At 38.9% G+C, this 144,179-nt stretch overlaps 1 protein-coding gene across 1 annotated transcript; it reads right to left on the bottom strand.

Moving 5' to 3' along the window:
* Nucleotides 1-22,109: 22,109 nt before the first annotated feature.
* LOC128355943 (protein unc-13 homolog C) lies at nt 22,110-118,219 on the bottom strand. Its single transcript, XM_053316371.1, has 32 exons — nt 114,136-118,219; nt 103,928-103,959; nt 103,551-103,597; nt 102,495-102,573; nt 100,055-100,060; nt 99,616-99,687; nt 95,441-95,660; nt 94,132-94,359; nt 90,563-90,704; nt 87,375-87,544; nt 85,245-85,360; nt 84,775-84,938; nt 80,273-80,429; nt 79,791-79,859; nt 72,049-72,138; nt 70,894-71,022; nt 63,569-63,702; nt 61,034-61,119; nt 48,153-48,279; nt 45,512-45,608; nt 44,283-44,426; nt 43,980-44,057; nt 41,142-41,219; nt 36,498-36,586; nt 36,047-36,184; nt 34,384-34,507; nt 33,813-33,872; nt 31,819-31,899; nt 27,862-28,009; nt 24,695-24,787; nt 23,338-23,497; nt 22,110-22,395 (listed from the first exon to the last, which is right to left on the bottom strand). Exons 1-32 carry the CDS (start codon nt 118,217-118,219, stop codon nt 22,110-22,112), a joined length of 7,728 nt encoding a protein of 2,575 aa, XP_053172346.1.
* Between the last annotated feature and the right edge of the window lie 25,960 nt (nt 118,220-144,179).

The following is a 144,179-nucleotide window of genomic DNA, read 5'->3' on the forward strand; positions in this document are numbered from 1 at the left end:
CAGTGTTCAGTTAAAGTTTCATAAAATTTGGTAATTATACTGCAGAGACTACTCAAGGGTGAACATAGCTCAATTAAAGAACACTCAAGTTCAGACAGATAAAAATTGTCAAGGTCAGTTTAACTCTAGTGGTATTAAAATAGCAATGGCCAGTTACTGTCTTTAGTGTGTTTTGAAAAATCCCACAAACACTAAGATACAGTCATTCACAAAAGCTTTTCTCATATTTTCTCCCACTGTTGAATGTCATATTCCCTCTGCACTGCAGTCTTGTCACTGCCAACTCTACTGTTGGTAAGGTGCTGCGTTCGTGACACAAGAGGTACAATAGTGCATGGCTAGTGCAGTGAAATAGACAAGGACTTCACTGGCAATACCTTTACCCCTGTGTTACCCACACAGAGTCAGTTTATGCGCTTGAATTAGTAAGCTGGGTGCCAATAACATACTGTACAATTATGCCATAAATTTTAGATTTACATTCGAATTTGCTCAAGCTGCACTGAACCAGCAGCGACCTAAAAGTCTCACACAGACCAGTCAAGGAAATTGCCCAAGGGCTAAGCAATTTATGTATGACTTGTTTATTGCTGAGCTTATTTACACTAGATGCCCTGGAGGGGCTTTTAGGGTCACGTGCCTGTAAAATGCGTTATGGAATTGCAGTGTTATCTGCCCCATTATTACTATAGCCATATCATTCACACACGGGGCTAAAGTGTTGGGATAGTGTTAGGAATAATGGAGGTTGTCAGCCTCGTTACTTGGCAACCTCTGTGTGTCATTGCATCAGTCATTAGGGGTAATGGCAGACATGTCTGGTATAGTAAAAGGGAAAAAAAGGAAAACATGGAGACAAGCATGACCTGCCTATTTTGATGTATGAGATGCAAAGTGCTGCCGTGAAAACGGCCCCTTAGTGTGATCTATACTGTCCATATCTAATCTGGTTTACACTGCTAATGCAAAGGACTGTCAGGGTGGAGGATGATTTATCATTGCTGACTAAAAGCATATAACTCATCGACAGAGACCATGTGTAGCCTCGACCTCGCAATGTTTACACCAGAGACTCAGAGGGGTGTCATAAGATAATTTTCAGTCAGCACTCTTCAGTTCTTCTCTTCTTCTCTTCAAGCTGAGTGGTCATGTCAACAGCAGACCTTGACACTATTTCAGAATGCTTGATGGACAGACAGACAGGCAGGCAGACACGCAGACAGAGATGTACTGTAAAACTGAATTGCCCACTGAGATAAATAAAGTGATCTGAATCTGAATCAGATAAATAAATAAGTGCATTAAAATGTTTTTCATACAGAGAATATATATTCAAGTAGAGGCATGTGGAAGTCAGAGTACTAAAAATAATGATGAGCTCCAAACCTTTAAACCTCCACTTCCCTGACAAGAACAGCTGGTGTATTGTGTGGAGGATACTGGAAAAGAAAGAGCAGAGGTTAATTACATATCTGAGATGCAGTGCGTGCTCTGCATCGTTCTGCAACTCTCTGATTGATTTTAGATTCATCAGATCTTAGAAAACCTTCAGGAGAGATGCATATGAGTCTGCACAAGATTATTTTAATTTCATTGTTTCACTTGTAATTCATAAGGTGCTTATAGGCCGTTTGCTACTGGGTCTCACTTGAAACTGTCTGCAAAGCAATTAAAACAAAAGACAAAACAGAGGCTGGGTGACTTAAATCATGGTTCTTGGCAGTATTTTTTTTCATAAGCTTTCATCTGCTTGAAATTTCACTGTGGCTTGATGCAGGAATGGCCTGAGCTTGACCCTCATTTAAGTTTATATTATAAAGTCAAGTTTTGGCCAGCACCCTGGAGAAATACCCTGCACCTTTTTATCAACAAGTCTTCAAGGTAGGCAGTGTCAGACACACTCTAGATATACATATTAGGTTGCAATATAGAAAGACACAGATATATGGCAAGCACTGCATCAGGAATATGCTCCTTTTCTTTTTTCTTATTTTACCACATATGGTGGTACATTAAATATTCAGTTGCACAGTATTATTTACTGCTGTATAGTAGATAAATGAAATTCTGTGTGGCCATTTTGAGACACTCTTGGACAAGATTGAAAGTTAAGGTTTAAATGCACTGTATGTTCAGAGGGGCAAAATGTGCTTGATGGTGTGTTGATGGTTATTTGGAACACTGTTGTATGCACATAAATCACTGCCTCAGCTGGGTTTCACTGCAGATATATTGGTTACACCTCTGACATACTTACCAAACAAGAGCAAGCGTATCTCAAAGGCTGCTGAAATACATTGTACACCACTGAGAGGAAACTGTTGCAAATTGGTGACTTCTGCCATGAGTATTGTTTCACTGGTAGATACGGCAAGTTGTCAATAATAGAATACTTTACTGGATTGATTCTCAAATAATATAATGGCCATACCTTTAAATCGGCCCGTTAAAAAAAATCTAGTGACCAAAGCTAGATAATGTATTTGTGAACACTATTTGACTTCGGTCAATAAGGACACAATGATATACTGAAAAGGACTAATCATTTTACAAGCATCCCATCTCAGACTTATTTTTCAGGCGGGGACATTCACGGAGTGTCATTGTCCCAGAGAGAAGGCACAAAGACACTCCCAGCCAAACAGATGACTTGTGCCGTGAGGCCACGAGAACACTAGCCTAGCTAGAGTGTGCTCAGCTGATTTATGATTTCAGAGCTCTGCCTGAGCTGAGATGATTATGCAGGCGGCTCCCTGGGCCCCAAGCTGCACCATAAAGGTTATTAGAGGTGTTGTACCACTCCACATCCAGCCACATGGAGAGACCATGGACAGATGAGATTTTAACTGCTGCTTTGTGAATTCAATCCCTCAAAGGGGGTTGGGATCACTTGTATACAACCAGTCAGCACAATTCAATACAGCACCAAGCACTTTCACTGTCTCTTAAATCTGTTTCTAATCTAAGGTTGAGCTTGGCCTTTTCACAGCATATCAGCCTATCTATGTGGTTCCCACCAAGAACCTGACTAGCTCTTGCCAAAGGACTGTGAGCAGGTACTCTGAGGAGTGAGGAAAATCAATATGGGATTGACTCCCCCTCCTTTGCACTGATCCTCCCGGACTCTGTCATGTAAAATCATTTTCTTTGTGTGTTTATTGGGACTACAGCCTATTGTTAGTCACCATGCACCATTATGCTGTGGTTTAGGAAAGCACCAAAGGTATTTTGCACGGCTCGTTAAAGGAATCTTCATTTAGAAGATAAATGATCAGAATCTAAAAGGCAATGAATCTCTATAAGAGTAAATTCTGTGCCCTGTCTTAAACTACTAAGTTAACCTTACATGCACTCACACTGACGCGCACATTGAACCAACACTTTGGAGGGGGAGAGCTTTGATTTTTCTCTTGCTCTGAATTAATTATGAATCAATAATCACTGCCATTATTTTCCTTTTTAGTATTCCTTTTATAGAAAAATAATGGCTGGCAGCAAGGGTGATTGTTGGAAGGATGAATTTGACCACAGATTGTTTAACTGAAATTATACTGTAATACTGTATAATCATATCTTTGTAAAGGACACGGGTGACACATGGTGGCTCAATTGTTGACATTGTGACCTTACACCATGTAATGCCTCTGGTTTACTCTGTGTGACGCTAAAATGTTTTCCATGTGTTTGCTTAGGCTTGCTCAGTGAGACAGTTGTCTGCCACAGTCGACGGATGTGGGTTGTTTCTGATTGGTAACTTGGCCAGGATTTTGCCTCCACCCCAGGGCTATAGTCCAAATAGTCTCCTGCCCTTGTGACCCTCGACAGAAATATGTGGATATGGAAAATGAAAGAATAAATTACTTATGTTCTTCTTCTGTATGGCTTAGTACACTTTAAATCATCCGATCAAATTCATTACCAATAACTGTGGTGGCCAATCAATAGCTAGATGGTCATCAGTGAGATTTATTTGACAGCAGCTCTTCTGAAAGCTCAACAATAGAAGTGTGAGAAATTACACCTGTCCTCCTCTAGGCTAACCTTTTTCAAGTCATCATGGCCTCATTCCAGAGCATTTCATTAGTGCACAGCAGTAGCAGCCCCAGCTGAATACAACCAATATCTCTAATGACATTCTAATGTGCTAACACGTTACCAGCTGAAACAAACAAACCATCAGCCATGCCATCGTTAACTATTCACTGTAACATTTCCTGTTGGGTAAGCTGCATATGGCCCTTTCTCTTCAATGAGCCTGCAGCACAATGCCAGGGTTGATGTTCTCTGGGAGCATTTCCTTACATGATTTAAAATAGAAATTTTTGAAGGACCCTTAAAACATTTTCTCTGATTTGTATTTCCTGTTAGATACTGGTGGTAAGGATGGCCTCCACTCTTTATAGCTTCAGCTGTTTAGAAATTGATGTGTTTCTTCTTTCCACAGTAAACACTGTTGGGTACTGTAAGAAACTGTTTATTTTAGGAGTGGACTGGGTATGATAAGAAACTGTCAAGTACTTCAAGGACTTGAACTGGGTATAGCTTCCTGGTTGCGTTTAATTGATTCAGAGATAGTTAATATTGTACTTGCAACAAGTACTCTAATTTCTTGAACTTGCTGTTGGGTATATTAGAGGCTCTTTAACTAGTCTACATATCTACAGGTAATTGTATTTGTCAGTAAGGACAGAGAATTAATGCATATCCTGTAGAAGTTGTTTATAAATTATATGACTTAATAGAGGAGTAATGAGAAAGTGTTATATACTTTTCCCTACTAATTTTTGAACACTGTTAATATTATTTTGTTTGTTCTCTTTAATTATTTTTATTCTTATGTTTGAAATAAATAATAAATAAATGAATAAATAAATAAATAAAAAATTCAAAAGTTAAATTTGATTGGTCCGTGTCACATCTGAGCTGCCATTGCAATCTGCTATCATAGCTTTCAGTGTTTTTTTAATGCTGCATATGCTGCATGCCGCATCCCATTTTCAGGATGTTAAGACTAAATGATCAAATGAAAAGGTGGACTTGGATTTTCAAATGCCATCCTATAACCGTATTACTCATAACTCAGTACAGCCAGATCAACCCCCATTTTCCATTTATCTTTCATCTTGAGTTGAAAACCAATCTCTGAGCCTGGATATGTCACACTCTCCCCACTGGATGCTCTCACATCTTTCTACCACCTCTATTCTCTAAAAACAATACATTTATCTCAACCACGCTCAACTATTCCATTTCTTTTCCTTGCACCATGAGCCAGGAATAATCAGTAAACAAGATTAAGACCCTAGCCTTTAAATTCCCCCTTTTTCACTGCCTGTGATTTTGGCAATTGAGTAATTGAGGTTAATTCTAGTGTGAAGTCTTCGAACATCAGTGTAATTATCAGTCTTTGCAGGCCAAATTTGAAAAGAGGTAGTTGTTGACTAGTATTATCCCCAAATGTGCCGTAGCATCTGTTTCCTCTGAAGTGTTTAAGGTGTTATTTATCATGCTACAACTCTATATAACACCAGTGTGCCAAACACACATGAACACACATCACTACAAACCTGATATGATTGCATATAACTGAAGCAAGTTTTATATTAAGCAATTTTTATATATTTCACCTCATAAATTGACACATAGTTTAGTTATTTATGTTAATGTGATTCAATAATCAAACATGAGATACTTTTGATAAAAATAAAGTTGCAAAAGAGGCTAGTGAGCCCTTGTAACCCAACATCTCCCTCATAAAAAAGCAGAATATTGAGGGTTTTTTTTAAAGATTTTTTCGGCATAGACGCCTTTACTCAACAGTAGACAGACAGGAAACATGGGAGAGAGAGGGGGGTGTGACATGCAGCAAAGGACCTCCGGCCGGGATTCAAACCGGGGTTGGCTGCATATATGGCATGTGCTCTAACCACTCAACCACCTGTGCACCCATTACCAACCAGTCTGATGTGTGTAAGGGTGTGTGTGGTTATTATGTAGCAGGCTAGTGTTGTTTTCAGACTACTCAATTAAGTTAAACACATGTGAACGGCTGTATGTAATGGCACTGCATTCTGGCGCACAACACAATCGGAGGCTGCAGATTTATCAGGGCATCTGTTCTGCTGCCAGATGCTACAGGGACTTAATGAACTGAAGGAGAAGCCAGTATAAACCAGCTGTGGACATCAGATACTGTAAGAATCACCCACAGTCATTTATAGATCAATGCAGACTGATTTACTGTACTGATTTTCCTTCTTTAAGCACATTGTAAATGTTATTTTCTGTGCCAGTTTTGGTTGAAAAGTGTTTAATTGAAATACCTTATTCATATTTCAAATGTTAATCTGTTATTGCAGTACATTTGCAGCAAATATTCAGTTTGCTCTTGTTGATTAAATCACCAGCAGATTGATGCCAGGTAGTTCTGAGACATCTGTTTTGTTTGGTCACCAAAATACCACAAAGCGTCAAGGTCAGGAAAATACCAAACAGTCGCAGTCGCAGCACTATTTATGTTGGTCCTTGCACCTCCACAAAAATAGGGCCCACAAGATTTTATAGAGGCTGAGCCTACACTCTCTTTAAAGTAACTAACAGGTAAAGCTTAATATTGTTAACATTCCTGCTTCACAAATCCATAATGCAAGCAGTTTTGTTTACTTTCATTACATTAAAAGATGAGCGGTTGATTCTTAAGGGAATAGGTTGACATTTTGAAAAATATACTCATTTGCTTTCTTGCAAAGAGCAGAAGGTAGATCACATTTTGTACACTCAGCAAAAAAGTATATTTCCCAACATGTCAAATTATTCCTTTGATTGATTAATATTGGTAATGAGACAGCAGAAAACAAGTACCAGTACCTGCATTAGTTTTAAAGTTCAGTATTTTGTGATACTGTATCGAGTCATCTGTCCAATTCCATGCAGCAAGTGAGAAAACAATACCATAAAAAACTTTGGGACAATTTCCCTGCCTTCCCCTTGGAGATATCATTCAATAAGCAATAAAAACTGATGTCATCTGTATTCACAAGGGTTAGTCAGCCAGAGAGGGATTTTGCTGTTGTCTAGCCATGACTTGTTTCTGGCCCTCTGAAGCTTTGTGGGGTTTAAAGGGTCCTGTCAGGTGTGAAACAAAGATGAGTGTATAAAGAGGCAGTCTGCCGGTGATGATGCATCATCTGAAGAAGGGAGCTCCTTAACATAGCCTGTTTACCTGTGCCATCTCCTCTCATGATAGAGATTTATGAACTAGACATCAATTTAAGCCTAAGGACAAGCCTCAACTAAATCATATACAAACACATTACACCACAAATGATCAGATCTTTCAATGCAGGTAAAGGCAACCAATCCCCATTTTAAGACACTGCATTGTCAACTCAATGATTTGTGACCACTAAATCATGGGGCTGACTCACTGAGAAACCTTATAGTTGGTATAACGATGAATAAAGTGCAGAACATATTTTTTTTCTTAAATTTCTGTTTGACTCTTGTATCTCATTTCATGAAAAACTCACATTTGTGGTAAAAACATGAACTATTGATGTCACAATAAAAGGAGACTACCTACAGTCCCAGATATATATCCTATATTTATTTAACTGTTGATCATTTATTATTATTATTATTTATTTTAGGGAAATTCAGTGCTCACTCCCCTTTGGTACACACTGCATGAAAAGAAGTGAATTTGTGAAATTTGTGACTAGTATACTATAGCAGAAACTCACTTTCCTCAGATGTGTGCCAAAAAATGAGTTTAGTGGAAGGCAAACTTCCTAGAAAATTCGTGTAAGTCTGTTTTGTGGACAGCTACAGAAATGATCTTTTCTGCTTGGGTTTTGGTTGACAGCTGCCCTAGTGCTGCAGCCTTTCATATTTTCTTGAATAGAAAAGAATGCTTGCTGTTTGCCAACAGTACAATGGATGAAAGCCCACTCAGGCTTTATTGCATCCAGTAGAAAGGTGAATTTAAATGTTAACCCAGTAGCCAAGGTTTCAACAAACAGCTGGTATCCGCAATGAACAATTTGTCTTGCCAGCTTGCTGAGGTTCTTGAAAACCAAAACAAATATTTTAATTGCATTGATACTTTGGAGTTTGGCATCAAATTTTTTGAAGGAGTAACATGTAACACTGGACAAACAGATTGCCATTATTGAAATCTAAAGCCAGATGACTCAAATGCACAACTAAATGACACAAGGAGAGATTCAAAGATGCTTTAATAGCAATGGTCAAAAAACATGGTGAGTCAGTAAGTGGAGCAAAGGTATCACAGGGGCTAGGCAGAGGCAAAAATCCAAGGAATCAGGAAGGGTCAAAACACTAGGAAACACAAGAAGAACAAACATGCTGTAACATTCACTAAAAGTAGAAAGATACATGGGGTTTTATAAACACAGACAGGGAGACAATTAGACATAGGTCCAATACATTATGGCAGGGCCAGGTAATCAAACAAGTGGGAAACACAAGGGAGCAGGAAGTGAAGTGACGTGACCTGAAACATAACAAAATAAAACAGGAAATAATGTAAACTGAAAAGGAAAGACAAGACATGACCTGTTGACGACAGATAAGACCTGGCAGTCATACTCCTAGGGTATCTTGGTGATTGCTGGCTTAAACTAATTATGACTATTGGCTAACTGATTATCACAAATTGTCAACCCAAGGATTTTCCAGTACATCAATTGAGATTCAACAGAATTTGTCGAAATGACAGCTAATTGCACATGGACACACTGTATAATCAGCAGGTTTAAAGTAAGATTAGATTGAACTGATTATTTTTGCAAAATTAGGTCAATGTTGCAGAAAAGGTAAATGTATTCAGGGAATATGAAATACAACGTAAGATTAGAGATTAAAATACAAAATAATGCAAAGACAAAAATTTGGAGGCATGATAGGCATGGATTATAATAATAATATTTGCCATATCTCAAGAGTAATAATACAGAAGTGATAAAGGCATTATGAATAGAAAAAGGTAAATGCTAGGCTGCAGGCCTAGAGAATACTGGAGGAAATTTTCAGACAGAGTAAATGCATAAGCAAATCAATTTGTTGATATCCAGTCAATGAGGCACAGCAGAAGTTCCTTCCATTGATAAAATAATATGCGATCAAACTAAGTCAGACATTATTTTCAGTTTAAAAGTTGGCTTCAGGTTGCTCTCAAGGTCTGTGATGACTAGGAACACAGATGCAGTATGTTGCATCACTCTTGGAAATAATAAAGTTGTTAGGGTTAGGGGTTAGTTGTTCTATGGTATTAAAACTTTGTTTTGTAACCAGTGTGGCCAAATAGTCTGTAAATACAAAACACTTTACTACACAGTATCTGATATAATGAACCCTTAAGGAAATAAGGAAATGTTCATAGTGCACCGAAGTCAACTTGAGGGTGTCAATTAGTAAGGATTTATGCTTGTCTAAGTAACCATGGTGATGTACCTGACCTGTTCACTTTCACAGCCATCAAGAGTTGTGAGCCAGAGTTTAGGGAGATATTAGTTTGCCTTATAATCTTGCTTTATGCGGCAGTGATGTGATCTCAACCACCCCTCTCGGTGAAGGGAAGATACAAGAAGCAAGAGCAAGCAAGAGTTATATCAGTGAAAACCTGGACAATGGGTAAGCTGCTCAAAGCATTAATTGTGCTTCTTAATTTATACCTGGACAATATGTTATCTACAGTCAGTGTTGTGCCTGAACACGTTCAACCCTGTATTTCTGCCTGATGAACGTTATTGTGAACGCGTTCATTCTGGCAGTTTAACTTCGTTCAAGAGAGTGCCAGATTTCCATAGAGCCTTCCAGGCTAAAACCTGGCTAAAACACACCGTAAACAGGCCTTAATATGTAGCAGAAAAAACTCCCAATCTGGTAACACCAGCCACCACAGAGTCACACTGCTGCATGCGTCATCAAAATGTGAAACACGGAGGCAAAAACAAATGAAGGCAGCAGCACTACCTCAGACTCTGCCTCTACCATTAATTCCGCATCTTCATATGATTATGTAAAACAATTTTGAAATCTGACGCATAGTTTCAGTGTTAAAACTGATAAAATAATTGCTGTCAGTGGTTTTATATGGGCTGTGGCAATCATTTTGAAAAATAATACCGCAACATATTGAAAAAAAAACTGGAACTATGAACTTAGTTCAAAATTTTGAATTATGAACTATGAACTGAACTAGATAATTTTAAAATTTGTGAACTGAACTTTGAAACTGAAAAGTGAACTTTCCCAACACTGTCTACAGTATGTGTATATGTATGCACCATAATATTCTATTTTGTTTTCCTACTGCAATATGATTTTACAATCTCAGCAATGATCACATATTCTGAATTTAATATTATATGATTAAATCTCTTATAGGGATTCTTCTCTTCTATGAGACCCATGAATAGGTCACATGACCCTTAAGTCAACAGGAGGGCTAATTAGGAGTCTACAGCCATACTCGCTACTGTATACTTGGTAGAGTACCACTGGTACAGTAGGGTTGAGCACATACAGTCAATGGTTCAGCACTAATCGCTGAATAAGCATGCTGGAATCAACACCATAAAACCTTTTTTGGAAGTTTTTACCATATTTTGGAAATATGTTTAGTATTTGGTCAAAATACTCAAGTTTGATCTGATGATGGCACTAGATGAAAAGTCAGAGAATCCCCAAATAATGACAAGTCATCCTCAGGGGGACAAAATTACATTGCAACCCATCCAATGGTTGCTGAGATATTTCAGTCTGTAACAAAGTGACCAACTGCTAGCAAGGCTAAAATGTTTTATTCCATTTGGTTTTTAAGTATAATTAGAATTTAAAGACAATATTTTTAAAATACAAAAATCTTAAAGTGTTGCATTTTATTTACATTATATAGAAAAGCTAATGTTTTTTTCCATATCCTAATTGGGCCTGGAAATAGACATTTTGTAGAGTACAGAATGAATGGTCTGGGACACTGTATTGCCACATGTCCATTTCGAGAACCACAGACACTAAAGCAGTTTGGTGGAGAGTGATGGAGCCCCTCTCCCTCACCATCTGCCACAGGGCTTTCCTCTGCAGTCTGGACAGAAACAGACTGCGGTGACCTGATGTTGAAACTGAGACATACTGTCTTCCAACTGGGCAGTGTGTCCCTACCTGGTTATTGATGATTGGAGTGGGAGATGTTGCCACGAGGAAGTTGTGCATCTTAAACTGTCACAGCTGATATTTGCAAGTCTGACAACCTGCCGGACTCCCAAATGTCAAACTACACAAACTCTGTCTCTCTCTCGCTCTCTCTCTCTCTCACTCACACACACACACACACACACACACACACACACACACACACTGATGCACATACACTTAATCCTGTACATAAATATACAAATATGCAAAAAGCAACAACAACATCACATTACATGTCACTGAGCAAATGGGGGGCCACAAAGTATGTAGAGTGTAAAAGGTGGCATTGCTCCAGTGATTATGATTAATAGCAAAACTGTCCCTGTATAACAGCTATGGCTGAGTGCCCTCATACAAGATTATGTTCCACTCTATGAAGCTATGTCACATTGGTGGTGGATTTGCAAGGCAGCGCATGCATACACATGCAACATCTTCACATCATTTACATTTAACATGTTGGCATAACAGACATTATGGGTAGGTCATCCATGGTGCTACTTTAGCCTAGGCAGAAAACGAGATATCACTGTAATGATTGATGTGTTGAAACAATTGAAAATAAGCAATTTGTCGTGTAAAATTGCAGGAAAAATAGCCCATAACCCAACTTTTAAAGACGTTATTGATCATCTTACATAATAAGGTTTTCCTTTGTTAGACTGTTAGATCCTTCATGCTCAAATCCTGTCAGTATTTAACGGCTCGCTCTTGACTTGAAGCCATGTAAGCTGCAGTACAGGAGACAGAGCCAGGCTATAGGTTGGTCAGGGGGCCCCGGATTCAGGCTGAGCAGAGAGCAATCCAACTGAGGCCCAAAGCTGTAATTACACATGAACAGATGGCCTTGCTGCAGGACTCTCCTCCCTCAATCCCTCCTTCACTGATACCTACTACCTGTAGCATACTGAGCACTCGCTTCCCTTAAAGCATTGTTGCATATATTATCCACACTGAATGGGTGGCCAAGAGGTTGGCTTCAATATATCAATTAATGTGAGTCTTGAAGCTGTACAGAAAAAATAAAATTACTCATTGTATTATATCCTATTGCTGAGAAACCCATTAGAAAATGCTTTCCTGAACCTGAATATACAGTATGTTGACTCCTCACTTTGATAGCACTTCATGATATTTCGAGGGCAGACATTTATTGGGTAAAAAATGTGAAATGTTTTTCTGCAGCAGTAATACAAAAAGGTGTGCAGTACTGTGTAGTCTTTTTGTGGACACACACAAGATAAAGATGGAGTGGAATAGATGCTTGCGGTGCTATGTCCTTTGTTCTCTCTTTGAAATCATGCAGGTGATTTATGGGGATTATGAGGGAGAAATATAAATTATACCTCGGTTTTGTTTTTCTGTGTTTCAGTGGCTCAGACTTAAACATGTTGTAGTCCAGCTCTGGCGATTTCTCAGGTGAGGACAATGGAAAGAGAAGAGAAAGGAGACACTCTTAGAGAATTTATGTACCTTTTAAATAAAGTGTCATGAAAAGTACTGAAGGAAGCTACACCAAGGGAGCTCTGGATCAAACAAGAGGTTTTAGATATTTACTGTTTCAGGATCCCAACTGAGCTGCTTTTTTCTGATAGAGATAGGACAGCTCCAGGCTTTAAATGCAATGATTTTTCATATCAACGTACTGTAATATGCTTGCCATTGAGCAATCTGGTGACCAGATTTTAGATCTGGGCACTTTTATTTTAATCAAAAGCTGCAAAATGAAACTGTGTGCACTCAAGTGAAAACTACACCCAGATGACTGTATCACTGAGGGAAATAAATTATGTTCCCCCCTCCTTTGTTGTCATGTGTGTTTGCTATAAAACTGTCAAGCAACTGAAGCAATTACTGCATTGTTCGCACCAACTACACACTAGTGGTTGGCCGCTCGGTGTCACGGTTCATTTCAACATCTCATCGATCAGGGTCAAAACAACGTGCTGTTGTCCTGCATGCCAGTACAGAAGTTGCTACAGCAATCCCTCACCGTGTCTAATGACCATAAGATCCCACCCTGTGCCACTATGACGGCGTGTTACTCATTGCTCAACAAGCATAGTGTCCACCTCTGGGCTTTAATGGCTGGCTCTTACGTCCCCATTGTGGCTGTAGACCTGCTTTTTTCTATGCTTAATGGCAAGAGGAGGAGCAGGCTCCCTGTGCCCGCTGAGACACATAGAGCTGTAATTACACTCAGCTAGATTGGTTAGGGAGAGAGGGCAGGGCAGGCATACACCCATAGGAGACACACAAAACATATTTAAGCACATACTATGGATATAGTTCATGGGGACATGCATTAACACACACAGTACACCTACATGCAGGTCACACAATGTTATCTTTCCTACAGCACATACTGTATGGTGCACACACCTCCCCAGACACATGGGCCTTATGATTTATTAAAGCAGCTGGAGGAAAGTAGGGGAAGCACCTTGCACCAGTGATGGAGAGAGAGAGGGGGAAAGTCATGGGGAAAGGAAGTGGGGCAGAGACCTTGACAACTTGTCATAGTGATACTGGACAGTGTATGAGTAGATCCAGATGGGAATCTCCACACCACAGTGAAAAAGTATGAGTTACCTCAGTTGAAAGGTAATTACTATAATCTAATCTGCAGCATTTTTAGGTTTTCTGCACATATCTGAAGACTAAACGCGATGAACGTGAATTTGTCGCGCAACAAACAAGAGAAACATTGCTTCTTTAACCACAAGCTGATGTCATACAATGTGAAGACTTTTGAATAGTTTCTAATTATGTCCAGAGTTTTGAATATTTCAGTATCAGCAACTCATTTATTTTCTCAGTGGTGATTTATTTGCAGCACTTTGACCATGAAGGCCTGATTCATGCAGCCCCGTCTGAACAGTTGATGTTTTGATGTGTCTTGTACTTGAGCTTTGGGAAGCATTGATGTGGGCTTTAATCTGAGGTGCCGTTAATTAGCGATTTCTGAGGCTGGTAACTCTACTGAACTTATCCTCTGCAGCAGAGGTAACTCTCGGTCTTCCTTTCCTGGGGTGGTCCTCATTAAAGCCGTACTGCATATATTTACATATGGTACATATAAGATATTCATTTGAATAGAGCCACATGTTAGGACATAGTTGATGCTTCAACAAAAATGATACAAATAAAGATTTTGATTCCATATATAAAATTATCAGAAATGTTTAAAATACCAGATTTCTACCAGCATTAATGTATGTATGTGTGCATCTGTGCAAATCAAAGTTAAGTATTTGGGTTTGTCTTCTCAAAACAACCTTTTTTCTTGTATTGACAAGTTCACATGAATAGACTTTTTAGTTGTTTACTTTCTAAAGTTTGTTGTTGTTGTTCCAGAGGAAAAGACACATACAGCGAAACTTACATAACATGTTATGCACTGCCATTTATGAACAATATTACAAGTTCTGCCAATCTTTGAATTCATAGAACTAGGTTTGCCAATATCTTGTTTTGACTTTGGCCTATTTCTATGGTGGATTCTGAGACAGTGTGCATTACTTCAGTATGAAACACATGGGGCACAAATTAAACCTGGATCTTGCAGTTCATGATGTGATGCTTGGGATGGAAAGGGTGCTCTGTATGAAACACTGTATATACTGGACCTGAAAGTAATAGATGTTAATGTCTTATTACAATATATGTTGAGTTATTTGATGTTTAACCAGAATGTAGCCACTATATGTAATAACTTATTAAATTATATACAAAAAGTGATTACATTTTGTGCTTACTATTTTGTTACATTATTAGATTTTGATTTTTTTTTTATTAAATTGTGCACAGTTATTACATTATGAGTTTCTACAGGTCCGGTTTACTGGCAGACCTAAATAGAAATGAAACCACTGTAAATGTTAAAGGTCCTACTACAGACCTATGATCCACCCACACATAGGTTTTCAATTACTCTACGTGATTAGACTCTTATCAGGGCTGAGTACGAGTGTACAGAATTGACACACATGTACCTGAACCTCTTCATTGTACCAGATTAGGACCATTGACACCTTCAGCAAAGCCATTATTTCCAACAGAGGCAGTGAATCTGGTTTTTGAATACCTAAAAGACGTGCAGCTATTATTCATGTTATTCATGCATCTGACAAGGGAAAACTCCTGCTGTGAAAAAGTATCTTTTCAATAATAACTAAAGATATGTGTGTTGGTGTTTGGGGCCTCCTCCTTACTGCAGTACTGACAAATATATAATCATATACACGACAGCTCTGAAATAAAGTATTTCCAACAAGTAAACACTTTTGATGCTGTGGGCGTAAGAGCTGCTGATAAAATACAGGTAAGTCATGTTTACTCTGAAGGTCATAAAATGCTTGAAATATCAAAATGTTTTTAAATCCAAGTCCACAGGATGATCAAAATAACATTTACATGTATACCATCTATATTAACATATTCAGTCTAGTCTGCATTACTGCAAAATTGACTCATACATGAATAAATATTTCTCGTTGAAGGACGGCCAGTTGAATGGCTTCCTCTCTGTAGGGAATTTGCTTTCATCCTTTATTTTATTCCACTGCTTGAAGGAGTCAAATGCATCGCTAACTTTTTATACCTTGTTTACAACTGATATATCCACTTTATAGATGTACAGTTTTCCCAGTGGTTTAAAATCCTGCAGTTTGGATCTTTGGCTTGGCTTTAAAAAAATCCTGCTGTGAATGAGTAATCCTTCCCTGGAGGTGAGTTCCATCAATCTTCCCCTGAAGAATAAACAGCTCTCTGCTTTGAAGGACAAGAGGGAAAAGTCCAGGTTGGATGCTTCATGTCTGCTGGGTTGTTACTCATACATAACAGCTGGCTGCATGTCATTATCACACAGATGGACATGTTCCTGTGCCCCATAACTTCTAGATAACGTATCCTCCTCTTGTTGAGCTTCAATGGTGTTTTATTCTCCTGTCATATGCTCAATTAGTTGCCCCTGGAATTCATCTAGGCTTTATTTTAATCATTAAATTCAAAGCAAAGTAAGCCCCCCATCTCTCCCTCTCTCTCTCTCACTCTCACGCACACACACACACACACACGCATATATATATGCTTTACTCACCACACACAAGACCATCATTCAACAATAAGTCATATCTACCAGGTCATCCTCCGAGATCATGTTCCCTACCATTGGTTTGTCCTTTAAAATGTGCTGCAGATGATGACAAAATAATCCTGGAGGAGTTCACAGTATGCAAATTAAAGGTCAAGGTTGTATAAGTCAGAGTTGATGTAATTTTGCATCTTGGCAGCTCTACCGTATAGGATATGTCAGTCAGGTAAGTGTTTTTCTCAGTTTTCTCATCCCTCTGGGAGTACATATGTGAGAACGACAGTATTTTTTACGTTTGGCTCTACTTCCTGCTCCAAAATCTCTGATTATACATTGATGACACAAGCTGGCGTGCTTGGCATAAGTGACTCAGGTGTCTGGAATGTCTTATTTAAAATGACGCATGGTGGTATGTGCTTTTGTATAACAACCATATCAGTGTTTAGTCTATTCTAATTAGTCCTCAGCTCTTCTCTTGTTTCTCTGTTCACTGCTGTTAAAATCTTATACTACCCCTCCAACCATCATTATAAAAAGGCCTCTAATATTCATACATATCTAAATTATATTAGCCATTTATATGTCATAGCTTTCAGTGTTTGTGTCACAGGGGGAACAAGAGGACCAGACCCCCTCCCCATGCAGATTAGTTTGCTCCTAACAGATTATAAAAAAATACATAGTTGTATATGTGTATATATTTTCGTACAAACAAATGTTATTATCTATGATAGCTTAAGAAATATCCTAGTAAAATTATGTGTAACTAAAACAAACAAAATAATAATTTATGGCAATGCACTGCAATTTTGATGACAAGAGGAGGCTAGCATGGCGAGGACTTTGGTAGGACCTCCAACTCCCAACTGAACCACCAGATGACCTTGGCTCAGACAACCCTGCACGTGTTAAATTAGAAAAATGTCCATGCCGTGTGTTTCACACAGGGAAAAAACATTTATTCATGAGCTTGTGGTTTCATGGCAATGACTGGCTAGAATATCAAGTCAAAGCTGACACCACAGTCTCTCATCCGTGCCAAAAATGTTGTAACACAGTTTTTGCAAAGGCACTTGCTGCTCTCTATTTGGGGCATGGCACATGGCAAAATCAGAGGAAAACGATAATAGTGTCTCGACTGCTACATCTGAAAACTCCTTTTCAGTGTTGAAGAATGTTTTCACAGACCCCAAATGAAAAGTGCTGAAATCAGTGGAAGTAGACTATGGGTGTGCTTTGATATCAGCGCTGGTAGTCTAATACAGCGATGAGCTATGGATATTGGATAATGACCTGTGTTATTTCCATTAAATGGTTGTGCGCTAACTCGTCCCTCCCACCCTGTGAAAACATATTGCCACTCATTTAAATTTGTCCTGATGCCAACACTGCTTTGAATAATTAATTGATTTGAATCATCTGTTCAATAAGCTACACATTCCTTTATACATCAACTGGGGTTTTTATCCAGAAAGGCAAAATGATGTGCCAAAATTATGTTGATGAACAAAACAATTGCAATATCAGTTATAAGTGTGTCACTTTTCTTTCTTATGGAGTGTTAGATGAGAAGATTGATATATAGTGTCTGTACTCTAAATATGAAAGCTACAGCCAGGAGACAGTTAGCATAGCTTAGTATAAAGATTGGAAACGGGGGCATGAGCTGCTGTGAAAAAATAAGAAAATGAAACTACCAGCTCTAAAGCTCATTAATTAACATTTTATATCTACTTTGTTTTAAATTTGTACAAAACTAAATTTTGTCTACTTCTAACAGAGCCATGCTATCTTTCTCCCTCTTTCCACTCTTTATGCTAAGCTAAGTGGCCACTAGATGTATTGTAGCGTCTCTAGGCAACAAAGCAGATACCTTCCTGGCTTTTAGGTATTTGAATGTGTAAAGCAGTTTTGTGTCTCATAGTTCTTGTATGAATTAGTGTAAAAAAAAGAGGCTTTGTGTTGATGTTTTAGGGTGCTTTCTCTTTTTCTTTTTGTTGCTGATTATGTACTGTGATTGATGTAAGGGAGGGTGAAAGGAGAGGGTGTTAAATATATAGAATCTACAGGGTAATAACATGGGATAAATTATTCTGTAAATGTATGCATGGAATTGCAGTTAACACTCTAGCACTCAGAAATACACACGTATCATTATGAGTCTGAAATTCCCTGCAGAAAAACATATTAAGTCTTTTGAATGCAAGCAGTGTCACCATGTCTGTGTGAAGATTTAATTGTCGACCATACGCTTCACAGCTCAGGACTAAAAATATCTCCCTCGCTTTCTTTTCCTCTTTCTATACAGTGTTTTTTGTGTCATTATCTCTTTACCTTATTTTAAATGAATCCATATCTTCTTTTCGTTCTTCCCCCACTGTTCTTTCTGTCAATCTCTTGATTTTGCTAATGTTTTTTCTGTCCTTCTCTACTCCACAATTGGACTACAGCTGTAAAGAAAAGACAAAAGGGTGACACTGACAAATGGTCTTACTTTGTCTGGCCTTCTTATGTCCTGGTTCCAGCTGATTAGATACACTGTGTGGGCTTTTGATCAAGGACCTGGTTGAAGTAGTTTTTTAGTCTAATCTGAAAAACAGGTTGTGTTATTTTAAAGAGAAAATTTCTAATTCTGTATCATGGGTGTTTGTGTACATTTATAGAGTTTGCATTTCCTTATTATATTATCCATGTTATATATTATACATTTTAGCATTCAGCTCATAAATCTCAGCTTTACAGTGTTGTGCTTAAGGCTAAAGTCTTCCACGTAGCCTCTCCAAAGTTCGACAGATGCAGCAAATAAAATTACATGAACATGGCATTAAAATGTTGCCAGATGACATGTTTTTGTGGGATTATTTCCTGCCTTGATGAGCATTTCTTCCTGTGGTTGCTCAGTGATTGACAGCAGAACATAATTGATTGAAGATTGAAGTACTCATCTCAGGCATCATAAATCATAAAATCATAAAAAAGAGAAGGTAAAGCCTCTTTTTGTGCATGTTACAGTATCTTGTGGAAACATCTGAAGATGTAGAAGAGGTTTTCAAAAGAATAAGCATCAAAACACAAGAATTTATGCAGTTTAGTCTCTGATGTCATGTGCAGACATCGTAGGAGTATTCTATACAGTACATGAATAGGAAAATCACTCTTCAAAACCCTTTTTCCCCCAGTAGCACAGTGTTTCTTATCTTGTAACCCACCATTATTTAATATATTCAATGAGAAGTAATGGAAGTTATATCTTTAACCCTTTTTGGCGAATTATCGTAGTGAAAAAACATACTGCAAGTCTTTACCCAAACTGAATTAAGAGCAAATTTAATTAGAGTTTGGAATACAGTATCTCTGGGGTCTCTGAGGTGAGTGTTTTAGATCAATTCAAAAATATGTACATCACATTCCTACCATTTTTGAGTTAAATAGAAATAACATTGGAATAGAAAATGTAAATATTTTTCATGGTGCAAAATGTACTTTGGGATGTTATGTAACACTGTGTTTATGGTACAGTAGTTGTACTGGTTATCACACACGCAGCATGCAAGGACATGAATCTGTTTTACATTAAGTAGAGTATTTTTTCTTTCTTTTTTCCTTTTAAATATGGGCAATTGGGCTGGTGTTTGATTTTCTCTGAGACAGCCAATTTGGCTAAAACTGTCCATGATTTTTGTGTGATTAAACATTATGGTCCTACATGCAAACTTTGTCACACTGTCACTCCCTGAAAGTAGATCAGTTCTTATGATTTTGGATAATTTTGTATCCCAACATAAATGCAAGAATTGCAAGTGCAATACATTTGTATGAATATTCAATTTATATGTTAGTGCAGATCTCCACCAGGTGTGTACAGTCAAGATGGCGGTGAAGATAATAAAAATGGGGATTCATTCATCTCGTATCATGCATAACTTTAGTGGATCATAACATATTGGGTATGGAATTAATCAGCAAATGTTCTGATTCAAGATGAGACCAAACTTCTCTGTTTTTGAGGAATGACAAAAGCCAAAATATGGCCTTCAACATACTAGGTAAGCCTTGTTTTAACCCAGAGAATATTGGAAATGCCTTGTTATAATGCATATTGTAAAATGGCGAGGACTGCTGAAAGAACAAAAGTCTAAACTTTACTATAGGCTCGTAAGAAATGGTGTTATAAAATTGTTTTTTCAAAAATTGTGAATCACTGCAACCACATGACATCCTTGAGCACACAGTCATAAATGTGCACAAAAAATATTAAGCTCATGAGTCCAGTAGTATGCAAGATTAGCTCCAGACAGATACACACATGCACACGCACACATACACACACCCGACCAAATGCATGATCCCTTTCAGGCTTTCGCCTGGCGGAGATAATAATACATTTTGTGTTAAAGGGAAGCCTACTGGAAAATTGCTCAAAATGACCCAGATATTTTAACACGTTTGCACATACTTTATGCACATTGAAGAAAAGTAGACTTTTGTACAATATCTCACTAAATATATTTACATGACATACAATTCGCCATCAGTGCAATACATAGGAATGTTGCATATTTACCAAATGTTAGACTCTTTCCTTTATGAAGAAAAATAATTTAAATGACAGAAGCTGATTTAACTTATGTGTAAAGTAACATGTGCAACTTTCATATCGTTAACAGCTTCACAGGAAATAAAAAAAATAAAATCTTATTACCACCCTATCAACAATCAAATATTAAGCATTGAAAAAGTAATATATCACGTACATACATATCTTCATACATGTAATGGAGTGCTTTTGTACAAATATTTTATATAACTTTGGCAGTTTATCAGGAACAAAGTTATCGGAAAATATGAAACAATAATATCAAACTGTCAGCAATGTCATGTAAGCTTGCCTTCCAAAGCTCATGTTCACAGTGGTCATTCAGAAAGGCTGGAAGCTGATGGTCAAAAAGAAAAAATCAAAAAACAAAGAAAACAAAACATTTCCATCCTTTCTGCTAAGACTGTTAGCACTGGAGGCTGTCGTCATTGTTGTCATGGTTATAAAATTACAAACACCTATGAAGGTTTACATAGCAGTCATCGCCATTTAAAAAAACATGGTCTATTTTCAGGTCGACTTAAAATACAAACAGTTTGAAGGCAAGGGGACAGGACCCTGCTCTGTGGCCACTGTGGAATCATGGGAGAGACATGACCGAGAACAGGACATGCACAACAGTGCTGTGTGGAAGAACGTGAAGCAAAAACGAGGGTGCAAAATTAAAGACTTTGCAACAATCAAAACGCCACACGGTCAGAAAATGACTTACACCGGACAAAATAATCGAGCAAATTTCAAACGTACTAAGTTCACCATAATTCATATACGTTGGTTTTGTTCTTTTTTTCCACTGGTTTGGCACTTTATTGGAACAAATCTCTGTTCAAAAAGACTAAATGTTGTACAAAAGGTATTTCATGTCTCGTTAACATAACTCGTAGAATATAGTACTTAATAGTAAGCATACGGTAAGTAAACACTTGTACATACTGTAGTTTAAAATGAACATTCCAACAGATGTTTTACGCACATGCACAAAAACAAACAAACACAACTCTCTCTCTCGCTCTCTCTCTCTCTCTTTCCCTGCCTTGCCCATGTGGGCCCCCTCCCGTTCTCTTTGGACAATCTCCTCCTCCTGCTGTTTCCAGCTTCTATCTCGAAAGAACAACTCTTTCTCTTCTCCTCCATTCTCTAGCTCTCTCTCTCACTTAAGACAACACAACTCTTTTAATACTGCATTTTTTCTTCACATTATGATACTTCCTCCGTCGAGCGTGTGTCTGTCTTGAGACGCACAAACTCCTTGGCTACCTCGTCGTTGGTCCTTTGAGAGAGTATCCTCATGATGGTGAGGCCCGTTTCGTCCATGCAGATGCTCTTCACCAGGGGGTAGCAGGCGGAGCAACTCCCCTTGTCCGCCAGTTCTCGGAGTTGGATGACCGTCATGCCAATGATGCGGTCCTCACGGGCAAAGCAGTAGTCCTTCACTGAGACATGCAGCTCGTAGGCCTCCGGACCATGTTCATTACTCAGAACACTGAGAGAAATGACAGAAAGGTGATTTCCAAGACTTCAAACATGAAAAATAAGAAATGTTTCACTAGACTGTGGCGCATCTGTATTTAAAAAGGGGAATTCTTTAGATTTACCCTGAATTAAAAATAAAAATGTCAGAAAATGTCTTCATAACATTTCAGCAAGTATCAAGTAAGATGTAAGTCACTTAAAGGTATATTAAATTGACTTTGATGTACTTTTCTAATTGTTCAAATTTGATGAGAAGCCCAAAGTCTCATTCTAAAAGAATAGTACATGAGAGCAAACCAATTTCAAACCAATTTGGACTCTTATGTTGGGCTTTGTTCGCAGTTGAATATAATGTGTCAGTAAAAGAGTCTGGCTGGGTGACATTTCCCCAACGAAAAGCTGCCTTATTGTGTGTGTGACTGTGACGAGACGATTCAATCATGTTTTGCGCGTGAAATTGATGTTTCTATTCAAATGAGTCATTACTCTGAGCCAGCTTTTTCTTTAGGCTGTTTTCTAATTATCCTCTGCAACTTAACGGCTTCTTAAAATTCAAATGACAATGCCAGGAGTAAATTTATATGCTTGCAGCAGTGGGCCTGTACTAATCACACTGGTGTTGCAACAACTTGCCTGGCTCAGAGAATTACAGTGCTCTAAGAGGGGGCAAGCCTATAGCTTGCTAAAGCAGTCACTTGACTTCCTTGAACTGCTTCAATATAAAGAACAGAAGTGCCGGTGAAGCAGTCACTTTCTATTCACAATGAAAAGGATTTTGACAGCAAAGGCATTATGGGTATTATGTAGTATACAGTAGGTCCCTGCTTTTGTAGTCTGGAGATAGCATACTGAATAAAGTAGCATATAGGTTAATGTTGCACACTGTTTTGTCAGTTGTATGCAGGCAGGTAAAGTTACTTTATTATAATATGGATGTATGTGGATTACTCACTATTGGAATGTTTCATTGTACTTTGGTGACCAATTGTTATTCTTGGTCTTGGTGCTGAATTTGCGCTTCTTGTCAGCCAGGTGGGGTCCCACGGCGTTGACCTCTACAAACGGCCGGAACATGGCATTGGTCTGCCAGATGAGGTTGTTCACTGCGACCACTGAGAGATGGAGAAGGAAATATCAACATAATTATAGGTGTAGTTTGGGAGAAAGTGAAGGAAAATCCAAGTCAAATGTTGACTATTTGTAATGCAGTGAAAAAAACTGGCCCCATTTTTTTCAGAATACATTTATCTTGTTTCAACATAACTGGCTAAATGTAGATAAAGCTGAGATACTGTCAGAGCCTGTACAATAGAGTGTGATACCAGAAACCTTTCACGTTTATCTGGAACATTTATGGTAAGCATATTATGTTGTCAGTGCCTGTGCATCAAACTGCAAGGGTTTATTTCAAGGTTCACCATTTTGTACTGACTTCAAAAAAGGCACCATTTCCTTCATGTGCATCAGAGATACGCAATGGTTAGCAGACTGACCAGACTGACGACATGTCACAGTGTCTGTGGATGGATTTACCTTGAATATCTATCATTATGATATGTGATTGCCATAGTAACCTAACTGACACTCACACTGACATGTCACTGCTGTCGGCTGATTATAACTGATTGCCAGCTGTAGTGCATATGGTGCAGCTGTCGGAGGTGGAACAGATATTATTGCAGTAATGCGGGTGATGTTTTCAGCTGAGTCAGTTTTTTGTTGCTGACAAAGTGTGTGATTATAGAAATAGACTTCTAAAATACAGGGCTGCTTATTCAAACAAAAAAATTACACAATACTCTGTATATTGCTCTCCAGCTTGCAGTGAAACACAAACACAGAATAAAGCATTAAAAATGAATAACAAGCATCTGTAAATACAAAAGACAGCAGGAATCTGAACAAGTAAAATACACTTGTGCTTTGATATAAATGAGGCGAGTGTATCATTCATATCATACTCTCAGTTGGTGAAGAACTACAGATATTTCAAATATATAAATCATAAAGTGACCGCCTATGATAGTAGTGAAAACAGTACAACCCACATTGTGGTTATGGTCTTGATTGTCTGTATAATGACTTTAATTATGTCATCAGCAATCTTTCAGATGTTAATTTCCTTTTTTTGTCTCTAAAAGGAGTTCCCACAATACACAACAATGGTGCTTCTCGTGGCCCCAGCAGGATTACTGCACAAATGAGATTGCCATCATGAGCTGTCCACGATGAGTCTTTGAACATTTGCAGGTGTGAATACATTTGAATAGAAATGAAGAATACAGTGTCAGAGTATAAGGAAAGCTCACCCTTCACGCTGACTTTGTGCTCTCCAGTGCCAGGGTGAGAGATGAGATTCACTTGCATCGACACCTCCCCCACTGATCCGTTGGATGACTGACCTGGAGACACACCAAAACAGCAACAGGAGAATTGGAAAGAGGTATAATGAAAATCGGAGGGAATGGAGGAGTGGAACACAAGGAGCCAGTGAGAGAAATAGTGAGATTGTGGCTTAGGTAAAAGAGGATGGAATCCAAAATTGAGGGAGCAGCTTTGTCTTTTCTTTTTTTTGGAGATGAGGTATCCATGGAATCGATCCAAAAAGCTGTGCAAAAACACCTCTCTGTGTGTCAAAGCTAAAAAAACTAAACCCAAGAAAAAACATAAGGGAAGAACACTCCATTTCACCCCCATGGCAGACCACTAGCAATCAGATCCAGAGTTCCTTTAGCTTCAGGCTGAACAAGCACAACAGCAACAAAAAGATAAAACACATGAAACAAGAGACATGAAATAATCCGCCTGGTTTGAAGGCCACGGAAGAGGCAGATGGTGTGAAGGATGCATTAAATAAATAATGTACTATGCGATGAAATCACCAAACTGCTCAACTCTGGAGTGCTAGGAAAACAAACAGAATACTGGGTTTGACTGCATGCAGACAGCTTGAGTAGAAATCAAAGTAAAACAAGTTATCAGAAAAAAGGTAGACCCGGGGACCGTAAAGAGGTACACACCCAAGACAACCTTTTGAGCACCACAGCCTGCGCAATTACGTCAGCATTACAGTTTCAATCACACCAGGACATGCTGTTGCCAGGAAACAATTACATTGATTGCTGACCATGTGTCTCACTTTGCCTGATACAGGGAGTCCTACCCATTTCAGCTGCTTCTACAAAATGCCCTATGTTTCACCCAGACCAGGACAAACAGATGTTGAACACACAAAAGGCAATTGCTGGTGTGGTTGATGAAGGGGCATGTTGATCCAAAAGCTAATCAATATGTGCCAAACATGCAATGACCATTATGGCTGGTAATGAAACAACAAACCTTGTGATTTATTATAATGATACCCTGAGCAAAAGAGTGCTGCTGCATAATTAAGCCCTGGACATGTGAGAAATTAACAGAGCTATGCAACAGCACATTTATTCTACCTATCTAGTGAAAAATAGTCTCTTTGTTTTCAGAAATATCTTTTGCTGCTTGTACACTAAACAGCAAGTTTAGAACCTCTGTGAAATGATGAGCATCCAGCAGACACCAGAATTGAGCATTTGAGGGACGTAGGAGAGCAGGGTGTTAATAAGATGAATGGTGCATAAAGAAGATAAAGGAAAGCAGACATAGATAAAACAAAGGTGGTGGTGAGGAGGGTCAGGAGATTAAAAATGGTAACAAAATGAACTAACAGATAAGAAAGGTGAGCTGTAGCCATTAATTGCTGCAGAGCTGTGATTTAATTCACTGAAAATTTCCCTTTTGCTGTGTCAAACGATAAAGATGTTACCCAAAGCCCACACAAAGTGACAAATGGAAGAGGGTTACTTTGATGTTGTGAAATGATCATGTAAAATGACTGAATGCATGATTATGTGTTAAATTTTTTCCATTGAAGCATAGAGCAGAATATGAGCTCAGCCTGCTCCTTAATGAACAGAGAGACACATATATGCTTCCAAGTGCACTATTGGAAAGAATAAACTAGTGCATGCCGGGGTCTAAATGTGTCACTGTCACAGCACTAGGGTTGGTGATTAATGAAACAGTGTCCACTGTGCTACATCAAGCATCAACACATCCCCCCACTCTTAACTGACCTAATGCACATCAACCACCTCACTACCTCTACTTATAGACACCACATTAGACCACCTCAGATAAAGAGTGACAACATGGTGTGAACTCGAAGGGGGAGGGAAGGGCTTGGGATGGCATGAGACATTTAGAGAAGGGTGGAAAGAGAATCACATCAAGCAATCTCAAAATAGCACAGAAGGAAACATTGCACGTCTAGGCCCATCTGTCAGTTAGTGAGAGCGGTAACGTTGGTTGGCCTGCTGGCTGCCTGACCGACTAGCTTTCTCCCATTGCCATTCTGCTCCCTGCCGCATGCCTATATGCAGCGTTCTGCAAGGCTGAACACTCTAAGGCAACCAGGAGCTTAAAGCTTCAACGCCACACTGGGCTGAATTCCCTCTTCAGTCTCTCCGGACACCTGGAGGTGTTTCCGCCTTGTTACAGAAAGAGACGAGGGGGGAAAAAAAGTTTCATATAGAGGCAGATGAATGAGACACATAACAACACATAAAAGTGGGTCAGTGATGATGGAGAGAGGGGGAGAGAGAGAGAGAGAGAGAGAGAGAGAGAGAGAGAGAGAGAGAGAGAGAGAGAGAGAGAGAGAGAGAGAGAGAGGGAGAGAGAGAGAGAGAGAGAGAGAGAGAGAGAGAGGGAGGGAGGGAGGGAGAAAGAGGGCGTAAGAAGGTCCTTAAAGGTTTATACTACACATCTTATAAATTTGTCATGACATAGTTTTTATGTGCTGCTAATGAGAGGGAGTCAGAGAGTCAGAGAGAGGGCAAAGGACCATGGGAACACTCAAGCCCTGCAGGGTATGGGATGAGGAGGCCAAAGATAACTTCGCTCATTTGGGTTTTTTTTTTCATTTACAGTGAAAGAGACAAATGACTTATACATTGAGGGGACACATGCTATTTCTGCAATGTCCACTGCACACATAAGCCTAAAGAAAATGAAGAGACACAGGGCGAATCTCAGGAAACACATACTGTAAAGTGAGCTACGACTAATGGGAAAACAGCACATCGCTGATGTCAAAACAAGCCAGGACTGGAGTCACATATTCATTTTCAATCGATCTGGAGAGCCTTTCATTTATCACCAAAAAATATATGCTTATAAGAGTGAAAGGCTGCAGACATGGTGAACAACAGTAGCAAAAAATACATTGTGGATAAACCAAACCCACTACCATAGTTTATCAAGTACAATGATCCTGAATCAGGTCTGTGTCTTTAATTGTGCTTTCACCATATAAGCATCTTTTCGCATCACTGCTTCTTTTTTTATGGACACAATATTCACAATTGTGTATGCTGAAGTAGTACTACTCCCTAAAATGAAATGTAATTGATCCTGCTTTCAGCTAAAAGTTATGCCGACTTACCTTGAGAGGTTTGGGTGCATATATATTTCTTGATCAAGGCATCTGTAGGTTGAGTGTAAAGGCTGAGAGCATATTTGAGGGACTTCATATCGGGGCTTTTTTCGAGAAAAGTTTTCTTCAGCCCATTGCCTCCGGCATGGAAGTATTGCTACACAAAAAAGGAAAAAGAGAGAGAACAGACCCGCTCACATTTATGATTTCACAAGGACAACAAAAACTTTGGAACACAATGGCAAACTCCTCTGAACTTACACATAACATCAGGAGGCAGTTGTCTGAGAAACAGCCTACGATTATGTGGACAGTATGTATTTTACAAGGAGGAGCAAACACATAAAGAGACCAGACAAGAGACAGCAGTAATAGCCACTTTTGCAGCTAATTACCATGCATTTAAATCAGAAACCCATGCTTGGATGGTTAATGTACATTTGTGCTGATAAGCCTGATAGCTCAGGACAGACAAGGCTCTGCTTTCTTTTCAAGTACTGTCACTACCCCCACATGCAGAAGGTAGGAGGCTGGCCATGAACAGATCTTCCGAACAACAGAGGTGTTACTGACAAGAAGTATTTGGAGACACTCTTCTAAAAACTTTAAATCTTTTATTCATTTGTGCTTCTTATGTGTTTAGCAATCTCTCCTCTATAACACATTATCATTACAACAGAGTGTAGTTATTGGCGTTTTGGCAGAGTTTGTCAAGTCATGATCTAAGTTTTAAAAAAACCTCACCGTATCTGTGTTTCTGATTCGTGTCAGGTCAGTACATGGGCACTGACTCGGCAGAGTTTTCTGCCTCACAAGTGACTTATGAGTCACAACATTTGACAACATGTGCCTTTTATGAACTGTATGTAATCTAGTATGCAGGGGGTGAATCATGGCTGGAGTTTATCAAGAGAAATAAAATAATATAGCACACAGTCAAAGAGAAACTGTGCATAATAATATAAGAACTAGCTGACTGAAAACAATAAGTACATTTTTTAAATAAGCTATGATTTTTGTAGCGTTGTAGTACTCAAGATCGGTCCGGGTCTCAAGACCACATTTTTAAGGTCTTGGTCTTGTCTCGGAATCAACCATATTTTTATTCGGTCTTGACTCGGTCTCGGACTAGCTGGACTCGGGATTGTTTCTCAAGACCAGATTTCAACATAACAGAAGGCTATAAGAGAGGTTTGAGGCAGAGCTGCAGGATTGGGTGGAGGTGTGTGGGGAAGTTGATTGTACTGTTGAACGTAACCGCTGTGAAACAACAAGAAAATAACGCTTTACTGATCTGATTCACCGGCTTCCTTACTGTTACTGCTCACTCTCTTAATTCACTCGCCCGCTCCTGTGTCTCAGCGGGACGGAGCTGAAGGAGTATGATTTGAGGATATGAGCGATACAGCAAAATACGAAACAGTAAACAGTTTTTCTCTCATCATGCTATATACTCTCACCGGCCACTTCAATAGGTACACTGCTTGTGCAGTCTAATTCAATCCAATACAGAATCTCTACTTTAAATTCTACTTTTATGAAGTTTATACATGTTCAGTTTTTGTAAACATTGTCAAAAAGTGATAATTCTACTTTATGTTTATTATTTAGGTCATAGTGGGTGATGGTGGTGTATTAGGGTGCATTATAGTGAATGGTGTTCATAATATTTTGTCCACCCCATTAACATACATGAGGCAAAATACTAGGAATATTAGTCAATATAATGCACCCCAGTACACCACCACCACTTAGTACAGCCTCAGTGATAAATAAATAAGTAGAATTCTCACTTTTTTGACAATGTTGACTTGGTCTCGCCCGCTTAAAGTCTTGGTCTTGTCTTGGTCTTAGTATGCTCTGGTCTTGGTTAGGTGGTCTTGACTACAATAATGTTTTTTTGGCACAAATGGGCAATAAACCAAGGCTATGTTCACAGTTATAAAACTGTAATTCTTCTAAACCATCAATGATAGTGGCATTGGATGAAATTATGAATTGGGTTAGTAGAAGCTGCATTCTGAGAGCCTAAAAGAAGTATTGATGGTCAAGGTTTCCCCCACTCAGGACTTCCCAACATCATACAGGAAGAATTATGAGTTCAGTATTTAAATATATTCAATAGTTTTTTCCCCCTATCCTGCTGCTTTCATCTTTGGTGTGGTTATAAAGACATTTATCCAAATAACAAATGTCATTCTATTCAATATGGCATGACATCACAACCAACAACACGGTGTTATTAGTCAAAGAAAGCATTGCATTGCTTGTCGGAAGCCCTGTGTTGCTGCAAGCCTGCAGTGCCGCACTCCCTCTGACAAGTCGACCAAGTCACACTCCCTCTGGGAAAATTACCTGCCAGACTTCTTTCTTTGTCTTCTTTACTCTTTCTGTTCTCACTTAACTTTTTTGTTCTGTCCTTATAGCCTTCTTTATTTCTTTCACTGTTATCTTATTTTCTTCCCTCCTCCTAGCCTTCATTTTTTATCATTTCTGTTTTTTGTTCTTGTTTACTTTCTTTTTTCCTTGTTCCTTTCATTGATTACTTTTTTCTTTTATTCCTCTCTTTTCACAGGGCTTTACCGGGGTTTGCATTTTGTGGTGAACAATGTGGTGCTACACTCTTCTCTAGATTTTGTGATGTGATGATGTGATCAGTAAGTAACAAATACTCTCAAATATATCTCTGTATATGTAATATGTAAAAATCTATTTGCAGGGACAGAGGGAACCGTTGTTTTTATTCTACGATCACTTATAGGTCAAAGTTCAAAGAAAGATGCAAGCTGTGCATTATTGGGAATCAGTCCAATGAACTGCATGCAACTTTGTCCCATATGGACTCCTGCATGGGCCAGTGCATTTATTAATTATCCTACTCATTAGCTTACACAGGTTCAAAGTAACTAACACACATAATCTTTGCTGATACTCATCTGAACACATATATGCCTATGTGTGTGTCTATATATATATGTATATATACGTGTGTGTGTGTGTTTGGCTACTAAATACAGTATGAACCTTGTTTAGATTAAATGTTTTAGGATGTTGTGCCAGTAATATGAAAAGTATAACGTGCATAACTCTCTGCATACTGTTTCTTGAGCTGATTGCCCAACTCTCCTAGGGCATTACTGAACTGTGTTAATTGAATATCCTCATTGGAATTTTGGCGACATGATTGATCTGAAACATGCAGGTAGTTTCCTTGGAGACCGCAGTATCAATTAGTTTTCTCTGCACTTTATGATGCAGTGTTCACCCCAGTGGTACCTTACTATAACTCTCCTTGTGTCTCTGTAGAACAGAGGTTTGGTCTCGAAATTGTCTCATATCCCTTCACAACAAATGTCTTATAGCAACAAATTAACACTGCTGCACTGCACATTCTCTTTTGCTGAAAGGCTTTTGGCATCTTTCATTGTTGATATCAATTACATCTCCTCAGATGGACCTAGCATAATTTCCTGAATTCTAAAACCACTATGGTATTATTTCCAAGAATGTTGAAAGGTTTTTTGGATGCATCATTTTCTTGCAGCCACTGAATGTCTCATCAAGACACATCAAAGAGATATTAATTTTATAACAGCACATAGATTTAAAAAAAAAGAAAAAAAAGAAATCCAACCAGCCCTTGTTAAAAGTCTCCTTTGTAGTTTGTAATGTGACCATGAAGAATATTTCTCTCAAAGTAAATTTTTTCCAGCACATGAATATCTGGACATAAACATATATACACTCCAAGTCCACTTAACTTCCAGTATTAATGCTTACACTGCTTTTGATTTCTACATTTTAACGTATATGCACCAGAGAAACTGACAGGTTTTCTTTGTCCTTGCATATTTCCGCTCTGATTTGATTTGTGTGGCTGTGCTGTAGTTGATAAAGGTATATGATAATGTTTACCCATCCAGCTGTCTCCCTTACAGCAAACAGTATAATCAACATAAAACTCACCTTGATGGTGGGAAGCACAAGGTCCATGGCTGCACACTGTCGTGGAGTCAGACTTCTGGCTTCCTCTCGAGTGACGTGTTCCTGGAAGGATACCAAATAAAGTCAAATACTACAGCTGGTCGACAAGTCACAGATGTTTTTTCCAGCATTATGGTAATTGCCTTAGGTGAGTCATGAGTTATGAGATTGAACATTTACTTGCAGCACAAGTAAGAGTGTGTCTGCCTAATTTGAACCTTGCTGTCTCACACAGCTAAATGTTTATTCTAACCATGAGAAATGTTTTCTCAATTTTAATTGAAGTTTTCTTTATTTTTGAATTTATTACATTGAACAACTTCAGACACAACCTTATTTTCCATATGTGTATTTAATAAATTATAGACAAGATATCATGAACCAAATAACCATTGCAAGAATTGTTACAAATGTTCTGAAAATAACCGCATTTTGGAAAAGCTTTGTGCTGGTTGAAAAGATCCCATGATATACCTACTTTAAAGGAGGCATATATGGCTGCCGTGCTGTGAAAATTTGCATCCCTAAAATTAGGGGCTGCACATATTTTCTACAATATAGATTTAATCAACAACAAGTCTATTTTAAATATTTTAGAAAGCAGGTGAGACAAAGACACTTCAAGATTTATGCAAAGATGACATCTCTTTTATTTGCAAAACTGCAATGGGCCCACTTAATTTTTATTGAATGGGTCCCATTAATCTCCTCATCCAATGGAAACATGTGCAGACACTGGGCTTCTTCTCTGATGAAAATGCAGACTTTAATTTAGATATAATTTTTCCCAATTAATTTTGATGGTGCAAATTGAAAACTCTTTTTTAAAAGATTATTCTCCTCCGGATGAATTCAGGAATGAATTGTCAGAAGGAGATTACACAATGCCATCCCCCTCTGTAACATATTGTTATATGCAGATGGGATTTATGGAGGTCAAATTATGTGATATTCAAAGTGGACCTGCACATAGCATTATTTCCTTCGGATTATAGCCTGAGTAGTTCTTCTGCTGTTCTATGAGCCTATGCCATTACTTGGGTTAAAAGTCAGCACTTGAATAATAGATGTAATGTAATAAGTACAGTAACAGGAATTCATTTTGCATTATAACCCCTGAAGTAAATGCTTTAGTGATGAAAATAAACATATTGGACCACATGAATTGAATAATTCATTAAAATGAGATGAAGATCACTCAGGATCAGAGCTAACAAGAGGATGATAAACCACCTTAATGCTCTGGGAAGGAGACACAAACACACCCATCTGTGTACTAGTACCCAGATGTTGCCTCAAAGGACATCTGAGTCCCACAAACACCACAAACATGAGTATGGACAAACCAACTGGTAAACACACTGCTATGAATGCAGATGAACTCACATTCAGCTCACATCCTCCCTATGACTCAGAGGTAAAGTACCTCTCTGGTACTGTCATATCACGGTTGTTAGTAAAACCACAGTGTAACCATTGATCCATTCCAATGCCTCACTACACAAAACCCGAGGGATTAAACATCCTCAGGTCACATCAGCAATTAGACACCAGCTTGGCCTAGTGTTACACTGAGCTTCACTGTATAATGTCAGAGCATACAATAGCTTACACGTTTCTTCTTCTTTTCGTTTTTTAACCGCAGCTGGCTACCAGCATATTAGGTGCATAGCAGCTCCTCTTCTGTAGGCTTCCAAATGACATAATTCATCTATCCGGGCTCTAACAGGCTCTACTGAGTTTCTTGTTGGGGCTGTAGTCTGTGTATATCTGTGTTATCTATAATGTCAGTGATAGACAGTTAATTATACAATGCATAATCCATGTTCAGTACAAATAGAGATCAGCGTGCATGTGGAGTGCAGCCATAATACAAATTTTACTGAGATGACAACTATGTTGTTAAAAATCCCTGTTCAGACAGTAGAGGCTATGTGTAGTGATGAGCACCCACCCCGGGCTTATCTAAAAATTACCTTCAGTTTGGACAGCTGTCCCAAGTCCTTTGCTGCATTGAAGATCATCTGAGCCCCTTGCTGTTGGAGAAACACATATTTTTTTCCATTATAGCATAAACACTCAACAGATAAGTATATGAATAGAAAAAATATTACATTGCATGATTACAAAGTGAGCAAAATATGAATTCATATCTGTAATAGTGTTTAGCTGCCACGGTTATTTTGGAAACTCTAAGTAACAGAGTGATGGTTGGTGTTTGAAAACTACTGGAAATTATGCCATTCAATTGCAAATGTGTTTCAAACAATAACAACAAAATGTGTAAATGAAATATTCCTGAAATAAAAAATGGATACTGGACTCTAACAGAAGGATTAACAGTTTGAAAAAAAGTGTTGTTAGTGTGTGAGTATTTCGAGATGTTGTTTTATGTCATGCACTGTAAAGTGTGTGTTATGAGGGAGCAGGATAGAGCTGAACCGATGGAGGACAACAGAGACAGGCAAGTGAACAAGATGAGGGAGGTAGAGGCCACTCAAAAAGAGTTATAGAAAGGGAAAGAAACAGATAAATGATCAAACTCACACTCTGGTCACTCAGAGGAGGCAGAACAATGGTTCTCTCAATGGTGTTCAGAACAATCTTCCATAGCTCTTTCAGGACTCGTTTCAGCACAGTCTTCTCACAAATCTTGGCAAATAACATCAAACTGCAAAGCAGCAAAAGAAGGGCATTTGTCAAATAAACACTTGAAGCATATGTTTTAAAGTAAGCCAACATGGCTTACAGCTCCATGTGATGACGTCTTCAAAAATAATATGATTCAGTAATGAAAAACACCTGTGAGTCACAGAATAAATGCAGCAGCTTTATGCTTTAATCTCACCCTATTGTACAAGTAGGGTCTCAGAGACAGGAGGAAGGATTTGATATTTCCATATTATTAAGAGGATTCCCTGTAATACCCCATTGGCCTCAATGTTGCTTTGACAAATTGCTGAGAGCGATTCCCAGAGCTCAGCTGAACCATATTATCACTATGGTTCTTTCAAGAATACCACAGAAGTAAATACAGTTCCTAGGTTGAATTAATAGACATTCAAATATAATACTGGTCTTCCCTTTTTCTTTCTTCTAAAAACACGTCATTATTATACTGCTGTAATAATTTTATTCAGCTGACATATTTGGAAGACCTCAACTAAACAAGAATTAGAAATGGAAATATGATTAACAAATAACTTCATCATGTCTGAGGACAGAAACATCATTGGATAAAGTGAGTACAAGAGATCATCAGCAAATGGGATTCTTTTTTTTTCTGTTTTCGTTTTTAGTCCTTCCCACCAGTCAATAAAGCAGCACCCAGACAGACAACAGCACATCCAGACAAAAATTATTCATTTGAGTGAGATCACTCAGAGGCCAACTGTGGTGGCAACCCCAGTTGGTGCTGAGCAGCCTGGCAATAATGTTGAGCCAGGCTCAATAAAGAGCAACATCATCCGAGAGGGTGCTATACTAGCAAGTGTCATAGATCTAGAATCCAGGAAGTCCAGGACTTTCTGGACATCATCTCACATACTTTTGCAGTACATTGTATGTGAGTTTCTGCTATCCTCTTAAACTACTGATCTGTTTGAAAACCAATTTCCAAATGCCAACGGTGCATTTTATTATATTCCAATTTTAATATACCCAGTACAATATGAAAACAAATTAACAAATTTCCCAACCTCTTATATAACATTGCTTAAACATAGAGTTTAAGCAAGTGTGATCTCGAAGTTATAGACAAAACTATGTTTTTTAATTCTACATTCATTGCAAGAGCTTTAGTTACTATTTTACAACAATTTCTTTAAAGTCCCTTATTGTAAACTGAAACAAAAATCTGTAATCTCATACTTAGGCAACATAAACATAGATACAAGAGGACTAGGCATACATTCTGTATGTGTGGAAAGAGGCTGCTGAAATATTAATGGTTAATGGTAGCCTTTTATTTTGTTAATCAACCTCAACATATAGATTCTAATGAAACCAAACTAACAATGACTGTTCAAATTATTCATCAGCTTTGAGACCAAAACAGTCAAACATGACAGCAATAGATGACTGAGCTTTTTTACTCCAATATTTGTATCAAACACTTTCAAGAGAGGGTGGTACTTAATGTAGACCAAAGTGTAAAACTGTCTTGCATGTCAGAGGTTAATCTCAAACCTTGCATTCAGCAGATACCCACTTTTTATCCAGAAGATCCATAAGAGGCCGGAGAACAGTTTCTGCATCCATGGCAGCGTTGCTCCCTTTAGCTGAACCTTTCATCTGGACCAACTCCTGGTTCATCTGCTTCACACAGTCCTCGATCACAGGTTTGAAACTGGGTGATGGAAAACATAACCATCATTTAACACATTTTGTATGTTAGGATGTAGCAGTCACAGGTAGCACTTTTTGAGAAATTGCAAGCTTGCTCCTGCTGGTCCTATTAGGTTATTGAAATGGTGTTATAGCAGGGGTGTCTTTTGTTCAAGCTGAGATGTTTAAAATCTTGCTGTGCGCATAGCAAGAGCTGGAGTCAATTATATTTTGAGTGCATGTCTGTCAATACCTAAGCAGTCTTATGGTACAAAAGATATTTGCCTTAATGAACATGATCCCACACAGACACGCTTGCACACACTAATGCTCACCTGGAGCCGAACACTCCGCTGAGCTCATCAAGCACCGTGTTGAGTTTATTCTGCAGCTCCTTGAGCAGATCACTGGCCTCTGCATCCAGCTGTCAGTGGGAAAAAGACAGTTACTAAATCTTTAAACTCCATACACTGGCCCACACTGACTAGAACTCTGTATCTCTGGAGGATGCCTCAACTGGGGTGGGGGTGTTGGGAAGGACGACAGTCACAGAGGAGAGGTAACCTGGCTCGCTGGTGGCCGCCCACTCATCCTGCCTGCCATCTGTGAAGAGCAACGTTCTGAATACAAATGGACGGATCACCTCCGAGCTCTGCGATGATGACTGCTTGCCGAGTCATGAAACTTGGTGTCAGCAAAGAAACAGCCAGCTCGTGGTCTCTCAAAAGGAAAGATTTCTGTGCACTACTACACAGTTACAGCAATAAGAGTGTGCTGTCAGCCAGCCTTAACATTGTAACATCTCAGGAGAATAAAGATACTGTCATATATATTCATAAAGCCTTGAATCTACAGATGTTCTCAAATTTAAATCTTCAGACTGCCTTTTTATGTTCAGGAACAAAATTGTTGCTGCAAGGGAAAACTTTGGTCTTGTTTGTTTCATTACTGAATTCATTTAAGTATGCAGTTATTCAATGTTGTTTTACTTTACGAGATGGCAGTATAATGCTTTCTTAAATTCATGTACTGTGTGCCTAAAAATCCATGACACAGTGACAAATCAGACACAATCTCCAATGCACAATTTTGATAATAAACATGCATGGCATGTGTTGGCTTTCTGCAGCACCATATGTATGCATGTGATGGATGCGCATGTTGGGTCATGTTTGCATTCATGTTTGTACTCATCTGTGATTTTGGTGAGATTTTGAGAAGATGCATGGGTGGATATTGAATATCTGGGCTTTAGTTTTGTGTCAGTAACTGCAAGTATGAGTGCATCTGCGTTACTGTTTGTCTCAGTGCATATGAATTATGTTTGCCATGTAAAATGTCCAAATATTGATGTTTTGGATGGTAGTGGAGAACACACATTGCTGAGGCTGAGTGCCTGAGATGGATGTGTGGGGCCAGGCACTGTACCACATGCATGACAGATCGTCGCATTAGACCTGATAAGCTTAGACATCATCTCACACATGCTAATGGTGGATGGCTCAGCTGGGGAGCGGATGTGTAAACTAAACCTTTTATAGACATTGTTATTCTGCAGACATGCCTGTATCTGCAGCACAACCAGGATAGATCTATGTCTGTGTGTGTGTATGTGTGTTCACTGGCACCCATGTTTCACACTGCTGTCACTTCAATAGACGTGATCGCAGCATACAAGATTTTTCTGTCACCGAGAAAATTGCCCATAAAGGTTGGAGATGTTATTTCACTGTTCAAGTAACGGATAAGATCTTTTCAAGTGATAGCAGAAAAATACAGCAGGCCGTGGTCTTTTATCAGTCCTGTTGGCCTGCGGAAAGTTTTAGACTGGCCTCTAATCTGTAGCCCAGCAGTCTCTGAAATTGAGATTCTCGTTTTTTCAAGAACAGTGTGTATTAATGGGAATGCTGGAGAGGGAAATCAACATGCTGTTAGATAAACCAAGGCACATGTCACCAGAAAATTACATTGTGACTCTGTATGGTTACTGATGCGCCAGTCAAATGTCTACCTGAAGGCTGCAATACCATCAGAAGGGCCTACATTCAAAGGCATGCGCAGACATTTATATGTCCTGGCAAGTCATTTCTATGTCTTGCAAAGTGAAGTAGTTTTGTAGAGGGAAAATATCAAAGATTAATCTCTTTAAATGTCAGGTTAGCGATAAAGTCGAGGATTAGCCTGGAAATGGGATATGATGCTGAGAATCGAATGATGAATGTCATTTATATAAATATATATTGGGTACAATGAATAGATCCTGGAATGTTTTGCACTCACCATTTGCAGAAACTAGTTTAAGCTGTCCGTATGTCACACACAAAACATTTTGCACGTAGCAACTGAAGCCATCTTTTATTCAAGGAATTAAACTTAATGCAAACATTAAGTTTAGAATCTATGAAGCGCATGGCTCCAATATGGCAGCTAGTTTCACTCAACACTGACTGTTATCCAGTCTTGCAGAATGTACAAACTTTACCCTGGCTGACAGCCTATCAACAGCAGCCCAGCTTTGCTTCTCTTTGCCTGTTTCAACAATATCTACTCACTGGCAGTTTGTTACTCCGAAACACAGTTTGTCCTAAATTACTAACAGTGCCAAGTAAATAAAGGTTTAATAAAGCACCGTCTCTAAAGTGAGAAAAGCATATTAGCAAACAGGGTGACAACCAAAATAAAGCTTGATACCGATCTGGGGAGATCAGTCCGTGATCGTTCTTTAAATGCAGGCACTGTAAGAGATTATTGCTAATCTCAGTTATTGGTAACACTATGATAACAGCTCTTGGTAATTACATTGGCTCTCTGGGAGTTAATTGCTGATAGGGAACTATTCTGTAATGAATAGGCTGCTGTGCAGAGAGGAACCTAATGGAGAACTTTCACCTTAAAAACACCTCAGATGCGTAATTAGCATTCAGGAGAAATTACTACATGAATGTCCATTAACAGTGGATATTCACAGTTTGACTTTTTTAGGGGTTGTAAAGACTTTAGGAGTCATTATTCATCAGACAATAATGGCGGGATCTGCTAACTGTAGCCTCTTTCACACATGTACTGCAACCCTGAAGTTATCCGGACATGAAGCAGCTGTATGTGAGAATGTAAATGTCCAGTTCAGTGTGACAGGAAATTAAACATGCTTTACTAAGCCACCTCCCAATTACAAAGTTCGATTGAGCCCATGTGCGAATACAGCAGATCATTTGTCAGAGAATTCACAGTAAGCGAGTGGGGATTTTGATTGACATTTCTATAATGCAGCTGGTGTTGGATAAATGCTAATGGAGGATGGGACTTCTTGTGATTTCTCATAAAGAAAAAACTGTTTTATTTCTGGTGGAAAACTTAAAAAAGCCACATTATAACCAAAGCTCACTTTTTGCATCATGTCCTGCCTTCTACGTGCTCTACCCAGGCACCATCACTCACCTAAACCAAATGGAGTATTTCCAGTAGGTGAGAACATGTCTGACATGGAAAGTCTCCTGTTGTGTGCTACATGTGTGAAAGGGCAACTCTAGACAATGTCCAGACATGATTCTCCAGACATTGTCAGGAGTTCATCTTAGAAAACAGCTTGTGAGGAGGTAGCAGCAGCTCAGCTGAGGGCACAGCTGGAGAGATTTGTAAGTTTTTGAGAAGCTCATTAAACACGGTCTGAAAAATTATTTCTTAAGCATTTTGTGACCACGGCCTGGGGAATGGATAGAGATTATCAAAACCACAGCCAGCAACTTGGTTAGTCTCTGACTGCCCTCTTAACAGCAGGGGAAAAACGGGTGACGGGAGACAACGAACTAAAATAAATATCACACTTCTAAATTAGCCATGGACAGAGTATCGGCAGACAGAAAAAAAGCAAGCTAAAAATAAAGACGGGATCCTGTGGGTTGAGCTACTATCCCCAGTATGTGGGGATGGTGAGCTTCAGCAGCCTGTCTAGAGGGGTGATGGGTAATTCAGATTCCGTATGCTCTGTGGCACATGCTGCTGGAAGGGTTGGGGGTGGGGTGAGAAGCGTAGGAGCGTGAGGGGTGGGTGGGAGGGGGGAGGGGGCGTGCTTTTTCGTATCATTCAGTAAATGGTGGGAAGGGGTGTTGACGAGTCCTATTGCACACACCTTACAGAAGGACACAACCCCCTCCTCCTGGAGACAGAGAGAGAGAGCACAAAAAGGAAATGGGGGAAACAGAAGACACAACGACAGGAGACAAAATGCAAGGCAAGACAGGCGTTAGATACTGGAGAGAAACATGCGTGTAAGTCATAAGAAGTCGTGGGGGCTGCTTCTCAGGTTAGACTGACAGACTGACAGACTGACGGGGGAAATATTCAATGGTGTTTCAAACCCAGCACACAGATTTAAAGGGTTTAACTCAATATTTACAACAATGTTAAAGCGACACATGTTATACACAGGGGGGATTAGAGATGAGGAAACAGTAATGGGTTAAGAACACTAATCGAGGTAGAAATCATGAATGTGATATTAGCAAACTGAAGTACATGTCACATTAATCTATTAGATGGTAACATACAGAACTGAGGGAGGGATTACATCACAACACCAATGGGGTCAATTCACTTTCACTTCAAATAAATGTATTGTACATAAATTATTCACATAATCATGACATTTATTTCTCAACAGAGGGCTGATCTGAGAATGTAAGTTCAAGCCTTCATATATATATAACTGGTATCAGTCCTGCTGAAGTGCCCTTGAGCAAGACAGTCTCCTGCTGAGGGACGTTGTATTGTATCTAACCTTGTGGTTTACCCTTCCAGTGGAAGAGCACAGATGTAAAGGGAATTTGTCTGCATGGATCAATGCATATTTGCATTCTAATAATTTATATATGGTGTAAAATATATATTCTATTTATGTAGAGTAAACATAGAATTGAAAATGGATTGTCCCAAAACTGGACACAGACATAGCAGGCAGATACACTTAGGTAGGTACAGACCTGTTTGCCACCCATAGACTCAAACATCTTCTCCAGTTGGACACGGAGCTGTTGGATGTTGTTCAGAATGATGCAGGGCTGTAAAAATACAAGAATAAATGTAACTACAGTGTTGAATGAATGTGTGTGTTTGCAGTTATTGGTACTATACTGTAACAGTTTGTGAGCTTGAGAATAGCCCATTTAATTGAAAACACATTCAAAGACATCAGAAAAATCTAAAGGGTAACAACAGTAAAATCCATCAGTTTTGATTTCCAGAAACATCATCCATACAGAGATGCAAGGTTTCTGCACGACACTGACAGTCAGCAGAGAAACGCAATACATAATACAATGGGGAGAGAAATGTCTGCACTGAATATGTCAGGCATTATTGATTCACAGCTCCACAACAAGTTTAACAGATGACAGACATTAATCACATTGCTTTTTATAGAGAATGTGAGTAATTCTTCTGCGTTTTCAGTCAGTCACATATTATATACATGATCTGCCCAAAAAAAAATATACTGACAAAAATACAACACTCCAAAAATTATGATAGTGGTAATGGATGGCAGTAACATGATAATTCTGTGCCCCACAGGAATAGGATGATTGGTGTTTTCAATCCACAAAGCAACCAATAGTGTCTCTGCGACAGCATAATGGCTTGCTCTCTATTAGATTTATGAGCATATTTGTATGGAGTGATTAAATATTCCAAATATGAATAAAAGCGACATAGATTTCAGCTACATGTTTCTAGCTTAGGAGCGATTGAAAAATTTAGAGCAGGGGATTGAGCAACTGGACTGAATACATCACAATCTAGCCTTGCTGGTACTTTCACTTTGGAGAAATTACGTAGGGGTGTAACAGTTCACAAAATCCACGGTTCAGTATGTACTTCAGTTTTGAGGTTATGATTTACTACAATTTTGGTACAGCAGAAAAAAAATAGAGCAGAATAGGCCCAGCTGTATGATAACATTTTGGTTCATCATTAAAAATTGTAAATATCCAATTATATATTTGTTAATTAATCATAATGATCAATGAAACAGTTTGCCTAGTTCAAAGCAGCTACCAGTATTAATAATCTGATGATGTCATATTAATATATCAGTTAGAGGAACCAAACCACTTCTGTTACAGCAGCTACATTTTCTTCTCTTACTACATGCTGTTTGACTATGTGAAAGTCGAATGTTTTTATTGTTGTTCTGAACAGCTTCACTCAAAGGCAGAGTGAAAAGCTGACCATCACAGAGAGGGGAGGGGTACGGAGATAAGGCATATTGTTTCACTGCAGAGATAATGGAGCGTATTTTAGTGATGCATTTGGTCAGTGTTATGGGTCTATACTTTGTCATTCTGACAGCAGCGACACTATAGGGTAACCAGGCTATCTTGGCTAAGCTGACTAGCATACAAGCATGCTATAGCTAAGCAATGCACTGCTAAAATGTTCTGAGTGGAACTAGAAGTATTGTTCCACATGTCAGAGTAAGTGAATTAAGTAATTGTTAAAGCATATTCTTTGTATGACTGCATGCACTGTATTTTTTTTAAATAATTAAAAAATAACATTATAGAGCAGGGGTATTCAATTAAAATTCACTGAGGTCCAATTTATGAAAATGTCCTCAAGTGAAGGTCCAGAATATCATAATGTCTGTGTTATTTTTCAGTACCTTGAATTTACATTGTAGTTACATCAGCATCTGTGTCTAGTGGGTAGATTGTAGACTGTCATAGAAATACAGTAGAATTATTTCATATGGCAACAACATGTATTACTATTTACACTGAACTTGTGGGATTCAAATAAATAATAAAATGAATAAAATAGGACTAAAAAAAGAATAAGATACATACATTTTCTTTTCTTATATCAAATAAAGATGGCATTATAAATAAAGTGCATTGTGGAAAGCTTTTGATTGTGCTTCTTAAATAAAGTGCTTAGTTTTAGCTCTTATTTGCCACCTCTCTGTGTGTATCTCACTGACAGTCAAGTCTCCCCGCATGTCCGAATGCACAGATTTGATCGGCTGATCAGCATCACGTGAGAAGACTTGTTATACACAGTGGTCTGTGAGTTTCTAAGGATCGCTCCACTTTTGCCATAATAGCTGGTGAAGCTGTGCCAGTTAAAATAAAGCACTTGGAAAAAATTTAACAATCCTCAACTTTTCATCAGTTACAGGTCAGGCATCGGACTGCGGTCTCCTATTAGTGACCTCTGTTACAGAGTTTAGCTTCAATTTGATGTAACCCTGCCACTATATAACTCTATGTGCCACTTTTATTTCATTTTTTCCATCATCGATCCCTTCAGTCCTGTCTCAAGGAGAGACATTTCATGTTTTCTCTGGAACAATTGTAATGAGCTTGTCAGAACTGTTAAGAAACATCTGCCTCCCCTGCTAGTACCCCATGTGTTATCGTTCACTTCAACTTCAAAAACCAGTGTGGATAATTAGGCCACTCAAAAGGCTCTGTGTTTAGCCATCCGTCACATTAAACAATGGACAGAGAGCTCAGAAAATACCAATGACTTTACCCCATCAGCTATGGGCTACAGGGTGAATAATTGCATCTGGGTTAATAGAGACACTTTGTTAAGTGCATTACGGAAGACAGGACAGGGCTAGGCATACAACAGACTAGGCTGCTATCTGAAACATTTGCCATATGGTCCCCATGCCAACTACAGATAGAGACAGTCATCATGGATGCACCATCATCTGGTTTAACATATTTGTATTTATACCAAAAAAAAAGAAAAGAAAAATCCAACTCAAAGTATTCCTTTCTATAAACATTTGCAGACTTTGAGTGGGCACTTACCACATTCTCCTTACTCAGATACAAAGGAAAGTCCTTGGATATGATTGCAGCATATTGCAGAAGAACCTTGTTGATAGTCTGCAGGGAAGGAGAGAGACAGCATTATAATTATAATTTGTTTGCTGTTTTATTATTGAAGCACTAGAACATACTGAGAAACTTTAAGCAGTCAAAACTTAATAACGAGATTATATAAAACAGAATAAATATGCCAAAGAGTCTTCTTAGATAGTCTATAACTGTGAGTTATTACTCCCTACAGGAGTATTCAGGTTTCACTTTAAGCTTTCAAAAGAGCCTGACCTTCGCAAAGCGGCACATGAAGTGAGCCAGAGCCTGTGGGTTTGGACACTCCAGCTTTTTGATAATCTCAAAACTCTGGTTTAGTTGAGTGAACACATCCACCACTGAACAGGAAAATAGGGCGTGCTCTGAGGTCTGCTGGAACTGTAGCAGGAAAGAGAGTTTGACACAGAGGCAAGCGTGTAGGGGTTGAGAGAAGGAAAAGAGAGAGACAGATGTAAAATCTCAGATCTTTAAGAGAACAATCAATTGTTGAAACAATTACTCTGTAACAACAGTATATTGCTCACTGAGCAGGAATCTAGACCATGTACTGCTGACGATGTGAGGAGGCACAGTCTGTATGATTAGTTGATACCAATAACATGCCACTTAACTGTCTGAAAATCTCTCAAATGTGCAGTTGGGCCTTACAATAAATGAAAAATGAAGTCCTATATGTATTCATGATTGACATTAAAATCGTATTTAATCACATATTCCATATATTTAAGTAAAGATGGTTCATGGTTTTCACTTTTAATTGTATCCAGTGGAAATCCTGGATTAAATTTCAAGTTCATGTTAATGAAAAATGAAAGCCAGGAGGTATGTGAGCTTTATGGAGTCAATAGACATGAAGCATGATTGAGAAGGAAACCAAAAGCTTAGTTCTCTTTTATCAGCTAAAGGAACTTATGAGACGTCATAATCAGGCTGTGGAACATTTAGTGGAGTACTGCAGCCATTTAATATCTCTTTCACTTCACTACAAGTCAGAAAAACTTGTAACGGATAAATAAAAAAGACATGGTCAAAATCAATACAGAACTGTCAGTGTTTCTTCATGAAATTATATACAAGAAGTATCATAAAGAAAAATATATATACAGCCCCCTTCATTCAGATACATATGAACACATATTTACACAAACTAGTGTTTCAGGTCGGTCAACAATTTCTGTGCCAAATGTTTTGTGAATCTTTTCCCCTTTTTGTCTTAATATTGCCTAATATCCTTCGGTGCCTTTTCCTGCCCTGAAATCAAAATTTCCTGTTTTTTATCCATTTCAATTTGCCTGGAGGCATGTGTTCTTATCTTACAATGCCTCCAGGCAAAGATTTTAATATCCTGTTCATCAAGAGGTGAATTTTGTTTGTTTTCTTTGTGAATAAGGAAGCAGTCTTACGTTTCTCAGCTGGTTAAAGGTAAAGTTTTATATTAATAAATCATTTAAGACAGTACTCACTCCATCTTTCTTGTCCCTTTCCAGCGCTCCATTGAGGAAATCCATGGCAACATCCTCATTCTCATCGAGCCACTGAATGACAAATGGCTCGAACCACCTAACAAAACAAAGCAAAAAAAATCATTGTTTGAAGTCATTTCTAGAATTTGGCTCAATTCATCTGTCTAAAGCACCAGATGTATCACGGTATACTATGAGAAGATTATTCTAAGGCCAGGACTTTTTATCGTTTAAAAATCATAGGGAAACCAATGCACATTGGCGTTGTCAACATTAGGCTCCAGGGTTTTTTGACTAGCACTGACTCTTTCTGACAGAGGAAATGCAATTAATTTAATTCTGGACCACCCCAACCCTTGCTGATGCCTGTGTGTGGATGAAGAAGGGACTAAGGAAGTGGGTGGAGCTGGATAATGCTCTCAGTCCATCTGCAGCCCTAGTGTATGTGGTCATACCTTCACCTGCACCATGGCATGGACGCAAGGTATGCAATTCTGCTTCATGCGGTATATCAGCTGTCAGGAACACGCTACACCAAAAATGTAGGTTTTAAAGAAAAGCCTGTGCTGACCTTAGATTTGAGAAACACTGGTTTACTGACTATTATAGCCAAACAAACCCTAACCTATGACATACCTGTATTATCTACTGCCCTTGCATTCTGACATTTTTGCCAGAGAACGTGGCTAAACTAACATCAGTGGTACATGTCAATAATGTCAATAATTAGTATAGGGTAACAGCATTTTATCATGTAGGCATAGATGACATGAGTTAAAGGATATGGGATACATTGAGTTGGAAACTCAATGTGGGGAAAGGTGAGATGGTCAAAGCACCTGATATTCTCGAAATGATTGGACAAATAAACAAGTGTTTCGATTATAGCTGTGTAAAAACAGATGTAAAACAGAATAAAAATGAAAAGTAGCAATTAAACATTGGTGCCAGGTTTGAGAATTCTCAGCTGCCCTGCAGATGTCCATTTTGTCCACAACAATTAACATTACTATTAACATTTTAATTTCAAATGAAATGTAATGTTTGCAGTAGTCATACAGTGTAGTAAAATTTAATGAACTTTAGGAAGTGACATTACGGGAAGGACACGAAAAAAATTTGGCATACACCCTGACAGCACACACCCTGACCACGGTCCCAGGTGGTCTGGACTTAGCCCCGGATCTTATCAAGTCCTAGAAACACCCCTGCCAATGCCTTTAAGGGAGATCAATGAAAACTGATTACACTTTACTCAAAAAGGTATACCAAAAAGACCTAGCAGATTTCAGTGTTGTTTTGGCTAAGGCTGCAATTTATGCATGCATTGATATCAGGTTTCAGTTTGTGTCGACAGATTAGACTGCAAGGCTGAGACAGAGGACAGCAAAGGACAGGACAGGCCAGGACGGATACGTCGGGTAAGGAAGTACATTTGTTAGAGGAATAATAATGCTGTTCTGTCTGTTTCACTTTGCCATTTCCTTGTTTTATATAATGCCTGAGCCTGTCCTCAGAGGCAACGGATGTCCCCCCAAAACAGCTTTGTACTCTGGCTAAGGGCATATGCTACAGGAGGGAGAGCCAATAAATGAAGTGGGTGTGGTAAAAGAGAAGGAGTAAAGAGACAGGCAAGGGAGAAAGACTGTGTGTGTGTGTGTGTGTGTGTGTGTGTGTGTGTGTGTGTGTGTGTGTGTGTGTGTTGATGTGTATGCTTCTGGAAGAATCAATCCTGCTAGGGATGGTGTTTGAGTGACAGTGCTGGAAAGGGGGAGGGTGAGTCATTACTCTGATAGACTGGCAGGATGAGTGAGGCATTGCATTCCCTGCTTGCATTACACGTGTTATATTGCAGCTATTCCTGCTATGCTGCACATGATTATGCAAGGATAATGGAAAACAGGGATACGTGAAAAGAAGAACAAAAACCTGCTTTTATGCTATAAATTTGTCTCCTCATCCAAAACAATTTATGATCAGCTTGTTTAAAGGCTTGGTGTAATAAACTGCCACCACAGATTATCGGAACATGACAGGTTTACAGATTCAGTTTAAAAAGGACCATTGTGTAAGATTTATTGGAGTGTTGCAGACTAAATACCTGTAAAACTAATGACATAATACCGTCAGCCTCAGCGTAGTTCATGTTTACTGCTAATAAGCAAATGCTAGCATGCTACTCTAACGTGCTAAATTCAGATTTTTTTAGCATTTACTTCCCCCATACCACTGAGCGTAAGTGGCACCTAACAGAGCCGCTAGCATGGCTGTAGACTCTTAGTCTTGTTAACATTTTGTTTTGCTGACACCAACAATTTCGTAGCTGGTAAGGACCGGCAATAATTAGGTTAAGAAATGAAAACTGAACTGCAATGAAATTTCATCTTGAAGCAACTTAGCAATTATTTTGTTATGTTTCTCTCTGCTCTGGGTCATCCAGTCTTATCATCATTTTAGTGTTTTGTAGCCTGGTTTGTTTTAAGATTAAATTCTATCCTTTCTGCAGTTTCCAATTAGGCCTCCAGTGTAATGTCTGCATACTTTTCCTCATACAGTATGTATATGCATATACAGTATGTGTGTATGCATGTTTGTGTGTCTCTACATGTACGATACATGTGTAAAAAGAGAGGTCACTTACAGAGAATACTCGGGCGAAACACCTTTGAAGGCCGGCAGGTCACGGACGTACTCGTTATGGAACCATTTGACTTTGAAGTGAAGATTCATGTATTCGGTACTTTTGCATAGGCGGTGCTTGTCATGCTCTGTAATGCAAATTAAAACATGGGAAGGGAACATGTTATCATATCAATATATCCACTTGACTCACAATTCTAAGACAGAGAAACCTAAGCTGTAACACTTATGAATCTCACACATAGGAACACCTCTGGACTGATCAGAGAGCATAAAAATTGTGGGTCATCACTGCAGTATAGAGTAATATGAAACAGTAAAAGTGCTCAATGTGCTTTGAAGAAAAGACTGACCCATCGTTCCTTTGTACTGCTTTGTCCTCAATAAAACAAAAAAGTACAGGCAGAAAGACAGAGAGAGAGACACACACACACACACACACATACACACACACACTATGGATGTGCAAACATCTTAATAAGCATAGAAAAGACCTGGGTAGCAGTGGTTGCTTTTAATCTGACATCTTAACGGGCTCAATTATGTACAGCCTTGAGCTATGGAAGAAGTAGGAAATAAAACCCAGCCTGTGACTGCATCCAGTCCCCTTCAAAACAAAGAAAGCCCATGAATGGCTGCAAACAAACTGAAGCTAAAATGGATTAAGACTTTCGTGTCAGCTGACATGGCTGCTGAGTCATTTAGTCCAGCTCACTGCAGACATTTCAGAACAATTAAACATTTCCATGGGATCCCCCGGAAGAGCGATGGATGGTGATGGCACAAGAGAGAGAGTGAAGAAAGAACAGAAGAGCAAAAGGAACCAGTGAAGTAGAAACAGTGAGAAAGATATGAGACAAAAAGGAGGAGACCATGGGAGAAAGACAAATAAGATAAAAAAAGTATTCTGTTATTGCATTGGTGAGAATTTATTAGCAGATGAGGCAATGGCGGTGGAGGAAGAAACTGAAAAAACAAGGGTGATCAGCATTGTGGTGGAAATATCATGGCAGCTTAGAGGAACATTTGTTGTATCATGAAAAATAAATTGCAACACAGAGAGCTAGATGAAGACCAGTGGGCATGTTAACATGTCATACAATAAAGACTAAACCTAACAGGAGAGAAGAACAAAAGCTTTGTTCCAGATTGTCCTCACCCAAACAAAACAAACAATGTCTGCACAACCTACATGGTAGAAGTGGCAATCAGAGCTCAAAACACAATCAAAGGTAAAGCAGGAGTGAAAACGCGTACAGATACATGATGGGTGTAGACAGTTGTATTGATTAAAAAAGAATTGTATCTGTTCCATCATATGTGCATGAGATGGACAACTGAAAAAAGCAGCTTTCTGTGAAGAGCTTCTCCTTTCAGCTATGGTGCTTTGAGCTAAATTCTAACATCAGTATACTACATGCTCACAATATCACAATAACAATACTAGGTAGGTAAATGCAGCTATTATTAATATTTGAACCATCTTAGTTTAGCTTGTTAGTGTGCTAAAGTTTGCTAATCGGAACTAAACAGTACAGCTGAGTAGAAAATCGTTTCTTTTTTTCTGGACAAAATTGAACAGCATTCCATCAAATACATTGTGAGATATTTCAGTCGAGACTAGAGCTTCAAGGATCAAATGATGAATCAATCAGTCAATTAATCAATAAATAATTAATCTGATTGATGATAATAATTGTGTTTCTTTTTAAGACAAATGCTCACACACTATGCTTCCAGCTATTTCCAGGTTCCATTTAGTCCTCTATGACAGTAAAATATATAATATTAATATTTGGATTGTAGACTGCTGATCGTGGCATTTTAGGTTGCAACTTAAGCTTTGGAAAATAGTTATTGACGTGTTTTCTGACAAGACCAAACCACTAATTGATTAAATGATAAACTAATTGGCAGATTAGTCAAAAATGAAAGTAATCATTAGTTGTAGCCCTATTTGAGACCAAACGAGTGGACTGGCCATCCACTGAGCCATGCTGATATCATGAAGGGGTTTGTTCAAAAACTTAAACCACCGGAGACTAATCCCATCTCCTGCCAACAGTAAATGTTGGGTTAACATAATTGTGCTCACTGTCTTTCCCTGACATTTAACAAGTAGTTTTAGCTGTCTACTTTTAAGCAAACCTTATCCAGAGACTTGGTTGTTGATCACTCAGCTCACATTCAGAATGATCATGTATTTGCTTACATTATAGTGCTTTGTGAAAACAAAGGCTTCCTAAATTACAGTGAACAATCACCTTGTAAATGCTGTTTATACATTCCATGGCAAACCTCCCTCCTAACCTGAGGCAAGTTGCCATGATCTCCCTCTCCCTATCTCACTCCACTGCTTGCTGTGTGTGTGTGTGTGTGTGTGTGTGTGTGTGTGTGTGTGTGTGTGTGTGTGTGTATGTATCTCTTCGTCTCTGTGACTCTGCATTGTCTTGTTTCACTTTTGTGTGCAACCTGTTAAGTTTGTCTGCCTAGATTTTATTCATTATACAAATAGGTATGCTATAATTTTCTCTGTGGCAGAGTACTGATATCATTTTTTTTAGTTTAGCAGCTATTCCAGTTTTCCACAGATGAAATGTGAGGAGCCAAATCTGATTTTAAACGGTCACTTGAGACACATTTGAGACATATTCTATTATACTAGGTGTGAACTGAGAAATGAATGGTGACCAAATCTGGCTATACTTTATCTTTATCTGGACACAATATACTAGGTCTAAAACAGGAATGAAGAAGCAGAGAATTTAAAGGAGGTTTTTTTTTCTATTTTACTGCAGGTGCTTCTAAATGGTAAGCAGAAATAAGAATATAAATACAGCATTCACACACTTTCTAGAAGATACAAGACACTTACATCCACACATCAAAGGCATGTTTAAATCCAGTGCATTGCTCTTTCACTGTCATGCTTTAATCCTGATAAGAGCCCAAACACTGTGATGAATACTGCACCGCCTGCCATCCTACACTCCTCTCTAAGCCCCGAGAAAAATATTTACATATGTTCAATTAACATATTAACACTACCTGTGGATAATTTTTGTGTACTCAAATGCACAATGAAATATTTTACTCATTAGCATGGAGAAGATTCTGAGTGCTTTACTTAACTCACAGTCTGTCTCGCACTGAAGCTCATTTCAAACTCGCTTTTGAAATTAAGGTTGGACTGTATTTAACAGAGAACTTCACTGTGTTGTATATTAATGTCTCAAGGCTTAGTTTGTCTTAGTTGACACCTAAATGTGTCCTAATAATGACATTCTCAAGGTACTTCTCACATTGTGATATGAGAAATATTATTTTTTGTTGAATGGCATGTCTACAGTATCTATCCAAGTATTTTTCTCCACTCTCATTCTCCTGCAAAACCCTGAGGTGGAGTTTGTTCAGCTTGCATGTGTAGATTTTGACATCTTGACAGAAATCTTTTCACAAATCCTAAGAGACACACTAGAAGTCTGTTTAAAGTTCTGCAATATCCTGCATGATGTACAAAGGGACAATGCCTTACAGTGACTTTCTTTCTGAGCCTAATGCTGGAAAATCACTGCTTTTATCTATACCTACCTAACCTTCATGGCTGAAGTCGTTTGATGGGTGAAATTGCAGAGGGATTTAAGGTTTCACCTGGGTTCACCTAGTCAGCATGTATCATAAAAGGAGAAGATGGTTTAAAGATTGTGAATATTGGGTTGATTGTTTTACTAGAGAGAACCTGAAGTCAGACTGCTGTTGAGGCTGTGCAATATCTGAACAGAAGGATCCACTGTGACAGTGCCACTTTAATTTAACTGAGCTGGTACTGCAGCGGTCCTTATATACACACAGGATGGACACACATATGTCCACACATACACACATTATCGCTGTTTGTCAGCCTTTTTGCCCTAAGCTGAACACATACTCGCTGTCATACACTCACAGTCACCTAGTCACCTGAAGGAAGCAGACGGAGGTCATTTGGAAGATTGAAAAGGAGAGGTCAGCCGGTGTATTGTTTGATGTTACCGACCAGGTTCTTTTAGCCTGCTTTATGTGTACGTGTGTGTGTGCATGCTTTTGTTACCTCACTGGGATATAAACACAGACCCTGTCAGGACCAGTGGTCCTCTTGGGGACCAACACCCAGTCCTAATGAGGCAAAACATCATTTTTTTAAGGTCCTGGTTAAGGTTAGGGTAATAGTTTGTGTTAGGCTGTCCACAATCAATGGAAGTCAATGCAGTGTCCTAACAAGAAAACAAAAATATGTGTATAGAGATTAATTAACTATGTTATAGTTAATTAATCTCTATACACATATTTTTGACTAAAAGTGCAGACTACATTAAAAAAAATCATTAAAAGTCTGTTAGTTGGGCTGTGTACTGTACTAGCTGTGTAACATACAGTATGTTATATAAAGTTCTGACAGTTGCTTTGGATGACATAACACTTGCTAATGCTGAACCTCTGGAGATCATGAATATTGCCTAATACAATGTTAAAATCTTCTACATAGTTAATGTCACCTTGTAGGGGAATTATTGAGAAACATGCACAAGTATTAAACTGTTCGTTGTGTTCCACAAACAGTCTGCAGTGACATCTGTTTTTCAAACTCAACATGCGTGGTATTAAGACAGAAATATCAGAGAAGTTGAAACCTTCTTGAAAGGCTTTCTTCTTTCAAAACTCTGCAGTTTAGGGGTGATAAAGCTCATATCCTCTAGAAAATCAAAGGATGAAATGCGCCTCTTTGCACACTCTGAATTAAAGAAAAAGGACATAATTGTCCATTCACTGGGCCCAATGTTATTGTTTGAATAAAAGAGAGAATTTGTGGGAAATGGGGGCAGTGTTTTAAAAATACTGCAATGAAACATACATAAGCTGTCTTACTTTGGAATGAGTCATTTTTTTGTAAGCATAGATGTCACATGTTTTTAAATGAGCAATCTGTCATATTACAAGGTAAATCAATGTATACTTATGTATGCTGTTTATGCAGATCCAAGCCCTTGAGGCACCTCTGGTGTCACATGAATTGATATATCAAATATAAGAAAAGCATTTGACATACAGTGTATGTCTATATACTGTATGTGCATGTATGAATGTAGGGTGTGGTAGGGTGTTATTGCTTTAGCATCACAAATACTTGAGCAAATGATCAGGTCTTTTTAATCATCAGTCTACTCTTCATCACTGAATTGACTGAATCTATTTAATTTCTATAACTATATTCAGTTGATGCAATGTAAATGGCTTGTGGCACTGTACATTTGTACCTGGCCACAATCCATCTCCTAGACAACAACACAATTATTTATTTAGTGAAGCATTTATATTATCAGCCATTGTGATTGGCACAGCTGTTTCACAGATAATGTGGCTGGCTGTGAAGATAATGATTAATCACCATACCCATTCTATTTTTATCCCACTTCATCCATGCTTTTGCAAAGAAGCTTGCAGCATATATAAACAAAAGTATCAAGAATGATTGGATGGGTTCTCACTGTCTGAATGGCTGTACTTCATATTTGTGTGTGGCTTTATGTGTGTGTTTCATGCTTGTGTGTGCATATCTGTGCAAGTATATGCTGTTGCATGTGTATAAGTGTGTGTGTGTGTTTGTGTGTGTGCCTTTGTACCATACTGGTGGTAAACAGTGTGGGCTGTCCTGAGGGAGGAGTAGGCTCAAGGTCCCTGGTGAGGATGTCATCTTGTCTGACTGAGCCCACAGGGACAGGCAAACTCACAAGAGACTCACTCACTCTCTGCCTCATTGATTTAAATGCTGCAGATATTATGATGAACTGCAGCGGTTCACCACAGCATTTCCATCCTTCAATTGCCATTCAGTGAATATATCTATAGGAGCGTGTGGCTATACAGATTTTCTTGAGACAAAAGGCTGGAAGAGCAGAATGGCAGCCAAGGCCAGTATAGTTCTCTTTGTGACATAATTCCTTCATCTTGGCTTCTGACCCAGTTCTGTCAAACAGCCTCTGTAAGCTGCATCACAGAGCCCTACTGACACAGCTTTGCTATAACACCAAAGCCCACAGAGACACTAACTCCTGTTGATGCGACTTCAACATAAAATGCATTGGGACACAGCCAAACTTATGACTCACTATCACTAATATAAAGGTCCACATTGGTTCAGTAGAGTGAATCACCAACAACAGATGGAAAAGTCAAAACATCAGAGGATTATGCTTTTTAACTGGACATTTGCTAGATTTATTGAAGAGACTTTCTAAAGTGTTTATGAGTATGGTATAAATGCACCACCTGCAAGGCTTGAACAGGACCTCCATGCTTTATAAACTCGATCTGTGCCATCATAAAACACCATAAGCTGCTGAGGTACAGAGAGGAGAGGCGATCAGGATTAAGTGTAAAGTACTATGCTAAAACCACAAAAAAAGCATTAGAGATTACTGGCTGGAGAACAGTCTATTAAAATCACACTGCAACGCACAACATATAGCCATGCACAAGCCCCGTAAACAAACGTCTTACTGTGGAAAGGAACTTGTTGAGGTACAGTAATTGAAATTCAATTAAAATATTCTATAGAGTGAACCTGTTCCAACAGGCTGAAGATGAGTTAATGGGCTGCTGGCCTGGAGCATTGGATCTTTAATGACATGCTCCAAGGACCACGGCCATTAAAGAGCTATACAGTGGATATACAGCATGTAGTGTAGAACTTCATCACAGAAGTATTCTGCAGTCTAGGAGTAGCACTGCTTTTTCTCCTCTTGATAAGGTGTTTGTTTGTGTTTTGGCCAAAAAACTGAAAAACAGCCCTTTTAGTTTTTTTAGTTTTTTTTAGTTTAGTGTATCTATTTAAAGGGACAGTGTGCGTTCATGAACACTTCAAAATAAAATGTAAATGCACTGGAATTAGCTAAAATAGCTAGTTTTCATCCGTTGTCCCTTGGCAGGTCAGGACAGAGACCTGCCAAGTCAAGGCATTATTTTAAAGTAGGTGACAGGACACCCCCTCCCTTTTTTATCAGCGGGTGATGCCCTCTATTTATGTTGATGTTTGGTGAGCTGGCTCCATATTACATGGCAGATGATATTTACTTGAGTCTGAATTATGAATTCTCAACATAATGGCTTCACCTTTGCTTCTGGGAAATCAAAAGTGTAAATAACACATGAACCTGTCTGTAATCGGTCACATAAAACGATGATGATTGATAAGTGTAAATATAGAGCAGTACTTTGAAGGTTTCACATGTTGGTGACCGTGAATAAACATATGGATAAATAAGTGAGTCATTCACTCTATCAAATCCTCCTCCAATCTCTGCCTCCTATTTTGTCCTCTATCTTTTGGTCTTCCCTCCTACCTCTCTCCATCACTCTCTTTCCGTCTCCCTCACACATTCAGAGATTCACACAGAGATGCTAAAATTAGCAGCATCCATTTCTGCACCAGCACTGGCACCAAAGGCCTCCAAGCAGAAAGCAGGGGATGCATTAAAGACTTCATTAAGTAACATGCACGCACATCTGTGCACATGTGAGCGTGTATGTGTGTGCACGTGTCTATATGTGCACATATAGACATGTGCACGCACACACACACACACACACACACACACACACACACACACGCACACACACACACACACACACACACACACACACACACGTTCCTCTTGTATTCTCATTCATTCTTTCTTACTTGCACAAATACGTGGTTGGATAAATGCACGTACAATCATAGTGGCTCACACTGCACGCACAGAGACACACACAGAAACGCATGCTAACAAAGCAGGACATACTGGCCCGCCTCCTTCAGGGTGTCTGTTAGCCATTCTGCATGTTCTGTGTGCCTTCTTATGTAAACAGGTCACTCGGAGTTACTTCCATCCATCTGAATGAGAAAAACTGGCAGCAACATTGACTGGCTCAGTATGCCTACCCTCTTCCGCCTCATTATTGCCATTCATAGTGTAATAGCACATAGACTTCCTACGTGGATAGAGGATTGTACACATACACACTGCAGGATGCATGTGTATGAAACATGCATACATTAACATTAAATGTGGGCTTGTTCTGTGATGGTAGAGAAAAAAAACCCTCAGATGACCAAAGCGTTCTTACCTGCACTGAAAGTACAGTGGAGTACAATCAATTACTGGTGTTTCAGCTGAATAATTGTGTTGTGACTGATCGTTGTAGAAAGCAGTGAGCCATGATTAGAGTAATTAAATCCCCTGTGATTTCAATGCTTTCCTTTACATATGACCATTCATGTTGTCTTTTGTAGACATATGTTTTCGTATCATCGCTCACACATTTATGCATGTGCCAAATACATGCATGTGTCATGTGTTTTTTCTCTCTTTTTTTAACAAAATAAAGTGGTTAAATTAAAGTAGTAAACAGTCTAAATGTTTACTAATAGGTAGTCTGGGCAGTATAACCAGGCCAATATGTAATTTACTTTCCTATCAAAACTTTATGAGCCATGGGTTATGTTAGCCTACACTGCATGTATCAGTTGGCGTGTGATTGCTACAAATTCTGGAAAGAGAATTCATTAGTTGCACTTTCTAAAAGTAAAAATGCAAGCATGTAATGCATCTAATATACAGTCTGATGTGCATTACTTTTTTTACTATGGTAAATTCTACAGCCAGGCTGAAATGTTAGCTGTTCTATTTAGCCATGAGGTGCATGTTCAATGATAAAAATGTTTTTTAAATAATATAACATTATTCACTTTGGCAGCAGTCGCTTTCCCATGCATTAAAAATGACATGGAAACACTGGTTACACCACAACAATGTATTATGGGGAGGTTTAAAATTTCTAATGGGACAAACAGTCAGATATGAATCTCAGTGTATCATGCACCAAAGCATTTTAAAGATGCACAACAACAAACAACAACATTATTCTGCTCCAAAAATGCAGTATATATTAAAACTATGAGTAATACACTGTACCAAACACTAAAGTTGTGCCCTGATTTCCAAGTTTCAACTGGCACCATCTGTTTTTTAATGTGGTGTTACAAAAATCTATACAGTAAAACACATTATGTGGTTTACAATGTGTATGTTTCACCACATTGTCAAGTTGTTTATGAACTGTCAAACTCTTTCATATAACTACAAGTCTCCACAAAACCAAACCTACAACTCTTACAGCCAGTAGGACCTACAAGAAATGAGCAATTATTCATACAAAGTGCTCCTTTGAGGAACATGACAGTTATGTCCTCCTCCTGGCACGTGTCGCTGTGGGCGGGCAGTGATGTACTGACAAGAGTAGGGAAGAAGAGGCAAAGCAGGGGAAGAGGGTTCAGGCTCAAGGAGTGAGAAAGAGTGTGTATGTGACTGAGTGCATCCATGATTCTTGTATACTTTTGTAACACGGACACCCTCAGGCAAATCACACACACACACACACACACACAGACACAGACACACACACACATACATACACACACACACACACACACACACACACACAAACAAACATAAACACACACACTGCCCAAACCTGCTGTGACAGCAGTCAGTAACACCCTAGGTGGTCACATGCCCGGCTGCCCTGACTCAGTGCACATCCAAACACAAAGCCACAGTTTGATCCCTCTCTCTTGCATTATGTATATTATCCTCCATAAAAGACACGTGGTCTAAACTGTTATTGTTTGAATGTAATGCATATTGTCAGGGTTAATTTTATATAATATATATTGCTATATATATTACTATAATAAGATTTAGAAAATGTGCAACTTTTCTTCTCTGCAGTTAAAAAGGCATTTTATAACCTCAAGCATTAAACTTTGATAAGAATAAATACATGTTAATCTCAATGCTTTGTAATGTCTGCGTATGTTCTTTAATGTGCTGCAGAGGAGATAGTGCCATATTACAATTTTTTGGATTGATAATCACATTTGTATTGAAAACATTAATAGTGTCTCAGCTGTTAGTGAAAAACAAACACCTGGAAGCTCTAGATTTGTTTATGATGAAAGCTAAGTAGTCACTCCTCATTTATAAAACACATTATTTGCTTATTTACATTGTTTTCTTGTTGATCAGCATATTTCTGATTTTCTTAGATTTCACCTTACAGGATATACTGGGTTGGATTTTGTGCAAAATATGCTGTTCTGTGTTACAAGACAAAAAATAAATATAGAGGTCATTTTTCTTGCTGTCCAAACAAAGGAGCAGTTTCATACAGCATTGCCAGATGATGACATAAGGTTGATGAAAGGCTCGCTTTCAACATGTTTTCTTTTTTCCACTTTAGGGCATAGGAGGCAGAGAAACAAGCAGCAGCATCCTATTTATGACAGGCAGGCAACAGAAATCTGAGGATAAACTACTTAAACAATTCCACTAGGGTGATATAGAGTCCACAGATAGTCTGAACTGCCATCTCATTTGTTTTCAGTATCTATACCAAGGTATGGTGATTCATGTTACGAGAATATGGTGATTTTTAAATTATAAACATAAAATTGTGAAAAAGATTACGATTAGGGATTTAATATAAAATTCAGCTCACATAATCAAGACATCTTCCTGTTGATTTATAGCTGCTCATTATCTCACCACAGAATACACACCAATGCATGCATACACCTAGAATTCCACACCCGTCTCAATAAAATCTGATATATGGGCACATTTGTATGCATATACTCCACATACATTCGGTATGCTATTCCTCAGTAAAACCCAGATCATATTTAAATCTTTTCATATAGAAATGATATTCCATGTACAGAATATATATATGCTTCCTTTATACATATGTGTATATACTGTGTATCAAGACACACTGCAGATTTCACTTGGCACCTGGTTTCCATAGCAACTCAAGATGGCTTAGCAAGGAGGCAGCAGGTATCTGCTGTGTGGATGAGGATAAATCACCAATAAGCTCCTTACTGCCTTTTCTTTAACACACAGTATAAAGAGCATTTACAACTTTTGACCTCAATCACCCAGATTCCCTAAATACTAGCCCCTGTGCCTCTTCTGTCATCATTAGCCCAGAAAATATCCCGCCCTCTGTCATTTCTCATTCAACAAAGAGGTGGTTTGCAGGTGAAACTTGCAGGTGAAACAAATCTGTTGCACCAACCTAAATCATAAAGTGAGACAACAGCAGACCATAATCCCTAAAATAAGTTGCTCTGATTTCCCAAATCAAGTTAAACCCAAAACTGTGTCTTTCACACCAATAAGAAAGCCTTTGTCTATTAAAAACTGAATTTGACACGAAGGGATTCGACAAGCAAGATGAATTTGGTGAACTTAAGTATAGTGTATGCTGTGTAATAATGTCAAGTTGCATTATTTCTGCAATTTCGATGCATGATTGTGGCAAACTTGAGCTTGAGTACAACTATTGAGCAAAATGTCACACAAAATCACACAGGCACAGGCTGCAACCCTGCTGAGATCTCAAGTTCACAAACACACAGCAATTTTAACATTCATTCACAACCTCAGTCCCATTAATTCCCTTTTCTATTCCTCCCCCACAATATATCCTGATATCCTGTAGGTTTGATCCTGAAGCCTCCAACCTAGTTCAATAACCCCCAGAAGGCTTTTGCAGCCTTTTGGGAGGTGAGCAGGAAGAAGAGGGTCTGGGGATTTAAGTCAAAACCAACCTTAAGATGGTGAACATCTGTCTTCCTGCCAGCAGAGAAAATGTAAGATTTATTGCTTGATCACTAAGAGTCTCTGCTGTCTTTGGAAAAAGACTTACGCATGCTGACAAAATCTACACTAAACTAACATAAGAACACTAAAAGTGAATTATATTTTTGGGGCATATTTTAAATAAAAATGACTCATGACATTGGCTGATATGGAATGATGGATTTTCCTTTCTCAAACAATTAGTGATGTTTGATTTATGCTACAACATTACATATATGATAGTATATTAGTTCCTTCATATGGTGCAAAGGGAGTGACTGTAAAAATCCCTTTTTATTAATTCATTTTGCACACTGCACTCTTCTTATAAAGTATTTGCATTATTCAGTAGCAATGAAGTACCAGCCTGTGTATCTTCTCCATTTTAAATTAGACCATACAATTTGCAGCAGTTGTGTGCACGTTTGTAATCCCTGCTGTATGTCTATAATTATGGTAACTTTCAAGGTGAGAATTTTGTTTGATTCATGACTACTTTATATGTGCCACTGCTAAAGGTAATGTAGACCAATTATAATGCTTCCTACACATGTAAGTAACTAATCTGAACACTAAATGTAAATGTAACTCTGACTTTTAAATGATACACACATAATTGACAAGTATTGTCTATATTTGTGCGATTTTCTTTCTCATTTTGTAATACTTAACATGAAAACATTTGGACCTCATAGATATTGAAATATAGGAACATATACACACTTTCACACGATGCAAAATCCTGAATATCCCATCCGTTTTTTGATTGTGCCATTGATCAAATGTTTATCTCGATTAAAAAGAAGTTCCAGTTTCTCTACATTGATCAATGGCGCTAAAGCAGGGAAGTGTAATCTAGATAGGCAGTGCAGCTGACCACAGCCAGAAACAACTGATAAACACACTGACACTGGCCAATAAACAACACTCAGATCAATGGAGGAATAAAACGGTAACACTGCACCTGTTCCAGCGTAGCTATAGAGGAACAAGTGAGCAACATATTGGAACTAACTGCTAATTAGTGAATAGCTAACAAACAAGTAGTTACACTTTACCAACATACTATCAATCTTATCTTATTTGTCGTCAGTGCTCATTCACTTTCTCTCTGTCTCACACACGCGCCAATTGTTTGATCAGCACCATTACTCACCTTCCATTGCATACTTCATATCCAGGGCAAAGAGGACCCATGTGATCTCCGCACTGATCTTGCCCACATTCAGCTCCTGTGGAAACCTGGTAGAGTTGAAAGGGATTCCAATCAGACTCATTTCCGTATAATGACATGCTCGACTGGGTGGCCTGATGGCTTCGCCCAGCCTGAATCTCTAACAAAACGACGTAACAGATGTGCAAGAAGACATGGTTGGGGAATCTCATAATCTAATCTAATAATAATCCCCCATCATTTCCAAACCGGGTTTAACTGGGGCAGAATGGAGATGCATGTGCAGGGCTTTAAGATGAGGTAAAGTGCAGGAGGAAATGACATAGCAGAGAGAGAGAGAGAGCAGGGGAGGTAACTTATTTGGCAAGTATTCTGCTATTTTGAATACCTATAGATTTTCTGTCAAAGCTTGAATGTGAGATGTCAGTGGTGTAATTATCCGTATCTTAAGACAGTGATGATGGGGCCTTGGCCTGAGGAAGGTCAATTTATCTGGAAATGTTTTACTTTTGCTGAAGACCGCCCTGTTTCTAACAACAAACACATTTGTCTGACTATCTCTATTGAAACTATAATCATCTGCTGAGCCAGGGCACTCCCTGCAGAAACTAATGTCTCAATTGTGTGCACTCATTCACACACACTTTCCTCTATCTTCCCCAACCTTCAGCACATTCTTTTATGGAGCAAAGAAATAATAACTGAACCTAGAAGGCAGATTTATGCTCCTAGTGGCAACTGGACAAAATAAAACATGCCAGAAACAATTGCTCCCTCTATCATCTCTATCACTTTCAGAATCTTTCTCTCCATCTCGGTTTTTCTTCAATCTCATCGTGCACCCACGATATACTGTAGGCGAAGTAGACAATGAAAATCCTGCATGGCTAAATGAATGGAAACATCTATAGCTACTGTTCATGCCTGTAGATTATTTACAGTCTACCTCTGTGTAGTGAAATAAATGATGTAATATGCTTTACAATCTGTATGACAAGTATTTCTGGAAATAATCTCTTCAAGCCTCCTATCCTTTTACACTTTTAAAAACAACTACACCATCCAAATGTTATATTTACAAAATTGAAAACAATGAAATGAGTCAGTGTATTCAATAATTGGCTTGAGACAAGAACATAGAGCAAAAGACTAACTGTGTTCCCTCTGGCAGCAGCTCACACTATATAAAGGCAACAAGTCCACTCTTGGGTTTACCATGAAAAAGCATACGAATAGATGTCAGTCTGGAACTTGACCAAGGGAATGTGGAGGAAATGGGCATGAATATTGCAAATGTATCATTAGACAGTGTAGGAGAGAAAGCTCAGGGCATAAACAGAGTCGTAATAAGCATCGTAAATCAGCAAGAGGACAGAGAAAAGAGAAAGGAGGGTGGAGAGTGTGAGAGGATATGTATGAGCGAGACAGAAAGAAAATGTAGGTTGCATCTTATTCTATCAGAGGCGAGCTCCACTCCATTTTCATCAGGTCATGTAATTTGATTTTATTAACCAAATCTGATGGACACAAACGCCTTGTTCCTACCTCAACACATCACCACAACCAGCCCTCTATCCTGATTTTCTACACAGAAATCTCTCATCTGTTATATAATTCAGCATTACTGTGTTCCCCTTTTAGCCATCCATAGTACGACTCACATACAGAACAAAGCATTTTCAATGCTGGCTTCTCTGGCTGCCTCATAGCCTTAATGTGCACCACATTGCTCATTCATGTCTCCATAATTTGTGGATATTTTTTCAGGTTTAAAGGAGCTGATGGGCACCTCATATTTTCTGAAAGAAATAACTGAATAAATCTTGGCAATGAATATGAAATGAATTACTAGGACGCAATACTTTGAGAAGGATATCTCTCCCTCATTTATTTAACTCTGTATGATGAATACTGAAGCCTTAAAGGCAAATAAATGAATAAGAAATGTTAGTATTGTATAAATATGCAAATATGTAATCAGCATGAGCCGCATTAAAACCCCACTAACATATCAGCTGCTTACATGTCAACTCTTTTTTACATCAAATGCTGGCCAACCCTATGTCCAAGTGGTCAAGAATGGATGAGGCATAAAGCATACAGCATGCAGTCTTTGAGCATGCAGTACAAACTCTCAGCAACTCAATCTCTCAATATATTGGTATGTTTTCAGTGTGGTCATTTCTAGCTTCAAAGGCCCTGCAAATCAATCCTCTCAAATGGTTTCTTATTATAAATTATGCTTTTCTTCTTCTTCTATGCTTCTTTCTTCTTTTCTTTTGCATTCCATAATGTGTATGCAGGGAGAATACCTGCTTATTATGCTTTTTCTTTTTTCTTCTATGCTTCTTTCTTCTTTTCTTTCGCATTCTACAATGCGTGTGTAGGGAGAATACCTGCTTACCACAAATCTCAGCCAATAGTCACAAAGCAGCCTATAAATGCAGTTTGGGCATGCATTTGAGTGATCAGATTGCTTGTTAAAAACCACATATGGTATAATAAAGAAGTACATACTGATTAATGACTGGAGTGTAAGCCGTTCGGTCCTCATCGATTACAGAAACCATGAGAGTGATGAGTTTTGGCCAGAAATCCAGGTTCTTTATCGATGGACCCTGCTCCTCGCGAGGAAGGTCCTGCTTCCGGCTCTACAGAGAAGGAATTTAGGTAACATAAGCCAGAAGTCAGTATCAGTGTGCTGAGGCAGCAGATATTGGGAGGAGTTGCATGGGTTTAGGAGAAAGAGAGGAAGAACAGGGAGAAGAAGAGAACAAAGGAAGAGGGATGCTGTATACAATCAGATATATCAACACATTGTATATGTTCTGTACTGCATGTCAAAATGTCTTGCCTTGACAATTTTTATGCAATCAATGCTGTACTTGCAGTATAATTAACTAAACAGAACAGCAAGTACATGAATTCACTAACATGGCAGATGCTCACTGTGTAAGGACACCAACCCTGAATAACTGAACATTTTTAAATTATGCATGGTCATCAGAATATAGTGATTACCTTATTTATTTATCTATTTAGTGATTAACTTACTGTAGAGTATTCCTAGTGACATAGTCTACCATTCCAATGTGGGGCTCACATTACATATTCAAAAGCTATTGATGCATGCATCTAATTTGACCCTGTTAATACAGCCTCAGATAACAATGTCACTCACTATTACTTCCTGTGTATTAAGTGACAAATGCAAGCCAAATATTTGCTCTTGCTGCTATTTCATATTAAAAGCATTCAACCGTCAGAACTTAGTGTGGCTTTTACGGTGAAGCAGTCACAGGAAACGCAAAGCTTTCGTCACTGAGATAAGCACTGTGATCATCATCAAAAATGTGCCAATAAAACAAAACTGTGCCTATATTCTGCATTTTTCACCGGAGATCAGTTTTAAATATTGCAGGCACTAATGAAAGAAGGACCAGCCACAGTACATCTGTTAGATGAAGAGTTGCAGATTCAACTAATCAGCAAGGTAGCCAATTACTGTTTGGCCTACTATACATACTGCACAGAAGAAAGTAAAAAAAGAAAACACAGAAGGTGCAATGTACAACGTTTGAATTTCTCACAGAGGAAAGATGGACAATTTCTGTTACAAAGGTGACAAAGATTGTTTTGAGTGGAAGTGAGCCCAAAGGAAATGAGTGGCTCTCTTGTTGCATGCTATAGCAACTCTAGCTCATGTTTATGTTGCAATAAGAGTTTTCCAATGACACACTCCTGAACACAATGATATGTGAAATCAACCAGCACTGAAATCTTAAGGATTATCATTTCAGTTTGTTTTAGAAGCAAAATTGTCCTCCATTCAACATACCATCCTCCAATAGTTTGTGTCAAAGTGTGTGGTAGACATCTCTGGTGCTGTCTGGGGGTGAAAGGTGTTGAATCTAAAACCACTCACTGACACTACCATCTGTTCACTCAACATCAACTATAACCAAACTGTTCTTCTCCAGTCAGTGAACAACTGTAACAGTATTTCAGTTTGCTTTGAACATGTTCCACAAAAAGGAGGCAAAGCAACACACACACACAAAAAAGCACAGCTGAATGCACATACTGGAGTAAACTCAGCCAAAATGATAGATCTGTATCATACACCAACACGACTACATGAAAACACACCTGCACGCTTATTATTCACTCTGACAATGACAAATATAATGTATGACTGTGGACTGCAAGAGGACGCTATACAAATGCTTTCATTTCTGTGTGTAATTCTGGCTGATACAAAATGTATTTTAGATGAATATAACATTGTTTTAAAAATGAAACATGTTCAGATCCATTACTGAATAATTTAGGTTGAATTATTTAACGGTCTTCAGCATATTGACTTTGGTGCGGCACACAGAAGAGATGTTGTAGGAAGAGCTTGGGAAATGGAAAAGCAACATGAGTTCATTTATTCTCTGTACAATCCCTAGAAGCTAATCAATTCCTACAGTAATCAACTTGTGTCCAATGATGTTGATTCTTGTATTAAATATATTGTGATGCAAGGAGTGTAATGCTGTTGTGTCTGTTGTTGTAGCATTGCAGCTGGGTGAGCAATATAATTTAATATCGTAGGGGCAAGAAACACAGATATGGCTTAAAGTTGATTTTGTTGTTCATGTCAATCAAGGGCTCACTACTTGAATCATTCGGTTTGGGGCTGAAAAAGCTAAAGGATTTGTTGGTTTGTATTTGTGTATAAAACAGTCAATGTTGGCCCCCTCCTCCCTGGCTCAACAACACCAGAGCCAGAGGGAGAAGGGGAGAGAGATAGAGAGAGAGAGAGAGAGAGCGAGAGCAAGAGAGAGAGGGGGAGGGGGAGGGGGGGCAGCAGTGGTTGAGCAAGCTAGAGAGTTAGTGAATGAAGAGAGTAAGCGCTGCTGGCGAGAACAAAGCTTTGAATCAGATAAATAAAAGTTATTTTCCGATGGTTTCACAGCAGTTACATTCTGAAGCACAAATAACACACGCCCACACTTCAGCACAACCCTGTGGGAAAATGCAGCATTGCCAGATTTGGTGTGAATGCAGAGCTTAGTCCTGTCCACTGTGGCCTCTCTGTTCTGTGTGTGTGTGTAGCTCAGCTCCACTCTCGGTCAAGAAGACACACAGACCTGCAGCTCTTTATACATCCATGGCACAGAGACAGAGCAGGATGGAGCTGAGGAGATAGTGACTGAGACAGCGATGTAACCTGGTCGCTACACTTGGAGTCCTGATCTTATATCTTGCATGCGGTTACTGACTGGAGGCTACACACACATTGCCCAAAGATGGACATGAGAAACATCCCAAACATAGCAAAATAAATAGAAAATAAGAAAATACAGGCAGAAGGCAGGGTCTCTGTAGATACATACACCGTCACACACTTCTAGTGGGTCACAAGCGATGATTAAGAGGAATTATTTTTCTGTTTTAAAAACATTGTTTTAAAGTAAAATCATATGCATAAGCATATTATGCCTTTAAGTCTATCATCTTGTCTACCAGGGTAATGAAAAGAGGTTACGTATTTCATGGGAGGTACCATCATTGAGTAAAAGCCCATGAATTTCTGATTTGTATTTTCACTTGTGTTTGCTATGTAGTAAGACATAATACACAGTAAATGCAACAGGGAGGCAGTTTGAGCTGTATACTCCATGTAACATAGTCTCAATTTAAAGACTGCTGTTTACCTGAGTATACAAACAAGTCAATTATCTACAGTATGTGAATGAATTAGTGAAAACTAAATCAGTGATTTACTGTATGAGTTTATATCAAATCAACAAAGATACACTTTATTTTGGCTCCTGATCCATAGTCAATGAAACTAGAATTGTAACGCTTGGTTCATACATGAAGATACAACATAACTGTGAGAGGGGTTGACCATCAGGGGGAGGTATCCTACTATATGCAGGAAGGTAAATTTCTATGAAATTAATGGCATGAATAATGAAACAAGTGCATCTGCAGGGGGTGAGTCAGCTATGCAAAATCTGTCTGTGCATGTGTCTTTGAGTGTGTGTGTGTGCACGTACAAAACTGTACGCGTCTATCAAGGACACTGAAGGTTGTGTCACCGCTACTAAATCGGATGCAGCATGCGTCCTGTTAAAATGTAGTGTAGAGTCCCTTTGCTCATTTGTATTCACCTCAAGCAGGTACAAACACATTGTTAAAGGTGATTAAGTAGCCTGCCGTTCTTTTTACAGTCGACAACACACCCGTGGGATTCACTCTAAGTTATACTGGGAGGTGAATACTGTACTGAACCAAGAGGGCAGTGTAGTCTCAACTACTTCCAGTGCACAGGGGTGGTGGGGGCACTAGCAGCAATATTCATAGCAGTACATCTCTCCTCTAGAGGGTAGCTAGTGGTTTATGTTTATTGTTTAGTACTTTCAGTCCCTGTGTGGGGGAAATCAGCATTAGCATACAACTGGCTCCTCATCAATTTTCACAATGTGACACAAATTACAGAGTCTCTGATTGAAGGATGCTCCTGGAGAATGTGATCAAATTCCCAAGAGAGCGAGAAGTGAGTAGGACTGGAGCTGTTCCTAAGCATGTTAAAGAGCCATGCAAAGAGGGTGTATGTGTACATTTTATATGGAGAAATAAAGCACATAGCTACATATTCTGAAAATAAAATCTTCTTCAAACATAGTTAAATCTACCACTTGGGTATCATTGGCAAATATGTGATAGTATCAATGAGAGATACTTATCAAATCAATTTGAATTGCTTGCTCTGTAACAAGTGGAGAATTTTCCTCGTTGCTCCGTGGAGAGTGTACACGGCTGTCAACGATCACCAACCCCACTCTTCAAAACCAGATTGCTTTTTTAATCTCCTTACTTATGCATCGATATTTGCATAATGCACAAGCATGTATATAGGGGAATGTGAATTTTAATAGGTATTTCTGGTCTGTGCACCATCATTGCCAATCCACATTCTATCACTGGATGAACTAGAACAAAATTATGGTTCCTTTCCTTTTCCTTTTCCATGATTCCTTTGCCCTCTTTCCACTTCTTCCCTCTTCTTGGTTTTCAAAATCCTCCCTTTCCTGCCAGGATTTAAGAAACTGTTAAACTAGATTTCCCCTGCCCCTCCTCCCCTGACTCATTTTATGCCCAGGCAGACGCAGAGAGCTTTGTTGTTGTGTTACGCAACATGCCTGGGATATTTCACTGCCTGCCTGGCCACCGTGTCAGCGCTTGTGTCGCCACACTCCGTCACTGTTACCAACTGGAGAATTGGGGTCTGAAATGTGTTCTATTTGCTGAGTCAAAGGCTACCAAGTGAATATAAACATACATAATTTATTGTCACAGTGAGGTTTGCTTTGAGGTGAACCTGACCTCAATATTGTAGTATTTATTTGTTTGTATGTTATTGTGTTGGGTGTAGGACAAACTGCTCCAAACAAATTGCCTCTAGTGGGATTAATAAAGTTGTTTGTTTTATATTGTATTGTACTGATTGTCTTTTACTTCTGTCGTAGAGGAAGCATTGATAGAGAGGCTGTCTGCTGTGAAACTGTGGTGGACGAAGATGTAATTAGTCAAAGTGTCTATCTCCCCGGTTTGGTAATTGCTTACAACCCCTCAGGCTGTTTAAACAAAGGAAGCTTATTATTCAACTTTTGAGCGGATTGCACACTATTACGCCCTAAAAAGACATTATCTTCTGTGGTGTGGCGGCTATTCTCCTTGGGAAGTAAACCGTTAAATAATCAGGCGGAGCTGCTTGTTGCCTGATTATTTACTCAGGTGAGGCCAGTGCACATGGAAATCCATATGTGTTGGAGAAGCAAACCTAACTGAGGACTGGGTGATGTTGTGTTTCTTGAATATGTAAATAGGAAACACTGTATTGTCTCCATATCAGAACATGCCTCCAGCTTCTTCACAGCATGCCAATGATATTCTATTCTATTTATACATGATGAAGTAGCATGCTTTCAACTTCTTTTTTGCACTCATACATTATCCGTCTGCACACTTAAGAGCCAAAAAAGAGCCAAAAGCAGTTGAGATTCACATCAGGTAAGTACTGCCCCAATGCTTCGCTGCTTTGATATGGCTCTTCACTCTGGACTCTCCCTTTCTAAGAAGGTTGAAGTCTTTCATGCAAAGTTTGCAATAGACATAGCAAGCCTTTATTGTCTGGTAAATGTCAGACACAATAAATAACCTATTGATTTCTGGTCATGCTGGATTGAATTTATATTTTCCCAGCATTGTCACACATCTTCAAATAGCACACCGAAGCGTGGTGTCAGCTTTATGGCAGACTGAAGGTGATACATGATGAAGGAATGAGGTGAGAGAGGGGTACCCGCTACAGGCAGAAAACTTCAAAGAGTTTTCATGTTGAGCTTCTGACAAGTGAATCAGGAGCAGAACTGAAGTAACAGTATTAAGAATTAATGACTTTTTAAGGATGGGCCATTAAGGGAAGATTTTTTAAGTGTCTAGTGACATCAATTTACGCACACATCATCATGCTTAAACAACTGAAGGTGTGCTATGAGCAAGTAGTGAGTTCATAAAGACTGTTTAGTTTCGGTTATCTAGTTAATATTCGTTGTTATTGAGTTCAAAGAGTTCATTCATCAAATCATGATTTAGAAAAGTAGAACATCTTCACCAAAGAACCATCATCGTAACAAACATATGCCACAGGTCTAGGCTTGTTTGTAATTATCCTGTGTTTAATATCCATGAAATACACATTTTCTTGCTGAATAATATATATTTTCTGTTTGCTTGCTATGGATGCACCAGTGGTGGGCAAGGTTATGGCTTCCAAGCCCAACAACAACCACAATCAAAGACACAAAAGAACACTAAAGCTGAACAGGTGGCAGACATGTCTCATTCTGAAACAGGGTGAACAGATACAACCTGCATCAATATTCAGCTTTAAATCAAATGCTGTAGAATGCACAAATGCTGGCTGACTAAGCCACAAACTATTTTAAAAAAAATTGAGGTGAGGGATAAGCATTTGGGAAGGATTGTGACCAGCTAACAATTCACATCTACAATAAAAGAAAAAAAAACATCAGAGAGTTATAATTTGTCTCATTCTTACAGGAGTTTCAATTGCTCTCTTAAACTGTCATACTTGCTGTGAACAGCTTCAACGAGGACACAAGGCGCTACTGAAATCAAAGTAAAAGCAAGTAAAAGCAGGTTTCTTCATCAGATCTTTAAAAGGAGCTGCATGTCGCCATTGTATACGTTGAGCCAAGCATCAACAAGGAGCTGTTGGTAGTTGGCAAGGCTGAGGACTGAGATGCCAGCTGCAATTACATTACTAACTGTGCAGGTTTGCAAGTGCACAGCATGAGGAGGTATGCAGATCCCGGCATGAGAACTATGCAGCCTGAATTTGATTAGACTAGAACACTATCCACAACTACAACCTGGTACCTCACCCGCTTCTTGATATTTTTGACACAAATGAATGCGCACAAAACTACAGTTCCGTACAGAGCTTCTCCTCCTTAACCAGCATTTTAACTCGATTGTGTTTGTGTATAATTTGACTGCAGATTAGGGTTTCAAAGACAGATGTAGAGAAAATCAAAGTAAGGAATCATGTTGAAGTGATGCATCATTCAGTAAGTGAATCATTACATCTGCAAGACTTAATGAGAGAAATACAGAGAGATCTCAAGCTGGCAGCTGTTCACTTTTCACATGACTGAGGATTACCGCTGTTCTTCATGTTTTCCTGTGCCACAAAAGTCTGACTTCCTTGAGCTGAAAAGGTACATTGTGACAATCAATAGGATGCAGAAGCTGTTTACCTGGTCGAGGAGTTGATTGTAGAGTTCATGACAGTTATCAAAAATGTATTTGTATGTGGAGTCCAGACACGCTTTCACGCAGTCCTTCACCACCTGACTGGCTCTAGGTGGACTCTGGAGCTCTTGTACCTACACACACAAACATACATACATGATTTAAGATAGGTATGCTTTCAGGGCTGGATGTTATTTTAGGTCTCACAGCAGAAAGAAACCAAAATCAATGACAGATACATTATCTTAAATGCATTTCTATGTACCATCCATCAGTGGCGTGATAATGTAATAATATCATGTTGCATGGTTGAAATATTTATACTAAGATAGCACTACCTTGAGGAAAAATGGACAACCTACTTACATCTATTATGTATATTATAATTGACATGTGGTCAGACTGGCATTTAGGGTGTGTATGTGCACTTCGTATTGTAACACAGTACCTCCTGTGAGTGAGCTGCAGTGGTTATACACAGTAAAGCTCACCATGGGCATGGCACAGAGTGAGAGCTTTGGTAACCTAAAGTGACAGGTTTCATTCCTTTGCTCACAGCTGCCATCTTAGCTATGCCTCAGTGCTCCAACGCTACACCCCCACTCCCACCAAAAGAGAGCTGAATGGGGTTGAGCTTTTATATATAGCGGGAGACAACTCGGCATACTGTTGAGAGGGGGGGGGCAGAGCTGGAAGCATTTAAAACATAGAGGCTTACTGTAGTATGGAGGTCAGCCCACATTACTCAAACACATGCAGCTCCATTGCATGAGCCTACAGTCATGAATTTGTACAACCATAAATCTGTTGGTTTTGAATGGTCAGTTGTGTTGAGGGGGGGACAGCTTTCAGGAATTATGAGATTGAATTGATTTCACCTAAATGAAACGTGCCTAAAATCAATCTGGGTTTGTGTTTATGAGTCAATGTTGGGAGATTTTATGGCTATGACCAGTATTGAAGGCGTCTCAGTCGAGGGTGCAGCACTTTTGTGATAAAACATTTTAAGTGACGAAACACATCTTAGAGATCTACAAAGGTTAATTACTGTTGTGCTCCTTCATCATTTATTACAATGGTTATGTTTCTTTCTCTGCTCCCTCATCATCCTTCAGGATATTCCAAACCCATGAGCTCACACATATGTGCACACACAATACCTTCATCCTGAAGAAAGTGATGCTGGTCAGCAGATCGACAGTGGACTTCAGGTCTTGGAGACGCTCTGGGTTTCCTGCAGGGAAATTATCCTGATGAGAGAATGAGAAAGAAAGAAGAAGATAACATGAGGAGAGAGGATATCTTGTAAGCAGCCTTTCAACGTCACACACCGCCCACCCCAACACATCACATCGTGTAGGCCAAAACATTGAAATTGATTACAGAGCGACGCCCAGCAATCATAACGAAATGACTGTCTGTCTAATCGTTTAGTGGACAAGGGAGGTCTCTGCTGATGAAAACCTCTATTTCAGGGCCATGAAGTCATCAGGCAGCGCAGAGCACCGTGACGGAGAGCATATAAAGCCCTGACAGCCCTGAGGAAAGGCATCCCTGCCCCATACATTATACCTACTTCTCCTACTCTCTCACTGCTCTGCAATACAATTTTGTTTGTTTTCAATCCCTCCTCTACCTTGTCAATAAATGCACACCGGAGATTAAGGAAATAGAGCAAAATGTTCACAGCCTGCAGGCTTGACAGCACAAACACAGGAGAGGTCTATCTGAGATCATGGTCCATCAGCAGAAGCATAACCCGTCTGACATCTTTAGGACGTGAGCAGCATAAAAGTTTTTATTGGATTGATAAATGATTCAAGAGAACCCGTTTTCCAAGAAATAAAAACAAACGGATAAAATAAAAACCCACATGAGCATGTGTTGTGCAAACCAACAGAGGAAAACATTTTCGGGTGGCCTCTTAATGATTCACTGACAGTCAGCTGCCTACTGAGAGCTCACACGCAGGTTATTTTCTAGATCGATGATTAATAAGGAAAAGTTTAGGGGTGAAAGTGTAGTTCCCAATACAGATAAACACCCTCCAGGTAAACAAGCTTGACACATCCTGCACAAACAACCGTGGACGAGTTATACTCTATTTGGCTGCCTATTTGAAAAAAAGAGTCAGTTTGGAGTACGTTTTTGCCTCACACATATTGTAGTTTACATCAGTGCCTTTTAATATTAACAATTCAGCTGTTCCAGAATTTCATCATTTGTTTCTAGCAGGAAATGTATTGCATTTAAATTTTAAAACATGATTTAAGAAGCTCAAGCATCCTATCTCAACCCGGCCCCGTTCCTTTTAATATAAATCCCTCAATTCCAGGGAAATAAAAGAATTTTCTCACAGCCACTGCACCGACACCAGTCTCATTCCCAGCATGGAGCACATAAGTGCCATCAGTCACTTCCTTCTCTTTCTCTGCTGACACTGAAATGTCTCTTACAATAACCACACATACATGTAGCCTTCAAACACAAGAGAAACCATCTGTCCCCTTGAAACATGGATTCTACATCTTCCACTGTAACCTTGAATGTCATCATTGATACACCTGAAATAACCGTGCTGGAACGTTACAATAATAAAAATGTGTTTTATCTGTTTATTTTTGGTGTAAGTATTGCAATTTTTATCAGTGAAACCAATTATGGCTTTTTTGCTTTTTTCCTGAAGTAATATCAAACTAATCTGTGCCTTATTGTTTCTCCAATGGAAGCACACTTTCATCTAAGAGAAGAAAATTCTCCCTAGAAAAAACTGAGAGTTCACACAGAAAGAAAAAGAAAAAAACCTGCAATTTCCATTTCATTCATTTCCATTTGCCAGTATACCTTTCACTGATAGTGGAGATATGATCTATTTAGTTCATTTTAAGTAACTTAGTTGAGTTTACGTTTGAAATTAAATTATTCATTCAAATTGTAATGACAATAATGTCTTACATAGAAAAACACTTATAGAGTGGCATTTTTATGCGAAGTATTTTCTGACATCAAAAGGTGGTCTAGCTGTGTAATTACAGTGACTGAAGTCATGAAAAGTCAAGTGCTCACTAACACTCATTACAGTTGATGCAGAGGAGGTAGGTGGGTTATATCACAAAAACAAAATGTCTGCATCCAATCTAATTTGATATTTAACAACCTGCTTTGATTGAAGATGGCAATAGTTCATATTATTGAAAGCAGGTAACAACTGAGCAGGATTTGTCTAAATGATAATTACAGCTTCAGTTTTGGTTGCTTAAACAGGTTAAAAACAGCAGTACAGTGTTAATTACAGAACACAGGGAACTGAAAATTGTAATTTACCTCCTCTCAGTTTTTGACAAATACCTAACCTAACTATGAAATTGCTAATGTAAGCACCTATTTTCAGATATTTCCGTCTGTCTTCTGTCTGTAGAAACACTATTTTGTGACAAACGAGAACTTTGTCTAGCGTAACAGCCCTTTCTGTGTGTCTGAAAATGGAAAAGACCAGAAATGAAAACACCAACTTCACCAGCAGAAAAAAAGGAAAAGAAACAGATGTATTGCCCAGAGGCTGACATGCACACTAAAAAAAAATATCCAAAAGTAGAGACAACATCAGCACTGCCCTCTAAAGATGACAGGAAGCCCATTATGAGATGGGACGAGTGAGTGATGCAGATGAGCTTTTACTCTTTTTTCTTTATTCTAGTCTATATTGAATATTACGCTGAGACAGTGTCTACATTGAGTAAAAAGCCCCCAAGTTTTATTTCATTCAGAATGGGCAATTGTAACTGCAGATTACATAATGTCATGCATAATGGCTAAAAAAGTAGCTGCTTAAACACCAGGCAACAAGTGAGGTAGTGCAGGTAATCATGTGGAAACAGAGATCAAAAGCAGTCATGCACTGAAGGGCACTGGATGCCAAACTGCCAGAAGAAAATTGCTCTGGTCACACTCCGATCATCCTGAACTAAGGCATATGCCACTGTTTGTGGGTTTGTGTGTCTACAAAATGTATAAGTTGTAGTTATCATGTACATTGAAAAACATTTCTGATGAATTGGCTGTAGCATTACATCATGTGATGCTAGAAACACACTATTCATGTTTCTGTGTCTTAATATTTTCAAAAGCAGCAAAACGTTTTTTAGATTTTGAGTCCTGAGTCTCTTCAATTAGTTTTTTTTCATAAGGGTGGCCAGAGAGGTCCCTGATCTTCTGCATTCTGGAAAAGGTGATACTAGGTTTTCTATTGTTTTTACATTGTCATACATTTCAAAGAGCTAACACTGAATTATGCAGATTTTGCTCTGTAAAGGAAAAGATTATACGAGCAACAATGCAGATCCTTCATTGTTCTCTATACTGTACATTTTCATCCTCTGGAAATTAGAAAATCATTTTTGTCTGCCATGTGAAGATGACAGGGGCTGGTTGCACGCTTCTGCAGCAAGTATATAGTGTTTGTGCTGTAGAGAAACCTTCTGGATTTAAACTAAGAAATATACTCTTGTTTGTGTTATGCCTCAATGCCTCCATTAACGGCTCAGTGCAACTGAATATGACACAATCCTGTAGCAGAGAGAGACAGGTATAGTATGGAACAACTGTTTTACTGTATTTTTCCACTGAAGGAGGCAGCATAAAGGGCTCCACCACAGAAAGGAGCAAACCAGTTGTTTGCATGAAGTAACCTTTTCTCTAAAGGGCCACTGCTGTACTGTACACAGCTCAGTTTTTAGAGAATAGAGCACAAATCCCAGGGGACCCTAATGAAAAAACATCACTTCATATCAAACTGTCAGAACTAAGGCAACACCCCAAATCCCTTGCAGTGTGCTCTGAATACTGAGCTTTTATGTCCGACCCTTAGAAACCTGCAAATCCCAGCTGGGACAGACTGGATATACAAGGTTTCACTGTGTATCAGGGACTGTTAGAGTAAAGTTTAAAGGGAAGAAACGCATATGTAGCAGAATGTAGAGTGACAGCGGCACCCTTGCTCCCTCTCTGCTGATTCAAGCTCTCTGTTTTACAAAAGCAAACTCAATCTCCCTCAGAATGTCATTATAGGGAAATCCATACGGTGAACGGCAGAGCAGCCCGATCTGAATCTTATTACTGTCCAATAGTGGCAGGCCAGCTCTTTGGGACGGCTTCAGAAAGTGAGAGAATGCGAGAGACTATGATGTGTGTGTGTGTGTGTGTGTGTGTGTGTGTGTGTGTGTGTGTGTGTGTGTGTGTGTGTGTGTGTGTGAAGCACTGGCCTGTGGCAGTCTTGACAGGAGAGCAGCAGGCAGTGCTGGCAGGTGAAGCCAATGTGATATTCTGTGACTTCTCTCGGTGAACATGTCATCACCAGATAGCCAGGCCATCTGAAAATAAGAGGCCATCTCTCCTTCACTTAACCCTCTCTCTCCTTTTCTCTTGACCACCCACCATACCTTCTTTCATTATTCATCTGTTTCTCTTCTCTATCTTTCCGACTCTCTCCCTCTTTGTTTCATCTACTCCTCTTTCCACATTTTCTTTATCCCTCGCTCACTGTCTTCTGTCTTCTCTCTCTCTCTCTCTCTCTCTCTCTCTCTCTCTCTCTCTCTCTCTCTCTCTCTCTCTCTCTCTCTCTCTCTCTCTCTCTCTCTCTCTCTCTCTCTCTCCCTCCCTCCCTCTCTCCCTCCCTCCCTCTCTCTCTCCTCATTTATACTTCTACTTGCTGTCCTCCTCTTTCTATTTTTTCCATCATGCAGCTATGATGGGCAGTCAGCAGGATCTGCTGCTATCAGGGTGTGTCTATGCAATCACATGTGGCTTCACACAGCGACCTGTGGCAAAAAACAGGGGAACTAAAGCAATCACCCACTCAGTGACACATCACCTTTTTCCATCACACTAAAGGTGAGAGGGTCAGCTCTCAGTTACAGTTCACCGTGTAATACCACCAACTGGGGGGAAATGTGTATTTCTATGTGTGTGTGTGTCTGTGTGTGTGTCTGTTGCTCATGTGTGTACCTATGCGTGTCAGTGTGCAGTTGCAGTCAAACAACAGTGTGCATAGCTACACATTTGGGGAAGCATGTGCAAAAGTGAAGGAGATATGTGTGTATGTACACATGTGTGCGTAAGAGACAGAATAAGAGAGATATAAAAGTGTGTACGATAGTGCATGTGTGCATGTCCAAAAGTCTGTGTATGCTTGTACCTGCATTCTTGCACGTACTGTATGTATGGATGTGCGGTACTTGTGTATATACATCATCACAGAAATTAGTGTGTGAATGTGTTTGTGTGTGTGTGTGTGTGTGTGTCTGCGAATGTGTGCATGTTTGTGTGTGTGGTGTCTAACAGGATTAGCTCCCCTGGGATTGTTCTGGAAGATTATGTACTGTATGTCAGGATTTCAATCTGGCTGAGTAGAATACAGCAGAATCTTTAGTGGCCCGGGAGTGGCAGATCTCTGGCAATCAGAGATTAATTCCTGATTGCATGGCTCTGAATTTGTCCTTTTACCTTTTCTTTCTTTCTTTCTTTCAATTTTTTTCATGGGTTGCCCAATGTAAATTAAATGTTTTACAAATGTTGAGTTAGGTAGTGTCAAAATGCTTTTGATGGTGCTTTCAAATCAATTCCCTCTACATTAGAATGTCAAATGATTTTTTTTTTCATTAAACAAAAAACATGTTTTAATTTGAATGAATTCTCCAACATATATTATATTTGAGTTTACGGCATAAATAAGCAGGTACAGTAGACAATAACCGACCATGTCAATTGACACACTATGAAAATCTGTGTGGTCTAACAAGACATGAAAAAATGCCACTCCAAATCAAACACGTGTGCTATGGTTGTAACAGGTCATTCAAAAAAATTCTGTAGCAGTGCAGTTGTGTTCAATAACAAATGATGTAAAAATCACCAAACAAATGACTGTGAAGAATGAACCTACACCATATAACAAATAGGCCTATAAGTGTCAACAGCTAGGGGATGAAATGTTACTACTAGGGATGGGCATGATTAATCAATGATCGATAATTGATCGTTACAAATGTTGTCGACCACATGACATTTTTATTGATCAAACGCTGGTTTCAAATAGAAGTTGTGTTGCGTAGTGTGAGTCTTGAAGCAATGCAATGAATTTCACTATGTGGCAACAATGAGACATCTTACCAACAGGGGGCGATATGTGACAGAGAAAACGGCTCAGCTACCTACCAGCTGCCGTAGATATCAAACGTAAACATGAAGAGGTCAAGGCGAAGTTTGGCGTGGGACTTTTCAAACTAAAAATGACGGAGTTCTTTGTAAACCTGCACCTTGGCCAGGCTACCCAGGATAGCACCACAATGTCTCTGCATCCTGGCTACTTTAGCCAGGAAGCATGTTAAAATGCTAACATGCTAATCAACAAGAATCAGTAAGCTGGAGTTACTTTACTTTGTTAGCAATGGATAGTCACCACTGTAACCTTTAGGTGAGTCACTCTGGTTGTTATATGAGGCTCTAGTTAAATAAGCATAATTGTGAAGTAACACTATCTCTGTCACTCACTCTCCCTCTTTCTCTCTCGGCTCGCCTGGGTCCTTTAACGTTATATTTTGGCAAAAACTGTCAGACCGGAGTAATATTCAGTTTTTTTAATAATTCACATATTTGACTTACAGTAGGATACTACAGCTTAACCACCAAAATGTATTTATTATTTAATTTTATGTGAACATGTATGGCCTGTTAATGTAAGACAATATAAGTAATTGCCTACAAATATCTGTTAATAATAGCTGACACATGAATTCATCTTTTTAATGCTACAGCTCACATATAGAAACCTGGGAGTACGTAGCCTAGTTTGCAGATGTTTACAATGTATCCAATACTCTAAATCCATGAACTACCATGTCAGATGGAGTGCTGGACACTTACTCCAGGGTCTATTTATTGGACCAGGAGGCCCACTATTTCTTGAGATGCCGATGGGCTCCTTGACAGACCGGGCTGATTACCAATATTTATGTGCCTGGCTACAATCTGCTGAAAACTGCAAAGTCACTAGTAATTTATAATTCAATTCATTTTACATTAAATTTCATTCATTCATTTTTATTTTTGTTTAACAACAATGTATGAAAAGAGGTGTGTCTGTGTCTAACTATATATGTGTCTATCTGTAAATTCTCCTTTTTACAAATAATACTACTTCACAATTCTTCAATTAATTATCACAACTTACGACCACAAAATCTTCAAAGCTGTATACTTTCTGCATATATGCAATGTAGTTAATACTATGGGGGCATGAGTGTGTCACATATGGCATTATAAAATGTCATTCTTGGTATGACATCATCATGCACACAGGTGGAATGACATTTATCACCATATTTTGCACGTTTAATATGGTATCTGGCATTAACATAAACCATGTGTGATTACACTGTGGAAAAAATGCATAAAACGCAAACTGAAATATATCCAAAAAAGGAGATGACCCGGTCAATATCCACGTTTGGAGGGAGACAGATACACATTTGGCATTAACATCAAAGCGTAAACAGATTGCCGTTCCATGCCAGATATAGTAAGCACACACTGTACTGTAAACAAAGTTGAGTGAACCAGGAAACCTTTATCAAATCAACCAAGTGGAAGGAAGCTTAGGAGGCATTACTTCTGTTGAAAATAGATAGCCAAATAGAGCACAGCAATACAGTGTTTAAAGCCAGTGTTAAAGGAGATAAATACTAAACATAGGAGACTAAATGGCAGCCTGCAGTATATCAAATGTCCAGTGAGAATGTAGTCCATCTACAAAATTACAATGTAGACAAGTCAAATAAGCCACAGAGACAAACACAAATATGATTAGATTTCACAAACACCCACTACATGTGTTTTACATACATACCCGATATTTGGAGAGGTCGATCCTCAGGGAGTTATGCAGCTGGTCCAGTAATTTGACAAATTTTTCCCTCTGTCAGGATGAAAATTTCGTAATTCAGTTTAGAGAGTCACCACACCCCAAGCATTTTGTCAAAAAATGTATAACACTGCGTGATTCATTTTTACTTCCTGGAACAAAATTGAGTGGTTTAGCTGTATTGCCAGCCTCGGCTTACTGCCTGGAAATATTACAACATTAGTTTATTAAATGTTCAATTGGAAAGCACTGGCAACCTTTGAGATTTTGTTGATTTCAAGTGCACACACTGTTTTAGTCAAATAACTAAAAAATAGTGATGCCAGTAGTTCAATATCATAATATAAGACAGCAATAGATGTTACTTAATTCTAATGGGAGACTGTAGATGACCCACATTTTTATTTAGCACTCTACCTCTATGTATCACTTTTGGCAGATTAAAAGAGAAAAATAGCCATACTTACTCCAAAGTTAGAGGCAGCAAAGCGGTCAGAAGCGGAGGCAGTGGTTGTGGTGGTGGTGGTGGTGTGGGCGAAGTAAGCATTGATATTAGCAAGCAGGTTGCTCATCACTGCTGGCACACCGGGACACATGTATTTGGCGGACAGACAGGAGAAATGCCTGCAGAGGAGAATAAACAGCTATTATCTGCACTTGGCTCCAAGCATAAGGGGCAGGCCTGTAGCCTTTTCGGGGGCAAGATGGACATAATTTCACCACCAGGAATCAATAGATAATCATTTCAAAAAGCAGAGTCCCCTCATCAACTAGAGAATTCCTGGCAGAGAAAATGATACATTAATCAATATGTCCTTAGATAAGCCTCAAAATCCACAAAGTTGCAATGTTGGAAAAGAACACAGATCAGAGTTCAGAAAAAATACCCTTGAAACATATAGCTCAAAAATATCCTGGCCTTTGTCCATCCATCTGTCCATACACTGCAGTGGCTACACTAAAAAACATAAACTGAGCAGACATATTGCAGTAGAACATTTCTTCATTATTCTCACCCTCTGACTGCAGAGCAGAGAAAACTCAATGCTCCAAACAATTACTTCCGGAGGAAGAGCTAGCACATAATTAGTTCACTGCCCTGTTCATGTAATAACTTGTCTACCAAGGCTATTTACAGCAAAAGATGTTGTAAAGCTTTATAATGTATACAATTAAATATATAAGGCTGCAAAATAATAGATGGAGTGTTTGACAGAAAATCAAAGGTTCCCGTTGGGGCTGAGATGTAATCATAAACAGAGAAATAGCAAAAGAAATGCAAATCTTACTGTTTACCTTTAAACTCAGCTGTTTGTTTCATTCTGTGACAATTGAGACAAATGCATGCACAGTGTGTGCACCCGACAGTTCAAGTAGTTTCCACTGAAGTGAATCAATGTATGTCAACCCGTGACAAAACACATCTTAATACTACTGTATGTGATCCACTAAAATGACACAAACTATGAGTCATCTTTCCAAGGAGAGGGGTGAAGCAGGTGTTTAGTTGATATATTCTGTTTAAAGGGGATCACTTTGGCTCATTTCCAGTTCTACATTTTTATTTTTTGAATCCATTAGAGTAGCTTTATGCAGAACCTCAGTTCAGGATTAGGGTTAGGGTTAGGGCCAAATGAACACACTCTTTTCTGATTGGCCAGCTTTCAGGAAGCCTGCCAGCAGATATAGAAATCTGTCACAGCTTGGGCTATATAAAGTAGAAAAAAGAAAAAACTCTTGGAAGCCAAAAGTTCAGTTTGGCCACATTTAATATCAACATCTGACACTGTAACACTATATGACTGAAAAGCATGATAGGTCCCCTTTAAATTTCCTGAAATTGAAAGAGGGAAATTTAGTCAAGCTGAGAGAGATGCACCTATTAGCACTTCAGATTTGCCATGATCTCTCTGTTTCTCTCACTCTCCCTCTCTCTCTCTCTCTCTCTTTCTCTACACACACACTGCAACAGCACTATCAAGCAGTAATTAATTGCTGGAGCCTGAGAGGCATGGTTTGAGCAAGGATCTCTGTCTCAGTGTAGAGCATATGTTCATTTTAACACTTCATACTTCTGCTTCACAAGCCATGTGGAATGCCTCCTACATTATAATTCACTGGTACTTCCATCCTCATTCATATATCATATACAGTAAAGGATAATGTACATCACATAAAAATGTATAAGTGCCGAAATCTGACAGACAATGATATAAACAAGGGTTTCCTTATCAGTCTCTGGCTGTGACCCAAAGCAACTAAGCATCTGGATGAATTGTATGCTTTTTACACTGTGAAGATGCCTGAGGGCTTAAAGCCAGAAAAAGTAGGCTGAGCTCTATAAATATAGCATGTGTTTAATGCTCATTCGTAGTTCTATGAAAAACAGATTGCATTATATTGTGAGTTTGTATCAACAAATTTCAACCATTACTTTTTGCTCAGATTCAAAAGGCAAAAAACACCCCTTTGCCTTCAGATGTTATTTTGCAGTATTCTCTTCAGGTACAGGTATATTATAATATTAGGATAACTACATTGAATAAATATGTTATAAGTTGGAAGTAACCATAAGTATCAGAAAGCTGGATGTTGGGCCTGGAATCCAGAGATTTCGAAACTAAACCCTGCTCAGTGAGTCATTGCTTCGTAAAGCTAAAGCATTAGGAAAGGCAGCGAGTTGTGTGGAGTAATGACTTCAGATTTACTCCCCCTCCAGAGTGTAGCTCACGCACACACATCCAAGCACACATGCACAAATAGAAACACCAACATGTTCTCATCGGGAGGCCTACTTAATTACTCTGCTTTCAGCCTCCAAATTACCCAGGAGCACTTGGGGTTAGGCGAGCACAGAGAGTGATGATGGCATCCGATGAGCTCCCATGGTGCTTTTAGAGCTGGATCTCCTGTGTCTATTTTCAAGAGTAAGACATTGCTTCTCCTTGTGTTACCCTGCCTTGATTTTTATCAGTAGATGCAATGTACTATGCACTCACTCACGTATGATCATTTTGTGGTTTTATATGACAGGGAGAGATGAGAATAAGATGATGGGAAACAGAGAGAGAGGGAAAGGGGGTTAGGGAGTGGTGATTGAGTGAAATGAAGAAAAACGAACATGAGGGAGGGGTATGTTGGGGGTTGTTGTGGAGGGCACAGGAGGGAGATTGAGTCCTCACAGCTGCTGTGATTTATGCAGCCATCTTGTCAGGAGTGACTGGGAGTCAAGGTTCTATGATGAAGAAAAGCAGAATGGTAGGGCCTTTCATAAATTCCTGATGAAGGATAATAAGCGCCACTATGAAAAACGCCAAGCTTAAACAGTGTTCAAGCCTGGAGCATTAACTCCACCTGAAAAAGGTGGTAATGAGGCCGCTTACTCCTTTGCTAGTCTGCAGTTAAATAACCCTGGTATCTTTCACATACTGGAATACACTGTCACACTGAAACAACAGTCTGTCACCTAGAAACGGAACATCTGTTTGCAGCACCATAACAATCAAATGTGTGAACGACACTGCTATAAACATGTTGTCGCTGTAGCAGTAAGATTCCTTACTTATGTGGATCTAAAGGGTTGGAGTGTGAGATGCTGAAGAATCCTATGAAAAGATTTACAGGGATCAACAGGAATCCAACAACACATTTGCCCTATAAGGCCAGTAGGAGAGTAAATAAAGGATCTTCTGAATCCTCATCAGTGGGATCTCAAAAAGTGGTAAGGGCTGGGGGAGGTCAAACATGTCCAGGGCTTAGTAGAAAAACACACCAGTCATCCTGAATGAACCATTGTCTCATTTTACAACAGCATATCAAAAAACAACTGCAGCAGAGTACATGATGTTGCAGGGTTTGAGCACATGATTAAGAGAACACAAATCTAAAAACTGTTTCTCAGTGTTGCTTCATCTCAGGGATGCACGTGGCCAGATTTCTAATCATGAAAGCACAAATGTGAGCTGAGCCTTTCCACTAAATATGCCTACACAATCTGTGTGTAATTAGCATCTAATTTACTAAGGTAGTAACTAATTACATACTCAGCTACAGGGACTGCCCAACAAGCTTGGGTAGCAGGCTGAGGACAGCTTATAAGATGCAGTTTGGTGATGCGATTTGAGATGATCAAACAGTAGCTCTACAGACATCAAGTAACTCATTATTACTGATATACTCAGATGCAGAAGTCATGAAGCAAATAATTAACATTAGATAACATAATAACAGACTGAGATGCACATCAGACAGTATAGTTTAGTAATGAATCCAGTGTATCCAGTGATAAATCACCTAGAGTGTGGGAGGGTGACACTAACAGAAGCTCAGGTCTCAATTAAAACTTTTCAATCATCTCATCATTTCAACTGCATGAACCATGAAAAGTTTTGACAAGAAGAAATAGTCTTATATAAGAAATCGTATGGAAAACACTGTGACTGAAAACTCAAATCTACAGTGACCATTATAGCACTGGAGAATAGATAAATATAAGATACAAATTAATGATGCAAACTTCTGCAATTGGGACTGTTACATCAATGTAACAAGGCATTGCATGACCTTGATCAATATCTGATTATTTCAATTTTGGATGGTGTGTGTCTGCATTTGGCCCGTGTGAGTATGTGTTTGGAGAAAACACAGAGACAGACATTATTGATGGAGAGGGTCATTGAGGATCAGGGAGACAGAGAGAGAGAGGGAAACGAGTGTGTTTATGTGTGTCCATGATCAATGTAACCAAGGCAGGTTGGGAGTTTTTCCAGGAGGCCAGCAATTAATCAATCAAACTTAGGAGTTCAATAGTCCTCCAAGCTCTGATTCTGCTGAGGAGACATCTTTCCTACTCCTACTCTCCTCATGCTCTACTTCTCTCCTTCTCTCATCTCCTTCTCTCCTCCACTCTCCTGAATGAGACAATGAGTGATTGGTGAGGTAAAAGGCCATAGATCAGGGTGGTACTAACGTCATAGCCTGATAGATGGACTCCACTCCGTATCTCATGGCGAACTCATCCACTATCTCCTGAGACACGTCGTCATAGTAGACCTTCCACGCCTCGTCCCCTTTCACCTGTGGGATCTTCACTACCCCGTTGCTCTTCACCTCGGTCAAGTGGTGAAACAGGTTCTGTGAGTGGCACGAGAGATAAGAAAGAATAGGGCACGGTAAGAGAGCACAGTGTCACAACAAGTAATAAAAGAAATGCCAGTAATGCTGGAGACATCTTCATCATCTTTGATAGCAATACTGTGACTATCAATTGTTGAAAAAATCCTGTTAGTTTCCTTTTTTGATGTAATCACAACAAATTATGCTTCCTTTAGTAACTGCCTTAGCAAGAATGAGATATAACATAATTATTTAATGATTTGTTCCCCAAAGATGAGTTGATTGAAAACGAACTTTCCTCATGAGTATCATTACAATGATTACCTCATGTAAACAGGTATACTGGCCGTGGGGTGGAACCACATTTTCCTCCCCTTTCATCTCCACGCTGATCTTGAGTCTGATGGCACCAGATACGGCAGACTTGTCAGTCCTCTTATCTGTAAAGCACAACCAGGCTGAATTAGTCATGGTCTGAACTGTCAAAACTGGGAAGTAAGTGAAAAATAACTACCAAATACAAGATATTTTAGCTAAACCTTAGATAGTGCAGTGAAGTGACATGGCTTAACCCAGTCTTTGGTAGGCACATATTCCAAAAACATACAGTAGCATCTCTTTCATCTTTGTGCTGGATGATAAATAACCATTACTATTCATTAAATAAAACTTCTAAATTATGTTTCAGTCAGTTGGCGTTCAATGACATACAAACTGCAAAAAGATTAGAAACAAAATATACGAATGAAATCATCTAAGACACGAAACACAAATTAATGTCAAGAAATGTAAATGTCATGACATTATGTTCTGTAAAACATGAATTACATCATATCTACACACAGACATGACATTTCATGTACAAGAAAACACTAGCATTCTCAATATTATTGGCTGGTTGGTTTGGGGAAAATGTACTTTATTATCAGTAGAAAGAAACTGCATGCAGACTTTCATTCTTAAACACTCACATACAGCCACATGCACACACAGTTTCTGGCAAACACATTCCTGACAGGACTGAGAACTAATGACACCACAGCAGCTTACAAACTTCAAATACCCCCCTCTGTGCTCTCATATACGTTTCATCTCTGTTGTTTCAAATGAGTGAAATGTTCCTCTACAGTCAGTAGAGGACAGACAAGAGAAAAATAATAACATGACAAAGCGACAGAGACTAGCACTGTAAACGCAAAAGTCCAGATTGAAGAGGAGCTGAAGAGGCATAGAGAGGAGAGCAGCTGGAGGGGTGGACACCCACACCAGCAAAGGCCTGTTTAAACATTCATTGTGGGCATTTAAAAAGGCAAAGAGAAGCAGCAAAGGGCAGGGGTCACTATTACCACAAATTGATTCCTTTTAGCTAGAGAGGCAAACAAAGACAGCACCTGTTAGTCATAGTACTTGAACAGAAGTGGCAGCTTCCATTATGCTGCCATTCAGCCTCATGAATGACATGATGAAAATGCATGAGAGTAGAAATAGGTAAGGGAGTGCCCTGCATCAACAGCATCAGAACTACAACTGAACCACAGGTCCTGTGGGTGTCTGGTTAACTTGTGAGGCAGCTGGATTCACAAGATAATGTCATCACAAGATCATCCAAGAATTCATTTCGTCAAGCTTCAAGTAATGTGCTTGTGGCTGAACCACCAGTGGATCAGACCAATCTGTGTTGTGAATCCACCTGCCTCACAAGATGAGATGGTGATAGACAGATGGTTCATCCAATCACATGCCAAACATGTGATTGGAATTTTTTTAAAGTGCCTGCCCTTTTCCAAACTGTTCCATTGATGACTTTTCAGATGGTTCATTGTAACAAACCATCTGGTGTGTCAGGTTAGGTATTTGGTGCATCGACTGTAATGGTGACCTCAGCTGGACCACACTTCATCTGTATGTGCACTTATCCTAATATCCTGTTTTAATGGTTACAGTGTAATGGGAAATGTAGGGGAAGACACAAGGAGTTTAACTCATCATGTTTATGTTCATAGCATATACACTTTGTGGAGTGATACTGACAATGATAACTCGGACTGAAACATAATGTAACGCAGACGCAGAGTATCAAAAACTGCCATTTACCAAACATGACATTGAATGCCTAGTTAGATACTTACTTACTTTAATTTGATATCTAATTATTTGAATTCTAAGTTGTGTGATTAAAAGTTTTAAAACAACATTTAACATTTGAGTTAGTTGGTTTCTTTTGTCAAATAAAAAAGGTTTTTATAGGAAAATATGTTTGCATTCCTCAAAATATGGTATTAGTAAGAAAAAAATCAAATTATTCTTTTAATGACAGATTGTGAAATACATAGAGGGAGGTCTCAAGGTGCCTTATATCACTGCTTTTAAGTGCCACAATAATAATAATCATACCAGCATAATTGTCAATTAGTCAGGATATCATTTGTAAGAATATGTGTATGAGGAACATACCCAGATTGTACCAAACATCCATCTCTCCACTGAGAGTGCGAACCTCGATGATGGTCTGTCCCAGGAAATCATCTGACTCACGCTTGAAATGTTGCTTCACTCGTGATTTGATGTCGTCATCCTCATCCCACACACGCACCTTTATGCGGTCAGTGGCGTTGTGACATTCGCTGCGATTTAAAAGACGATTACACCAGGTCAAAACTATCACAACAACATGAACAACAGCAGCAACAGCAACAGCATATTAAGTGACAGCTCATCAGGTTGAGGGTATGCAGTGGAGCGGAATGACAATCAAATGCATAATTCAAGCATAAATACAAGTTCAGGCACACTCACACTTCTTGACCCTTTTCTTAGGAACATATGGAGAACAATTCTTGCCTGGATTCAAATGAGAGAATGTGTGTGTGTATCTGTGTGCGTCCACGGGTGTGAATGAGTGAGTGTGCATGCTTAGCATGTGAGAAAGGCTCTCTGCCTGGCAGGAAGAATTACCCCAAGACATTGCATGACCTTTACTGCGCATCTGTATATTTTTACTCTCTCTCAATGCATGCTAAAATCATCAGAGAACAGCTGAATGTTACACAAGAATGATTGTGTAGTATTCATAGCAAGGATTACTTATTGGGAAAGCTTTACACTACAAAATGGTCTTCCTGGCATCATTGCAGTAATGACACTGCTAAATAGAAAAGAGGTGGTCAAAGCACTTAGCTTCAGTTGGGGTCAGACTGTTCAGCTCTGGAATTAAAACGGACAGATTACATTTTGTTCTAATGACATCTTGGGTGCGACAGGCAGAGAAACAGTATCTGCAGTATTTTTTTTAACTAATCCCTTTCTTGGGGAAGCAGTGGATGCTGCTGCTGCACTAGTCTGGGACTTTGCTTTCTGCCAAGCACACAGTAATGTATCGCTCTATTAATCTACATCCCTGTAGTAATGGGAAAGAGTTTTATTACAGCCACTACTAGAGTCGTCCCATTACAGGTGTGGAGCCTTGTCTCTTACTAGCATACACACTTTCACAATCTACGTAATATGCATGCAATATGGTCTCTGACACGAACATGAACTAGTAGTAGTACTAGTATAGACAGAAACCCCCTGAGGAAAACTCGCTTGAACAGTCTGAATCGAAAATGCCATTAGCTGCTCACTCTCTCATTTAAGTCAACATGGCAAAATATCCCTGATCCTTTAACAGTTGGTCCCCAGTGTCCCATATACTGTACATACAGAGGATTACCAACAAAAAGAAAAGAAGCACTTGATTTCCACACAGAAGGTTAGCCAAGTTACCATGGGTTAGGGTTAGCCTAGTTACTGATGCTCATGTAGTGTCATTGCCACCTCCCTCCTCTCTGTGATGGTAGCTAGAGCTCTACGCATGTAATCATAGAACTGGAGTTATATCCAGATAACTGATTTTTATGCTTAACTGACATGCACATTATATGTCAGGAACCAGGAGTTTATATACCCTTGATTTGTTCCCGGCCAATATGTGGGGCCAGCCTTTATTTGTTTGTGTCAACCATGCCCTCAGCCATGATCTTTTATTTGAGGTATGTGGAGAAAACAAATTTAAAAGTAGAAACAAAAAATGGAGGCAGAGAGCTAGCAAAAAGACTGAGTGGTGATATTCCTGTGGTGATTGCACACTTTTACTGACCAGGGAGAAAAGCCTGTGCTAAAAACAAAGAAACAGAAGCCTGGCCAGCGCAATGGATAAGTCATACAAGATGAGAGTCACGTACTGCTGAAGCATTAAAGGATTTATTCTATTGTTTCCAACACACCACAGTACTGAGCCTGCTCTTTTTAAGGTCTTCCATGCTATCCACTTAAACACACAGACAGTGGCAGAATGTCAGTCTTTGTATATTGGATCTCAGTGCTGCATTCAACACAGTCGGCTACATGCAACATGTGACTAGACCAACTAAAAAAATGGGTGGGACTTTCTGCCAAAGTACTAAACTGGTTTGAACCCTACTTACAGGACAGGGACTACTTTGTATCTTTAGGTAAATACACATCTGAGCAGACAAAAATCAAGGATCAAGGATTTGTATTTTCAAATGACATGCAGAGTTCCCCAAGGTGATATTCTGGGGCCTCTTCTGTTCAACATCTACATGCTTCCACTGGCTCAGATTATGGAAAAGAACAAAATATTTGATACCACCAGGGGACTAAGGTCTAATACAAGCGCTGAGTAAGTACATTGAACAAATCAATGATTGGATGTGCCAGAATTTTCTTCAATTAAACAAAGACAAGACTGTAGTAATTGTTTTTGGAGCCAAGGAAGAACAATTAAAAGTCAGCACTCAGCTTCAATCACTAATGTTTAAAACCCCAAACAAAGCCAGAAATCTTGGCGTAGTCACGGACTCAGGCCTGAATTTCAACAGCCACATTAAGACAATTACAGAGTCAGCCTACTGTCACCTTAAGAATATATCAAGAATTAAAGGACTTGTGTCTCAGCAGGATTGGGAAAACTGTCAATGCATTTATCTCAAGTAGACTCGACTTCTGTAACAGTATATTCCAAGTCTCCCTAAAAAAATCGATCAGACAACTGCAGCTGATTCAGTACGCTGCTCCTCAAATCCTCACTAAGACCAATAAAGTGAATCACATCACTCCAGTTCTCAGGTCTTTACACTAGCTTCCTGCCTGTCAAATAATTGATTTTAAAATGCTACTGTTGGTTTACCAAGCACAGAACAGATTGGGCCAAAATACATTTCTAGTTTCCATCTCTTTTATGAACCAACCAGATGTCTGAGAGGTCTGCTTTCTGTCCCGATAGTCAAAACTAAATATGGAGAAGCAGCATTTAGTTTTTATGCACCACATATCTGAAATAAACTCCCAGAAAAATGCAGGTCTGATGTATTTTTATAGTGTTTCGTTTGTACTGTATCTCAGTGCTTTTAATGTTTTATGTAAAGCACTTTGAATTGCCTTGTTGCTGAAATGTACTGTATAAATAAACTTGCCCTGCCTATTGTTTAAACTACAGGTATATGAACTGTGGTCCTCGCCCTGATGGATGTGATTTTAAAGCCGTGTTTAGTCTCCAAAAGCTCTGCAATGCAGCTAACTCTTAATCTTGCTGGGGATAATCTAGTCAGATAAAGTCTGAATTAATAAAAAGCACTTACAAGTTGAACTTCTCATCCCAGACCGGGTTGAGGTTGCCGAAGATGGTCTTTGTTCTGCGTTTGGTCTTGCCCACCTGGACGGTGACATATGGATCGCTGGAGCCAGTTTTATCCTTGGCCTGTAGCCCTTGTGCACTCATCACTAGAGAGACAGAATTGAAGAAAAGAAGAAGATTCACAAGAGTACTATTAGCAAGATATTTGACAATAAACCTTCATTACTTTTTGGATTGATGACTGTTGAAATGGCAAATCATTTGTTTTAATTGTACCTTTAATGATGCATATTTTATACTATCAGGGGCATATTGTCTGGGAATATTTTAACAGGGCTTTTTTTTAAATCTGAGTCGTGAATCTCTATATTTATTCCACTGTTTACTCATCAGTTTCCTGTTTCCTGTTTTACTTGTTTCATTCACTGGTTCCAATTTAAGAATTGAAGCCTTGTTGCTGCCTCTGCTTCCTACAACAACTCAGTACACTCGCCGAAAGCTGAGGCAACAAAGCAGCTTTTGGTTCATTGAAAGCAGCCATCTCTTATTTTTATAAATAGTGTTAAGTATATCTATGATTTATCTATTCCCACACCCAGGCTATAGGTAGATTCCACCCCTGAGTGTGTGTGCCCACTGCTACAACTTCACCATGCTGAGCTAAGGCCTGTGATTCAGAATCTTACTTCCACACACACACAGAGGGATGTGAAGAGAAGGAGAGATAGTAGTATTTCACAGCGCCATAAAAGGGAAAAACGACACTAGGGCATTAAATATGCATAAGTGACAGTCTAAATAATTCAGGGTACATATATATCCCTCAGCTCAATGCTGACAGGGGTTGGTGGGCAGGATATAGAGGTTTGAAGAGGCATGGCCTGCCTGCTCCTGGAGTACTCAAAATCAAATGGCTCCTGTAGTAAAGGAGGGGTCTAAGAGAGTAATGAATGTGTAAAGCAATAAGGTTCAAACAAAGTGCTTGTTGGATCATCCAAGAGTGTCTGAAACCTACATATTGCAGATGTCAGAGGAGCTGTTTTAGACATTTTTTGTAAATGTATCAAACTGATAATCTGACAAGTGTGTGGAAATGAAAAAGTAGGCAGGGTATCTCAAGTACTCTCTGTTTATTCTTCACACACCTATTTCAATCACTCCTCAAGTCCTCAAGACTGTTGATTCAGAACAGTTATACATTGTTTTGCGTAGAGGGTGGTCAACATGTCGTAAATGTTAGGGTTTGTTTTAGCATCCAATATATTCAGGTATACCTGAAAGTATACCTGAGTAAATTGGAAGTTGGTGTTTGATTGCATTTCAATGCTGTAGTGAATCTGTTTGTCAAATTCAAATTCTTCTGAATCCTCATTTTACACAACTACCTCAACACGTATACTTAAAAGAAAGAGAAGATTAAAAACCTGCTAAGATACTTGTTGACCCTGGAGTGTGATGAATCTGGGTATTTCACTAATTTGAAACCAGATTTATTGTTATTAACGATCTATTCCATAATACTGTCTCCTTTCCTTTCAAGTTACCCTGCTGTTTGTTTGGCTTCTTTTACCAAACACAATATATACTATTATACAAGAAGTACAAAATCTAAGACAAGTGAAACATTTCTGTTGGTTAGAGAGGAGTAGAGGACCAGAGAGGATGTACCTAGAAGCATAAACACATGGAGCATACTTGTGGTATAAAGAATGGTCACTGAGCAGAGGAGACTGAGTGCATGTTTTCCAAATGAATAGATTGACCTCTGTTGGGGTGCTTTCAAAAGAATCAATATAATACAAAGGAAAATACAACATTGTTCAAAAAAATAACAACCATATAAGAACATTTACAGGTACAGTAGCCGAGCTGATGATTAGCTGAGATTTTACAATAAGCTGATGATTGTATATCTGATCAAGGTTCATATTCACTGCCATATTTTCTGTTGTGCACATTTACCAGATACAGAATATCTCAGGGTCACTGTCAGAGTGCTGCAGAGTCAATACCAGTCTGTGTTTATCTAATGTATGATAAATAAATAACAACTCAGTGAATGCAATCTAAAATGGGACTCTCAATAGGCCCCTGGGATATTGACAGAGGCAACTCTGGGTCTTCCTCGTGTCTCTCTCACCAAATGTTTCCTCTCTGTTTTCTTTCTGTTCTTTCTTCCTCCACCTATGTACCTACGTCTCTCTCTCTCTCTCTCTCTCTCTCCCTCTCTCTCTCTCTCTCTCAATAATTGAGCTGGGCCTGGCACAGTTAGAGATGGATTGGAGTCCAGGGTTGAGGTTAGAGTGATACCTTCTGGACCACCTTTATGTAGCTTGTTAACTAGCTGCAGAAAATGAATCTCAGTGCGTGAAAAAAACAGGAATAGGGTTATTATGTTGTTGAGATTGTAATCAAACAGGCTTTGAAAATAGTGCCATAAATTAGAATTGAATATGTGATTCAGTTCTATTCCCATTCCCTAAAGGAACTGGTAAACAAAGAGGTTAGTTAAGGATATTGGTTTCATCAATTTCCCTCATGTCCACAGAAAGAGAAATTGTTCAATCTGAGTTGGTAAATTTACCAAACCACTGTGTAAGCTGTGGAGCTAATAGTGCCTTAAAAAAGGGGCAAACATGCATGTGTGAAAAGTTGTCTCAAAAAGAAACCAAAATCATTTTCCTTCTGAACGTGCAGTGTAGTGCTTCACTGTCAAACTGTACCCGAGGGCATCGTGACATTTTGATTGGCATCTCAGAGAGAGCTCGAGGTGCAGCTCTGGGGAGGCTCATTTCCAACATAAAACGTGCAAAGTCCTGTCAGCATATCACAAATGAACATGCTAGTGAGCTCAAAAATAAGATCCCTGCTGTAACCATAAGTCATCATCGCCTCATCATCGTATTTACTGTGCCACCATTGTTAACATTTGACAGGAACCATTGTCCTAACCTGATAACTCTTCCACTGCTAATGTTGTCTCATGTTTTCATTAGAGCTACATATCATGAACTGAGCTCCTGTTAAAAAAATAAGTATAGTAGATATGGTTTAGATATTTCAAGAAATTAAACTTCCATTTCCAAAGTCTCAACAGGGTCAATCATCATTGTCCACATTAACAGTGATGAGGCGGTAACCATCACACTATTATCAACAAATTACTTCTTCCCAAACTAACTAATCAATTTCCATTTCAAATGAGCATTTCTGTTTTTGGTTCAGTGCCAGAGGTTAATGACCAAGATCTTCAGGTTAATGACAAGTAAATAGTAATTAGAATAACAACATTTGTCATTTGAGAGGAGCCTGACTTGTAATGGCAGTATTGTTGATTTGGGTTGATTTGGGTTATAGGTCATGAGCCAAAGGTCAAGACTCATAATGGAAGCAGTATGAGGACATTACATGTTTACTATCCAGCTGATTGATTATAAATGTGTATATGAAAGCTAATAAAAACAACTTCATATCCTAATTGGCAGATTATATTGTGGTATGATTCATTATAGAAAATGTAATGGATGGACTGAAGAATAAACTTTGTGATATGATCACAGGAGGCAGACTAACCTGTGATGCTGATCTTGGCAGACCACTTGGAGGTCCCATCCAGTACAGCCTGCTTGGCTGTCTTCAGATGGCTAGCAAAGTCCTCTTTGGAGATTTGGAACATATCCTGGATCAACTCAAACACCTCAGGGCTGTTCTTCTCCCTTATCTTCATACGCTCCTTCATAGCCATGATGATATTCTGGGTCTTGTCCTCTGCTCCGTGCTTGGAGCTCTTCTCCACTGCCCCTGAAACAACCCAAGTGTTACAGTGTTTAGGTTCTGACGTCAGCATATTTAATGCACAACAATAAAAATATAAACAAGAGGGCATTCATCATCACCAACCTTCTTCCAGTCTTATCTTTTAAATATCAATGGTCAACCCTTTTATCACTACTTGTGTATGAAGAGTTTACAATACAGTGTTAAAGCATCCAGCAGATCTAATGTGTGCTGGATGTGTGATGGATGATAAATCACAAATTAACACACTGAGTGTGTGTGTGTGTGTGTGTGTGTGTGTGTGTGTGTGTGTGTGTGTGTAGGTGTGTGTGCGTGTGTGTGTGTGTCTGTTTATTAATATGATTGTGTGTCTGTAAGACAAAAGAGGCCCATGCTATGGTTAATTCTCTGTATCTGATCACAGTATCATCTTGTATCTGCAGTGCGTTCATGAGTGCAGATTGAAATGTGATAAAGATGAATCGCAGTTTGAATTATAAAACATTGTTATGCTAGTATAAAACTGTTACAAAACACTGAGTTTTATAACAGCCGGGGTGTAGCTAATCCACTTAAGTGTGTGTGAGGATTGCCATGAGGATCATCCTGAAGCCTGCATGTTGCATTGTTGCTATTAGTCTACACTGTTACAGCAGGGGTGTGCCTGATTGGAAAAGCTGATTGAAGATTGTACTGAGTGCCAGAGACAGAGCAAGCAATGTAAATGCTGCATGTTACTTGTAGCTATGAGTGGTAGGGGATATGTAATATGTATTACACAAATCCCTACAACAGCATATACGTGTACTGTGGGACTTATGCTTGGTATTTATAGAAATGTGAGGGGGAAAAAACAATAGTGAAAACATTACAGACAAAGTACCACATAGCTTAGTGTACACATAACAGATCCAAGATTTAAAAAAAACATTTAATTTAGGATTAAACTATTTTTACAGTTATATGACTTCTACCATCAAAAGACTAAGATTATAAAAAACAGACATTAAAGGTATATATGTAACAGAATGGCATTATCCATAGTATTTTGAGTGCAAAGCCACTAGCTTGATGTGTTGATGTATAAATTAATCGACTTCCTTACTTTGTAAACAATCTGCATTGAGCAGGTCCTGGCACTTCTCGTGGCATTTAACACCACACTCCGAGCAGCGCATGCCTTGGCGGGCGATGCCCCACAGCAGCCCCTCACACTCATGGCAGTAGGTGGGCGCAGTAGCGGTCCACACCTCAAAGTTATGGGGTGTTGTGGATGAAATCGGGTAGATCAAGGCCTGGAGAGTCTTCTTGAAGACGTGTAGTTTCTGAAAAATAAATAGAAATGAGATAATATAAGAAATACACTGGTATGAAGAAGATGATAAAACAAAATGTAGGGATGTGAGAAACAGAGGAGGTAGGCCTGATGCTGTTTAACTCCACCATGAGGTAGAGAAAACAAGATTTCATACCAGCTGTGAAAGTAAATCAAAATCAAGTTTGAGCTTAAATTGCCTTTCAGAGTTGTTCAATACATCTTGAGATCAGTACTGAAATAAGATAAGAGGAATATTTTTTACACTTGCTGGGGAATCAATATAACAGACACCATAAACAAAGTTTCAGTCAAAGTTTAGATGACTGGATGAAATACCCTTCTGCATTCATCTTCAAAATCATATAAATTGACAAACTGCAGTGATGATACATCAATATACTGCTGTGTTTCCTTAGAGAAGGGGATCAAACAGATTGCATTTTTCTAAGGGATAACTTGTAGAAGGCTTTGTTGATCCTTTTCTGATCACCTTATCATCAATGAAGAGGTCAGCCGTATGGGAGAAAATCAGTCTGACATCTCATTAAGCTTAGATTAACATTCTTAGCCTACAGGTTTTGTTCACATTGAGTGGTTCACTGACAAAAGCTTCTCCAGACCAAATACTAAAGTTGACTAGAGGTCTGTCTAGACTGATGGCTGTGTAACAGAAGCCTCTTCAAATTGAATGCTTTACTGCAGCAGCCCTGCCATCCACAACGACCGGAAAAACGGGCCAGGTCTTGCCAATTCTTGAAGGGAGAATCAATGGATGCTGTAAATAAGGTTTTTAAAAGTGAGCATTATCCAGATTGAGAGCGGGGGAGGGAGAGAGAGAGAAAGTGACGGAGAAAGAGAAGGAGATGTATGGCGGTTAAATAAATCTTCAAGAGGTAGTTGCTCTCCACTTCTCCTGCGCTCCACTCCTCACCCCTTCTCCACCCTGTGCTGTCAGCCCCTCTGTGTGTTGACAATGTGCTTTAACACCTGAACAGTAGCTCTGCACTTCACGGCAGGAACTACTGCACTGTCCACTCTGACACACATACCAACACTAATACACACTCGCACTTGCACAGATGATTAAATGACACCAGATGACAGGACAGCAAGGCTATAACATTGTGAGACTTTGCGTCGCTGATGCAGCACAGAGGCTGCTGAACCCTGGAGGACCTTTAATGAAACACTGAGGGAGACAGAGAGAGATTTCCCTTTTAATCTGAGGACGATGAGATGAAGCAGATGTCTGAGATTTATTCGCTACTCACACAGTAGCCAGAAAAAGGGCCACACCCGGAAGCCTCACCAAATTTAATACTGAACCGTCTGATAATGACACAGCCTGCAGGAGATGAGTGAGCCAAAAATTGTATGAGCGTGGGAAATCTCAGAGACCTCTCAATCTCTGTTTTTCTCACTCAGATGACTTGGCTTGTGAATGCCATCTTTTTTTTTTTGGGCTGCTATTTTCCCAGTCAAGTAGATTTTTATTTTATTTTATTTTACAAAGTTACTCCACTACTGAGCATGTTAAGTGTATAACTCTTTTTTCTGCCTTGGCATTTAAAGAAAGTAGCATTTTATGATGTGCTTCTTTCCTCCAGTCTATTTCTCTCTTTTCAAATGTTCCCTCTCTACTGACACTGCATGTCACACATTGCAGCAGATGTGTTAAGAGTTTCATGTGTTACACTGTAGGGTAACCTTTGGTGATGTGCAAGACACTGTTTGAGCTGATTGACAGCCGCAGCCTCTGCCTGACAGCGAAGAATCTAATCTATCCTCCTCCTTTCACCCCGCCTTTCCAATTTCACCACCTATTGTCCTTGTCAACCACTTCATTGACACTGCTATCCTCCTCATCCTGTCCCAGCCGTCTACACTTCTAATCTTTTGCTTTAAGTACTATACCATTTCAGCCCTCACAAGTAATCACAAAGAACATGTGAGCTGCGTGTAATATTTAGAGAACTGCAAGCATTTTAAACTCAATCTAATTTTGTTTTACTGCCTGGAAAGATTTGCATTACTACCCAAAATTACCTATGCAGAGATCAAAGGCATGTATAATATAGTGTTGTGTATTGGCTTGCTCACAGCTTGCCTGATGGTATCTGAACTGACTTAAAGCAGCACATCACATGCTATTTCTAAATACTCTTTGACCCATGTCTCCCTCCTTCCTTCTTATAAATGAGACCCTCCCTTTGTCTCACCAGGTAAGCACAACCCTAGTTTATGTTGACAGTCACCATTAACAGACTCTGGTGCTCAGATCAGATGCAGTTCAGAACATTAAGCGGACACACGGGCCGTTAGTCGGCCCACATATAATGTTTCTTTCTGCTCTAAAAAGCAGATGCATGGGAAACATGACGCAGAAAGAGAGAAGCATCAAGGGAGAGAGTTCTATACGTCAGCTAGTGTGTTTAATAAATTAAGTTCAATTAAAATGTATTGAGTTAAAAGAGAGAAGAAAAAAAGAAAACAATGCTAATCTAAATGGATTGGAACATCTCTCCAGGGAGTCGAGGGCAAATTGTTCAACATGGATGCCTGATCAGTGACTTCAGGGCTGTGGGGTCATGATGACAAATCACTCTCTGCTTTGCTCTCCTTTAATTCTCTTCTCATTTCCATCCTTTTCTCACACTTCCTCTCCTCTCCTTTTCCCCTCTCTTCCACTAACACCTCTGCATTCTTAAACAGCATATGGTCATTTACTGAGTACTCTTGCACTCCTCACAAGAAAGCACTCTCCTGGACTTAATGCAGCAGATAAAACTCTGACATCTGCTCGTCCTACTTACAAAGACCACACAATCTGCAGCTTTGCTCAGAACTCAGCTACCCTCCACCACCAATTATTATACTCTTCCCTGTTTTTTCCTCATCAGAATATTGGACATCTAACCCTAAAGCTCAAGCCTTTCCTTGCTGTTGCTGCACAATCTCCATATTTGCCAAAGAATCAGCTCTCTTTGTACACACATTAATACAGAGCATCAATCACGTCATTTCTCCCTCATCTGGGACAGTGGTTGTTCATCCCTAAAGCCCCTTTAATCAAACCCATGGCTATTAGTAAGCAATTGAGATCCTGTCACTTCAGGGCAACAGGGCATGTGGACCATGAAACCAAGTGAAGTGTGTCAAATAGAAAAACGATATGAAAATGCACACACATTGAGTGCCATGTCTCTTGTTTGAAAAGATGAAATATTTGTGAGCACAATTTAATCCAGTAATCTTGTGGGCTTAAGCAGCCCCATGTTGCACATCAGCGGATATGAATTGGTCTGCATGTTTGTCTTGCTAAGAAACTGCTTTCTCCTGCTGTTTGCCTCCTATAACACTGCCTTCCCTCTGGGAGGGAAGAATTGCAATCAATTAATGCAAGGAGAGCTTTGGAGGTCAACACAAAAGTGTCTCTAGTTATTGACTTAGACATTCTGCCTTTTTTATAGCTCTGCCTTCCTAGATGAACACTTCTGAAATCATGGGACCATCTCTTAATTTCTGGACTCAACCAAATGATCTGACAGCAACATCACAGCAGAAAGAGTGAGTATCTGGCCATGGAGACCATTTTCATAAACTGCAGTGTGTTCTACTGTATATACAGAGAGACAGGCAGAGAGACAGATGATGGCTGTGTGTACATCCAAATAAATAAGACCAGTAAATGATGCAATACATCTCATTTTCATTTTGGAACCCTGTGTTCCTGGCAACGTGATCCTGAACTCTGAAGTACAATGGCTGCAGCAAACAGCACAACTATAAAAGTTTGTCAGTGATCCAGCACCCTCCGCTTCCAAACACCACCCTAAAATTTAATGAGAACATGGGTCCAGAATCCTATGTTTCTGCAGAACCCTCTATTACCCACCTAGACTCCACATTAACCAGACAATGATTCCCATGCAGGCAGCGAATGTGGGCACGTTAGTACTCACCAGATCTTCATTATTCAGAGTGGACCGGTTCACCAGAGCGAACGAGATGCCTGCCTTTCGAGCAGTGAGGGTCTGGGAGAAGAGGAAAAAGAAATGTGATGAAGAGGGAAAAATCCACTGACCCATTTTACTTTTGTGCAGTTTTACACAGTATAACAATGGATTTACAGATGGTGGCCTGTAGAACACTCAGAGTTGCAATTTGCTAATGACTGAATGATATTATAGAAGAGTAGAAGAAAAAATCATATAGAAACACTGAATCATTTATTTTGGTCCCTAAATCTAACAACATAAGAATAACTTTTAGATATAGAAAGGAGCTAAAATAGTAATAGTAACAAATTCATCAAAACAAACAATATCTGGATATTTGGATATCACTGATACTCTATATCTGTTGCCCCTAACTTCAAGAACAGACAGACAGTATGCTTACCAAAGCCTATGATTTCCAGGTGGCCATGAATAGAGAATGAAAGAAATAAAGAAATTGAATTAGACAGGGAGTGGGAGGGTGAACTGTGAAAGCACAAACAGCAGAGTAATTGTGTTTAACCATACTGAGCGCATAGGTGTCTCAACTGCCATGCAGGACTGCTCGTTAGGGCACAGAGCTCTTGAAAAATAACTACTATCGAGAGAGATTATACAGCCGTTGCATGATTCTTTATCCACTCATGCATTGGAAGTTACTAAATTGCAGTCATGCTTGGCATTTATATTCATTTCTCTGTTGGATGAAGCTTTGATCATATTTTCTGCTGTCTGCTCTGCACATTAGTTTGACACAGAGAAACACAAGACACACAAACTCATGTATGGGTGAAGCCAGCTGTACTGCACGGCACTGACTCGCGCACACACAACACTGACTCACACACTTAAAAAACACACACGCATCGGTTCAAACATTCACAAATTTACTCAAACATGTACAATATGCGCCCACATGAGGCACTCTCACAAACACAAACAGGTAACACACAGACACACACAAATATACACATGAAAATTAGCTATATTATATTAATATCCATTGAGTCTGGGTGACCAGAGATTGATATACATTTACCCCATACTGGAGGAAATTACGTAACAGAGGAATGCAGACATGGACAGCTGACAATATTGGATCAGTCTTTACCACGACCCTCTTGTTTGTACAGCCCAGCTATGGTAAAGATCCATGGAAGCCATGGAGAATGTAGGAGGGAATGTGACCTCTACATGAACTGTGAGTGTTGATGTAAGTTTATCAACATGCACCAGCACTGCTGAGGTTGCTGAGGGCAATACAATATGACCCTGTATCCAGTTAATATCTATTCAGCTACAAAATAGCATTCAGTGCTTTGTGATTTGATTTAAAACTTTTTTTTCTGTTTGTTTTGTTTTTTGCATCCCGTCACAATGTGGGGGAACCCTACTGTCCATTCCAATCAAACGCTGTTGCTGCCCTGAAGCAATCGCACAGCAAATGGGGGACATTGACAAAGGAGAGGCATGAGAGGGGACCGATTAATTTGCTGACTACTGACTTCATCCCACGTGTAAAAGGCTTGTTCAGTGTCACTTTTACATGATTTAAAAGCCTCACACAGTTAAATCAGAAGTCAATGAAGTCTTTTGGATATATTTTTGGGTTGAGTTGTCAACATTTCAAGTTAAATACAATTTTTGAAACCTGCCGAGCAACAAAACAAAAAAAGAAGAAAAATGGCCATTCGTCGGCGAGGCTGAAATCTGACAACTCACTGAAAAATATCACCCATAGCTGTTATGGGTCTATGTAGGAATGGCAAATATACACGCAAAATCCAAAAAAATCAAAAATAAAAGACGACAACCCATACTTACCAAGACATTGTTGGTTATTAATTTCATGAGAGATATGGACAAATACAGTATCAACTCATGTTGTTCACCGTGATATATACATTTATCAGCATCTATGTGTATGACATCAAGCTGCATTATCATGTGCATAAAATGCATGTTGTATTACTTCACAAGAGTCTTGAAATGTTAGACTATTAAAAACAGGTTGTTTTTTAATTTAAAATAGTTGAGAAAATATTTCTATCCTTTTTTGCTACAATACATGAAGATGAGAAACATAACACAAGACAGACACATACTGTGAATCACATAATGGACAAACAGTTATAAACAGACATACTATTGGCATCACAGCAGCCTGTTGTCTTTCAGAAGGACTAACCATGTGGCACAGTGCTAAAGTGGACAGCACTGCAACAGGCCTCTCAGTGGGATATGTTATGACACATTATGTTGCAATAAAAACAAATGGGGGTGCATCACTGTGATGCAATGTCTTAAACACCCTCTCTAGGCTAATTAATCAAGCTATACAGTTATGGCTAAGGGTACTTTTAACATCCCACAAGGCAGTGCTCTACACTAAATAGCCAGTTTTAAGTAGTTGCTATAAACAATCAGGTCTTTACTGGTGTGTTTTTATCATAATACAAATTTGGTGACTTTTTAAAAATCTACTTCATTCATGGAACTGCAAAGCAGGTCTACACGTAAGTCAGTTTAATTATACAAATCATATGTTGTAACATATTTATAATTAAATCCAGATTAAGTTATGTTTAAATAACCATTATCCTATTTTTGCAGAGACTTAAGCTAAAAGGCTATTATTTCAGTCCTGACAATATTACATAATAATAAAAGACAAACTCACTTACTCTATCCCAGCATTACAATTACAATCAGGTTGCCAGTAAAATCTTCAGCAGGAGTCCATACTCACACAGAGCAGGATTCCGCCAGTGTGGTATAATCTGGGATCACTCAGATAGATTTAACATAAATCACACATAACCTTGTTGAGGCAGATGACTCACCAGGTCTCGGACAAGAGGCACTGTCCTCTTGCGGCGTAAATCTGGCATGCTGTCAATACCATAAAGAATACTGCCAGCCCTAGAGAAGCAGACAGATTTAAGGTGTATTAATATCATAATAATACCATGCTGGGGGAGACATTACTACGGTGAAAGGGGGGCCTTGATTTACACAGCCAGCAAACACCGTGGATCATGCCTCCTGCCTAACCTGTCTCACCCTTTCCTCCCAGCTTCACATGGTGCCAACTGCCTACACTGGAGCTCTTTCTAATCCCTCTCACCCTCTGCTGTTTCCATGGACTCCCTCTTTCCTGTATGTTCTTTGTTTCTTTTTACAGTGTAGTGCTGCAGCATTTCCTATACCTATTAAATATTATGCCTATTATTGTATCATGTGCATACTGTGAATACTGAATATGGTATTTAATGTGATGGCCCACTACAGTAAATAAATTCTCCTCCACACCTTAAAAACAGACTTCAAACTGAGTTTTTCCAATTTCTCTGTTCCTACAAGTTCCAGTTGTCTCTCTCTCTCTCTCCCCATCCTCCAATTCCCTTGTGCACACTGTACAGCTCCTTCACTGCGCTCCTACAAGCCCTGCTCGATTCCTGTGAGGCTCTCAGTGGCATCACCTCAACTGTCACTCAAAGCCTCTCTAATGACCTCAACATGACATCAAGGCCCCAATGCCTCCATACAGATAAAGCTCCTCAAGCCTTTCTGTCAGCCCTCTCAGCGACATCAGTGGTATGACCCTTAAGATACACAACGTGACGAGCGGCACAGGTCTTCGCCTTTCCCAAGGGGCCCCGTTTCTTGCTGCCTTTACGCACAACACATGTTGAAGATGGCTGCATAGCAACCTGTGGTAATGGAAGCTAAATTTGTTGTTTATTAGCTTTTTTTCCTCCTCCCACTATGACAACAGTTGGCTTAAACTATCAACTTTCACATCAACTTTCCTAATCAGCCATTAAGTCATACACCTTTCTGAATAACAATAATGTAATTGTGAACCCAGTAGATGACAAAAGTGAGCCACCACTTACCCTCCAGACTGCAAGCCAAGCAGTTTGGGGTCCAAAATACTGCGAGGCTGCAAAGAGAAAAGAAACATACAATGTAAGACAAGAAACCACAGGATAAGTGATAATAACAGACACAAAGCAGCTGAATTAAAACAAAAGAAATATACAGTATAATACAGTACAGTGAGGCATATACAGTATATTTGGAGATCATTTCAGGACAAGATAAATGATAGGGGATGAAGAGTATAGCACAGGGAGAAGGGAGGGAAGCACCAAAGGCAAAAGACCAAATTATTCCACATCAATGTAATTTGTGGACTCAAGACTGAGAGTATTGCCGCTCTCTGAGCTTCAGGCCAGATTTGTCTATTGTGTAACGCTCCCTCCTCACTGACCAAAATGTCCACTTTGAAACACAAATCATTTTCTGTAACGAGAGGAATAAAAGGATAATCACCACACAGTGACAACAAGATCACTCATAGGCACATGCAGCATTTACTTTCATACCAGATAGCACTTCAATTTAACTGCGGGACAACAAACACACACACACTCACTCGCCCTCAGGTAGATGGGTTATTTGAAAATCAATTCTACATTTCACCACATACCACATAAACACAAATACACACACAGTATAGACACAATCTCACAAATACATGCAAGGGCACACACATATCCAAATAGTTAATGTAAAACAATGACGTAAAACCTGAGTATCCAAAGCACTGCAGTCTGAAAAGAGAAAATGACAGGAGGGTGGAGAATTAGAAAGGAACATCTTACTGGAAAAGACACACACTTAGGTCACTAATCTACTATTACTGCCTAACTACACAATTCTGTTTTGCCAAACAATTTATGCAGAAATGGAGACAGAGTCAACATGCCCCTCAGGGAGAATGGCTATAAACAGAGGAATACTGTACAGTACCCAGTATACAGTTGAACCACTCACTGTTATACAACAGGAGGCTCTGAGCTGACAGTTTAATTGTGGAGATAATTCTTGCACATAAAATGATCAAAATCAATGCAGCACACATTTTAAAATGATGCCTTTGATCAAAAGCATTACCTGAGTTAACACTCATAGATATGCAGACATGGGACATTAGGTAAGCATAAGAGATTGGTATCATTTTGCCATTTTAGAGACGAACTGTGAGAGGGCAAGCCCCACACTTAAATAAGCAAGACTGCTTAGGTGTAATTACTGCGCTATTGATCCATGGGTGATAAATGGCAGCATAATCCTGATCTAATGTGCTACAAACAGAAAACAGCTGTTCACAAGAGAAAGATCAAGTTGCTGCTCTGATTAAAACAACAAGATGCTTGTTGTTGACATGCAGTGACTGCATTATTAGCTCTAAATTACACAATATTAGACAGCTTCTCTCCCAAAAATGTCCGATTTCTATTCAATTTTGTTTTGTCTGTTAAATTAAAAGTTTTTTAAAACACAACATGAACATACTAACTGATAATCATTATAACAGTAATAACTCTGGACCTGCATTGATTGAGAACACAGTACATGGTATTGGGTGGATGCTTTTACCCAAAGTGCTTTATAATACCATTAGTGCTCATCACAAGTGTATAGCTTTTCATAATGAGTGGTACTTGTGGATGCATTGATAATATAAAAACATTACAATGTATTCCGGTCAACATTAAAACAAGGTTGTCCAAATTATTTAAAGGACAGATTTTTGTAGGAAAACTGACAATATATCACATGCAGAGCAACATGACCTAAAAAAAAACTCAAGTGTGAGTTGGTACCATGGACAGCGATCAGCTAAGTTACTTTCAGCACAGCTATACAAGATAGAGCCATCTTCTCTACAAGCAAGTCTGCAGCTACACTAGATAAAGCCAGACCACAAAGATAGGCTATATAGGCTGCTGATATAAACCTCATTTCACAGGTGCCTTAAATCTGTGGAACAAAAATGTAATTGATTGGTAGGAAACCTTTGTGCCTATGTGCTGTGGGCAAAGAGTTGAGGTGGCAACACTGGCAGTAAATCCTGCATCGCAGTGCCGACACACATGGTCACACTGCGCATAGATCAGAGCTCACCGGAACAGAAAAGCCTGCACGAAGCTGATAGTATGGTGCAACCCAGACTGACCTCTGTTCCAGGAACACACATTCACATTTATACACACTTTCACACAGACACACAAATATACACTGGTGAATGTTTACATACACACACACTAACACGGGTGCACAAACACTGAAAGAGAAGAAACCTTCATACAACAATCAAGAGAACCCCATAATCAGTGATAGCTAGATGACACAAAGCTCTCCAGAAGTAAAGAGTTCAAACATAAGAAATCTTGTGAAATGATATCTTTAGGTTTTCAAAAATTCTACCTAAAAATAACTACTTGGTTAAGGTTAGAGGACATTTATCACCATGGATACAATAATAACTGCAATGTTAAAATTAGGGGACCATGTTTTTTTTTTAAAAACAATAATTACTTATAGTTGGAAATAGGAAAGGAACAGCAATCTCCTGCCATAAGTTTTTGGTGTCCCATCCATCCACCCCATTTCAACTTTGTTCAGGTCTTAAGTCAGTCTTATGTCTTTAAAAACAAATCACACACCACATAAATTAAAGCTCACTGGAGCAGAAAGAAATCAGCTGGTAATATTATGCCGACTTTCAAGTCTCATGGAAAAGGCCATGTCCATTCATGACTTTAACAACTGCAGTTAAACACAGAAAGCCAAATGTTTTTATACAATAATTCATATTTTTATCCTTGCTGCTCACTGACAAGCAAAACTGAACCTCAAAATGCAACTGAAATCACACCGTCATTAATGTTACATTGTTATTAAACTAGCCCCTACGTTAACAAACCAGGAAAGGTAAGCTAAGTGATATTATTTTTCGCTACTCACTGTAGCTCAGTCATGGTTGCCTGCGGTAGGCTATTTGAAATGTGTAGACACAGAAAATGAGTGTACGCGCTAAACTATAGAAGCTATAGTAGTTACTATAGTCTCTTACCCAACTCTCAGTAAAACAGCAACCAAGCCCAAACGTCAAATAAAGCCCACAGCTTAATTGTATGGTTGCTTGATGACTTTCTTGAAGCTTTCGTTGTACATTTATAATGACCATAAAGACTATTCTTACCTTATTTTCTTATCTTACACTGAACATATAATCACATTACCACTGCCATACGCATTGAAACCCTCTCTGTAGAAAAGGACCACATTAATATGGTCAAACATTTAACACCATCTGCAATGTCTACAATATCTGTATTTCTTATTTTTTTATTTTATGATTTTTGGTGTGTAATTCAACAGGAAAATAGTGTTTGATGCTGATAAAGTGTTAACATTAATTAAAATATTGAATATTGTGCTGTTTGTGAATCCCTTGAACTAATGGAAACTTCATTCATTGTATCAGGTTAATGTTTTCATAGTTATTTGTATATTTGTCATTTATTTATTTAAAATTTTGTAATGTTGGCTCATAGCATGTACCATTTACAATCATTTTATGCACTGGTGGTCATTTTATGCTTGCTCCACTTTTTCTATCAGTTGTATTCACATTAATACATCTTAATAGATGGTGGCAAAACCAGAATATTTTCTTTGTGTAGTAAAGAAATATACAGTAAATAGGTAATAACCAACATATCTTATTAAAATATCTGGCATTAATAATCTCACAAATTACTTTTAACTGAACAAATATGTGACAACACAGGAGAGAAAATGAAAATAGGAGATGTGTGTAGTGAAAGGTTACAGCTCTATAAGCTTTCTAATAAAATGTGGTAAGTCAAAGTGAGATATGAACATCCTGGGGCCTGAGCTACCACTTTGTTTACCCCTTGTCCCCCAGATGACTCAAAGCAACACTGCATGACACAGTATTTCCTACAATAGAAGAAATAACACATCAACTAGGGTTTATTTAGTTAAATTTTATCTCAAAAATGGAATCCCTCGAGGCATGAATGAGGAATAAAGCATAGAGGTAAAATTGGTTATCATCCCACACCTAATCAAAGAAAAAACATATTTTATTTTTGAAACTAAGATTGAATTTGTATAGATGAAGGGAACAATACTGCCTTAATCACTGTTATTATGCAATCGTTCTCGTGCATGTTTGAGGGAAAATACACAAGCACGAGTATGACGTGGTGACACCATAATCAGAGAAAGCATACAGTGTCTAATCGGAGAGCCAGAGGTAATGTATTGCAAACTAGAGTCATAGCTCCTCCAAGTTGCGAGCGTAAACTGTGGGAAAAAAGCTTTTCCTGTTTAAAGCAGAATAAGGCAGTGCTTTGAATTGGATGGTAACACTTAAAGCTATGGAAGCCCATAAGGAAAACAATTTCACAAGGAAGTGAACATGAAAATTCAATCCAATCCAATATGTGATTTCATTTTCATATACTCTTCTAGGTGTTCTACAGTATGACCATGTTAAAATGAAAATGGAAAAGCTGTTTGATATTTAATTTTAAAAGTTGCAACCCGCTGTATAGTGGACAGTTTAAAATTAGAAGTTTAAAATTAAAATGCTATATAAAAAGTAGAAGTATTTGAGTTGAAATTTAAAATGCAATTCTATAACTACAATCTTTTTCAGATTTATTGACAGTATCAAATCATTACAAAATTATATTTTAATTTTAATGTTGAATTAAATATTGCTTACATAAATTGAAAATTAGGTTACATTTTTTTATATTTCATTTTAATTTTCAAATGTAAATCAACATTTTGTCCAGTGGGGTACAACTTTGAGAGACAATGTCAAACAGATTTTGCATTTTCATTTTAATATGGTCATAGAATTACCTAGGCCAGTATGTGAAAATTACAATGCAAATTGGATTACTGCATTTTCATTTACATTTTTACTTAAATAACATAAACATGTGGAAATTACAAAATACAGTTTCATTTCAAAATTCACGTTATTATTTTAGTAAAGTCCTCTATGGTCTTCCATAAAACTACAACAGAGACTTTTCATACCCTGTCTCTGCATTTTTCGTATGCACACTTTCTTGAGAAATGGTGCACTAAGCATAAAGAGGGTCTACCTCCTTTGCTCCCTCAGGAGCAAGCAGCAAATTTCACTAGCAGAAGACCTCTATAAATATTCCAAGCAAGGTTGACCTGGTTACAGAATGCCCTTGGGAGTGTGAATTAGCATCTGAATACAGACGCTGCTGTAGCCAGTTGAAGACAGGCCTGGCAAGAGTGGCAGTACTGCTGAGACTCCCTTCACAGCTCCCACACAGACCAGCCAGCACGCTTCAGAGCACGTGCATGATGAGCACACATCAGCTACAAGAGATGAAGGCATAGACCTAATGAGGGAGGAGTATAGAGAAGCCATATGTGTTCCTCCATCTATGGCTATTTCTCCATCAATATTGATAATGAATTTTGATCAAATGTTTCCAGTGTTTTCATCCACTCTTTGCAAGGAGGTGAAAGAGAGTGCAGACAATATGAGATAGATGGAAGCAACAACTGCTTAACACTGACAAAGAGTATCTTTACAGATGTGGTATTCTGGCCTTTTTAGATGTATTATATACTAAATTGATTTTAAACATATGTGACATTTTAATTCACCAAAGGTTGTCTAGATTTCTCTAAATCTGGCTTTCCTTACATCATTAGCTGGAGCTTCACCTCCACCCAATCAGAATACAACCAAACAAAAAATGAAAATTGATTACACCACATCTTTACCGAGAGTATTATCCACAGCAGTGTATGGAGATGTAACAGAATATACAGTCTTATCATGAATGAAAGGGATGAACCTGATGTTGCACAGTTCAAACTTCAACAGGGTGTTTCTGAATGGTAAGATTGTGTATGAGTTTTGGTCTTTTTCAAATGTAGCCAGCATTCACTAGCTTAGCTTTAGCAGAGATATATCATATTCTTTTAGCTGAGTAACAATGTTTATGAGTGTCATTTTTTAAAAACTTCCTCAAAAGATGGAAAAAGTTGAAAACACTGCAGTGTACTGAGACTTGTAAAGCAGACAGTCAGCTGTAATTTTCAGTCATTCTTGACAGAAAGTCTCATTTTTTTGGAAGGCTGCAACACTTTTAAACTTCTGGACAACCAGCAACACTTCCAGTGGGGCTGAAATGCAAACTCCGACTGAAGAAGCTGCAGCAAGACTGGACTTATACTAAAGCTTCCTGTATATTGAATTTGGCTTTCTGGTCTGACATAGTAACAGATTCTGCCTCAACACTGCTTGCTCTTGTGCCACGAGTTTCAAAATTTGAAATAACTTAATAATAAGAACAAGGAGATAGAAATGAGTAATTTTACAGCACAAGAGAGCCCGACTATGACCGCAATCCACCTCCCAACCCCAAACCACGCTAAAATACACATTAGCTTTATTTTTTTATGGTTACTCCTGCCTCACATTTCTTCTCTTCATCTTGGCCTGCTTCATCCTATCTCAAGACATTTTTGCACTGTTGATTACAGTGAAAACTAACACTGACTATTTCCAGTGTCTGAACTCACATATCACTGTTCACAGAACTGGTAAACACTATTGAAAAATACAGAAACACCAAAACAAATTATTAAAAGGCCAGTAACTCACTTCTAAAAACAGATAAAAAGCCAATGAGGCTAGATGCTTGCACATTTACATTTGGAGTCATATGATGCCACTGCACGCTTCACTTCGCACAATAACTCATCTTTCCCCATAGTCTATCAAAAGCAATACATAAAAATAAGAATTCATAGTCACAAGCAATAAATAGCAAGAAATTACAGTACAGAAATTTTAAAGATATGTTTTATGCTTGAGATGATAATAATTAATGATAATTTGTTCATCAGAGAGCACTGAAAAGTAATTTTAAAAAAAATAACATATTGGTCACAATTTAATAATAATTATTGTTGGGTTTTTTTGTTATGTTAAAAGGTGTAGGACCACATATTGTACCTAACAAGTTTTCCAAATTAAATGACAAAGTACATTGCTTGTCCATTCCCTTAAGAATGACACACACGCAGTTTCTGATCTAACGCTGCTATCAACAGGTAGACAAACAAACAAACAAAATCAGTGACAACGCAGTTAAGGCACAAAAACAATTTAGATAAGTTTAGGGAAAGATCATGATTTCAGTTAAAGTTAAAACTTTGTTAGTTAGTTTCGTCATCATCGTTACAGTGATAACCATTTGGTTAAGGTAAGGAAATGGTCATAGTCATGGTTTAAAGGAACCAGTGTTGACCATCAACCCCTGACCTCTTCCCTCTGTAGACTTAGTGGCTCAGTAATTACGCAACATTACTTCCTCCTTTGATCCTAATGGTCAACAGTCATAATTACTGTGGTCGCTGAAGTGCTTTGTCACTTAAATGTAAAGTGATGTTGCTTTTGAGGATTTGCTGAAACGACTGATTCTTTTTAATGGGTTAATAGATTTTTTGGGAGGACAGTATCATTATGTCAGATTTGAAGACCTCCCATTTCAGTAATGGCTTAACCCTCAAAAATCTTATCAGTTTGGCCTTACAAGAATTATTGCTGCATCCTTTCCCTATATTAATCCTCAAGGGGCACTCAGGTATGATTTTATCTGATATAACTGTGTGGTGTCACATTGAAATAGAACTGAATGGAATTGATCATCTGTGGTATATCGTGGTAATAATTTAGATGATAATGCATAGTGTAGTCTCATACTTAACATGGGCTACAGTTAGCTGGTCTTAAAAGGTTGGCAGGTATGGTCCCTTACAGCCAAATAAATTAGAGAGAATACTGTTTCAGAGTCAGAGCTTTAGTAAATAACAGCCCTGCTGGATGCTGGGTGAATGTGTCCACTGAAAAGGTTTGTTCTTCAATCTGTCACACAGCCTCACAGTCTTCACTGTAGCCTGTATTCCCTGAAGTAAAGTACAAAGCTCACTATGAGTACAGTTGCAGCTACATATGTAGGTCAAAAAATTCATTTTAAATGAGAGCGGAAATTCCCTGGTCTCTTTTCATTCCGAAGGAAAGACTACTTTTCCTTCAACAAATCAATCCAAACAATTTATACACCAAGTTAATTTTTAATCGCATCCTTATTAAGTAAGCCTTGACCTATCAGTTACACAGTGAGCGAAACAAAGCAATGATTCAAAAAGACAAATGAAAGCCATGGCACAATATTCTGCTGCATGTAGAGAATAAAATATTTTAAATTTGAAACATCAACATATAGACATAAGGAACATATAGGTTGGTACGTCAATATGGACTTTGGTACGGACTTTATGTTCACCTTTAACTGCCTGTCAGTCCAATGGCACTCAATAAAAGACTGACGTAATTTTTTATTAATTCAACTATAAACAAAGGAATCTCTCTCTGTATGTTTGTCTGTATGCCCTTTGTGTATCTTGACAACCATTCATCCAATTGATTTCACACTTAGCAGGTGTATTGCTGTAGATCTAAGGAAGTGCAATTTGGACACCCGATACGTTCACTATATATAAAATTTGAATAAACAAGAGATCAGTGAGCCACTCCACTGTGCAGCAACAGGGCCGCCAGTCTCTGTAACTGCATGTCATGAACACAGACGAAGATTAGAGAAGTAAAACCCTGCCGTGAGAGAGTTGGAAACATCTCTCTTCATTCAATAATGTTAAAAGTTAGGCTTTGTTCCTGACAAGAGAGAGAGGGCGAGTGAGCTGAGAGATGAGCAAGCTACAGAGAGACAGCACTGGTGAGGAGAGACAGCAGTAGAAAGCTTTCTCTGAGAGAGAGAAAGACTGTGAATGACAGAAATACTTTATTTTCTGATTGTTTCATGGTGCTCTCCTCTGCATTTCTCCTTTTCATTCATCCAACAAATGCAGCAGTAAATACAAACAACAGCAAACCAAATCTGTGTTGTTTTTTCATCATGTGTGAATGCTGTGTTTCAAGCATGGCAGCTGAGGAGCGTACGCATGTGAGTGAGAGAAAGAGAAAGAGTGAGAGCATGGCAGAGTGTGGAGAGGAAGCGATGGAAAGCTTTCTCTGAAAAAGAAAGCCTGTGAATGAAATAAATGATAAATGATTTGCAGTGTTCATCAATTTTAAGTATCAACTCAGCTTGGGAAGTTTTTTTCACATGGCACGTTCTAAAACCAGAAAAGACCGTTTAATAGAATGGACAGAATATTAGGCTCCTTCCCACGGACAGTTGAAAACTTCTATGTCTAATATAAGCACAAATCTTTTGACCAAATAAACCCACTCAGATGATCCAAAATGAAGCCACAGAAAATAAGTGACATTAGATCCCTATATGATTGATCCATTTTATTGGAAGATGCACATTTTTGTGCTCTTGAAATTAGAAAGGATTCACTATTACAATACTTAAAATCCATGTATTACAGATTGTTAGTTTCCATCTTGTTTTTGGTGTAAAGGGTCATTCACACTTCACATCAGCAGTATTCATTTTCTATGTATTGAAGCAGCAATACCAAAAGCCAAATCGGCCCGTTCTGAACAGGCACATTTTGAACAGGCACTCAACTTGTTATGAAGAATTGATGGTAGGTTTGGAGGCCAGCTTTGAAGCCTATTAAATTTTGATAGTACATGATAAACCTCCAGAAAACATGTTTGACATCTCATCCCTTGAACCACAGTCCACTACATTATAATCTAGTACTGCTCCATGGGAATACAAATACAATTCAGTGCCCACACTGACACTGCCCTCAAAGTCACCAATCATCAATTCAAAGAGGCATCCATAAGCTGATCTAAGTCTGGGGTTCCTACAAATCCAAAAGTAATAGACCTACAAGTCTCAAGACTTGGGCTTGTCTCGACCACATAAATTAAAGTTATTCTCTGTGATTTATGCTCCCACTAACAACACAGAGGACCTGAGGTTGGATGTTGAGGCTTATCAGAGGTTTTTTAGGATATAGGGCATTAACTCAATATTGTGTATACACTTTACATGACCATTTTACAAATCATACTATTGCTTTCATTTTAGGGACCCTTTGGTTTATATTCATTAATTATGGTATCGAAATAAATGTGCAGAAACTTCTGACTAAACTTTTTAGCTGTCACTTTATTTATTTATCTTTTTTTATATTTGGACAATGCTACTTATCATGTGTGGAAGTGTAGCTGCAACCACTTGACACATTTCCTTGTTGCTATCATCAGGGATACTCCAACATCTGAGACTTAAGTACTGATGACTCTACCCTCTCAGTGGCATTGTAAATTTGTATTACCTTTTTCTTGATGTTCATGTTAATGTTTACCTCTCTTTGTCAGCCTCTCAAACAACTGCATCTGAGATGTGAGCTATTTTTAAACTAATGTTAAGTGTTCACAATTTATAGTCAATTTCATGTAATACTCAAAACCAGGTGCTTTTTTTTTTGCTAATTAATGTAAATGTATACATTTGATTTAAAAAAAAAACATTATTATGACCTCCCATGCTTTGCCAATGTAAAGTGACACTGTGACAAATATTAAGGAGTGAAGAGTCATACCTCCTGCCAGGATCTGCTGCTCCAGCTCAGCCATCTGTTTCCTGTAGGCCCTCAATGCTGCCTCTTTGAATGTGGGTCGCACACGCTTCTTGGGGGGGGCTTCTGTGGGCTTCTCCTCAGGAACATTTTTGTTTTCATCCTCTTGCTGTTGAACCTCTTTTTCAGACACCTCAGCAGCCTCCTCTATTATCTCCTCTATCTCCTCCAACTCCTCATCACCCTCCTCCATCTCCTCTGTCACATCATTGTCTTCAGTCTCATCTGGTTCTTCTACATCCACATACTCCACCATTGCGTCATATTCAGCAGTGTCCTCAGTCAAATGGGTTTCATAGTCCTCGCTGTACTCTTCATCATACTGTTGATCCAAACTGCAATCATACTCCAGAACACATGCCTCTTTACTTTCCTCATAGTCTTCTGTGGCATCAAAATCTTGAGAGGCCTCAAAATCCTGAGAGACATCATTGTCTTGAGAAGCATCAATATCATCAGAAATATCATAGTCCTGAGTAGCCTCATACTCATGCACAGGCTCCTCTGTCTCCTCTGTATCATTAGCATTACTCTTGTTCTCCAAATTAGCCAGTACCTGCTCCATCACTTCAACATAGTGAGTCTCATTGTCCACTGATTGTTCTCCAGCCTCTGCCTCTGCACCTGTTTTCTCCTCCTCTGCCTTGCAGAAGACTGGTTCTGTGTAGACATCTGAGTCTATGGTAGTACTGGAGTTATTTGCAGTTGAGGTGGACATTGTGCGGAAACGCCCCATGAATGAGGAAGAGGAGTTAGCAGGTTCCTCAGGAGGAGCAGGAGTATTCGGAGCACCAGACTTCCAAACAACCTCCAGAGCTGACTTAGCCCTTTGCAGTGTAGAACCAAAGCCAAAACCAAAGGACTTCTCACTAAGATCTATGCTGAGCCTGCTGCTCCAAGACTTTGGCACCTCCTCAACTTTCTCTGTTCGAATCTCACTTTGACTACGGTACATAGATGAAGACTTACTCTGGGTCTGATGAAAACTATGATTGACATCCAACTCTGGGAATTTTTCTTTAGGAAGGGTTTTGGAGCCTTCCTTCAGGGCCTCTTTAGAGACCACTTTAGAGGTCTCTGCCGGGCTTGCTTTTGGAGTCTCTTTGGGGGGCAATTTAGGACTCTCTTTAGGGGCTACTTTCTGGGCTTCTTTAGGTGGAGTCTTAGAAACGTCTTTAGCTGTTACTTTACTAGTCTCTTTAGGTGCCACTTTATCCATCTCTTTTGGAACCTCTTTTGGGGGTAGTTTTACAGGTTCTTTGGTAACCTCTTTAGCAGCAACTTTAAGACCTTCTTTAGATGCAACTTGTGGGGGTTCTTTAGCAGGGACTTTAGGGGACTCTTTAGGAGATTCTTTCGGGGACTCTTTAGGGGTTGAGATAGGGCTCTCAATTGGAGTTAATTTAGGGCTCTCTTTTGGTGACTCTTTAGGGCTTTCTTTAGGAGTCATTATCTGGTTTTCTTTTGGGGTTGCTTTAGGAGTGACTTTAACAACCTCACCAGGAATTACCTTAGATGTCACTTTAGATACTTCTTTGATGATGGGTTTTGTGGCTTCTTTAGGAGTTATTTTTTGACTGTCTTTCGGGACGGCTTGAGAGGATTCTTTAGCTGCTGATTTCTGAAGCTCTTTAGGTGACTCTTTAGGAGCTGCTTTAGATGTCACTTTAGGTGAAACCTTAGTAGACACCTTAGGACTTTCCTTTGCCAATATTTTGGTAGTTTCCTCTTTTGGAACTGATTTAGTTTGTTTATGTGTCACTTTAGCAGTAGCTTTAGTGGCATCTTTAGAGGATACTTTCACACTTTCTTTAGGGGATACTTTCGCACTTTCTTTTGGGATCACCTTAGATACCTCTTTAGACTGCCGAACAGATGTCTTGATGACAGGCTCCCGTTCTGTGATGGGAGGAATGATATGTGTGGTTATAGGTGGTAGGGAAGGTTCTCTATCAAGCATCATGAACTCTTCATCCCCTTCAAATTGTAAATCAACCTCTTGGCATTTAGTGATGTTCTCTGGAAAACCAGGAATAGTTGATGGGTCAAAAGGACTGCTAACCTCTATGGAGACTTCCAACCCAGAGTCAGCACCTTGCTCCAGATGATGCCAGTCTTTCCAGGGTGATAGGTCACCTTGCAGAGAGAGCTGGGAGCCACTGTAGTGGCTTCTGTCCCCAGACATACAGACAAGTCCATTGCTCACCCCGCTGTCAATTGTTTCTGTTGTCTCAACCTCATTGTGTTCATAAGGTTGATTCTCATGGCCGAGTGGGTGACTAGGACTAGCATACCAGGAGGAAGCCATGTCCTCTTGTTTTCTCTGCCACAGTTCCTGATCTGAGGAGGACAGCAGGGAGCAGCCATTAGCCCGTGTAAAGTATTGACTCTCTGAGAAGTCTTCTGAATATGACTGGCAAAGTTTTGAGCAGTCAGACTCAGAGCGGCTGAGTTTGGGGGTGGAATAGTCACTCTGGGAAAGCCAACCAGGGGTCAAATCAGAGTAGTAAGCCTTTGCATGCTTATCTGGGTCATAGTAAGAGTCATCAGCATAGTGAACTGCGCCTGAGTAGCCTGCCTCTTCTCCTGACCGGTCATGGGATCGCCTCTTTTCTGATTTGCTCTTATGAACAGGCTTTGAAATCACCATTGCATATTTATTTCTGCTTAATTCATCCAATTCTTTATCACTGTCCATTGAGTCCCAGTCATCACTCTCCACTACTTTATCCTTTCCTGAGACCTTTATATCCATGCTTTCATAGGTTTGTGAAGAAGACATTGTTTTGTCTTTTCTGTCCTTTCCATCATGAGTTAAGCTATCAGTAGAGACTGTAATACCAGTTCCTTTAAGTTTATAACATTTCTTCAAGACTAAATCCCTATCTTGTGTCGTTGCAAAAATAACAATAATTGGGCGGGGTTTTGCATTAGAACATTCTCTTTGTTGCCCTAACCTATGAGCAAGCTCAATTTTAATATTTTTCTGGGCATCAATGAAACCCATTTTGTCCTTTAGTATTTTATATATAAGACTTTCTGTTTTCTCTGACTTTTCTTCAGGAACATTGATGAATCGCAAGGTTGAATTATTGGCCTGATGGCTAATTTGTTTTATATAGTCATGGATATCACGTGTTTCTCTTCTAGATTGGACAAATCCAGAGCGAAGCTGCTCAATCTCACTCTGAACTACCTCCACGCTACTGGAGATCTCATCAATGGAGCTCTTTAGGGCGTTTACATGGCCACGCAGCTCAGACAGTTCTGTCTCTATCTGGCTGATCCCCTGAAGCTCCTTGAAGATCATCTCCATAACATCCTGTGTTTGACTGATGCACCCTGTGGAGGAGGAGCCAGGTTCTAGAGTTGAGCTCTTTTGCTGCCGGCCAGCACGATCCAAGGACTTGCTCCGAATGCCCAGTGTTTTCCTCCAGTTGCTCACCTCAGAGTCTGAGGAGACACATTCCTGACTCTTCTTCCATTTTCTTAATTTGCGTAGAGCACCCAGCCGCAGTGTGTGCAGACTGGAGCGTTCCACTCGTTCTCCCTCAGAACTGCCATCAGAGGGAGCCAAACTGATGAGGCTCTTCCTGTTTCGTCTTACTGGCATAGTGTGGGATTTATGCTCATCCAGTCTCCGGACAGGTTTTGTCTCACTCAAGGAGTCAGAGTAGCTACTATTAATTGAAAGAACCTCAGGAAAGATACTTTCATTATTATTCAAAAAAAGAGAGTGTTTTGGAAGTCCATTTGCTATAGCCACTCGATAACTGAAAGTGGGTGAAAGAGATGAGCAGTCGTTCTTTCCGTCGTCTTCTTCAAGTGATATGTTACGTGCCGAAGAGCATTTGTAAATCTTTTTAACTGTAGTCTTCAGTGTGGTAGAAATGGTTAGATTGTGTGCTTGCAAATCGGTGGTTAATTTGGGCTCTTTATTTTCGCTTCTCTCTTTCTTCTTTATTGGGTTTGCCAATTTCTTTGTAAACATTCCTTTGCAAATCTTTTCAATGTAGGATGATATAGTCTTGATTAGATCAGAAACCATGGATGGCAATCCTGTAGACTGTTTATTGTCATCTAGTGAAGGAGGAATTGGCTGGGAATACAGCAGTGGAGAGCCGAGCACTATCAACCTGTGCTTGACAGTGGGAGCCCAGCTCACAATCACTAAAACTGCAGTACGTGTAGAGGCTCAGTAATATTTTTAAATCCAACGGCCTTTCTCCATAAAAGGAACATGTCCCTGAAAGATGAAAAAAAGAATAATTATTAACAATTTGAATGCAAATTCCTTGATCACTCTTAAGCACAATCAACAAGACAGATGTTATTATAAATGGTAAAACACATATAATGTAAACAAGCTTACATTGAGCAGTCTAGAAACTCAATTCATTCACCCAACCCAATTCATGTTAACATTAAAAAGACCATATACCACTTTATTATGGGTAGAAAGGTGTCAAGTTGTATGGAGATCAATTGCACGTGTATATGACTGTGTGTGCGTTCATGTATGCATATGTGTCAATCAAGATCAATGGACCAACTGTCTAAATTTATGTGTGAAGTTTCTACAACTAGACACAGCCTGTTACTCTAATCGTTCAATGCTGTCAGACAGGAGATCTAAGAAATAAAGTACCAAACTAAAGCATGAATATAATTTAACAGTATGTTAATGATATAATCAAATGACTAAATCTGTTTGTCAGCTATGTTGAATATATAGATTTTAATGATGAGGATGATGCTGATGTCTTCACTGATTAAAATTATGAAATTAATGGCCTATGTTGCCATATGTTTAATGTCTCAATTAGCTGTAATTGGAGCACCTTAACCATTCAGGTGTCACAATACATATGTGGCGCAGACTATATATTTTACAGAGAGAATACAATGGCCATCATAGGTTCATGGAAAATAGACCAGACACTTATTGAGCCATGCTGCATAATGTTAAACCTTGAACAGCTTGGAGTGACTGTGAGAGGTGTGTTTTCTATAGAGTGAAACTGGCCAACTGAGTCGAAAGAGGGATGTTTGTTGTCCAGAGGATCTGACAGCTGCTCCACATTAGTTCTGGGGCTTAGCGCTTGATGTGTCTACAGTCTCATGACCACAGAGACATGCTCACTTCAAATGAGCTGTGAAACACAGCATCACAGTTAGCTTTTATTGCCCTACTCCGAAGAAGGACCAGGCATTAACAAATAGGGCTTGAGGCTAAGTTGGCAGCATAGATGTTTTCCTGCCTGCACGGTATGATGGAATGAATCCAGGAACTTGACTATTTGTTAACTTCAGGGGATATAGTTTGAGACAGGCTTGGGGCAGGAACATTTTTTTTATATAAAGGTATTGTGCTTTAGTACCTATCTCATTGGGTGAGCTCGAGCTTACTAACTACAGCTACAGAAATAAAGTACTTTTGTCAAATGTAAATTACAAATTCCTTCAGAGTTCTGTCCCAAAACTGTGCTATTGTCATGGGTCAGTATGGAAAAAGCAAATCAAAATGTGTCATCAAAAAATGTCATGACACCAGATGTGATGTAGAGGGATGACAGTATATTTGCTAGTATATTTTATGATATGAGGAGGTTCATGACTCAGCTTTCTTCAAGACTGGCATAAAGCCAGGAGGGGCCTTTTTCAACTGATGGTTCACAACCCAAAACTGCCCCCTCATAAAGAAACAGACAGACAGATACATCAGATATTGTTTAAATATGTTCTGACATCACCTCAACTACTATCAGAGGTATACTCAGGTCACTTCTGATTTTCAAACCTATATTTGCATGAAAAAAGTGCCACAGTACAACCACAGTCAGCTTGTGTTCATCAGTAAGCAGCCGATGGTTAAATCCCTTGCTCAGGGGCACCTTTAGTTGTTAGAGTAGGAAAGCATTGCTCCACTCAGTCTCTGTGTTATTTTGATATTTTTTGTCAGTGCTGAACTATCCAACTAAAATCACTCCTCAAGGATTACAGTTTACCATTTAAATCTCCTATACACATATAGTAGGCCTACATCCACACAAGAGTTTCCAGTTATGCTGCCTTATTAGACCTCTTCTCGGTACTACACGGTCTCGTACAGCTTGTACATGCTTGAATGACATCTACTTCCTGTTAGTTTTGTTGCACCTGAGGGCAGCGACTCTTTACCATTCTATTAACAAATAGATTTAGGTGATATCACATTACTACCTTGATCTCCACCCAATTTCAAACTGAGTAGATGTTTTTTGTAAGTCACAGTAATCAAAAACACCCTGCTTACTATTTTCAGTATAGGTGTTTAATGACCACAGGTCAATAAAGCAAAATTGGAAGCACATTTCTCTGCAAAACAGGGTAACATTCTTGAAGTTCCTGAGCTTGGAGTAAGAAATTGTTAGAATAGCAGCTTGTCTGCTTACACTCTACAGCTGCTGCCACTCTGATTTGCAGATACTACTGGATGCCCTAAAGAGAAGGGTTATAAGCGCATATCATGAAGCATGCTGATTGGATTGATGCCCATGGGCCAACCAAGCTCAAAAGGTCTCAGGCTCTATGGATATGTCTAACAACACTGCTGAAAATCAAGGCTGGTTGCAGGACTCCTATTGTAACAAACTGTATTGGAGGTTGAATCTGTCTATAAACCAGGAAAGATCTATTGCTTTCCATACAGCAATATATTAAAGTCCCTGCACACCCACCCAGGTGTTCAATTACTTTGGCTGATAAGATTCTCCTCAGGTTGAAATTAAGAGGCACTATGCTGGGAATTAAGTGATGTTATGATACACAACATACTAATAAGAATGATAACAGTATTCGTTGTCTTGCCCTGATTGCCACAACAATCTGTCAATCAAGTGCAGTTTGCACATGATAACACAGTCCTGACAGAAATGGACGGAAGTGAAAAGAATCTCAGTGAATGGACAGAGGATTTGTCAGGGCTTTGAGAGTGAATGATTAAATGAGAGGACCCAGAGGTGACTCAGCTTCTTGTCACTAAAGGCAGTTAAAATAGATGTTGTCAGAGGATTGAGGATTTGAATGATGTGATGGAAGCTTTTTCCCAAAGGAAGACAAGGAATAAACATCTTATTTAAGGAAAGGTGGATAATAGGATTAGGTGCATGTCAGTGGCTATCAAAGGTTTGAGATGTAATTCAACAGTTTGTCAGGCTCCGTGCTTTGCATGTTGAAGTGTTGCGATTTTACATAGTTTCACCAGTATGAGTCATAATAACAAATATTATACACTTGTGAGATGCACCATTTAATTATAATTGGAAAACAAGGTTTTATTTATAATCAGTCAATCTGACATTAGAGTTCTTTTCCTGTTCAGTGATTTCTTATAAAGTAGCATGCAGAAAGAAATACCAAAACCAAGTGTAATCAATAAATATCTCTATTACCTACTCACTTAAATAACACAATATAATGAGAAGAATGAAATATGGGTATAAAATAAGTGAAATTATGAGTTGAATGCAGATAATTAAAAAGAACAAAATGAGGTGATGAGTTGGATTACTAAATGATAAACGAGTTAGACATTGTGGTAACAGCAACAACAGATCTTGTAAAAAAAAAAAGAAGAAGAAATATGTCATATCATAATAGTAACTGCCAAATGCTCCAAGCCAAAGAGAGCAAATAATGCATTACAATCAATTTTTGGCATCAGAGTCTAATATCTCCTACAATGTTATGGAACTGAGATCTTAGTGGTGGTCTTTACATATTCTCGCCCAAATTTTACTAGTCTTTAGGTCTGATCAAACACATTTTTGTTGCCCTGTGCAAAGGCTGTAGTTATGCAGGTGATACACACATAGCATTGTTGTCTCTGGCTGACCACAGGCAGAGTCTCAGTTGCAGAAATGTGCTGCTCATGCACAGTGGAAAATATTTTCCTTTATCGTTGACAAAGTGTTTGGCAGAGGGCTGAACACTGACCAGATAATGGTTTTGGTATGGCTTTAAAAAAAAAGAAAATTAAAAGATGCTTCTTTGATTATCCATGGTTGTAAATGCAAAGACAAAATATAAATTACATATATATATGTTTAGGCTTGAGTTTTTAAAGCCAGATCTTTTTATGAATATTTTAATTATTAACTAATTGGGTTGAAAGAACAATATGTACATGTCTTAATTCAGCCATCAAGTTTAATTGTTTCTTGGAACTGCTGATCCAAAATATTTGTATTCTCAAATATTGAGATGAATAATTATTTGTTTTGTATTGTTTTGGAGACAGCTTCCTGTTCTGGGTGGGAGAGCTGGAGGAGACAGAAATGCCTCCTTTGCTGAAAATGGGAATGGGAAGCTATGTTACATCCACATTTGTTTTCTGTTCAGGGTTTTGTTCACTGATAAAAGCAAACTGATCTTGATTTTTGGAAACAGATTGTGCATTACATTTAACATACTAACCCCTATCAGTAAACATAATTGAATTGATCATTTAAGGAAATCTATATAACCAACACATTCATGTTTTATGTTGTTGTTTTGAATAAGTCAACTATCATGGATCATTATTATACAATGATCCTCATAAAATACACCTAACAATACATGCTGGTTAATTTCAGCCAATTATTATGATGTACTATATTGAACTAGAGACACAATCATGGCTGACAGAGTCTGGGTTATGTCATTTACTGTTTACTGTAACAGTGACTGAAACATCACTTACTGTCTGATGTACTGCACTGTCTGGACATATCACATTAAAAGGGTACTACTGTTTAATGACTGTTGATTACCAATTAGGGAACTGCCTTTGTCCTGATATAGCCAACATCCTGACATCTGCATGTTAAGGTTTGACAAATGAAGCATTCAGCCTCTTCCAGAGCTGGGCTTGATACGGAAATGACTTGATAATGCCCACGAGGTATCGCCTGTATCGTCCCATTAAAGCATAATGATGCAAGAATTAGGAGAAAAGGATGACAGATAACTAGATCACCTTTTCCCACTGATCTGCATTTTATCAGTTTGACCAGAAAGACATGGCTCTCTGAGCAGACTCAGCAGCTAATGTTCCACAAATGAAATGATACCATTTATTCAGAGCCATCGTGACTAGCACATATAAAATGAGATTACTTTGAGTTATCTACATCTAGAGTATATTCTCTATTGTGCATTCTCACTGCAGTTTGTAGCATAACATATGCAGATACGGGATAATAGAGCTCTTTCTGTAGTATGTAAGCACAGATAAATGGACTATTGGCTTTCATATAAGATGGCCCATAAGCAATATGCACAGGTAGGTAATATAATAAGTAGCATGTGCTCATACACACCATCGACCATAAAAGGCGGGCCTGTCTGCAACATACAGTCCTTACAGTAAGTATCTATAATTTAGTTCACTATACTTAGTCCATAATATAATTAGGTTTTAGATACAAATATGACATGTCCAAGTATTTAAATGTTCCATATGCCTGTCAAATGCATATGAATAGGATTTTTGTGTATTTGTTAATGTGTGTCTTAACAAGCTGGTGGGACTGCTCCTTCCAGCCTTTACAATGCAAGGGTTATGTGCCTTTGAGCAAGGCACTGTGTGACTATATGTATTTCACTCATTCATCAAACCACATCTAGAATGTTGTAAAAACTTGTTCCTTTATCATCTTGCATGGTCAGATAGGTGCATCCAAAAATGAGTTGCCTGCTACTGTGACAAAAGAAATTCTGGGAATTCCTGTTGTGCTGAGGTATAGTGCCCCTCCCATTTGTGAGTCAGACTCCAGAAACCTCCAGAGAGAGGGGAGCACCTCAGCCACACCCACTCCCTCTGCTCTGAGGCATTGCTACCCCAGGCCCTGTATTAATGTCCAGGGACCTATTTCCCCCTTTTTTCCAAATGCATCTGATTAGCAGAGCACTCTGAATCACTCCATTTCTCACAGCCATACAATCTCTGCCACTGTGAAAATGTCAGTTGGAGGCATGCTAACCTATTTCTCACAATAGTACAATCTGCTCTTTTCTCCTAATGAAAACGCAAGTATGCCAAATTTGAGATTATTATACTGCAACCAGTTATACTACTTGCTGTTATGTGCTGCTCAATCTCATATTCTGGATGAGATGCAGAAGTGCAAACCTTTAGAAACTGATGCATATAGATGAGAGATGCTCATGTGTTGCGTCATGTCTCCAGAACACATGATTATGGATTATGGTGAGTGTGGATTAGTGTATGTGGGTGTGTGTATGGTTGTGAGTCTGTGTGTGCAGCCCTGCATGTGCACACATGTGCACCATGCATGCCTCCATGCATGATTGCGTTTAAGCATGCATTTGCTGCTTTGAGTGAAGAACGGAGCACTACCTTTGGGGTTTGAGCGTGTGAGGGTGTGTGCATTCTCAGATCATATTGCCCTCACGCCCATCCTCAGCTACATTCTACCTCCCTTCTACTAACCTGTGTATTTCCCAACAGTGAAATATCTGCCTGCAGCCGTAGGAAATCTGCCAACAACACAACAGATTGTCTGCCCTCATATATCAAATTGTTACAATTTCTTTGGCCGGCATGACGAAATCAGTCTCATCGCATTTGCTCAGTGTGAAACAACAGCATTGCTCACATGAGCTCATGTGGTGCCGTTATGCATAACAACATGGGGAAAGGTGAGAATGAGAGCAATGGGACACTGTGGAATCGACAGTGTTTGTAGTAGATCTGGATTTTTGAATAAATAACAAAGCCACTAAATGCCATTAACCCTTTGCATTTATATATTATTTCATCCCAGCTACATCGACAGATGATGCCATCCCCGCATCATTCTCAAATAACGTTTCATTAATCCACTGACAGGGCCACAGAGGGATGGGAGGGAAGCAACAAGAAGAAAAAGATGAAGTCTATCAGTCAAGACCTCCACGCCATGCAAACATGCATCCAGAGCCCAAATGGTTCACGCCACTGCACATACCTGCTTGTGTCAAATCCCTGTGCAGGACGTCAGTGGTAGTGAGACAGCGAGCCGTTTGGAGCCGATTCCCCGGTTTCAGCGAATGGTCGGCGCGAGGAGAGCAGCGGTGCTGAGGAGGGGAGGGAGGGGAGAGAGCGGCTCGGTGCGCAGCTGCCTGCTATTACCAGAGCTCACAGCATCGCTCCGCGTCCGTCAGACACCACATCCCACAGCCCTGCCTCCGCGCAGAAACGCACACACACCTCTCCTCCATGCCACCCTCTGTATCCCTTTCTCTGGTTCCTCTACTGTTCGCGTTACCGGGGACCGAAGATGCTGGTGCAAGCTGCTGGCTTTTATTTGCTCCAGGTTGACACACACACTCCTTAACACACACACAAAGTCACACACCCCTGCTCGTAGACGGTGTCACAGCGCGGGGTGTCTAGTCCAAAACGGGATGCAGACAGCGCTGCTGCTGCTCATGGCTGCCCAGACTGAGGCTCTGCTCCCCGGCTGGAGAATGTCTACCCCTTCCCTGTATGAAACCTCTCTCTCTCTCTCTCTCTCTCTCTCTCTCTCCCTCTCTCTCTCTCTCCCTCTCTCTCTCTCTCCCTCTCTCCCTCTCTCTCTCCCTCTCTCTCTCTCTGCTCACTGGGAGAATTAACCTCACACACACAAACACACAAGACAACCTAAAGCACACACAGCCTTGCACAGGATGCCTTGAGTGAGAGGGAAGCAAGTGTGTGTTGTTTGCGTGCGTGCGTGCCCGATAACTATGGTTCTTGCAAAAACTACACATTCCAATGGAAACAGTGATGTAATATGTCAATAAACCTTGAGCACCACATACATACTGAAGTGCAGGGGCATTGCTAAAATTTTTCGTCAGATTTTTCGTGCACACTCGCTAGTGCTTTTGTGCGCGCGCCATGGGTTTACGGGCATGCCTGAAGAACAGGAGGAACGCACTTTCATCTTTTTTTTCTTGGTTAGACGTGCACGGCGCGCGCGCGCGCACCCGGGCATCACATACACTTACACATCATCTAATTATGTCCCTCACTGGAAATTTCGTCATACATGATTGCTTATTCGCGTTGCAGATTAGTCATTGACGCACGCTAGTGTATTAAAACACCATCAGCGACGTGCATGGCACATGCTTGGATGTCACAGCCGTGCTGTTTACCATTACTTATTATTAATAAAAAAAAAAAAAAACTAACACCGTGACAAAATGACTAGATAAAGGAGGAGATAAAAAAATCATTTTTCACCCAGTTGCTTTGTCAATTTGTCCATGTGTGACGTTTCGCTTAATTGAAGATTTAATTTAATGTTGACAGGGACAAATGAAGACGGACACAGTTAAATGAAAACACTAAAGGTAGAGTGTCACATGGTAGTTCACATCATTTTACTGACTCCCCAGCCTTGGTGGCGACTAAGTATTTAAATACACCCCACCCCCCCAAATATCAGCTCCCCGAGAGTCCCCCACTGTCACTCTTGCTCTGCTTTCTCAGCTGAGATGTGTGTCATGCGGTCCTCCAACAGCCACTAATTGTCTGGCCTTCTAGCGAGATCACATTTCTCTCTCTGTCCCTCTGTCATATGAGAGAACGTAGGGTATGTAGGATGTATGGAAATGTGTGTGTGTGTGTGTGTGTGTGTGTGTGTGTGTGTGTGTGTGTGTGTGTGTGTGTGTTGGGGGAGGCGGGGGGAGTGTGGAGGATGCAGTGTATGGCCCCTGTTCGCCCCCTGCTGGTGATGAAAGGAATTCACTGAAACTGTTTCTGAGCCAAACTGACCCAAATGACCCCCCCACACCATTACCACCATTACTACCAACACCCCCACCCCCACCCCCATCCCCATCCCAATTACTGCAATGCATTTGTGTTCAGCTAAAGCTAGTAGAGCAAATCCTAATTTACTTTAGCTTTTTACATTATTTAGTTTAAGTCGAATGTCTGTTCACACACTTGATTCAATTTAAAGTAGAACATGGTTCATGTTTTGTCTTTAATGTAGATTATTCTGAAGACAGGGAAATAAACAGAGTATTATTTCTTTTACAGTGAATTAAGGACTTTTCAGTTGAATATGCAAATTTGTGCTCCTACAACAACCTCTGTGCACCCCAGTGACCTGGTAAACAGATTTAATGAGCATTGCATCTCATCCTTAAAACTCCATTCTGCATTTAAAAACATGGTTTGTTTTAGTTACCAATAATTTGCCATTAAGACTGTACAGTGCAGTTTCAAACACAAAACCAGACATGTTAAGACTAGAGAGAAACACAGTTGACATGCATCTATTTCTTTCATGGCCCCTGGCTTCATACAATCATGAAGTTAAGGATGTGTGAGTTCTTTATTTCTGTGAACTAACTGCAAACAAACATAATAAAAACCCAGGATTTGTTTCCAGACAGCTAATAGCCTTATAAACATCACTCAGTCCATGACTTTGTTGATGAAAACAAAATCACTGGCATTAAATCTAAAACCACGCCTCTGTATCACTCAACGTTGGAGGAGTGTCAGGTCCTAAAAGCAAGAAGTGTTTTTGTTCCAGGGTGATTGTGTGTTTCCTATCACTGATCGAAGTCTTAGACTGTGACATTTTTGAAAAGCATCTTAAAATACACATCTTGTCATTGCTATGATCCTGAAATTTCGACTGACTCTTTCTGTAAAGAAACTTCTCACTTATGTTGGTTATACAGAGACAGTTTAAATACTTGTGTAGCCTCCCTATTGTATTGGCTGAGCTACAGTGATTATTATATATTATATAATATTATAATGCCCCCTATATCATCTTTATCAACTTAACGGTTACCTCCCCCCTCTTAATCTGTTGGCAAAGCTCACCGCTTTATATAAAAACACAGAACTAGAGAACTTTACCTCTGGCTACCCTTGTCAGTATGTACATTTGTGTGTGTGTGTGTGTGTGTGTGTGTGTGTGTGTGTGTTGATTTATTTTCCGACCTGCAGAAGTGACACTAAATGTTGAGCTGCTGCGCGCCTGTGACTTTTGCAGATACAAGATTCGAAAGGTCATGGTACAGGAGCCGAAGCTTTCATCTTAACCCATAAGAACCAAAAACATCATACAACCATCTCCCATGACAGACCTTTATCCTCTGGAGGCAGAAACACAGGAAAGTTGGCACTAATGAGACAGGCAGATGGCCTTTATATAGGCCTTTAGTGGTTAAAATCCTTCCATTGAAGCATAAAGGGATAGCCGTGGGCTAATGTAGCATTAAATCTAGCATATGACCATCAGCTTGAAGGAAAATATATTTTCATTTATGCTGAGAAGATGGAGCATATTTTAAAAAGTCTATTCAGATCACACAGCTGTCAACACACAGCTGGCATCAATTCGTGCTGCCCTCAGCATTATAGGACATGATTAACATTTTCATATTAGCACCTGGTGAGCCAAAGAGTTTTTGCTGGGGGTCTACAAGATAACAAAGTGATCAGGAAGAGGAAGTTTTGAATAAAATATTTTGTTATACCTATCCATGCTTATGTTTATGTTTATTTTATTTAAGAAGGGACAATACACATTAATTAATATGAGCACAGGTCCATCATGCCAATGTACCAAATCTAGTAGTACAGGTTAATTTTCATCTGCAGTCTCTGTCAGGTTGCTGGCATGTAAAAAAGATGAAAACAAAACATACAAGAGCGCATAAGCACAGATAAATAGTAAAACAATAACATCACCACTACTCTAGATTATGACGGCATGGTTGCCCAGTAACCACTGTTTCATAGATTTGGAGAAAGTGTTGAGAGATGTGATGTTCCTTATTTCTGTGGTTATAGTGTGCCAGGTATGCGCTGTTCGATAAGAAAAGAGACACTGTCCAAATGTACTTTTCTATGTGGTATTTTACAATCCACTCTGGTAGTGACTCTGGTAGATTCATTGAGTGGAGGAGGTGTCAGACCATGAAGTTAAAATGATGATAGAAATTTGAATCTTTATCATATATTTGCAGATCCTGCTTATAAAGTGTTTCTACTGATCAATATGTGGTTCTACCTATCTGTGTCCAGTTGGTAACAGTAGGTCATGTGTGAAGGAAAGAAGGCACTGATGTGCAACTTTGAGGCCACAGTAGTTAAATTATATTTTGTCTAAAATTTGCCAACTGGAATTTGATTCACTCTTTTTTTTTAAATTGTGTTTTAAATGTGAATTCTGAATCTATTATTAGGCCTAAATATTGCAAAAAAGCTGATAGTTCTATTGCAGCTTACTTGTTACTTGTTACAGATATGACTATACTGTCAGCGTACATCTGACAACTTACAGCAATTTGTGCGATTGTATTGTCTTCGTTGGTCATTAGAACCTGATTAACTGGTATTGCTTACTTTAAATCAAAGTAGACAGCCCCTACCACATCTCCCTTGTTCAATTTAACCTTAATATTTTCCAGAAGAAAACTATTTACAGTTTCAGTGATGATATTACAAATGACATAGGATGGTATGAGAAGGAAGAAGTATTCAAATGTGATATCAATTCAGAGATCAATTTCTGATACGACCAGAATAATGTTGGGTCTGTACTTACTAACCACATGTTCACCTGATTTGAACACTGGTGTATTTATTGGAAACACTCTTTCATTAATGGACAATTTGAACAATTTGAATTTGAAATACCCATCCCATATGCATCCATTGCCCTTGAACAATTAAGAGCAGAAATAATAATTACACACACTTTGGAACTGGTTACTTCTCTAAAAATCATATTGGATGCATCAGCATGCAGAGGAGTGACAGTATAATTGGATATAGGGAAATTCTGAGTCAGAATTTTTGCACTTTAATCGCCTTCTTTGAAATGTGCTATACAAATAAACTTGCCTTGCCTAGAACCCATAAAATAAGTATTAAATGCTGTTACCATTTTAATTGGATCATGGGTTACATTTCCCTCTACATTTAGGTCTATTGTTTTATTAATTGCATTGGATTTGCTTGTTAATGCCTTTCAGTTCTGCCAGCTTTCTTTGGCATTTCCCTTTACTTCACTAATAACATTAATGAGAAATGCTGATTTTGTCTTTCTGACTTATTTTACAATCTTATTCTCACTGTGGTAAATAAACACCGTTCATGTTCCACCTTATTCTTGAGAGCCATCTTGAGAGCATGGTCTCTTTGTTTTATAAGTGACTATATTTTTTCATTTAACCATGGCAGTCTCTTTGGTCTGGTTTGTGTTTCACTAGTTTGGAGTTCAGCCATGAAAGAATTGCAGTTATCATCAATACCTTTATGTACAAGGTGTTCATTCCATTTCTTTAATTGCATTTTTAAGATTGGTTAAATGACTATCAGTAATTGTTCTACCTTCTTGTAGGCTGATAGAGTAAATTTCCTTTTAGTGAGCTTTCTTGCAATCAGAATCATATTGAGGCCAGACAGTCCTGTAACCGGATTGTAATATTTCTTTATTCTTTCTGGTCTGTTAGTGAAAGGCAAATCAATAAGTGTTTCTGAGGATCTACTTATCCTAGTCGGTCCATCAATAATGTGTTGAAAAGCTCTTTCTTTTTTGCTTTATCATTACAATTTATATTAAAATTCCCTAAAAAATGATCTTGTTAGTATCACACTCTTTAAGAAGGGTATTCAATTATGATAACATCATTTTGTTTTACAGATAGTGGTCTATAAAATCCAATCATAGTGAAAGACATTGGGGCTGAAAGAATTAATTTGAGATGAATACATTTCACACATTGGATTTGCTTACAATTTATACTGTCATTGACATAAAATAGCACATCCCCACTGCAACCATCAGTTCTGTCTCATGTAATATATCAGCAGAGGAGTTTTCTTGTAACCATGTCTTTGGTACGGGTATTCATTTAATACATATAAAAGATGATGTATTGTTCTTTCTTTTTTTTTACAAATAGTGCTTTGAATATTCAAATGTCCACCTAATAATCTCCTTGGTTTAGCTTGAAGGTACCACAGAATGTGAGCCTGTTTTGAAGCAGCATTGCTTCACAATAGCATGATTAATCTAGCATTTTGACTTGTTTCAAGATGCAGAGTTCATCCTTTGCACATGATTCGTCATGGAAGGTGGCACCATAGGCCTGATATCATGCAAGCCAGAATAGTGATGCACATTCTCAGCAAGTGCCACTCGATGATGTTGATCTGGGCCCACGTCCCACGCAGTTGGCCCCAGATTAAGGTGCAAATCCCCCACAAGCAGGAGTGTGACAAATAGCTATCCAGAAAGTTTCCACGACAGTTTGAGAGGTCATTTTGTTTTTAGAAGTAGCATTTGGAATGATCACTTTTCCATTACTAAGAACATTGCAATATAATGCAAATTGTCTTGGCAAGCATATACCTATATATCCACAGAATAGTAGATGTTAGGGAGAGGTGTTACCATTCTTCGTGCATTGATCTTGATTGAGTGTGTTGACCAAACACATTTGCACTAAATTAGCAACAAGGGTCATAGTCGCGGGGATGTATCCAATGTGTTAACGACTTGAAATGTATTTGTCTCAAATTAATTCTTTCTGCACAAATGTCTTTTGCGATGATTGTAATGGAATGAAGTAAATTGCTTTTGGTTGAGTTACCACTTGCAGGATGGTATGTTTTGTTGCAGATTATGCACCAAATGTAAATGTATTAATATTTGTGCTGACTGTGATGCTTGCTATAATGTCTTATATATTCTGCAGGTTCCAGTTTGATTAGTGTTGCTTCTGGCAGAAGAAATGCAAAGTATCTTTTATGCTTTTTTCTCAGAAGAACATAGAGTGCTTTTGATGAGAAGACGTTAGTATTTTTTCATACAACCTAAAATTATCATGGAAGAACACAAAACTATGTATTTTTCTTTTCCCATCTATTACATTCTCCCCAGTGTCTGTTCAATTGTTCAGATCCTTCCTATCATTAAAAGAAACAAATGACTTACTTCATGTGTAAATATTTTACAGTACGGAAGAGAACGTTCACTGCTGCAAAACACCCTCACTGTCAATCCTTAAAGCTTACTGTAAGGTTAAAAGCTCAGCAATTCAGCCTCGGAGTGAAACCACAAGTTTAAAGTGTCTAAATATACAAAGCTCTAACAAGAGGCACTCTAGTATAATGGGGGGGGGCTTTATTATAAGAGTGTTTGTCAAGGTCAAGATAAAGCAGATGAAGAGGGATAGAGTTCCAGTTCATGAAGCATATATGGATTTCCTGCAGTCCTACATTTATTCTTTTTTTGTCATGCAGGACCACAAAAGACCATCAACTTGTTTGGATTTCAGCTGACACTTTGAGAAAGAGAGTGGTCTTTGGGTTTCACAAGACTCTGAGAGAGATGCTACGGATCAATCAGAGGGTGTTTAAGTCCCTGGCAGTGTAGGAGTCCTCTCCTCAATTCACCCAACTGCTGCATTGCAGATAAAACCCTCCTCTGCCAGACACTTTTACACACAGCAACCGTTTTAAGCTGAGTAAATCACACACTATCAGGTATTGGGGTATATTTTTCAACAAAAAATTAAAATGATGCAAATCCACTGTAGTACGCAAAACACTGAGCATGCTCTTGACTTACAATACACCATTATTTAATCACAATTATGAAACATGGGCTGTTATACATCATAGTAGAATTTATGGTAGATATCGGTCTCTGGTCTTGACAGCGGAGTTTATAGGTATTATCAACATGGGGACTTGATTTAAGAATAGTTGTGGCTATTTTCAACCTCTGTCTTAATCTCTTCCTAAGGGTTGAACATGTCATCTTGTTGTGCTATAGCAACCGAAAAGTGGTTAATGCATGTCTACTTCTCATTTTCACAAACGTACACACTGGCATAAATTACCTCTACACAGTAGTTATGAATAATTATCATGTTATCACTAAATAAATCAGTTATTCAGTCTTGCTAATTCATTCATTTGTTTAACTTTAATGCTGTTTTCTACTAAATGTTCTCATACAAAATATTTAGCCTTAATTACACTGAAATATACAACCAGTGGGTGATGTTCTGCTTTAAATGCAATTTAATGTAAAGTGGATTATAAAAAAATTTGCAAAAATATCTCAGATATCTTATAATTATGAGTGTTGGTGTTAATGTGTTAGGCAGTTTTCATTCACAGAAACATCATTTTAACATGCACGTGACATTAGTTAACTTGAAAAGACAGTCACAACTGATTTATTGGAGTAATATATTGATAATATAACAATACTCCAGACAATATTCAATTTAGCATGGATATTATTATTTTACTGCTGACTTTTATGTACTCATTTTAAAGGCCCATCTGGGGAAACCCATTGAAAATTGACTTAGGCTAGAAATGCTGTGGTATAAGTCATTAGATTATGTTATATACTTGTCCCTACACAAATAAACATTAAAATAATGATAATGCAATAAAATATACACATTCTGGCGGTTCAACTGTGTTAGATATTGATTATTAAGTTGGTTTATTATGTGGGATTGACAGTTAGATACAGTTTAAAACACTACTACTACTACTACTACTACTGCTACTAACAACAACAACAACAACCACAACAACAACAATAATAATAATAACAATAATAACTAATAATAATGAAGAAACAGTATGTAAACCTGTTGCCTTATTGCCTTTAGGTTTCAATAATAATATGATGTGGTCATATGAGTCCTCGCAAGCTGCAAGTGTAGAGCATCTGTAGTCCCCTGTTTGATTTATGCACATATACACCGACAGAATTCAGACGTAGCAAAGTAATTTGTCTTTACTCAACTGCAGTACAGTATCGCTGTCCTGCTTCAGTAAGCTAATTATCTTCCTCCTGGCTGTTGACTACGGCAGGTAAACTACAGCGTGAGAAAGTGAATGAAGCTCAACACTTAAAACCTTAATGGGCTGCAAGCTTATCCTTCAAAAACAGCATGTGAAGTCCCAGGTGCTTCTCTGAAACCCTCGCCTTTTTTTGATGGGAATATTTCGCAGCTACAATCACAATAATTATTCGCGCTGGTCACACTGCCCCAGTAAAACTGTCTCAATTACTGTTGCTGTTTTCACCTTAACTAGCTGTGATTAGCTGTCAGTTATGGATTGGAGGTGATTTGTCAGATGTGTGACTTCCCTGTGTGTTTTCTCAATAATTATAATAGAGGAGTAGGCTGAGGTGTTGTTTGACACCTGCCACTGAATCCAGAAACACTCTAGTATACAGTATGTTTCACCTAGTACTTGGGTTGAGCAAACTTGGATAATCTAGTCTGAAATCTGCAGTGATATGAGCACAGTAATTGGCTTATTTGAATAAAAATAGCAGATACAGTGTTGTACAATGCTTTAGCTGTTGAGCTGTATCTCTGTTAGTGATGCTTTCAGCATGTAAAACCATCTGATTGGAAGCAGTCTGGTATAATTTTTGAGTTACTTGCATTTAAGACATACATTCGGACTGATGAGTTGTGACAAAGAACTGAAAATACAGCTGGTTTATTCTGGATGGCAGCTCAATCAAGATTCAAGATGAATTCCCAAATTCATGCAACTGGAATAGAATAACTTAAAAATGCAATTGCTGCAATGTTTACAAGTATTAAACCTGATGTTTAAATTGTAGGGATGTATGCTCAACATCAGAAAATACAACATTGATTACATTTTACTTGATAGGTGACTTGATTTGGCTTGATGTGCCCTAACAAATGAGGACCTGACACTTTCAGAATAGGCCCTCTGGCTGAGGACGAGAACGTAAAATCTAAAAACTTGTGACCAGCAAGTCTGAACTGGCCTCACCTCTGGGTACTAGTGTCGCTGAATGATTCAGCCTGACCCTGAGGTAGGAGCTGCCCGTATCTCTCTCGTTCCTTCTCTCTATGTGTGTGTGTGTGTCTCTCTCTCAGACACACACACACACACACACACACACACACACAGACACACACATAACAATCAGAGGCCATAAAGTAGCCCAGAGGTGACAACCTGTTGATTTCCATTCCTGTCCTCAGCTTATCTTGCTTTCTTACTTGCAGCTGAGTCACTACAAGACACACAAATGCACACAATATTACTCAACACTGTGCACAACCGTTGCTATAAGGTGAATTATTTCACCCATGCAGAATTACTTACACTTCTATAAGAAAAGCATAAAACTAACAAGGACATAAATTAGACCTTAACTATAAAAATAAATATGTGATCACATGCAAACACTCATTGTCATAACCCGACCATCAAAGTCACCATCAAACCTACATAAGTCACAAAGATGATTTGATTCATAAAACATTCCCAATAAGGCAACCACTAGCCAAATAATCACATGCCAGTATGCACCTAGCAAAGTCTTTCTCTCTCTCAAATACACACGCTCAGGTGCAGATGCCTGATATTTCACCAATGAGAGAGTGTATAGCTGATTATCATTAAAATTAGCTCTGAGTACTGCAAAGGCTCTCTATAGTGTTAGCGGCATGGCTGTGTCAGCACATCACTTCCTGTTTACTGTTTAGTCCCACAGCAGGCTGCAGACGCTAGATAACAATAGCACAAAGCATGCTGGGAGATGAAAGCGCCTCAAAATGTGCTGGAGCCCCCGTAGCGCCTGTTGTCGCCTGATGTGGCATCAGTCAGTGCTACTGCTGAGAATGGTAGTCCCTCAAAAAGCCCTGCACATGAGAGAAAGAGGGGATGATGGACAAAGTGGGAAAGAAAGAGAGATGGTGTGTTTGTGATAGAGGCAACATAAAAGTACAGTTTAACATTTACACAACCTCACAACTACACTTGTTTTAGACTTGGTAAGTCATTCTGCATTTGGCTGTTAGGCAAATAGAGTTCCAACACTCATGCTATTCATCAAATTTATAATGTGCCCCATATGTTTGTGGCTGAACATTCACATTTCTATGTTAAGGAGAAATGAAAGGATGTGAAAAGAAGTGAAGAATAACGGCAGGTCCAAGGCTAGAGAGGTAGGCTCGTAAAACAGCAAACCACAGATTTGAATCCAAAATAAATCAGCAAAAATACTGGGGGCAAGTGCTTAAATCACCACTTAGTATAAATCAAGTTTTGTTGTTCCCCTGAGCAAGAGCATTCTTCCCTTTTCAGTTACAGGGTCATGAAAATCTTGAAAATGTAGTTGGTATGGTTCAATAGAGAAACTTAAGGTTTATGTATGTGGAGTTATTTAAGGAAGACATACACAATATATCTAAGCGGCTTGTAAAGTTAGTTTACTTACATACAGTGCAGCGGAAAAAAATCAGAACAGTAATACATTGTTATTCCTTTTTGGCTCTGTAGAGCAGACTGGATCAAACTGAACAATGACTATGAAGTTAAAGGGGAGCTATTACGCTTCTCCTTATTTTTGGTTATATATAATGTTACTGTGTCGTATGTTTACATTAAATGTGGCCAAAGTGTAAAAATAAGGAGGTAAATGTGGAAGTAATCCCTCTGAGTGCTTTCAGTTTCCAATTTTTTTTTTTTCTACTTTCACCCTGAGCTAATGTCAGCCTGTAATGCTCATCTGTTCCATATACACAGAGTGGAGCTGTGAGTTCACAACTCCATTCCACTAATATTAGGGCATTTTTCTTATTATTACAGTGGTAGTCAAGAAGAGCCATGACTCCCCTCAAAACAATGGAAAGAAGTCGAGCTGGCACACTGTGAGTGTTTTTCCATTACACAGCACAACAAAGTAAAATAAGTAGTTTAGCTGTTGGAGGTGTGCTAGTTGTCTGCGGCTCTTCATCAAACATCAGCACTCTGGCTCTTTCTTCATGTACTATTCCTCCCTGCATTCTTTCCAACTAATCTAATCAACAAAGAGATCAAAATATCTCCATATCTTGTTGTGTTGACTGATTTTTAGCGCCACTAACGAAGCTCTGCTTGTTTTGGTGAGGAACATGTTTAATTTCCTGTAAATTCATCTCAATAAAAGTCTCTGATCATTTAGTGCTTGTAATTAAGCTTTTAATTCAAATCAGTAAATATGGAGGCCCTAAGGGTCAAAACACAACAAAATCTTCAGAAACACCACATTTCAGATAACAGAAAGAGTTAGACAACACTTGTTTGTGACTGGACAGAACTGATGTGCATTGAGTGACAGGTGGTTCAAGTTCCTCTGGCTGGCTAGCAGTGCACTTCAGCTAACTGAGCAATGAACCAGCTCTGGATGCAGCTAATGTTCGTGCTGCTCTTGGTGACTTTTAATGCCATTATCAGACTGAAAATAATACAACTTGATGTGTTGTTAGACTGCAGACTGCCTGAGAAGTTATTTGTCTCACTGTGTATCAGTAAGTGGAGCTCTAGTAACATTTGATCTTGCATACTAGTATGCACAGGTATGCATCTTGCTATTAGCATATCTCATTAGCTAGAAAATTACGTGGCTAACTATTACAATCAATACTACAGCTCTCCAAACTCCAGACTCCAGACATGCCATAGGTGGGTGTCTATAACTCCTTTGCATAACTACTTTAAGTCTTTTGGTTGAGTCACAGGTGAAACTGTCCCTATTGCATTTGTGTTCATAGTCTGTATTCACATCATGCTACAAATGAAAAAGCCAAAATAATCTACATAATAATGTTAGTTTTATACTTGGCAAATGAATGTGTAATTGGCAAGTGGAAATAAAGTATTTATTTGGTGTTAAGAAAGCCTATGTAAAGTTGTGATGCAAAATTACCATTTTTAGTACAGTTTATATACTTTTGAATGAAGTGTTTTGTGAATGAGATGAAAGGTTTTTTGTTTTTTTTAAACTTTGCAAGATGTGCAAAGCAAGTCATGCAAAGCTACTCTAGTGGATTCCCAGGATAAAAATATGGAGCAGGGAGCGTAATAAGTCCCCTTTAAAGTGGTTGCTCTAACCTGTACTACCCACACAGTGAAAAGCCTCCGTTGGGAAGATCATTGCACCCATGGGACTAGCTTCATTAAGAGTGAGTGAAAATGTGCACACACACACACACACACACACACACACACACACACACTGTAGTTGTACTTTGTCATTGTGAGATCCCTCCACTGACATCCATGCCTGTCCCATAACTGTAAGTTTAAACATCTATGTTACGTGCCCAACATCAGCAATGCCCTGTATATAAACACAAAATGACCTGACTTGCAAAAATATTCTCACTGAAGTTTCTGCATATACATCCAATTACAGTAGCACACACAATGCTGCAAGTGGGAAAAGTAAACAGATAGACACATACTGTACTTCTCAAAACATACTGTAATGTACAGGTACGCCTATTACTGTGGATGGAACATGTGTCGTTTTACAGTATAACCTCCTGGTTGGATCCTGGCCAGAATGAAGCTGTAAATGTCTGTGCATATATCTGTCGCTAGAGAATGTTCCTGCCCCTGCTACAACAGGCTAATTACGTTTCAGCCTCAGTGATAAATGTGGCTTTGCTGTGATTTACTTGCAGCTGCTCTCATTGTGTTCATAGCCTGTCTTTCTTTCTAAGTCTCTTACTCTCTCTCGCTCTATCTCTCTCACTCTCTATCTATCTCTCTCTCTCACAAACACACGCACACACACACACACACACACACACAAAGTTCAATTCCCCTTGAGAGCAATTATCACGGAGTTATATGGTACATACTCGTGTTATTAATCTCTTCACTGACTTTGCTGTGACAATACAGCACTTTTTGCGGTTATTTACAGAACAATTCCTGGCTAGTGGGTTTAACTGCAGCCTATAATTACAGGCACAAATAAGCTGACGTATAGAAACCCAGCAGCTCAAAGTGTGAGTTAGCTTGTTATTGAGCAGGTTGGTGAGGAGTCGAGGGGAATGATTCAACTCAATGATGTGAAGAACCTGGAAAATGCCTGAGCTAAGTGACACAGTCCATCACATCATTACATATCAGAGGAATCTTACATGTACTGTGCAAAAAGTTTGGGTAAGATTTTTTATCCATAATGCACTGCCATTAGGGAGGCCTCTGATTGGTCCAAAATGTATTTTGCTGCATTACAACAACCCCAAACATACAGCCAGAGTCAAACAGAACTATCTTCAGAAACAAGAAGAGCAAGTAGTCCCCCAAAGAACCTTGATCTGAACATCATGGAGCCAGTCTGGGATTACATGTAAAGACAGAAGCAACTGAGATATGTCTAAATCCACAGAAGAACTTCTCCAGACATTTGGAAAATCATGCCAACTACCATGAAAACTGCACAAGTGTAGAGAGGAGAACTGGTGCTGTTGCTCACACCAAATATTGATTTCATTTAGGTTTCTTCTGTTTACTCAATAAAGTTAATTGATAAATAAAAACTACAACTACATCCTCACATTACTTTTAGCACCTAATACATTTGCACAGTATTCTATATAACAACTTACCCAAAGACTACAGTCAATGGTCTAATCATGGACAAATGAATGCTGATGGCAAAAATACCATAATATACATGATGACTTCTTTGCAATTTGTCACTACTATTACAGCAGCAGACCTCGTAGCCCAGTATGTGTGGTTTTGGGGATTAGATGATGAAATAACATTTAGGTGTCTGTTAAAACTGGACTGAAGTTTTGGTTGAAAAGTTTTTAGACAATTTAGGTCACATATAGCTTGCAATGTATTTCAGTAAAATGTAATAAAATGTTATTGCTGATTGGATTTTTCAGCTAAAGCCATACTAAAGTTGTTCATGAGTTACACTTTTACACACACTATGTGTTATTTTGCAGGTTTACAAGTGAAGTACTACCACAGTGATGGTGGCTTGTTTATGTCTGCCTCCTCTCCTAGATTACTACCTTACACTGTTATAACAGGGTTTGTCCCGGGTCTCTGGATGGCTTAGGTGATTTGGGAGTGGTGGGGTGGTGTATGATGTCGTTTGACTTAAAACTATGTATTTTCACATAATTTTGGGCTATTATCATTACAATATTTATTTTTTAAAAGTATAGTAGTTTAACAGTAAAACAAAGCTTATAGTGAATGAACCTGAATTGTTATTTATGGTCGGGTATGGTCCAAATATTAATTTTATCTTATCCATAATATCATCATTCCATTTCTTTATCAATACTCATCTGGGTTTTTTCATACTAAAGAATTGGGGGTTTTATATTATCATTAAAAAAAGAAAACTATTCAGATTAGAATGGATTTATATTATAAATACAACAACATATTGATTCTAGAGCAGCAACAGTAGTTAAGTCAAGTTAATTTATACATTCAATAATGTCTCACTGGAAAGAAATCTAAAAACAAAAAGTCATTAAAAGGAATAATATACCTGACTTAAATGAATAAAGTTTAGAAAGAATGAAGAACAGAGACATCAGTCAGTATCAGTCATTCCTCTTGTTACCGGTTCTCCTACTGCTGGTGGAGGTAGGGGGGGGGGGGGGGGGGGGCTGGCATCTCAGTCAGTAGTTAAGATTACAAGTATTTGCCAAATGTTAATATATGTTACAAACCAAACACACAGGCTACACACAGACAACTTTCGTTCATAATAATATGCTATACACCAGCGCACTGCAGTTGAAAATATTGCTTTGCTTGTTTATGTTTTAGAACAGGTGGTTTGATAAAGTACTTATTAGCTTTTTACATTTTATTCCAATTCCAGTAACAAGTGTAGTTGTCATCAATTTGAGTAAAACATTATCTTTCACTTCACCTAGTTCACCGTCTCCATGGCAGCCCCTCTTCTCAGCTGTCCACTCTCTCCAAGTGTTTGTGATTTATAAACACCTAGTGGAAATGCCAGGGAAATTAAGGCAAATTGTGACCTTTTTGTCTTTTTATAGTGTGTGTGTGGAGGAGCTGAGCCCCACCCTCAGTCAGACACTGACAAAGAGAGCAGAGGAGAGTACAAAGAAGCCAGGGTGACCATGAAATGCAAAAGAAGTCTAAAGAAGTAGTAGTTTTTTCTGTTCATTTGGTTTTCAGTGCTGTAAAATCCTCCTTGGAAGCTGTGCCTGAGTGTTATGATGATTATAATGATAGTGAAAAGTCTGTACAGTTGTAAGAAAATTACCATTATGGAAAAGATAAACAAACAAGTGGGTTCTCATTTTGCTTGGTTTGAGCACCAGGACACACGCCAAATTGTTTGACATTATTCCAGTGATGAACAGCAAGTGGTGGTAACATGCAAAGAATCATATCAATGCACCTACAAAGGCCATCAAGAAAAAAGCAAGTAAAAATGGATGCAAACAACATATTTTGCTGTTTAATTTGAAGGATTTGTTGCCATATATGAGACTCTACCATGTTCATTAGGTTTTTCCCGGGCAAGTCAGTTTATTGAGAGGTAGAAGGAGGATGAGGACGTGGGAGGATAAACAACAGGGTTTTGGAAAGCCAGAGAGAAAGAGGTGAGGTGAGACTGTAACAGATGGCCTTTCTCACACACACACACACACACACACACACACACACACACACACACACACACACACACACACACACACACACACACACACACACACACACACACACACACACACACACACACACACACACACAAACCAGTATTCCAGTGGGGGGGTTGGGATTTGAGTATCACAGATGACATGGGTATTAAGCTTCCTGTTTGCTTGCAACCTATAAAGAGTGAAACCCTTCCAGCTCCGAGGGCAGTGATCTGCTGACCCATCATTATCTTATTACAATTGCTGCCGCTGATGGTTATTATTGTCATTATACATGGAAATCATAATCTATGAAGAATTTAATACATCAAGAACTTTTGTGTAACCATCCTTTAAATCTAAACCATTATTTTAAGTGATCAAATAGAATGCATTCTGTGCTCATCATTCCACAGTACCATTGAGAAGCTCTTTCACTTTCCAGACAACATTAAAAAGGAGATCTAATGTGTTCCTGTAAGAGTAAAAAGCAATTAGCTCGTTCATTGAACGTGTAACCTCCCCTGTTAACATATACTAATTGTAGGCCTTGTCTTTAAGCTCTTGTGTATTGTTGCAGGAATGGAAAGAACAAAATAGAAAGCTGTACACTGCCGAGGTTGGAAGATTACTATAAAAGTGCCTGCTGAGGCTCTTACTTCAAACCAACTCCTGTCAGAGACTTTGTGAAGAAGCAAAGCTAAAGGGAACACTCTAAATTATGATTAATCATTTGGGAAGTTCTTTGAATTTTAATTAAATGCAGTGATGCATGAGTCCACAAGCAAACTTGTTTTCACCCACAGAAATTTGTAATCATTATCTGAAACAGAAACAAATTTCTCCTGCAATTTTCGCAGCAAATAACTTTGAAACTAATTACCTCCACATACAAAACTATAATCACCAGAGATGGGTTATTTTTACTTTGTTACATAAAATATCAAGTGAAATGGACTTTTAAGTTGATACTTTTGGAGGAAAAAATATTTTACTGTTACATAAGGCTATACTAATAACACCACTTTTATTCATTTTCACTCAGTCGACGTTTGTTTGTGTGTTTTGTTCTTAGACTTTATTGAATCTGATACACTTACCACTAACTAACACACCCAGCTGACAAATGTATTTGAGATGAACAACAGTTTCAAGGCTGCGTATATTAACTTCATTTTGTGTGCATATGTGCTTGATGTGGATTGAAAGTGTTCTGCATGTACAAAGAGTTCAGGCAAAATCCATCTGTGATCAACCTAAAAGGTGGATTTGGTGATCAAATTTTAAACACATACATCTGGACAGCACTTTAGCACCTTTTTAAACTAATATCAGGTGCAAGTAATGCAGAGGAATGTATTGCTAATGTTGTTTGCAGGAACTAATCTACAAGGTCATCCTCTGTGGTTTCTGAAGTGTGTTCAAGTTCAATGGGCCAATGAACAACCAAGCTCAGCTAAATCCATGAGAAGAAATACTCATGATACTACAATATATTAACTGGCAACATAAATAGATTATCTAGCCAAAACTGTCCATTACTTACTATTTTGATTCATTTTTTGATAGATCGATAGATCAATCGATACATTTCTCTATATGGTCTAATTTTTGTGCTGTGCTTGCATAGTTTAGTCAAGGTTGCAGTTCCCTGGACCTACAGAGGCTAAAACACCATGCTGTCTTAAAATTTACAACATCATCCTATCTTACAAACCCCTTAACTATATGTTTGTGGGGTCACTGGGTATCAGATATGACAGGATAATCCATGCTTTAGCATTAATACAGCTTACTCCATTCGCTGCATTTTACTGCTAGACTCAGGTTCTGGCACTATTTTCCAATGCCATCATTCCACTAGTAATTTTATCTCTGCTTTACAAACGTAAGACCTCTTTATTTACAGAGTAAGCTCTGCAGTCTGATAGACATGCATGCATAAGCACAAGGATCTCCTCCTGCAGAAAGCTTGTTGATTCTCAATTAGGGCAAACAGGCCCATAGTGGATTTTAAGAGGGAGGAAAAAGGCCTGGTTAAAAAGCGCCTGATTGTCTGATCTTGATGAACAGAATCAGTATTCAAAGTAAACAATGTCCATAAGCCCCCCACAGCACTAGTGTCAAGCAACACCAGCTGCCTTGAAGGGATTCAACCGTTAAAGAATCTGTTCTTCCATCTGTTTGTGTGCATGTAATGGAGATAGTGAATAAATAAACAGAGATGTATAAGGGCACAGACTGAAAAGTACACATAGTCAGCGACCTTGCAAGATTTGTGGCTAATTTAGTGATTGGGCATAGTCTTTTAGACATTTAAATCAGGGAAGCTATCAATTCTTCCAGTTTTCCAACATCATTACTGATTGGTGGAAACCCTTAAGGACTAGACTGCTGCACTTCTACACAAACAGACAGAGTTACTGAATGTAAAATTTACATTTTTTGGGAGATGATGCCATCTGAAGAAAGACAAATACAATAAATGATATGATAGAATA

This window comes from Scomber japonicus, chromosome 1 (assembly GCF_027409825.1).
Source record: "Scomber japonicus isolate fScoJap1 chromosome 1, fScoJap1.pri, whole genome shotgun sequence".
NCBI classification, from domain to species: domain Eukaryota; kingdom Metazoa; phylum Chordata; class Actinopteri; order Scombriformes; family Scombridae; genus Scomber; species Scomber japonicus.

Coding starts and splice junctions, on each gene's coding strand:
- LOC128355943 (XM_053316371.1), bottom strand. CDS start 118,219: ATGGTTTCTGATCTAATCAAGACTATATCATCCTACATTGAAAAGATT. Junction 44,427..45,511: donor AAAGGGACAAGAAAGATGGA/GTGAGTACTGTC, acceptor TTCCTGCTACAG/TTCCAGCAGACCTCAGAGCA. Junction 36,185..36,497: donor AGCGGAGTGTTCGGCTCCAG/GTGAGCATTAGT, acceptor TCCATCACCCAG/TTTCAAACCTGTGATCGAGG.